The 144179-nt window shown below is 38.3% G+C and overlaps 1 protein-coding gene across 1 annotated transcript; it reads right to left on the bottom strand.

Moving 5' to 3' along the window:
• Positions 1-72138: 72138 nt before the first annotated feature.
• Positions 72139-125568, bottom strand: TTLL7 (tubulin tyrosine ligase like 7; the record flags this gene model as incomplete). Its single annotated transcript, XM_082002946.1, has 21 exons — positions 72139-72321; positions 75697-75870; positions 79326-79486; positions 84748-84828; positions 86594-86728; positions 88280-88336; positions 89636-89912; positions 90931-91130; positions 95455-95541; positions 96339-96474; positions 99516-99589; positions 99668-99815; positions 100478-100572; positions 112365-112523; positions 113223-113387; positions 115913-116129; positions 117785-117943; positions 123448-123515; positions 124215-124336; positions 125261-125389; positions 125544-125568. The coding sequence occupies 21 exons, from the start codon at positions 125566-125568 to the stop codon at positions 72201-72203; spliced, it is 2790 nt and encodes a 929-aa protein (XP_081859072.1). The 3' UTR covers positions 72139-72200.
• Between the last annotated feature and the right edge of the window lie 18611 nt (positions 125569-144179).

Raw genomic sequence — 144179 nt, 5'->3', positions numbered from 1 at the left:
TAAATATAAACTACTGATAGATCTGTTTTTCAGAAGGCTATTTTTTTCATGTAATTTCTTCACAGTGAAGCACCATGTCTAAGGAGACCATGCCTGCTGCTAACCTCTCACCTCCAGATTTTGCTTTTGTCTCTTTATTCTTTTTATACACCTGCTGGTTTTCAAGACAGACTGATAACTCAAAGGTCACGCTAATCTTCATGGATGAAGCCAACTGCATGTCATCTGAGTTACTAGTGAGAGGGGCACTTGAGTGCTACTGCACCTCTTAAAGGAGTACCCGGATTGTTCTCCGCATGTATAAGAGGCTGCGTTTCCCATTCATTAAAAAGCGAGAGCATGCAGAGAAATTCCTTTTCAAATCTAATATAAGGTGGGCTACTACATCATATATTAGCCCAATAATACGTTGTTAAGCACTAGCCATGACTGGTACTGAATTGTCATCCCTTTGCTCTCCAAGGGCTTTGTACAGTGAGTTGACTTTTCCATGTATCTTGATTTGAAAAAAAAAAAAAACAGTAAAACATTCAGTTTTTGAGTACTCTGAGATTTAAAGGCCAAAAGTCTATATTAGGCAAACAGATTAAAAGAGCAAGAGAAGTTTTACAGTTAAGATACACTCAAGTAAGCTGATTATAATCTGCACCCAAAATACAGGAAAAATCGTTACCTCTCTCATGTGCCTCTCTCATGAAAAATAGAAACATTTTTCTCTCTTTTCTGTTTCCTTATCTCCCCTCTTTCATAGAACAAAAAGAAGCAATGGTGCTTTTCAAGAAGGGTAAGTGTGATGACCAGAATTAAACATAAACACAGGACATCATTGTCAGAATAATACCAGAGACAGGAATCATTTCGTGAATCATCTCACACTCACCTACTCATTAGTTCTACAAACTGGAACTTCATGCTAAGCTTCCAATATTGAAATAATAGGTCTTCGTTTCAAAATGAAAAAAAATACATATAAAGGTAAATGCAAAACTTTGTCTCACAAGATCTGTATATATAATAGCGCTAATGTTTGGTGGCACTTTTTTCATTACTGCAGCTATATCTACATTCCATTTAGTCCTGTCACCCTACTTCAGTTCCACAGATGTATAATTGTTACTACATTTTCATCAATACCTAATTTACTATGAAAATATAACAGTCTCTGTCCACTTCTAGATAGGAAATTATTTTTTTTCTTATCCACCATTGCTGCAATAATAAAATATCTCCAGAATTATTGTCAGATGTGTTTCTTTTTTGAAATTACATCATTACATAGTGCCCCATGCCAGCCAAATATGAAGCAAGAATAACTTTTCAGAAGTCACATTTCTCAATCAACACAAGCTTACAATTTTAATAGTGCCATCAGTCAGATGGACGTAGAAGTGATTGTGTATTTCATAAGGTTCCAGAACTACTGTCAGCCAGGAGTTATGCGCCACATCCATACAGGAAAAATACTGGAAATATAAATCATCCTTTTGTCTTCCGTAACGTATTTATACACTGACTCTACAGAGCAGCATAGAATGACGAGACTTGTGACTAACAGAACACTAGCATGCTCAGTATTCAGAAAATCAGGCAGCAAAATGTATTTTTGTCATTTTCAGCAGTAAGAAGACACCTAACTTTTCACCTGCCCGTTTTGCCAGTTTTGTCAGAGCTGAACAGCGGTTCAGGCCACTCAGCTGTGCTTCCTTGTTTCTTCAAGCCATCAGCAATGTGTGACAGCTCAAGCAGACGCAGAGGGCGGACACAGTGCAACGAGCGCACACAGCAGGAACAATGTCACTGCCATGGCCACTAGAAGTTACGGTGGCTCAAGGCCAGCCAGCTGGTACGTGTAAAAGATGGAAACATCACATCCACTACTCCCACATACTGGATGAAATGAATCTGGTTAATTTGATGTATTTTTATCCACTGTGTGCATTTTGTAAGTTACTGCTACCAAGAGATGAGTGGTTATGAACACTCTACAAAATGCAAGACTTAATATAAGTGGCAGTTAATGACTATCTCAAAATGAGAGATGTTATTATTTTGATGGAGGTCTTGGCCCTTTCCAGAAGCATCTCTTGTATACTCTGAGCCTTTGAAAGGGTTTGCTAGCCTAGGCACTGTAAACAGGAGGCAGAAAGTGTTGAGTTTGCCGGAGACAGCAATCCAAACACTGCATTACATTATAGAATTTCTAAATCATTCCTACCTGGACAGGACTTTGATCATACTGCATTACTCCATGACTCACCTCTAGGACAACCAGTGTCTCTCCACTTTGCCCACATGACTTATTTAGACTACACAGAACAAATTGATGGGACTATATACTGTAATGTACAATCCTCTCAAAATGAGCATTAAAAAAAAACAAAACATTTTTTGGAACCATGAACGGAACTAGTATAACAGAAGAGCTTTGCCTATAAAATGCTACAAGCAGTGAAGATCCCTTGTAACTTCTGTGTTTGGCTCAGAGGTGTGACAGCTGAATGGTGAATATTGCTTTATTTCATACTTAGAAAATACTGGGGGGAAAAAAATTTATTTTCCCTTGAAATCCATGATTGGATTGTCTGCAGGAAAAAAATACAGAGTGTGTCTAATGCAGTTCTTTGCAGTTGCCTGCAGAAAACTAAATGTTGACTTTTTTTTTTTAATGGAAGCAAAGAAAGTTTTTTCCTTCATCTTGTGCTTATCTAACTTATTGCCATTAACCTTGCAGGTAATAACTCTTCCGTCTTCTTCTCTAATGATAGAGATGAAATAAACTCATCCCACTTCAGCACTGCTTTGAAACTCTCCCTTCTGATGTGTCATTAAAGCAGTTCTGAACAGACTTTAAAAGGAGGGGGTTAAATGAACCACAATTCTGCCCCACTTCTTCCTCCCACCTGTTGAATCCCATGACCTAGAAGTGAAAAAGCCACCTGCATCCATACCTGCCAGCTCAAACTGCTCCACATGATTACTGCAGCTATACTCAGGACACAACAGTGGGAGGCAGAATGATGGAAAATAATACTGAGACAACAGCAGTACTAAGTGAAACTCAAAAAAAAAGAATAATATAATAGGGGACAAGCTAACTGCTAACTGGACAGCCAGAACTACCTTTCTCAACACACTCCACTGTAATTGACACACAACAGCCCTGACATGGTAGAGTTTCATCTTATTAAAATATCACTGTTCTTAAATTAAGCCAGAAGGACCCCAGATCTATAATTTTTCTTTCACTCAAAAAACATACTGCTGTTTTGGAAAACATCCTGATCTCCAAGGAAGATTATGAGAAATCCCAATCCATTAATACTCTTCCTTAGGAGTTAATTTCATCTCTACGTAAGTCTATAAAAGGGATCTTACATGGAGGGCAATAGAGTTGAACTAAAGCTGTGCAAAATGTTCAGAGCGCCACATGAAACTATATAAAACTCACCAGGTCTAAGGTGTGCACTAATAATTTGAACCAGCAGGGCTTTGCTCTGAATTTTATTGAGCCACAGTACCTTTCATTAAAATCAGAAAAGTAATTTTGAGCATTATCTGGAATTGTATACAGTTCTGGAGGCTAATTATTTCACTTTCCCCCCCACCATCACCCTTTCCAGGTTGAATGCTGTGGCTGTTGCACAAAGCCACCGGTATAAGTTTCATGGTTGGACTTCTGGAAGCCTAATTGGCTCCGTGTGACCAGCATGACGCCGGCTGCAGTGAAGCAGAGAGCCTCTCTGTAGCTGACTTACATAATTCCTATTTCCAAAAAGTCAAAATTCTAAAAGAGACTCTTTTAAACACTAACACATTGTGTTCCTGTCTCCCGTTGCGACTGACCCAAAGAGAACAGCCGCCCATCACTGCTCGCAGCGAGCAGATCAGGCCTTCAGCTCAGCAGCAGAGGTCTGCGCTTTGGCGGAGAGGTCTTGGGTTCACTCCCCTCCAACAAAGCAATTATGTTGTTACAAACCTCTACTAGTTTCCACGCAAAGTTTCACTACCTATTTGTGTAATCAGAGAGAAGGAAGGGAATCGGTGTTAACTCCTTACCTGGGTCTCCTAAAAAAACTAGGATAGGAATTCAAATTCAAAATGCAAAGTATTCCTCAGATGACTGTGCCGTCATCCTTTCCCACTATCTCATTCACATTTCAAGCCTGCAACAAATCCAATGGTGGAGAGCTAAGAAATGCTTGTTTCCAGTGACTTTTGTTAATAATTATACCTAAAAGTCTTGAAGTGTAACATATGCACTCCACTCTCCTGATTCCACGTGCAGTAGGAGAAATATAGCAGCCAAAAACTGTTTACAAGTATGCAAGTTCCAGATTCACACATACTGATGAAAAGAATTTGAATACACCATTTATTTGGGGGAACTGGAGCTTCATCAATCTTCAACTTATGGAAGTCTGGTTTTCATAGCACTTGCATGAATAGATGTATAAAACAAGAGTAGTAGCTGAAGCAACTTCTTATTTATAAAAAAAAGTGAAATAAAAATGGAAAGAGCTCCTTGGGAAGGGGAGAACTTTCACAGAAACACTAACCAGACCAAATATCATGTGAAAGTCAGGAGGGGTGAGCTTGGCATATCATTCTCATCACTGTAATTTTTATTTAAATAGTTTTAACACAAATTGCAAGAGACTTGCTCTATTTAAATGTAAGTTGAACTAAAAATTTTTATAATTATTGAGCCTTTTAGGCAAAAAAGATCAAGGACCTGGAAATGCTTCTATTGATTTTAGCGCTTACAAAATAAGATATCATTGAATTTGATGAGGGCAATCAGAGCAAAAAGATGCAAGACATGAAAGACATGAAAAGAATGAAAGAAATAAGAGAGTTTAAAATTTAGTAAGAACTGGATGACCTTAAGAACTCAAGTTGCAAGAGAAAGATTAAATTGGATAATAAGATGTTATTAAGCTAAAAGCTTCAAAAAATAATAATCAAGAATGACTATAACCAACAGATGACCCATGGTAAACTTAAGCAAGCATGCTGTGCTGCAAAGCTGTGGTGTCATGTACTCCCAATATTCATGTACCAGTGTAAGGCTTGCTTTAAAAAAAAAAAAAAAAAGGAAATTTGTTGGCAAAATCCAAATAATGACCTTTATTGGCCATGGCCTAGCGGTAGATATATAGCATTCTGTCTTGTCTCCTGAATATTTGGAAGTAGCTGACATCAGAATTTACTTTGCTTATTTTCGGAGTAGAACATTCGACATCTGCTTAAAAGCACAAAACTATGAACAAACAGTTCATGATCAAAAAAACCCAACCATACTGTCCTGTGAAAATAACCCTGAGATCCACCAGTGAGGAATACATAATTATGGAGAGTAATTAAACTCACATCTTTGTTAACATTTGGAAACTACTTTTTCCCCACAGATATCCGAAACACAGATCTTAAATTTTGGCTGTTGTCAGGGTCTCTCTCTTTTTTTAAATATAAATGAAGTCTTCCTTTAACCTGAGCAACTGCTCACAGCCACCTTCTGAAACTGGGGATTTTATTCCTTTGCATACCGTACATGTTCCTGAGACATCGTAAGAAGTAATGTTGAGAACTGGGCACAAGCAGCATATGTGCAAATCATCACACTTTCCTTTCCCTTCACCATTCCCAGAAGCAGATTTTCATTGTAAACCACAGAAAACCGGACTCCACTATGTCTTCTTTCCCTCCACCCACATTTTCATTTCAAGCCTCAGCTCACAGAAATATTTTGCAGGGGGAAGAAGAAAAAAAAAAAAAAAAAGAAAATTAACTTTTCCCAATGCTTTTTTTCCAGTTGATTGCTACTCCTTGGCACCAATTATAAGTAACTGCTTCACAGCTGAACCAAAGCAGCACAGTCAGCAAAATCACAGCCCCTCCATCCTCAAGCAATCAGAGAGACTCGATGCAAAGGAGCAAAGGTGACACAGACACCAGCCTAATAGGCCAAGGAGGAATATGCCTCTCGTTCTCTCCAGTCCAGGCAGCCTTGTTGGTCAGAATCTAAATTTCTGGTAAACAATTTCGCCGCCTGTCTGATAAAGAACTGCAAACTCAGTAGACAGTAGAAAACCACTTGGGATGAGGGGGACTGCAGATCATGCCACACTAAAGCCCGTATCAAAAATCAAAGCATGTAATGAACTCCTGCCCAGCTGGAGTGAGGCTCCTCTGGTCACAAATCAGTAGTGAGAGAGGTAACAGAAAACAAAGACCATATTCAGCACATCTGCTTAATGACAGGAGACATCACACAGCTGCCTGTACAAGCAACCTTCTGGGAATTTGCAGTCTCCCTCAATATCATGCTTCACACCTTGATTCCTGGCTCTGGTCCTCAATCCTGCTTCCTACCTGCTCAGCCCTAATTCCTCTTACATTTTCTTAATCCTGTCCTCTGTCCTCTCTGCATTACAGCTTGTTCCTGGCTGGCCTGCTTGACCAGCTCCAGCACTGCCTGCTGGCTTCCGCCTCGCTTCTTGGAGTGCTTGGCAGCCCCTCTCAGACCTAAACAATTCCCTTAACCCTGAACTGATGTATTTTTTAATTACTATGGGTCCTTAGTTATGAACCCAGAGCTAATTTGCTACTCTGTCATCAGCCTGGTCTATCTCAGAAGCAAAATCATCCTATCCAGGTGATGCAGGATTAGGTGCTTCATGTCAGATTTTCTTTGACCTCCACTAGAAGTCAGCACCACAGCATAAGGGGTCTCTTCACATCTCTACTGCTTACAAGCTTTAGCAGAGAGGACAGCTTAATTAGGTTTGATTCAGTCTCCTGTAGAGTGTCCAGTCCTGCATGGTCAGGTGTAACTAACAGGTACCACAGAAGGTGAACAAAGAAACATGATAAAGATAGACATGCATAACACAGAAAGCTGCTCAGATCATCTTGATACCACATCCTGCTAACTGTTGGCAAGTGATGGCGTTAGCAGTAATTTTGGATATAGCTAGGTAACTTTTTGCACCGATCACTACAAAAGTGCCTGTCCTTACCATTAAGTAATCTCCCTGGCTGATCTAGCAATAGTAATAGTGGGTGACAAAGTGGATTACATTAACCTATTTGTCTGTATTCATAATGAAGTGCTATACAATATCTCTTAAAAAAGAGTGAAAAATAATAACCAGCACTCAAAGGCAGTTACAGCACAAGCATGAAATCTGCCTAAGGCAGCAGGCTGATGCGGGCAACCTCACAACCTCAGGTGAGAAACCCTCTCCTGCTCCCACAGGAGCACAGGTCTCAAAGCTGGCTCTGTGACAGCAGCAGGGCACAGCCTTGCAGGAAATGTGTTACACCTCTCTGAGGAAGGGACAGCTGGTACCCCTCAGCCATTAGTCCTACCGCTGCCCCACAGAGCTGCTGGGCTAAAGGGGAGAAGGAACAGACAGAGCAGTATGAAAAGATAACAGCCAGATGTGGGGTGAATACCCGCTACTAGGGAAGGATACAGCATACCATGCAACATCAAGAAGCCTTAAAGCCATTTGTGGAAAAGTTAAAGTCAAGGTAGAGAACGTATTTTATGAACAAAAATGTGATCTGGGAAATCAATTTACTGTCGGCCAACTCAAACTACAGTATCATCAGCTGGATGAGTTGCCTGTCCTTGAGCGACCAAGATCCTCTCTGGCATTAGGCCCAGGCTGCCCTGCAATCCTTCATCACTTAATAATAACTGTTACTTTGTTGGTGCATATACAGGTCAGAAGTCCAATAGCTGGTGCAAGTCTCTGTCTCATTCACTTTCTACTTATACATCGGCCTGGCTGACTTTCCTTGTTCACTTTACTAAATACAGTACTAGCTGTGAACTGCTACTGACTGTAGAATTCCCCCCTCCACCCCCCAAAAAAAACTCCTCATTTCCCTGTTTTACACTCAAGCATACATGAACACCACCTGCACTACTCCACCAATTTGCATGTACGTAATTTTTGGGAACAATCGTTCCCCAAAGTTAAGAGAGATACTTATCTAAAACCTATCAAAAACTTATGTCCACTGACCAGCTCCATGAACAGCAGTTCAGAGATGATGATCCAGAAAACCTGTTGCAAACATGTCTTCATTCACCTTGGAACAGGGCGGGGGGAAGTGGAGTTGAAGCACTTGTCCTATGTCACATGGGAAACCATGGTTGAGACTGACAGTACCCTCGGAATCAACAGTTCCTTGGGAGCGCAGTTATTTGTAGAGGACATTCCTGCATACTCTTTAAAGTAGCTGTATTAAATTATAGTCATGTTTTCTTGTTCTACAATTCATGATAAGAATTGCATTTAGAATTAATTTTAAACATTCATATCATTTGACAATGAAAATTTCCATTAATGCAGGGGTCGTAAGCAGTATTTAAAGTGATGCTCTCTTCCAGGGGTCTCTGATTTCTCACAAACATGCAAAACCACATAACAGCCAAACTAACAAATAATATTTCATCATTTTTCTTTCACTTTCAATAATTCATAACCCTAATATTTACCCTATTACCTGTGAAGCATAAATATTAATGACATAATACAAACTTTAGAGTCCTTTCTGACTAGATCAACAACAAGGAACTCTTACCCTTGGCCTAAAGACAAAAGATTGCCACTGTGATTAATAACAGAAGTGACAAAATCTTGTAACTACAATCAAGAAACATATTATTCTAGAGAAATATTTCACCAGATTCTAAATGCATTTCACAAAGGCTTGAGATGTGTTTTAAAACACATGTTGGAAAACCCACCCTGAAATTATTGTATTGCATGGAAGTATTTGCAATCTTTTTACTGCATTGCAATGTTCCAAAAGATTTATGCCTCACATTTAACAGGTTTTCCATTTCACATATTTAACATTATGTAATGTTAGTAATGATTGCATAGTAAAGACAAAGGTGACTCCCCACTTTCCCTGACTGATTAATTTCACCTTACTTTTAGAGGAAAGAAAATTTAAATCTTATTTAAGGGGGGAGAACAGAAGGCACCATGCCACCAAACTATCCACCTACACACAAATAAATTAAACAGGGCTCTTTCCTCCAGTTTTTCCTGAAGTAAAAACACTCATCTATGATTTCCTTGAGTTAACCTACTCAATACCTAGAAACTTCTGATGACACCAATCTGCTAGCACATTTGAAGATTCTTGCATTTCCCTAATGCTACTACTAATAATGCTTTATCCTAACTTTAATGCACAAAACTCTATTCAGTGCAGTTCAGCCACTTGATGAGCCAAGGTTAACATTTGCACAGTGCTGACACAAAAACAGTTAATGAAAGTAGGAGTGTGCAACTCCGTTGTTCTTTAAAGAGTCATACATATCTGGTGAGAGATTGTCACCTTACACTATCAAGGGCAATCTGGACTCCTGGACTCTGAACTGAGAGTTATTCTAGTTAGTACAGACAACTCCCCACTCCCCCATCAATTTTCTCAATTTACTAAAGGAGCAAAATGGGCAGTTATCTTTTTTTCCCCCCTCCCTCATGAAGCTGTGAATCTTTAAATGCATTTCTGACATTTTGACAATTATTGACAGTCATCTTAACTGGGGGCTGCCTGAGATGGGCAGAATCTTATCAGCTCTGTCTTCCACAACCATTAGGAAGAACTCAAAAAACAAGTCAGATATTTAGTAGCAGATGAATAAATGTAGTGTTTTGGCAACTTTCACCAGTCTTTGTTCTTCTATGTTGTTCAGCTCTTCTCTCTTGTGTTTGGCTTGTTGATCAAAGTCCAAAATGTAAGAGCTACAATATGCCTAGTTTAGCATGCAAATGCAAAGATCAAAAGCAATCCTCCTTTTTATGACCACAGACACACTCTCTTAGTCAACAACCATATACATTCCACTTCTGGTTTTGCCACTGGGAGTACAAGATCTAAATTAGATTGAGGACAAGAGAGAAAAAATTAGTGGCATGTCATTTCCACCCATTCCATCCCAGTTAGCCACAAGTTGTGGCATAAGCAATAATCTATATGCTATGAAATTTCAAAGAACCACAACCAGTCAACATGAGAGTCCAGTGTTTTTTTTACATTGACCTTTATGTAAATACTACTCTGGGTATAAAATAATTTTCATGGGTTGCTCAAGCATATGGAGGCAGGAATATCTGGACCCATCGGTCAGATAGAGAAAGACTTGTGCTCCAAGCATGTACAAGGGAGCTCTCTGAGTACAGAGAAAGAGATAACCGGTGTCGTCCTCTACTGTCATTTAGCAAACAGATTTAAAACCTAGCAATTCAGACTCCATCATGAGGAACTACTCTGCCATGAGGACAAGGCTTCTCTCTTTACTTTCTGGTAATTTATAAACCATCCCTACAAATGGTCCATTCTGGTTCAGGGAACCCATCTGTAGTTCTCCCTTGATATGTCAATCAAAGTCTGTACAGAGTTGTCTTCAAGATCAGTGTTTGATAGCTCTTCTAATAATGTCAGTTCATCTGATCCTTTTTTCAACAAGGACTTCCTTTTTTGCTTTATGTAGACATTGCCTTTCTATTGCCAGAGTGACCACTTCTCCTCTCTTTAAAAAAGATGTTAGAGTATTTCAGTTGGAAGGGACCTACAATGATCATCTAGTCCAACTACCTGACCAGTCCAGGGCTGACCAAAAGTTAAAGCATGATATTAAGGGCATCGTCCAAATGCCTCAAACACTGACAGGCTTGGGGCATCAACCACCTCTCTAAGAAGCCTGTTTCAGTGTTTGACCACCCTCTCAGTAAAGAAATGCTTCCAAAATCCAGTCTAAACCTCCCCTGGTACAGCTTTGAACCATTCCCGTGCATCCTATCACTGAATACCAGGGAGAAGAGATCACCTTGGAAAAAGTGAAGAGCAGCCATGGAACAAATGAAGAAAAGCATTAGAAAGTGCAAGATGTACAGTAATCAGCCATGGAGGAATTACATGTTGTTTAGGTGTTTGGGTCCCATTCCTGCCCTCCTTACGCCTCAAACGAAATGGAGGAAATAGAGCAGAACACTCCCCCAGTTCAATGTTTGCAGAGGTCCTGAGTCAGAGTCAATACTTTTAGAGAAAAATGCATGAAATAATTTCTACAGAAAAGCTGAAGACTCAGTGTTACCTTAATCTTGTCATAAAGCAACAAGAACTGTTCAATATCTCCTGTGAAAGAACACTAAAAAAAAGAGGCCTTAACCTAGTCTACACTCAGTGAATTCCTGGATGGGTAAAGAAAAGGATTAGATCATTAGGGGAGGAATGTGGACAGTTTCTATTGATCCTCCCAAAGCCATTTAATTATTCAAAATTTCCTTGATTACATCTGAGAGGGGTCAAATCACTTTTGTAGCACATGAGGTTTTTATGTCATTTTTCAGCTGGCAAGGTAAATGATTGTGGCTTTTTCCCTTTCGCTCCAGATGGGCTATTGTTGTTAATGTCTGTTATGTTAATAGAGTATGCAGTATTGAGGAATATAAGATATTTATAACAAGTTATAACAGAGCTATGACCCAAACAAATCAGATATAAAATTTTAATGAATTGGTCCCTGAGTCTATTAATTTAGCTATAGGGTAAAAAACTAGCAAATATATTTTCTCTCTCTCAGGCACAACAGAAAAACATTAGCCAGGGTCAAACACTGTTGTACACTATTAAAAGAAAAGAGTATGTTAGAAGGTAACATACAGTTTAATTTCAGGAATATGTCCTAGTAACATCACTGATTATAAACAAGGAACTGAACTACTTTTTCCGTAAGATGTTCCTCTCTATCATACAATGCTGAAAATACACATATATAAAACCCAAGATTGTAAAAACCTAGCAAAGCTCCCTGTTGGACTTACCATCATTTGCAATGGAATAATAATATATCCATGGTCACAACGTTTCCAGTTCCTTCTGGGAAACAATGCCTTTTTTGCATATGTGCATACATACGCATATAAACACTTATTGGATTACTGATCCCAAGGAATATTTCCCTGGGATACATTCTTCATAAGTTCCTACAGGCTAGCTTTCAAACTAGCTTAGAAACTATGCTATAGAAACTATAGTATCTTTTTACTAGAATAATTCATTCAACTTCTGTAGAATTTTTCCACAACATTTTTATAAACATCTTCTGGAAAAAGCAAAAGAAAATTAATAGTGATTTAAAAAATACATTGTACAGATAATACTGTAAAGTTTATTCTATTTTCTGTAGCCTTATTAGACTACTGATAGCATTCAATACCAAGCATAAGATTTTTTTTCCAACAAGTCAATGAATCAATCAATGAAGGGGTTTTTGGTTTTGTTGTTTTTAAGAGTTCACTTGCTACTTATAACCAGGAACATGTAAAAGTTTCACACGCATTCATTTGGCTAATGAATATCGATCCAACTATGTGACTTGCGCTTACACAAGATTTCAATCCAGATGCTTCATTTTGCTCCTTTCTATCCCTCCCCTTCACTTTCATACTCAAATTTCTCATTTCATATTTACCTGACTCAAATACCCTTCAGGATAATCTGTCCATACTTTTCTACATACCCACTTTTTTAATAGCGCTGCCATTGCATTACGGCTGTCAGAAACGTTACACTGGAAAGCGTTGGAGGTTATTTAATTACACTGTATTAACCATTCATTCCCAAAATTATATTGCTGTACGCCGCCGTGCCTACAGAAATACACACAGGAGAGTTAATTCTCTCTTTTCTCTGGTTCTTGGTCACATTTGTCAGTGCCGCATAACTGAAATTATACCTCCTTGAACCAAACTGATCCTGATCTCTCACAGAAATACCAGCTCAGCCACTGCAAGTGATGTCACCACCGCATTACATGCAGGTCTGAGCGACTCATCTGCAATGTGTCAGTGCCTCCAACACAGCCATGACTTCAAGAACAGCTCTGATGGCAGCCAGAGGACATGGTGGCTGGCACCCACCGCTGAGGCCTTCCGCAGGCTCTATGCCGGTAAAAGCTTACGCAGATAGAGTTGTGGCTCAGTCTGCCTCGGTGGGTTTTTTTCCCCAGAAACTACGTGCACCACACAGGCAACGCCAACAGAGCATCACATCCGTACCAATACGGCTTTTGCCTGGTCTTCAGGATATTCTAGAAATAGATATACTTTATACCCTAACATATTTGTTGTCCTTTATGATTCTTGGCAGTCTCCGGGATTATTGTTTGTTTGTTTGTTTCAACTGCCATATAAACTATTAAAAGCTCCCATAAACACAAATTTTAATGTACTAATAATGCATACTCCTCTATGCTGCAGAATAACTTACTTTTACTACAGTTCTGCTTTGTATAGGGTGCAGTAAAAACAGCATCGTGGCATTTTACATTCATTTGCTCTCAATTACTTTAATACCATTAATTAAGTTCTAAGTTTACAAGTTAAATGTTGTTTACTTTTCTGCCTACCAACATGCAAATACGATATCAAATCTGAGAGTCAAGCTAGGTCATCTTCTGCTCCATGAACAACGGTCATCAGAAGTTGAATCTAACACTTAACTCTTTGCTTAGTGCTATCTGTGGAAATTCACAGAACATTTCCAGTTAGGGCACAATATGTTAGAGATTTTCCTGTTTGGAGAAAACTAGAAAGGCAGGGAAAAATTCCTAACAGCTGCTTTTTTTACTTGGTCAAAAAGATATTAAATAGATACCACACTTCACATGATTCAACACTTGGAAGCCTTGACTTGTGACTGCTTTCTGTTAAATAATTGCTTATTGATATCTCCATGCTCTATTTCCCATTTCTTTTCGAGTACTTCCCACACACACTAAAAGCACACAAAGAATCGATCCCCAGTGGAAGCAAACCAGTTGAAATTTTCTCCTGAGAAGTGCTTGGAAACAATCTTTCACAGTCATACAACACAGAGAACCTCATTCATTGCTGGGGTGGCGGGGATCTATTCTCATTTGTACCTTATAATGACATTTATGACATTTTTTCTGTCATAATATTTGAAAAAATGTGAGAACAAGGCAGATTTCTATGAGTCAAGCTTGTTGTCTATATTTGTTGCTTCTAACCAATACCTTCGTGAAAGTTTGATTCAGGATGCCAGGATCCAGCCAACTATGAAGAGATGAAAAGGGAGGACCAGCTACTAAGCGATATGGAAGGGCCCTGGTTGATATTTTAACAACTCCTACATGACAAATAAGAGCCTTTGCAGAAGCTTATGGCAGCAGCAGCAACAACATGGAAGCGTAACATGAGAATACCACCTTCTGCTTGGCACGTTCCCGTTTCTGTAGCATACAGGACTAGGGTTAGACCACCTCACTTACCATAGTTGACAAGTCAAAAGTCACTGTTAACAGACTCATGAGGAATTAGGACAATATGTTCCTTGTGACATAGAAGAGCACTTTGGCTCATGCTGGGGTGAAATTGATAATATTCCACATCCCATGTTATGCAGAGGGAATTTTAAAGCATCTTTTAAGTTAATTGTTCACTAACAAGTACCTTGGAATTCAAAACTGCCTATATTTCAGAAACTCAAATATTTAATTGTTATCAGATTACACAGCTTACATTCTTCGCCACTTGGAAGCAAGACATGAAGCAAGGAAACCAAAAAAATTTTGGATTTGTTGTTTCATCATTCACAACAACTAGCTGCATTAAATATCTCATTAAAAAATTTTATAGCATGATAAAGTAGCAGAAAGGGAAGACATCTGGATGACAATTTAATTTATCAACTGCCTTATATCCATTAATCTCAGGGCCTTTGAAATCTACTATAAAGTTCACCCCTGGACACTAAGTATTGTAACAGTGGTTTTGCTGAGAGGTAAACCAGAATACAGAGATCATTTTATGTCCCAAGTCTCTAAAATAGGACAAAAAATCATGCTAAGAAAAAAAAGCAGAATAAAATCAGCAGTTTCTGCTCTCTTATGTATCGCACCACTCTTTCTCTCAGCTTTATCTGTACAAAACAAAAGGATATTTGAAACTGTCCTCATCGAGATACAAAAAAAAACAATAGAAAAAGTAAGAGAATAAGCAAAGGAGATCCTACCATCACTGTTAAGCTCTCTGCAAACACAAGGGTGTCATAAAACCATCATCTTCAGCCTTCATCCATTGCCATCAGATTATGATACATGCACAGGTACTACCGCCGTCCTTCTCTCCGTCCTTTCCCAGTCATAGGAGTACGGGACCTGCCACCAATAAATCAATAAAGGCTGTATGATCTGTGCTGGTTTCAATGACCAGAAACTCTTGCCACTAGGAAGATGCTTCCAAATCACAATAATCAAATGCACTGCTTTTTTTTTTTTTTTTTTTTAAACAAGCAGTAGCAAAGAAGGCTAGTATACCTTCAGATCTGCAATCACCCGTGTGTAATGGCACGCACGAATACTTCTGTTGTGTAAAAGAAACTACCCAGATGCATAAAGCTAAGCTATAATATAAGCTCTATTTTCTTACTTTGTCACTACATTAGTAAACCAGTGAAGAACTTCGGGACTGTTCCTAATGCCTGAAGATTTATTTCTCAGGGAACACGAACAACGATAAGCAAAGAGTTGTGTTTATTTAACATTTTAGGTAGATGCACAGAAAGATTGCCAACCCCTGCTTGATAAATTGCACCACATAGATCTTTTTTCATTTAAGTATTAGCTAATAAAATGTTTTCACATAAGACATGAAAACTTAGAAAAGCACATACGTACCGTTACAACCATTTAGTAGACCAAATACTACTCATTGCTTCAGCAAGTGGAAAGAAGAAAAAAATATACATGTGCTAATGAGAAGCCGGCAGCCCTAGTGGCTGCCCTGGAATGCCAAACCCTACCGCTGGCACTGCCTTTCCTCCACGAGCCCTGCCACGCTGCAGGACTGGTTCCTCCAGCTTGGGAAGAAGGCGGCAAAAGAGGTCAATAGCGGCCACTGTGACACTAAGTTAATTTTCAGTGTAAACTATTCCTTACTAAAGTACAGCTTTTCCTCACTTCCCTCCAGTAGAGCCCAGCTGCAAAGTCAGGAACACTGTAGAGGTTTGAAGTGGTGCAGAAGTGCAACATATATTTTAAATTTCAGAATTTAGAGAATAACTTTCCTTTTTGTTCTCAGGCCTCAACCTGACAGGAGGATCAGGGGAACTCTGCAGACACAGAGTCGCAAATATCCGCCCATATCATCCCAGCCCAGGGATAACCCTGAGTACTTGAGCTGCAAACTTCCCCTCTCCATGACTGCTGAGGTATGGAACACAGAGATAAAAATAAAATACTCTCTTCTCTTTCTCTCCACTCAGCACTGCCGTTCACATAATCACTACCCGCGACATTTAGGTTTAATCCTAATTATGAGTGAACAAGCAGTCATAATCTCAAAAAGCAACTTTAACATATTAATGCCTATTAACTTAACAAAGTCCATTCTCTTTCCTCAAAAAAAAATCAATTAGCAATAAACAAGCCCACAGACTATAAGGTTTATTAAGAGCTATTTTTTCAGGCATTAAGAGTATAGTACTACAGAATTTTTACTACAAGAGTAAAAAAAAAAATTTATTTTGTGGGAAAATGGTAAAGAAATTCTGTATTAAAGCAGCAGTGGAAAGGATTTGGAAGCTGTATGGCAGCTGTTTCAAATAACCATCATTTGCAGCTATATTACAGATTTTTTATTTTACTTTGATAAAGTAACACAAGTCTTTATGAACCGTATACTGTTGAATTTTGGATTAAAGCATTACAGTTAGGGCTGTTTATTTCAGTTACACAGAAGATAGTAAAGCTCATTTTCAAATAAAATTATCCATGTATCAGAAAGCATTGTAGAGATGAATAGTACTGGGTAGGAACTCAAGCTAGAAGCAAGTTACAGAAAGTAACACCCTTGCTTGTGTACAGTCTAGTATAGTGCATGTATACCATGTGGCTTTTTGTATTTAGAAATCATCTTTAAGTGTTTTATGAGCATCTTATCTCTGTTAAAAAGCAGATTTTTTTTCTTTAAGATAAGGAGACACGCATTTTCCTTCTGAGCCTGTTGCTTTGTTCATTTTTTGAAGAGCCTTGCACCCATCATGAGGATACTGCATAACTAAATACAAAGTGATAGTTCCCATTTCTCTTGTTTACAGTGATGATGCCACTTTTTAAAAAACAGTTGACTTGTGTTTTACATCACCCTTTCATTAGCTCATCCTGCTCTTCTAGGTTATCCGAACTATTCATCACCCTGAAGTACAGGCAAAAATGAGTCCAAGAGTCATCTGATTTGCTGTCTCCTCGTACTTGCACCGCTTCCACCACAAAGCAGGGGAGGGCACTCTTTTAACTATTAAGGGGTCAGAAGGAGGAAAGACACAGGCTCAGTTCTGGTTCTATTCAAACCTTTCATTCTCCTTGGCCTGTAAGGGCTCGAGAGCCCAGCCTCACTTCTCGGGCAGCCACAGCCACGGCCACGCCATCATCTTCCCCTCAGAACTTCCCAAATCAAACAAGGCAAACCCTTCTGAAGCCCCTATCCACCTTAACACACATTACCGAATGAAAAGCTGCCTTGCTGAGCCGTGCAGGGCTCAGCTCAAAGCTCGTCTGATCTCAGCCCTCCGAAAGCAGGTCATAAAACGATCCAAGTGCCCCGGACGGACACCTCGCTCCTCCCTCGCGAACGAAATGCGTGACACCTGCTCTACCAACCCGCCTGACCGCACCTTTCTCCAAAGCTGGTTTTGGTTTTGAGCTGCCCAGCCTTTTCCTCCTGAAGTCTATCTTTACTGCAGAAAATGGCTTTTTAGTGTCCTTTTGGGCCAGAGTTTATCTGTTATAAAGGTAAAATATTTCAGGCAGCGCCACGACTAACATTAAGGAAATACTGAGGACACTGCACCGCAGATTCCGGTCGGGCTAGCCGGCAAGAGACAGAAGTACATGTTTGCAAAAACAGCAATGTCTAACAAAAATAAAAATATCTTTTCTACCAGTGTTAATGAATGATGCATATTTCTTTTGTCAGCAAGCCGTATTTTTTCCTGTTAAACTTTTATAGCATTCAAAAAGATACCTTAAAACATAACTCAAGTTAGAATAAATGACGGGCCAAGGAAAATAGTGACTGTATGCAATATAGTGACTTGAAGCTCATCACCGATGATGACTGCCTGAATGCAATATTTTAAAATTCAAGTGTTCTGTAATTGTTGCAGATTTTTCACACTTCCAACAGCATACGTTTTCAATGCTTGGCTTAAAAATGTTTATAACCACTAAAAGTGTTTAGCAGTTATGTAGGAATCAGAAAAATGTAATTGAAGGTTATGGGATAAATTAATTTGCATCAAAGTAACTACAGATTTCCATAGAGTTTGCATTGTCATTTTTTTTTCCTCCAACAAAACTATTCCAAATTTGTAATAACAGTAGTGAACACAAAACCACACAAGCAGGAGAGAATAAAGGAAGGACCAGGGTGTCTCTTGCTGAGTTCATGCAGCCTCTACAGATACATTTACCAGCCATACAGTGGTCCCAGCGATGCCTACATTTGCTGAATTAATATTTCTCTTCCAAGGACATACACTTTGAAACAAAAATGGATTAAATGTGTTGCCTGAGTTTCCAGACAGATATAACAGTTACATTAATAGTGACCATATTTAGGGAAAAAACACTAAAAAAATTATTTTTATTTGTTGCTCTTAAGGAAACTTGGAGTCAAGATCAAAGGGCACTTTGATTTGTTTGAAAGTTGTAAATGATCCATTTCCAGATTTTATAAAGTTAGTGTGCAATCTGTGAGTACTTGTGCCATAATCGAAAAGGAAGGCTCTTCAGCTTCATGTGTCAACACTGTAAACATGTAAATCTGGAAAATATTTTCCAAGCAGACAGCCATGTATAAAATTTACAGAACCTGTCATGAAAGAACTGCAGCTGCAGAAGTGCAAACTTCTCACTGCATCTTGAAGAATCCAGATGGGGGGGATGTGAGAGATTTTTTTTTTTCCCATCATGGAGGGTTCCAGCTGGATTGAGTTGTTGGTGCCATCAACTTTTAAAGCAACGCTTCACCCAGTAATGAAACAGATTATCCAATCACAAACAACGGAACAGAGGAATCTCTTTAAAAATAAAATAGAAAAAAATCTTAAGTTAATTACACCAGTATGTGAAAGACTGTGGGCTAATTTATGACCATTTTGCAGCATGTCGAGATGTCACTGTGCCGAGACCACCAAAGTTATATTATATGAAACAAAAAAAAACACCAAACACATCAATTCAGAATTAAAAAGCAGTCCAGAAATGCTCTTACGAAGCAAAGGTACAAAACTGAGGTTTGAAATATATGTATTTTTATCGTGTATATGTGCATACAAACCAGTGGGTTTGTACGCTAGTTTCAAAATCACCCCCACCTTACAGTCCTGCTGTGGAAGCTTCAGTGGCATAAAGCTTTGACTACCTCTTCACCCAAGTCCTTTCATCACTGCAGAGAAACAGGAGAGCAGAGTTCACGTTCCTCCCTTATGTAGGAATCAGAAAAATGTAACTGAAGGTTATGGAATAAATTAATTTGCATCAAAGTAACTACAGATTTCCACAGAGTTTGCGCTGTCATTTTTTGAGCCCCGCGGTCTCGCAGTTGCTTGGCATTGGACCTCTGTCCACTCTCTGCACGATCGAAAGTACCACCGCAGATCAGTTGCCGTAAGCGTACACGAAGGAAAATAATTCTGGGAAGGCCGAAGAGGAGAGATAAGCACACCCCACCCACTTTCCCCGCATACTATTTGGTCAGCTATTCTTTTCTAGCTCATCTTCTTTGAGGATGCCAGGAAATACAGAGACCGATACGCAGCAAAAACCTTTGTCAATGCTTACAGCATCTTTATACAATATTATCCAGCAAAGCTCAGTGCAGTAGGAAGTGTTAAGCAGAGAACCCAGTTATCAGTTTTCAAAAAGAAAAAAGAAGTTGAGGTAAGCTGTCACAGTCACACGGCTCTTTTCCATAAGTGAGAATGTAGTTGAAAAAACAATGGGCAGTCTTAAATAAAAATCACATACCTAGAAAGATACAATCGTCAAATTTACATCCATGACCTCCCTATTATGGTCCAGAAAAGTCTAGTCTTTTGGTTTAAAGTTCATCCCTTGACACTGAAGCCAATTCTGGGAGATCATCTGTGCCAACCATCTTTTAAAATCTTCACAGAACTATACAGTATTTGCTTTCAATTTATAGTTATATTAAAAACCTCTTGGGCTATATTTAAAAATGACATGTATAAACTACCAGATGGCACAGCAAACAAGGACAATTTGATGAATATAGAAATCAGCGCAACTATTTCAAACACCAGTAATATAATATTTGTGATATGTAATATTCTGTAAAATATACAACTATTTCAAAATGAAATCTGCACTTAAATGCCAATATCCTCTCCTTCTGGCTTCTCACTTTATGACACTAACATAGGATCTCATTCACCAAGCCAATTGAAATTTTAATAAAAGAAAGCCGGAGTTTCTAATAAACTCCTGCAGCGAGCGGATAATACTAAACATCTTTAGCAGCATGGTGTTTTTTATTATTATTTTAGCTGTATATTAATATGCTAGCATTTGTAAAGTCTCTAGTGTCACCAGATTTATTTCAAAAGGCTTCTCTGCATTCTTCTTTTGTGAAAACTGTATGTGACAATGAAATAATAATTTCAGTGGTCTTTACTGTATAGATATCCAAACCGAAAAAAGAAGATACATCTTACCTTAAAAAAGGAAAGTTTCGATATTATTTATTTGCCATTTGGGAAGACAGTATATTGAATTTTCTTGTTGAGGGTGAAATTACAACAGCAAGACAGGCAGCATTCACCATGTGAAGATTTATTACAGATTCTGACACAAACGCATACGCTTTTTCCTGCCGCGGTTCTGCACGCGCGGCCAGGTGAAATGTGCGCAGAATGCGCTGCCCGAACACTGGCCAAAACATACAATTGCTCGCAGCCAACAGCATGTGTGTCGTTAGAGAAAGATCACTTTAAATATTTTTCAGACCTAATCAGCATCACTCACAGCCCTGCAAAGCACCGTCCACCCACGGAGAGCACTGGAAGGCGTCAGAGCCGAGACCCAGGCTTTCGCTTTCCACCCTGGCAACAAAGAGCTTTTCCCTGCGGGACCCAGGCTGCTGGTCTGCTTCGTCTCCTCTCCTGTCCCTTAGGCTTCTAGGGTTTTAACGCCGCTGGCATCAGCGGTTGCAAGAGATCCAATAAAGCCTTTGAAATCAATCCCAAAATGGCCCTTTGTCTTCGGCGGACATAGGGTAAGACATCTAGGAATCGAGTTCCCTTCTGAGTGCAAGGATCTGTCTGCAGTGTTTAATTCAAGCAGGTTGCCTCCAGTATTTGTGTGGCAAATCAATTAGCAGTGTGTTTAACAACATACACGTAAGACCTTGTACTAATTTTCATAGATATTAAATTTAGCTTTCAGTTGCTGAAAACACACATATGCAACTTTCTTATCTCATTTCATGATAATAGCTGTGATTGTCAACGACAAAAAAAAATTGCTTACTTGATTCCTGAGCTGCCTGTACTCTGCCATTAATTCATTATCTCTTCCATCTTATTAGTTATATTCTCAAACTGTACAGTGAGCAAACATGCCCTTAAAATGCCGAAGTTTGTATTAGGTTTTGGCAACTTTAAAAAACCTGCACTCATTGGCTTGCAAATGAAATGTATTCACAGAAAAAAAAAATTCCTCCCATAAGCTGAAGCAGCTCATCATTAACATTCAAGGAATGTGAACACAGGCTTCATAGAAAACCATTAAAATATAAGGCAGCTTTCAGCCTATTTTAAGAATTTCAGAGAAATTTTGCATTTTCTTTCCCATGATGCCATGGTCATGTCAGGCTGCATTTCAAATAAAATGACAATGAAATCATTTCAATTCCATGCAATGTGCAAAAAAAAAAAGTCATTTTTTCTCTTGGCAAAGCGAAGTCTAAAGTAATTAAGCACTGCTGTGTGGGTGGCAGCTTCTTCCTCTGAAGTCAGCCTGAGATAATTACCATATTAAAGTCAAAACATCATGTGCTGCGCTGATAGATAGATGGATGGAGAGATTGGGCATCTATTAAATGATCCATTTTGTTATGCTCCCTGGGAAATGTGCCATTGATGCCAATTAAAAATATATATTCCAAGTGAGTATTTCTAAGTGACAAAACTTCTATTCAGTAAATTGAATTTATTATTTACTGATCATGAAGTACTTAAAGACATAAAAAAATCTGGATAGATAAGAACCTAGCAGGAGAATTGCATACTTTACAAAGTTTACAAAGCCCTCATTACCCAGTTGCCACGTTCACATAATATGCTCTCCAACGCCACTTTTAGCTCAGATACTGAGCTATTTCCCTTCTGCCATAAAATCCTTAACTGAGGTGGAAATACGATACAGTAGGTAAAACAAATATCATCTAAGACTTCTGAATTCACAAATGTTCTATTGTAAAAAAAAAAAAGTCTTTTTCAATTTTAATAATAAAATACCCCTCAGTACGTATTCATAATTAAATATCTTCTAGTCTACACTTTTGGTGTCAGAAAAGTAAATGGACCAAAACTAAGGCATGCTAGCAACGATTAATTGGTATAGCGAGGCTTAGCATGACAAAAACACCCCCAAAAATCCACATGTAAGTAGTATTAACACATATTACCAGCACTGTCCTTAGTGCGTAGTACTGTCTCTCCAACAGTAAAGTGTTTCCTCTATTAGGATTTGAAAAAAATGCTTCCCCTAAAATTTAAAAGGAGCATTTATTTTTATGCATCGGATTTGGATTTCATTTGCAGTGATTCCAGAGCACGGCTACTTGCATTAATACCGACTGAGCTTGGTATCGGAATGCATTTATGTTGTGCTTTAACAACAAAGGGCTAAAGGCAAGGTTTTGCTGTCGGAAGCGTTACAAGAAGAGCCGAATCTCCATTCTACCTACTCCGCAGGCTATGTTTGATCTCATTTAAATGCTTTGAATGAGATTTACTCTTCACTGTTGCTATGATAAAGGTCACAGAACTAAAACTATGTCTCTTTAAAATTAAGGATAGGAATTTCTGAGGCTCAGAAGAAGGGCTTTTTCCTTTTGACCAAGACTTAATTAAAAGAATGTCATATGAAAATACACATGCGTCGATATTAAAGTGCTAATGAGTTTTCTCAGCAAGAAATCTAAACAATCAATATTTTATCTTTAATATTAGATTCAGATCTTGCTCTGAAGCACCTTGCTTAAGGTACTCAGGTTTCAGAGAGGCCAGCATTTGAGTAAGCCCAGTATTTATGTTACTGTCTACAGAAAACTCTGACAGACAATCTTAAGACCTTTCTGTTTAACAGATTTAAGCTAAAACCCTAGGCTGAGTGAAGCTTTAAAATTATCCTGAGGAAAGTTTAAGTATCTGTAAGGGTTCAGTCTTACAGCAACTGCAATCCAAATATAAGATTTGTAACAGCAGAATTTATTCAGAGTTTGTATTGTATTTTCAGCAAACAATTTGCAATACCAGCATAATTCAATTTTTAATGTATGGCATAAAATATATAACTTTCAATATACTAACATGCATACACCTTTGCTAACTCTTATGAGGTATTTAACAGAATGACACAGAGCAATGAGAATGAAAAAATCTACATGTTCAAAAAAAAAGGAAAAAATGGTTCTGTAAAAGGGTATAAGAGGGGAACAGGCAGAGCAAACAGAATGAGCGGGATTCTACTTGCCATCCCCTTATTCAAAGTCAATAGAGTTATTGCAGATTTACTTTACTCTAATGAAAACAAGCTCTAAAAATTCTGACAAATTCAAGTCCTTCCAAAATCAATATGTTAAATGCTAGCACTAGAAAATGAAACATTTATAAATAAAGATGAAAAATTAACGATGAACTGACTTTAAAAAATTTGTAGTTAAAAATAACCTATGTAAAGCTTCTTTTAAATGTCTCTCCATTTTGAAATTTTTTCAAGGTTCATTTTTCACTTTTGAGCATTTTTTTCAAGCTTTCCTTTGAAACCCAGAAATTTTCCTTACAATTAATGAAATTTGAAATTCTCTAATGCTAATATGATGTCAAGGGGTGACATTTTGAAAAACAAAAGGATTGTACGAGGCAAGCAATCAGGCAACAGAAGTGCATTTTCTATTGAAAAATCACCCTCTAATTTGAAAAGGTGATGATTGCCGATAGCTTCCCACACACACTTCCCTTCCACCCCAGTCATCTTGGACAGCCAATGTGCTTTTTGGTTCCCCAGTGCTGCTGCTCAGCTGCTGTTTAAGAAAACATGGAATGTTTAAATGGTTTACAAGTTATATGTTTTCTTCTTATTTAAATTGGATTTTTTTGATGGTAGTTTATGATACTTTCATTAGCATATGGACCTTGTTTTAGGAATATCCAAATGTATAAATGCAAATAATCATTGGTAACTAAAATCTAGAATTTGTACAAAAATACAAGTTTAATTAATCTCCATTCCTCTCACCTTCCTCTCAAATTGTATCTACAATAATAATGCTTAATTTAAAAAAAAATCAAGAAGCAGTTTTCAAATCATCCCCAGGAACATTCCTCCTCACATCAAAAGTAACAAACAGCACTTGATTATAATTTTAAGGGGAAATCAACATAAGATGATATCTTGGCATACCAACTCTTCAGTCCAACCTGAAGTCAGCTTCTACAGGAAACAAAACCATTTACACACCTGTAGGCATCCTTCCAATTCCTAATAAATCTTTCCTCAATTTGTGTCATTGCACCTGCATTACTTATCAACCCCTCCTGCAGACAGGTTTTCTGATTTAACACAGCCAGCCAAGGAACTTGTCAGGGGCCAGGCTGCTGGCAGAATTTTGGGAAAGGTTTTGAAAACCAAAGTTCGCAGGTCTGTCTTTCCCATCACCAAAATTTGGCACAAGCAGAGCCATTCTTGACTTGTGCTGTCACCAGCCACACTGTTACTATTCCTTTTATTAGACCATCACACCCAGCCTCAGACTTACCAAAATTTCACTCCTATTCTCTGTAGACACAATGGTCTTGACCTCAGAGCTCTGGAAAAACATCCTGCAGCGTACTATAAACGCAAGTGTGGACATTGTCCAGTTCTTTTCAAAAGAATACTACTTCATCTCTAAGAAAGCTTGAACCAGGATTTCACATCCCCTCCACCTGTCTCTCAACTGATCCTGAAACAACGGAGGCTACCGCAGCGACCAAGACGGTGGGAGACCTGCCTGTGAGTGCACAGACCACTCTGCATCTCAGGTGCAGAGAACAGACTAGACAAAAGCCCGGTTTGCAAAGCCTTCCCCGTGCAGCGCATGGTGAAGACAGAGACCTAGAGAACTGCTCGCTCTCTTGAGCGCGTTCCCTTTCTTTTTCTTTATTTCCTCAATAAAGACAGCTATTCATCAATTACATGATGTGCTATATTCCTATATGGTTTTACAACAGATTTAATATCTATTCACTATATGTCATAATAAAAAGTAGTGTGAGGAGCTTTACAGTGTCTGCAAAACTGTGTTGCTACAGCATTCTGCTAATAAAACTTCTTTTCCAAATTTTAAATTTATAAAGACACCAAGGCTCAAAGAAATAGGATAATTTGTCAACAGTCACAAAAGAAAAGTCAGTATGTGAAACAGGCAGACAGCAGAGGTGTCCCAAACACCAACCTCCATGACCTCTTCCAAGCTTAGGTCAAGTCTCCTTCCCTCATTTATCCACCCCGAAGCCCCTCAACAGTCACATCAGCAAAGTGGATGTCACAACAGATCCGAGGATCTTTTTTTTTTCCCCAACGTGTTGCAGAGTGTATAGATGTGTAACTTCCTCAGCTGCCAGAGGCACAATTCTATGTTATTCTGTCTTACAAAGTCCAACACCTTTCTGCAGAGTACAACTTTACAAAGCAGAGTGTTCTCCAAAAACCCAGGGATTGATTTAAATCATGAAACTGGAAATTCAGGACACATAAGAGGTTACCAGGTACTCACTTGCCTCTAGCACATCCTATTAACCATTTCAGTGTGGAACAACAGATGAGAAAAGTGAAGCAACAGATGTTGCCCATCTGGGCTGAGGACTGAAGGAATTCTCCTGCAAACTGAAGCAGAAGACCAAGAGAGTAACACGCACGGCAAGAAAAATTGAGAACTTCAGATGAATGGCCTCTTACAATAATCAACACTGCACATTAGTCATCTTATTTATAATAGCAACACTACAGGTGCTCATGAGAGTGTTACTTTGTTACATTACTTGCAATTACGTTTTGCCGTAACCCATAAATCTGTCAAAACAAAGCAAGCAATTAGGAATTTCCACATGAACAGGCAAGGTTTCTCCTTCCCACAGAAACGGCGCAAATAAACACCTTAACCCATGTGCCTGGTGGGGATTAGGCACTGAAACCTCCTCCCGCCTAGTGCTGCCAAGTTTTGTGCTGCTCCATGTGTGACACTTTTATGCCAATTATTAAATGAACTGATTTGCAGTTACAAATAATCTGCATATTAACTAGGAACTTTAGTTTACAAAGTAGAGAGATATGTACAAAAACAAAACAGAAGGAGGGAGCATATGCATATTACAGAAAGTCTAAGGACAGAAGGTAGCTGGAAGGAAAGTGTCTTGGGGGAAGCTGAGGCACAGCCGAACGTCTCTCACCGTCATTGTTCCTCTCTTGAACGAAGTCCCTGTTTGTCCTCGGTGTCAGCAGCTGGTCCTCCTCCGCGTGCAAGTTTCAGGGGAGCCGCAGCAGAAGAGCAGAGAGAGGAGGCCATATGGCTTCCCACACATCAAGCATGAGTGAGCTCCCGATGGCAAGCTGCAGTGATGGCAAAATGGCCAGCTCATGGTTTCTCTGCCATGGCGACAAAATGCCATTTGCTGGCAGCCCAGTTGCAGGGAACAGAACAGCAAATATTCTGCTATTGACAAAAAAAAAAAAAAAAAAAAAAGGAGGAAAGAAAATGTGTGTAAGTTCTTAAATTCTTAAAACCTGGGAGCCTGGAAGGGTGGAAGGTAAGGTGCTTCAGAGCAGTAAGAGGCCGGGTACAGAGGAACAAAGAGCAAAATGTTGTGCTGCATCCATTTTCCACATATTTTGAAAATTGCAGTTATCAAATAGAAAGACACAGACAGGTAGAATGGACAGTTTCACCCAGCTTTAGAAAGTTCCAGATCACTTCAGACAGTCTGATTTTCCATTTAAAAATTGTTTTAACAGTTAAAAAGAACTGGACTCCATACATTTCTATTTATTACAATTAGCAATGTTCAAAATTCTTGATTAATAAAATATTTTACTTTGATGACTATAATTTAGTTTGTCCCTTGTCATAAACAGGGTAAGCGCTCAGAAATGTTAGAAGTACTGTACCTTTTATACAGTACAAGGCACAATGTTTGTATTTTTGAAGACAGAGTGACATCTAAAGGGATTTTGAAATACTCAAATCTTGCACACTGAATCCAAACTGACAAAGTCAAGGGCATGTCATATTTTTGAAAACTGATGAGTTTTCAGGTTTGCTGTGGTTGATTGTCCCAAGTAACCATGAAAAGAGGATCAAATTCCAATTTTAATGACATGCCTCAGGGTGCCCTGAGGACAACTGCCATTTTTATCTTAGATTCTGCAGGTCCTCAGTGAACAAAAGGGGGAAATCAGCTTTGAATAGATTCCTTGCACTGTTGTCAAAAGTAATCCAACTGCTCTGAATATCTATATCCTGAAATATTTTCTTACAGCAGTTTTTAGTAACCTGAAGCATTAACAGAGCAGAATATTTAAATGGCATTTTTAGCTACCAATTCTCCAAGCAAATCTCATGTTTCCTAACCAATAGGTGTTATAACTGGAGTCTTTCATAACTGGAATCTCTCCGATACATGCACACACACACAAAAAAAATCAAAATACGGTATCTAGTGGCTAGATTTGGGATCCAGGGTGGTATTTGCATGCATACAAATACTTCTACCATATGTAAGAAATATTCCTTAAAGTATATCATTCCAGGTATACTCCTGAATATAAAAGGCAATTGGGGGTGGGCAGGACAATCAAAATCAAGTTTATATCATCAAAGACAACAGTACAGCAGAAATGTACAACATACATGTGGTAATGATGAGTTAGGTACCTTTACAATGGACCTTTATTTCATTCTCCTGTTAAGTATCTTCCTGAACTCACTGACAGAGAAAAAAAAAAATCCTACATTAAAAACATATTTTCCCCTCTTGGGCTGAAATCATAGTAAACTCCTGTGAATTTGTTAGGGACTTGAGGGGGTGGGGGACACACTATCTTTAACTGTCTATTCCTTAGAAGTAGAATGTCTTCTGATGCAGTTTTATTTATTTATGAAAAAAAATCATGAACAGTTGTCAGGATGGTATATCTCATTTACAGTCACAATGCCCCAATGAAGTACTTAAATGTGGCTCAGCAGCCAAGCGCTGGCAAGCCGAGTTAACTCTTTCTGGCTAAAGAGACAACGTATCTCAGCTTTGAAGACATGTATTAACTAGAGGAGAGAAAAAGAGGCATTTCATCAGCAAAGTAATATTCATAGCAAACCTGTGGTCAGAACATGGAAAACAGCTCTGAAAAGCTGTTCAAAAGAATATTTACTGTATATCAGTTGTAGGAAAGTGGTGTCTTCTGCCTTAAGATAATAATTACTTATGCAACCGATTTTGGTTTTGGTTTGTTTTGGGTTTGGTATTTTTTTAAAAAAAAAGAAAGACTCAATCCTACTAAACTTTACTAAAACTACAGGACTGCCTTTTCAAGTCAGAGGTAGTTGGCACAGCTAATGTAAAACAAAAAGTGGGACCTGAGGCACTCAGACAATAAATAATGACAGACCCTTTCAGCAAGTCTTAATCAAGAAGATTAAAGCAACATGTAACTCTAGATGCATGGTAATAAAACAAGTGGTGAAAAATAATAAATGGAACATACAGAAAGATACCTATCTCTATGCTTCAATTAGCCTTTGTGAACACTATCTTTTTTCTTCCCCCCCCCAGCACTTTCAAACATATTGTAACCGTCTTAATTTTTCTAAGATTTTCAAAAGAAGAGCTGGCATAAAGAAGAACATTCATTTCTTATTTAAAATATTATTCTTCAATACAGTAGATGGTTTTGGTAGGCTATTTGAAATGGCCTGTGATTTGTGCTGGTTTTGGGCCCTGTTCAGATCCCGACCAATTTCCCAGGGCGATCCAGGTTCTCACCCCATCTGCTATGATTCTGATAAGGATTCCCAGAGAGACAGACAGGGCTGTAAAGTCTCGAAGAAAGGACAGAATTAGAATGGCCTTTATTAGACCACAGATGAGTGTCTGTGGTTGCAAAGAAATTCATTTGCACTATATCTACAATGCAGTTTGAACTTTTCTTTTGTTTGGCAAAGCACACCAAGTCTGATTTAACAATTCTCTTTGTGACTTTGCTTTTCTCTCTACAGGTTCATATATTTACAAAAGGATAGATGCATGAAGACTTCTGATGAAGTATCAGCCATTACTATACATCCTCGTACGCAATTAAGAACCATCACCTTACGAGGAAAACAGTATTAATAAAAAGTATGAGTTATAAAAATCTCTCTGCATATCAAAGTCATGACGTCAGCCGCTAGCATTGTATAAGGCATGGTCATTCACCGCACTAAGAAAAAACACAAACCTCATTTTGCATTAGGAAAGCAAGCATTTAGCTCTCCAACTAACAACGTGACAATAAGAGCTGGTACCCACAACAGTGAATGAGTGTTTGGCGTGAACTGCTTACAGGTAGCACCTACTACAGAATTCACATGCTGTCGATACTGACGTTATGTTTTATTCCTGAAGCATGCCTAGTTAATTCACAAGCAAAAAAAAAGAAAAGTTACTGTTTGTTCGGCAGCAGCAACATGGAGTTTTGATAGAGAACAGGGCTGCACTGGGAGAGACCCTCTCCAGACCAAGGGTAAGGGACAGTCCCTGTTTTAAACACCTCGACATGGAATTGGCAGGAGAGAGCAAGGAATGGAAAGCAAAGCAACATGGATTTGCCCAAGATCAGTGACAGGGAAGGGGGATCCTGACTCCCCAGTAGGTCACACAGCCTCTTCTTGAGTCCACAAAAGGTAGCAAGGGATTTACCTGATGGAGAAAAAGCAGCGTAGCACTGCAGGCAATACAAATACAAACCTGGACAGATTGAGAATACTTTTTCAAAACCAAAACTTAAATTTGTCAGAATTATTGTATATCTACACTGGTTTTTTTTGTTGTTGTTCCTTCTCTTCTGAAGTTTAAAGGAATTGAGTTGCTATGGAATAGATTAAGAGGGGTTCTGAATTTGATTTTTAGGAGGATGTATGCAGAAAAATATCCACCACTAATCCACTGAAATTACTAAATTTTGAAACATAAAAAAATAAGCCACAGGATTTCCCTCCCCAAACATTCTTTAACCAGAGTGAGGGTTTGTTCATTTAAGGGAAAATACATATATCTCTCTCAATGCTTTTCTAAAGGGTAAAGAGACTAAGAAAATAATATATTCAGTTCACAGTAGAATGAGTCACAGATGCAAAATCTCCAATATTCAGCTATCTTTGCTACAGCTTATGCACAGATCAGTTTCAGCAGAAGAAAAAGAGCAGGCTCAAATAACAATAAGATTGATCAGGCAACAAAGGAACCCAGAAAATGATACAAAAGCAAAAATTAATTAAGTAAATATATCTGAATACATCTCGCGTGTGCATGGAAGCAGAAACAGACAAACTTCATTAGTTCATGAATGTCCGGTTGTCTCCTCTGAGCAGTCATCCTGCTGCCCCTCCTTCCCCAGTTTTTCTATATAAATATTCACATTATGAATTACCTAGAGCCCGGAGGAGCTTTTCAGTTTCTCTCAACTACACATGCCCGAGTCTGGATGTGTAGACACGGCAGGCAGCAAGGACTGGCATGCAAAACCACTGCACTTCAGAAGTATTTGGAGAAATGGGACAGAGATAGACACTGCACAATTTCCTCTCATTTTCTGCTGGACCCCTGTTGTGTCCTGGAGCATAAAGAGAGAAGTAGCAGAGACAAAGGGTACTCACACATCCAATCCATGCTCCCAGTATCTGCCAGAATTAGTTCACTTAGCACGCTCCTACCCTGTCCCTCATGAGGGGCACCCCTTCAGTCAGAGCCAGGAGGACGACACAAAGGCCAATGCTTGGATCTTGTCAGAGCCACAGACCTTCTTCCTAAATATCCAAACCTTTCTCCTCTCTCTTGTCTTGGTGCATAACCAAATAAACCAGATCTATTGGGAAGGACTGTGAGAAACCCATAACAGAACACCATACTACAAATGATAAACGAAGGTCATCTTGGAAAGTCTCCAAACCAGAGACATCCCAGTTAAACAAAGAATATCTAACACACTTTAAAAAGGTGCCGTTTTCCCCAACTTCTGTATGAAGCTCAGTTCAGTTAACTATGTACATCCCACATCAAACACAAACACCAATGAAAATTGAAATCAAGCCCTCCAGTGACACTCCAACAATTCATTTAAAATTAATGGGTTCGATGGATATCTTAGAAAAATTTGCCAGTGCCCCCTTCTTGGTATTATGTTAAATCTGAAGTACAGGATAGATGCTTCTAGCTCCTCAATTAAATAAAAGATGTAGTTAGTAAGGCGTGACCTGTAATTTACATAAGACTTTTTTTCCAGTATTTCATGCTGCTCTCTTTATAGTAGGCTCAGTAATACCAGGGTTTACAGATCAAGTGAAAAGTTAACCAAAACAAGCTATTCAAAGATTCCTAACCCTAAAGCTTGTTTTAAGTTACATATGTATTTCAAGTCACATGTTCATTCTTTGAAAACTGAGATCTCAAAACATTATTCTGATATTTTATCTCAATCCAAGAAAATTACATGAACACATCAGAATAAGAAATATACTGGAAAGGACCTCCTAGATTATTCAGTGATGGTTCTACCACCACATGTTTTATACTGCCATATGGATATGTGCATATACCAGCAAAGGTACATGACGGTAAAAAACCTCAAATTTCCAATTTAATTGTGGGCCATTCATATCTCTTTGTTGGTATTTGAAAATTGCTCTTCATCTTCCATAACTTTTCCCTTCATAGCATTTGTCATAAAGTAGGCTCTCCACTGCCCTAAGCATTCCAGAAGACTTCTCTCACCCATCCTACACTGAATTTAGCATTCTTGAATAGGGCTGATCAAGAATGTACACTGGTTTTAATACTTACCTGTCCTTACTGGAAATGCAACACCTGATGAATACTTTGACCACATTTATTGTTTTCAGTGTTGGTCTCCCACAGCCATCCCTGCAACTGATTCTCCTCTCATCTCCTTTCCTTCTCCCTTTTTCTATTATCCCTTATTTTGAAGCTCTTCCATATGAAAGCAAACAATCTGAGTGCATTTTAGGTCAGAACAACAAACTCTAAGCCAGGAATCCCTTTAGTCGATGTAAGGAAAGCCAGGAGTGGAGGGGGAAGGAGGGGAATCAATGTCCAAATGAAGGTGGCTTTTGAGAAAAAACAACAACGTTGTATAAGAAACCTTGGTACTACCTTAAAGAGGTCAGTTAAGAAACCGTTTATGAATAGCAGAGGCTTTTCAATGCACAGGTCACTATAGTACAGCGCTGGACTAGCTGGGTTGCTTTGTCAACGCTTTGCTTTCAGAAGCCAACTCAGATCTTTAGAATCACAGTATCCTTTAGCCCAAATTCTGCATATTAACTACCTGGTAGTAAGTAGAGCCCTTCTATGTTAGTAAAGTTTTTTTTTATTCACTGCCCACATCTACTTGCATGCGCTATAGCACCTTTTTTTTGTCCCTTCTGAAAATATATATCAATAGGAAAACTCCAAAGCTCTCCCCCCCACCCTCCAATCTCTTTCACAGTACTAAGAATTGAGAAAATGGCTTTATGTAAAAAGTCTGGAGTATTCAGTCTTGTACAGAAAAGCAGAACACAGATAAAAGTTCATCTGACATAAAAAAGAAGGATGGTCAAGACAAAGTGTGCTTTGTGAACAGCAAGCCTCCGTGGCCTTCTGAACAGAGAATGGTCCTTCCAGAGGTTAGGAAGCATCTTTTTTCACTGTGGGTGATCCGGGATTAATCTCAAACAAAGTAGTAATGATTACAAATTACAGACCAATTTCTATCTTGTCCTGCTGTGACAAAGATTACTGAAAAAATTGGTTCACTCACCAATGATGAGCTTTTCAACATGGTACACACTAAAATTGTACAGAACTATCATCCTGATTTTTGGCCCCTGATGGAATTCAAATCACCCTGGAAATATGACCAGTAGTTTCTTCTGCACACAGATCAACAGTTGCATTTCTGGGCCTGTTGTCATGAATTCACAAACCCTGGGGTTTGTTTGGGGTTTTTTTTGGTGGGTTTGGGGGTTTTTTTAGTTCTACTTTTTCCTGAATTTGTGCCAGTATACTGTAGCAATGAAACTGGTTAGTGAATACGCTCAGATTGTGGGGATAGTCCTCAGCAGGTGCCTCCATGTGCTTTTTCCACAGTGTTTTTGTGTGTCTGGGAGAAACAAAACAAATAATGTTGTATTTCATGTTTAAAACCCCTTCAGCGTGCAACTCATAACAATTTGGTCTACTCATAGAACCCCAAAATGGAACCGTATTTATTTCTGCAGGACTTCTCACTGCATCAGAAGAGATTAATAGTATTGGGATACCCAAGGAGAGGACAGGTACTGAGCAGTGGAGAGGATGCTTTTATGGGATATATGATAACTTTGACAAGAACAACACAAAAAACACACCTCCTGGGAACAGGGCTTACCAGGTTGAAATAAGGTACCGTCTCCTACAATGCTCAGATCTCTATTCTTATTGGTTTATAAATTATTATCCTTGGATGCTCTAAGTATGTTTTACAAGCACAGAAAATGCAGAAGGGCAATATTCTTCCACAGTGGCATTTCATTCAATACAGTACAGGAAACGTATGCCCTAGAATTGCTCTTTTCCAGCTCAGGGGCTTTTTGAGTCACAGAAAAATAAGAGCAAAATTGTCCCACAGGAAGGAATGACGGGGCCTCCCACATTAGCCGGAGAGGAGGGAAGGCAGATCTTACAAACCAGAACAACGATTGTAACAAGACTGATAACCCTAGTACCGGTTGAATTTGGAAACAAGACAAATAATAAAAAGTAGATCATGACACAAATACTCAGGTAGGAGGTTACCGTGTACTGAAATGGTGAGCTAGGGTTGGGATGGGGAGAGCGGGCTGGGGGTTAACACATCTTTGCCAAAAAACATCTTCCAATTCAGAATATTAAATCATTTTAAGAAGGGCAGGATAAAGTGTTACTCTCTCCAGTTTATGGATAAGGAAACTGAAGAATGGAAAGGCAGATTACTCAGTGTCACACAATAAGATGTAAAGAGGGCAGAAACAGACCCCAGGTCTCTTGATCACAAAATCTCTCCATTTCACTTAATGAACTTGCCTCCCAGGTGCAAAGAGATATTATAGTGCCTTAGGGCAAATCCAGATTTTCATAACTAAGCAGAATGTGAATCAAAATGGATAAGGAGTTTCATCCCAAGTAAAACTCTGCTTAAGATATAAAAATGCAAAGATGTGTTTTAAAATGTGAAACAGTTTGGAAAGAGACCTTCGTTCCACAAAGCAGAAGAGTTTTCCTTCCTGCCTCACCCTCTACAAACTCCTGGAATATACATTCAAAATTCTCCCAGATAAGCTAGTTGGATGCTTGACATTTTATAAGTTTTACAATATGCAGGAAACTGGGAGCACGGAGAGACTGAGGGGTGAGGAATGAACAAATGGGCACTTTCAACATTTCTGCAACTAGAAAGGCCTTCAAGAATGGCACCGTGTGCTGCGCAGACGTGCCCCAGCCTGGGAATGTATGGGAGAAAGTTGGGAAAAAGTTGCGGGACAATTCTCAACCCAAGTTTCATGGGTAATCCAGCACTTGCAAAAGCCTTCAGTACTGCTAACAGTCATGAGATATTAAGGCAATAGTGACCATAAGAGAGAGCACAAGGCAAAGCATGATGCTGTCCATAGCACAGCACTTGTTCCATACTGTCACCAACGGACCTGCAAAGATTGGAAAAATGCCGCTCTAATTTCATTTAGACTACTTAAAGACTTGAAGGAATCAGAAATACAGCTTTATTTAATGTTCTAAACCGCTCTCAGTGTACGAGACGATTGGACAGCCACGCTAGTTTGTGTTCAGTCTGCACGTTATGTTTATGTGAGCTTATATCTTTTTAATGCAGCACTGTTACACTTACAGCAGTTTGCAGCTTCCCCAGAAAACCATTGTAAATGGGACCTGTGCCCAATTGTTTTCATCCCAGTTAAGTAAATAAATGAAATATGCTAATTAGCACCCTATTAGCTCACAGCAGGGAGTAATCCAGGGCACTTTGATTGGAAATTATTCTGTCATCCAGGAACCTGCTCTGTAACAGAACGTAAACTGGCCCAATTTTCTCTCTTACCAACTGTGGATGTCATCCAAATAATGGAGACGCCACTGAGCACCATCTATAGGACGTGGTGATGCTGCAGTGAAAGCTCCTGTCAGGCTCCCCCGAGTCTGGCCTAGAGATATGTTGGCAAATCCCAGGACTAGAGATGCTGTCTGCATTTAAATTTGGGGGTCACTTTGTCAAAATTACTTTCAAGTACATAGTTCAAGTATTACTCTATTGTAATATTTTCTGAACTTATCACAAATATATATTAATGTTAACTCTTGCTTTTTTTAAAATGCCAGAAATATTGAGGCTGGGACACACCAGAGGTTCATCTGTACAGAACAGGAAAATGTGGGATAAAATAGCCATAAATTCCCAACTTCAATATTTTCAAACTGTAAGCAAAAACAATTACTTTTAAACATAATTTAGATAAAATATATAGTTTAAATATACATCATTACATATATTTTACCTCTTTGCTACCAAAGCAGTGTTGCCAGCCCAGTTAGTGCAGATCTGTACAATCAGCCTGGCAACAAGATGATGCTGGAAGTAATACAGGCACTGAGAGAAAAAGCTTAATAAAAAAGCAGCATGTTTTCCAATCCAGTCTTTCAGAAACACCCATTTTCAAAGAGCTTTGGGGCTTTGGGGGATTAGACTCTGTGACACATCTGTCAGGTTGCCACTGAGCACGTCAAAATCTCCATCATGGTTTCAGTTATGCAATGAAGCTTACTTATGTTACAGAGATACTGGTAGCACACTTTCTTTTGTTATCAAATTTATATGAAAAGTTACAGGGATTACCTGTGTATTTTCTGACTGCCATTTAAACCAGAGAAGGACCTCAATTTTTAATCTCCTGAATAGAAAGGCAGTTTGGAGTGAGTTCTCTATAAAGCTTCTAGGTCTTCCATCTGAAAATGCCTACATTGAAGCATTACTATATTGCATAGATTTAAGGTTCCAAAATACAAATAATTTTTATATGAAAAGTGTAGCTATTGATGACAGCAATTTTGTTTTCATTTAAGCAGTAGAATCTTTCAATTCACAAAAGATCTAGTTTTGTATGACATTACAGTCTTAATTCATTAATAGAATTGTGCTGCTCATGTTCAGTATAGATTCTGCCACAGTTAATCTTGATATCCATTTACACCATAACTGCAGTATTTACATACTCAAGTGCTAGCCACGGGAACCAGTATTTTAAATTTCAAAGGTTCCATTTTAAAGTTGGGAAATTCAAATTAAGAAAAGGAAAACAAGAAGACCTTGAGTAGCACACTACAGTCCTCTAGTGTTTCAAATCTACACTAATTACTCTTTCAAAAGGAAATTTTTTTAAACATAAGAGAAGACCATGCTATCAAGTGTAATACAGGTCTGCTGCCTCCAGCTTAGCAATGCCAGTTAGGTCACCCAAGGATTGGGTCTTGCTCGTGCTCTCAGGAAGAGTAGTTTTATTCTGTATGCTTACAATCCCTGACACAACGCGACTCTGATTCTCAGGCATCCTCTCCTCTAATAACTAAGGATACTGTGTGTTGTGTATCCAGGCCTGTTCAGAAACATGCCCAATGGGTTTGTTCATGACGAGTTCATTTTATTTTTATTTTTCCTTTACAACCAAGATGCTGGGGTCTTCACTGAAAACTAAATAGGAAACATCAGTGACTCACAGCATGATGTGAACAGACTCAAAGGACTGTTTATAGATCTGTAGAGAATATATAACGCGCATATCTCTCTCTCTGCCTTTTGGGAATGACCCCTTTTATCATTAGAATATATGCTTTCCCTCATGCAGAATAGGACCTTGTTTTTTTCAACACAGAACAAAAACTACATACTCCCACAATGTAACATGTAAGAAAGTGGTATTTAGACAAATGAAGCAGCTAAGAAAACTGCAGCCCTCTGACCCAGCCGCAGAAGCACCCAGGGCAGCAGCCACAACAGAGAACCTGCTGGTGGAAAACCTGCCTGTGGAGTAGCCTGCAAATACCTTCACTCCACATCTGATATGGGAGGAGATCCGAGCCCATCTGTTCCTTCACCACTGGCAAACGCATACCGAGGGGACACTAAAAAGCTACCTGTGTCTCACCAGTAGCTGCTACCATCGAGTCAGCAGAGAACACCAGAACATCCCCAAGGAAACCAGGAGGACAGAAATGCTGCGCTGCTAGCGAGGAGGCGACCACGGTCAGCTTAGCATTTACCTGCTCCAGTAACTGTGGATCACGTAGTTGAGTATCTGCCTGCTACATACATCTATTTAACCTGTTGAAAAGTCATGTGGAGAGGAGAATGAGCTCTGAATGCTTTTACACATTTGCAGTTGCTGGGAAAAACATTTCCTTGAAATCCACATGTTCAATATATCCATCTCACTTTGAGTCTGGCTTTCTGAAAGGAAAATTCACAGCCTGGCATTGGGAATGAAAAAAACAGAGAGAAAAATCCCTATTGACACATTAAATTAGACATGTTCACAGGCTCACCAGAGATAGCAATTACTCTGCTGCAGCTTCTGTGGTTGGATTACAGCAGAAAACACTGACTGCTACCAGGTAATTCTACCTGCTAATTACTTGTGAAGACTCAGGTACTAAACTGACCCGAATGTTTTCATGGGTCCTGGGACCCATTAAATGAAAGAACTTTAAAAAGCCACCCAGTGATGCTGACAGGAACTCTGGAGCTGTTGAAAATCCATCAAAAATATTCTCACAGTACGATTAGAGTTTCAGTTAACCTCAATCTGTGCAGACATTCACGTTTACCAGCAGAAGTGCTTTAATGGAGTGGTAATACTTTTTTTTCATATATATATTTATTTTTTCAAATGATGACTATAAAAAGGACCCACAGAGCTGGTTTTGGTGACTGCCAAGTGGTGAGGCACCGCCAGGTTCAGCTGAGGGGAGGTTAGATGGTCTTGAAATGCTTCCATTTCAAAACAGGGTGGTTGAATTTGTTAAGTGAAACTGATAATCTAAATGGGGGGCAGGGATGAGGAAGAACAACCCAAACCAGAAGAAATTTGCGCAGTTTCATATTGCCACTAGCCCCTCCCAACGCTGGCACAGAGCTCTGGACCACCTGCCCCATCGCTGCTCCGTGCCACAAGGCCAAGGCACCAGTGGCTTCAAGGGGAAAACACCCGCCACGTTAATGTAAAATTGTTTCTTCTCAAGCAAAAGTCACAATCTGGGGGAGGGGGGAACTCACTGGCAGCAGCACTGCAAAGTTGCATTGCTCTAGCGAGGAGGTGGCAGGTAACAGAAACCAGCAGGACAGCAGGTCTGTCCTGTCTGTCCTCCCTTCTCTGCCTGTTCTCCCCTCCTCAGCCAAAACTGAGGGACAAAAGCTAAAAGCTGATGCTGAGTCCCTGCTGCATGTCTAGGCTTCACCCAAGTCTCGCAGTCCCTCAACATAAACCAATCAAACCTCTAACAGGGAGCTAACGCCAGTGGCATTCTCTGCTGCAGAATGGCCCCAAACAGTTTATTTCACCTTGCTACGCAGGACAGGTCAATCCTGTGAGGAGATGTCCTCTGTGGCACAGCGAGCTCTGGTACAACTCTTCTGAGCCACCACGACTTGTGGGTTGCTGCACAGAAAGCATGAGCTGGAGCTCCAGCGCTACTCTCAAGCGCTTGCTGTGGGGGATAAAATAGATTGCCAGATCCAAACCATTAACTCTGTGAAGAGGTGATGCCTCACAATTTTTTTGGTGCCATGCTTATACGAGCGAAGCTCAGACTTGGGGACCCAAGTTGAGAACTTTCTATTGTGGCAATAATCTACCTCTAACCCTGCTGCCAAAGAATGCTCCAGTCAACAAAGTCTCCTTTCTTTGGCAACTATTTACAAAAAGGACTCTTGACTGTGGGGTGTCCAAAAAGAAACCCAGACCAACAAGATGCAAAGATCTTTCCATCATGAAGAAAGTTCTGCAAGCAGTCACCGAGAAAAAAAACAGAAGGAATAGGGAAACTTTCTGTAAATAAACCTGCATCTACCACCACTTTCCACCCAGCACACTCCTGCCATGGGGGACTGAAGTTGTCTTGTGTCAGACAATAAATCAGGCCACGGTGTCATGCTCAGGAGCGTGTAACAAACATTATAGACATGCTGCTAACTTAAATTCTTTCTGCAGCATTTCTTTTAGTGTCTTCTACAGTACAAAGGAGAGCGGGAAAATCTGACAGAGCTCCAATACACAGGCAAAGCCCAGATAATCCAGGACCCACATAATCTGCATTTCACATCTAAAAATTCAAATCTTCTACCACTGAGACAACCTGCCATTTGTCATTCTCTAAGAATTCGGGTATAATTAAATACTGCTAGAGATGCAAGGAAAGCTGTGTTATTTCCTGTGAGGAGAAAAAGGTGACTTAGGGGTTTTTAATATTACAGTTATTGCTTTACAGAAACTCTCCTCAGGAAACATTGGAAAATCCCTTCTCTCCAAATAGACAAGCCTAAAATTATGGATTCATTAAATCAGTGTGTGGGTAAGAAGTTTCTTCATATAGTACCAGTAGGTTTAAAAGAGAGAGATAACACAACCTCCTTTCATCTGCTGAGGATGAGAAATCTGTAACAAAAAGGGAATATATAAACAAAGCACACTACTCCTTGGCACAGTCTTTGCTGTCAAAACTTCCTCATGCTCAAGGTCCTTTTCCCCATCCTACCTACATTTAAACTATGACCATCCTAAATTGTTATTTCAGGGCTGCATTAAACACCTTCGGATTTACTTATTTAGCGAGCAGTGATGCCACCAACCCTTCAGCTTGACACTGAAAACATCTGATCAAGGCTCTGCAACAGAATTTAATCCGCTAGGCAGCTGCCTAATGTGAGAAAATATTCAGTACACAGTGCATCTCATCACACACTTCTGAACAAAAATATTCTCTTTATCATACCCACAAAGAGTCCGCTAATCTTTTTTTGAGATCATGGCATACATAAAATTATTAAGAACAGTGCAGCAGGGACATTAAATAAACAAGGCCCATGGACCAAACCAGTTGAAAATTACTAGATATACGCAACTTAGGTCAGTCTGGTTATCTCCCAGCGAGTATAACTAAACAAAATGAGAAGGGAGTAAACAGTTTCATAAACTTAAATACTTTGAGCTGCACTAATTTATCTATTCCATCAGGCTAATCTAATTTATGAGTCAGTAAACAAAAAAAGAATGTGAGTTGCTCACATTTTCCCACAAATAATACCCTGCCATGTTGTCTGTGACCACGACAGCTCTCAGCCGCGTTCCACCAGACTTTCACAAATATTACCATTAGGAGCTTTTTTTTTTCCTCCAGGCTTCACTTCTCTTCTGTAAAACAAGCAGCTATTACCGACATGCTAGTTCTCCAGCTAGAAAGGGAACCACGTGTCCAAATCAGGGCTCAGTGGAAGCTGATAATTATGTACGTCTACAGATTCTGTGGTTTAGCGGGTCCATGCTACCTCCCGAGCCAACACACAACTCTTGATAATGAGGCACAGAGGTAGCAGCTGCCCTCTGGCTCTGTACTTCTGCAGAGGTGCAAACCTCTTTACGGCAGCTTTGTTAAAGCTGGATTTTCAGAGTTTCTTGCCTACGACTATACCTTGCTTCAACAAGGTGATTGGATCTGTAAGCTATTTTAAACAGGACAGTCCCACCAAAAACAAATAGAGAATGGCCACCGATGGCCTTGAAGATAAATATGCACTTGAGAGCCTTGCTCGGTGGTTGCTTCTTTTTGTAGTTCTCCAGATGGTCGCCAGAGCAGCTTACTGCAGAGGTGCAGTATGTTGCACATGCAGTAAGCGGGTGTCACGCTAAACAGATATGCTGAGAAAACACTCAGAAGGATCATCTTGATGCATTTGTGAATTCAGGACAGGAAAACAGGTTTCCCTAAGAGTTACACCAAATTCCAGCAGTGATTTTCCCCATGACTGAGAAAATCGTTTTGTTTCTAGGCTCTGTTGCTGATATATAAAAGGGGCTAATACTTTCATAACAGCATTTCACCAACTCATGGAATATTGTAAACATTAATGTCCACAAAACACAATGAGCAGGAGACTGATAAGACTTACTATGCCTACTCCAAGACCACCCCCAGTGGCTCATTAGCAGCTGACTTTACAGTTACACATGCAAGTTTCCACATGGGCCACCTCCCAGGGAAAACAGATGGTAAGAAAGAGCATTCCTTCCCCCTACCACCATCCCCCCAAAGAAGTAACTTCTCCATTCTGACAGGTATTTTTCCACCACTAACATTTAACTTCCCAAAAAGAAAAAATCTTCGTGTGTCTTGGACCAATAAATAGCTATACACAGGAGAAACTAATACAATCAAAAGAAAAGGGATATTTCTGTATTTGGAAAGTTACATATACATATTCTTGCTTTTTTTTTTCCCCCTTTCCAGGAAGCCAGGAAGCCTGCTAATGTTAGAGACATATTTGGTCAGTGCTGGACTAAACACATTACTATACAGCAGACAGCAGATTAAATTATCTTTTATATATATGGTTGGCTTATATATGTTCTAGACTTCCCCAATTTTGTTCTCACACATGTACAAGAATGCAAGAGAGTTAAAATGCATAGTTAGTTCCAACAGCACAATTCTGTCTCTTACACAGCTCAAATAAAACTGTGTCATATACAGGCACTGTGCTCAGTCCATGGAGAACTTTCTCTGTTCCACATCATGGCAGTGTTCCTAATGCCGAGGAGGGCAAATAAAGCCTCGCGGTCCTCCTCTCACAATGCAATAATATTTACCTATGAGGTAAAACCACATACGAACCACTGGGTCCCATTTAGTTCTGACATAGGCATGTTGATTTAGATAAAGCCACAGAGACAAAGCTTCCTTCTTCAACATTGACACAAAACGTTCCAAAAAGACATTAAAAGGAGGGTCCATCTATTTGTGAAAGGTAGAGATGTTTTCCCCGGGTCACCCACGTTTTGTATCTATTTCTCTGCTTGTGTTGTAACGGATTTAAAGGTATTTTTAAAAGACAAAGATTCGAATATTTTATTTGCAAAACTTATTGCAGCTTTCTGTAATTAACTGCTGATGCCTTTGAATGGAAAAGGAGGCAAGAGGACCATCACAGGCCTGACACTCCAGAAACTCTGCCTCCAGCAGCCCAGCACATACGCAGAAGCACACAAACTAATGAACTGGCTAGCTCTTCAATAACAGCTGATTTATATAAACTACCATGGTTTCTACTGAGTTAAATGTATTTATAACACATTGCAACATATAAATATGCAGCAGGAGGGGACCCCATGCTTTGCATGTCTTTTGATCAGGAACTGTGTTTATTGTCACTCATTTTGAAACTAGATGCCAAAGTGGAAGGGACTTCAATCATAGTAACCCTATCTCATGGTGGTTTCAGAGAGAACCCTCCAGCAAAATGCCTAATTAGCAGCATTTTCTGAAGATTTGGGGCACCCAACTTGAGACAATCTGCATCTGATTTCCAGAAATGCTGAACGTTCATAGCTCACATTGGATCAGCAACAGCATAAGGTAGCTCAGCCTGAAAAGGCAGAGATGCTTCAGAAGACTAGGCATTACAAGACACATAACGGGTGGTCACTTCAATCTGCACGCACATCCAGCAGCATCAGAAAATGTTACATGTTGCCCAATTCCATCAGCATAAGACGAAGATTCTTGTTAACAGACTAGCAAAATGAAAAAGAAATCCTGTTTTGTATCTGAATTGCTCTTCTGAAGATTGTGGCATCTGCTGGTATGTATCTGTTGTAGCATTAAGCATGAGCAGAATCCGATGCACAGACTCGTTTATCTTGGTATGTACTCTCTACAATCTAAGTTGTTTTTAATTTCTATTTCTTTCCCTAAGATTCCTTATGTGTAGAATTGTGATTTTGCAATCATAAGGTACATCCAGGCACTACCTGAAAGTATTCCTTGCAGCAAGAATGAAACTCAAGAAATTTAGGTAAGTTTACAAAATACCTCAATAATGCTAGAATTAAAAAGATATGGAAAGAGAATACCTATGCCTCCAGCACTTTTAAGTAAAGAAACAGACATACTTTCTTTCCTTTTTCTGTCAGGAAAAGGAGCAAACAAGGTGTTAAGATGGCTAAAATGGATCACAGAACAAAAATGGTCACACTTCCTTTACTCAGTGCCACAGGATAGACAGAATATTTTTCACCAAAATTTCTACATTTAGACAAGTCAGGGAAGAAAGTGCTTGGTCTAGAGAGTGTGGCAACTTTTCCCTGGTGAAGGGGTAATTTTTGTTTTTTGAAAATCTAGTGAATGGTATTTTTGCTTTATAACTTCTTTTACATCTGCTGGTTATGCAGCTGACATAACTGTCATTGACAGGAAGACATCACACTGATTTTTATTAAAAAGGGCAGCAAGCATCCAAAGGCTGACCCAAACAAAAATGATGTCATGGTTGCAAAGATTTGAATTCACATTTGAATTTAAATGCTTGCAATTACTCAACTGCATTTTTACTTTTTGGCTACGGGGTGATGTAGGCACAAAGTTAAAATAGACCCACTGGGGGGAAGCAGACACCAAACCCTCTAATGGTGGTCTCCAACTGAGAACTATTTGAACTGTTCCAAACATGTGCTCATGGGAAAGTGAAACAAGCCTCCAAATTTAGATAACTGTTACTAAAGCGTTAGTTTATCCATCAGGGTTACTGCTTTCAAGACAAACCTTTCTCAATCCATGCCAGGAAACGGACACTAAAGTACCAGAAGGGATAGTTCTCAATTCCCGTGAGCATAGACTAGTCCAATTGAAAACTTTGCACAGGGAAAATTTTAGCTCATTGTGACTTCGAGTTTCATTGCTACAGCAAGCTACTGGCAGTGTGTATACCTTCCACAAATAATCAATATCCTGTGTGCCTATCGCAATATGCTGTTACCACGTAAGCCCATTTACTCTCCATGGAATGATAAAGGAAGGATCAGAAGCACTGCACTCTCTAATTAAAAAAAAAAAACAAAAAAACAACAAAAAACCCAACAGCTGCCAGCACCCATGGTTGTTGATCTCTTCCACTCAAGAATTATGAAGAGGAAAGTAATATAGAGTGTAAATTGTGCAGGAAGACCAGTTCAGCAGCACTTCACATCATTCATGTGGCCATGGTGTGACTTGTTAACAGCCTTTATGGGATTCTTGGGGAGGAGGGTCAGGATGAGGAGGACGACTTCTCCAGGCAATTCACAGCCCAGAGGCATCTGGCAGCTTCTCATTCCCCGTATTACATAGATACTTTATAAACACGCCCACCCAATCATAAGGGTTTCTCTCACAGGTTGCCAAGTGTTTGTTAAAGGTTGATCCTTGCTTAGAGAGCATGGAGGAGGCACCCATTCCACGGGGTTGCCACAGCACAGCCATAGATTCAGTCACATAGAGGCTGAAGTAAAACAGTCAGGGTCATGTACAGAAGACAAGGATCTTCAACCAGGAATCTCCAGACAGAAGCAAACATGTGATCACTACAGAAATCTAAAGCAACCTGAGAGGTACCCTACAAGTGTCTCTGCTTGCTAGGAGCAAAATCTCCATACAGCTACATCTTTCTTTGGATTAATTCACCAGTTACTTCAAATGGATCTCAACTTGACTTCTTCCTGCCTTGCAGAGTTTTTCCCTGTACTGTTACCCTGCTAAAGCAAGCGGTATTGTGTTGCTCCGCAATTTCAGAGGAGCAAAGTCTGCCGTAGGAGAGGATCTTCAGGCTGAGGCTCGGCAGAAACACAGACTGTCAAACGCTGCTGTGGCAGTGCCGTCCTGGGGTAGCGCCAGCCTTTGCCTCGAGAACCGAACCGCAGCTGTACCTCAGCTCCACCACAGAGGAAGCCCAAACCAAGGGATGAACGTGTTACTTGCTGTTCAATCTCATACAGATTAAAGCAGCAGCTCAATTCTGTTGGAAGGGAGCAAAATATTCTCTACAATTAGTAAAATGAGAGCTTGGATTTCACAGTAACAATTATGATCTGAAACAAAAAACAAGGAGGTACAGTATCACCCTCCATATTGAACATCCAGGAATTGTTAAGAGAAGGAAAAATCCAGTCTGCATTGCTGAGGAAAGTTATAAAAAATTCAGAAGTATTTAATAATTTATGCAGTTGGACCACTGACCTTAAAAGTTGTGTTAAAAAATTATGAACCTCAAAGAAAAGTTATTCAAAAATACAGACTGTACTTAAAACAGATTATTAGTTCCCCAAAATTACTAAATACAACTGAATTTAGTAACAAATTAGACAGAGCACAATTATGTGTATAATTAAATGTGATCAGCTCTGAGAACTCCGGAGCACAGCTATGCACACCGAGCTGAGGCAGTGAGCAAGTGTGACACCTACAGAAAAAGCCTGGCTGAGGCACTAACAACTCTCAGCTCTGCTCAGTCACTGTCTGGCATAATACTGAGGACATTTGCAGCCCGGCAGAATATTTATTGTGAAACTCATCTGAAATTAAATATAAATTTTTGTTATATTTATTATTTTCATTATAAATGAGGCAACAACCCCTTTCATACCTCTTGTATGAAAAATTATCTCTAAATGTCAGATTCTTCCCCTCCATCTTATTACTCCTAAACTCTTCACCACACAGGCCAAAGCGAAACAGTGCTTGAACAGTGATTTAAGAAACATGGGGCTGATCTGAAACCTGGTATAAACAAGAATGTGTTTGTTAACTGTCACTAACACGGCATGCAGTGGAATAAGTGTTAACACGCTACCTGAACAAAATTCAAGACGCAATTAAAAGTGAAGAAGATACTCTTCACATCTCATTAAAACTGTTATACAGATTTATTGGTACAGAATATCGGTGTTTTGGTGGGTTGGCCAGTGAGTAATCCCTAGATACACACTCTGTAAAGCGCTTCATGATTCACTGTGAAGAAATAAGTTCTGGACTATTATTTTACTGCACACACTGTGAAGATAACAAGCCCTTCACTTGAGAAGAATACCTTTTTGGGTTTCAGTAAAAAAAAAAAAAAAAAAGAAAGTGGTGTTAACCTGCATGCATGAGAAGTGCATCTTTGATTGTCAAGTGCTGAAATATCTTGCTCAATTTGCCTTGACTCAGGAAGTGCTCTTTGATCTCAAAATTGTTGATGCTAAAAAGAGAGCATTGTCTTAAAAGAGCAAAGCAGACGGTACTATAAAAATAATGAGCTGGGAAGACTCTTAAGCCTTTTACATAATAGAACCTCTCGCTACTCCGAGGAAGATTCCCTCAAGGCCCAGTGTAGCTCCTTACTTTTATTTTGGCTTAAACAGGCAAACACCACAGCATCAATTAAAGTGGCCACTTATTTACTAAGCATTCAAAGTCTACAGCAGTTAAGAGGATTAATTGTCTTCCTGCATATAAAATTTAAACATAAGAGATTAAAGACAAACCAACCTGGTCACACACAACTAACTTCAATTAACCTATCTGCACTCCCTAAGCATTTTTGTTAATAAGCACAGACCACTGGTCCCAATTCAGATCCTGATCCTGCAACATGTTTTCTCCGTATGAGCTGTGGGAGAGGGAGCACTGTCAGAACAGAGCTTCAGAAACAAAAAAATGACAACTCTTGGAATAAAATGTAAAGCAGCAGCAGCAATACTATGCCAGCTGAACCACAGTGGAAAACATAAGTGGAGACATCCATAACCACCTCCAGAAACTACTAGCATTGGAGCATCCAAACACTGGAAGAAACTTTACTGTAATCTGAAATTTGAAAACAGCTCTGACTGCTAAGGATAGGAAAGGAAGCCATCCGACGTTACAAGCTATGGCCATGGAGTTACTGTGCTGAAGCGATTTATCTCTATCACATTAAACATCCCAAAATGGGGACTAGAGCCACTTTATCCTTACATAATTAAATTAATGCCCATCTCGAGCTTCAGCTCTGCCTGGCTAGGAACCCGTGTTCTTTCTCACCTTCGCTGCACAGCAGGCTGCCAGCAAAGAGCTGCAGCAGGAGTCAGGCTTGAACAGTACACACTTGTCAATATTGGTTTTCAGTATTAAAAGCAAGTCCAGTTCTTCTTAGTGAGGCCTTTTTCACAAGAAAATACTATCTTTAAATCTTCCTGCGCTGTACTACTTGCAATCATTGCTATGGAGGAGTGCTGGGAGAGTGGGGGAGGGAGGAAAGGCTGTTAAAGACTGCCAGCGCTGTAACCGTGGGGTTTATTTACCCAGGCTGTACAGGATTTGGCCATAACAAATACAAGAGATTTCATTTAAGCATAAGAACAACCTTTTTTTTTTTCCTGTAAGGGCAACTGAACACTGGAACACATTGCCCAGAAAGACTGCAGTGTCTCCATCTTTGGAGACGTTCAAAACCCAGCTGGACGCAGCTTCCAGCACCCTGCTCTAGCGGACCCTGCTCCAGGCGGGAGGGTGGCACTAGGTGATCTCCACGAGGTCCCTGCCTGCCCCAACGTCTCTGTGATTCTGCGACAACAGTTAAAATAGTAGCACCCACAGCTTCTGGTCTCTGTGAACATGTCTCAGTCACCAAGCAGAACAACAGTAACAAAGCCCCCTTCTCCCCAAAGCCAGAAACCTCTGTAACTCATCCATGGTATGGAAGTTTCCATACTACCCAGCTTCTGATCCCTTCTGATTTCAAGCCACAACACATCTTCAAACAGCCCCCCTGAAGTATCATAATGCAAGTCCCACATTCAACACGAGATGTGATGGGGCTTTTAATTTTTTTTTAAAACAGAGGTAGATACCACTGACAGCTGTCACACTGTGTGCCTTCCCAGTGAAGAGCAGGCTAATTATATGACAATTAGGTAAAAAAGAGTCACACAGCAAAACTAAACCTCGTATCTCTATTTTTCCCAATTAATAGTTCACTAGAAGTGGTCTTGAGATAATACTAGTTTTAACCAATGGCTTCAGTTGCAAGTGTCTATCCAGACAGATATTTTTCCTACTCCTACTGCTGCCAGCCCTGTGCAGGTAATCACCCCAGCCAACTGCACAGCATTGTAAATTTTACTCCTCCTTCTGAACTGCCCACGGAATTATTGACTAACTTCACTAATTTCCAACCCATTACACCTGCACAAACCCATGGGTTCTTCATAGATGTAAGCAATACCAGAATCTGGCCTGATGAATCTTTACTGCTGGTGATGGCACACAAAGAGCACCCCACAGAAATTATCCAGAATTGCCGGTTCAGAAGGGTACGCCTGGCTGTCGCACCTCCTCTCCTCTGGAGCCAGGCTTCTCCTGCTGCACACCCTTCCTACCAACAGGCCACCTAACTCTAGGTACCTGGAGAAATCCACAGCTCTAGATAAGAAACACTATTTTTTTTAAATCAAGTTAGTTATTTTAAAGAGGTATTTTAATCTGTTTATTAGAGCAGGACCGTATCTCTTCCTCTTCTAGATAGCTGCTCCAATGTCTGGTGTCAAGTGTCCCTTTTTGGCCGTAGGTACAAATAGTTCATTAGTTAAAAAAAAAAAAAATCAGAGTTTCAATGTAAAAAATTGTATGCATACTATCCCACAAGGGTTTATAGCCAGCCAGCTGACTGCATGATTTCCGGGCATCTAAATTTTGGATGTAGAAAGATAGCAATGAATCTAATTGGGGACAGATGGGCCATGGCACATTTCAACAGTTTCTCAGTGATTGTAACCTTTCTGCTAATAAATAAGTGCCGTAAATCTGTGAAGGTACTTTAAAATAAAAGTGGTTATATATGCAGTGTAATATAGACTAAAAGCAGAGGAGCAGCCTATGTACCTCTTGCCTGTAATTTCCCTAAATGTTCAGGTAGGAAAAATGTGCTGCTTGCCCCATTTTCAGGGGAACAGGATGATACATTGTCTGAAGGCACTGCCTGCACGTCCTCATGTCCTTCAACTTTTATCTATTCTTGAAATCTTTGGTTTATGTTTCCTTAATGAAGGTCCCTTCAGTGTCCAAAGCAATGAAACACAAGGCTTAGCTCTGTTGTAAAATATTGCATGTGGTAACATCTGCAAGTGCTGTAACAGGATTCTAGAATAGGGGAACTGGTTTATTGTTTGGTTGATTTTTAAATGTAGAGCTTCAAAAATGTAGCAAATTGTTCACAAAAATATAAACAGTACTCAATTACGATAACTCTCTCCCTTTTTCCTATTTGCAAGCTGAATAAATGTGATATAAATATCTCTAGTAGAGTAAAAAAATCAGGACCCCAAAAAAATTTTTAAAAAATCATGTCTTGATTTTTTTCACAATTGAAACTCAGTCATGGAGGTAAGGTCTTATGTGTTACATAAACTATGTCAAACTGTACATCAAAATTGAGAGGAATATAAGAAATTGTTTTGTGATAACTACACAGGCAAAAATGCAATTATTAATTTCATAACACCCTTCCCGAGCAACTACGTATTTAGACAGAAACAATCTGACAGTAGATGTTGAACAGTGAGGGTCTTTCACTGTCATGTTTCATGAAATGCAGGCCAGTTACGAAAGCTGGGCATTCACCAAGCAAAACCAGCTGCTTTCGAATAAAGATCCAAATAGAAACAGTAGATTAAACCAAAACTAAGTTATGTGGAAATCTGCCAGTTTAGTGCACCTCTGCAGCTGGCTTAGCGAAGCCATTTCACACTTGGCTGAAACGCCTGCGTGGTCCCCGCCAGCACGGTGCAGTATCTCAGCACCTTCTAACCTTCACCGTGCAACACCGACGTGACGAAGGCTGTCGAGACTCTCTGGCTTACAAGGGGAGAAGAGAGGTGCAGAGAAACGACGGGCTTGATCCCCAAGGGCGGCTTGCGTAGCTGATGCTGGGCTGTGCAGCTCCCACGCAGCAGGCGCCGGGCCCTCGGCGCAACTCCAGCACCGGTGGGAAGCTCCCAGCAGCTAGAGGGGAGGCACAGGCGGACGAGGCCAGGCCCGGGTGCCCCAGCGGCTGATCCAGCCCACCGACAGTTGCCTGTTAACCGCCTGCTAAAATGATAGAGCTAAGCTCCATTACTCCACCTGTAGAAGCCCACTGCTGCTTTATATAAAAAAAAAAACCACTCCTAAAACAACAAAAACAATCTAAATACCTCACAATCTTGAATGAGCATTCAAACCATCAAGGTGAAGCACAAAACCCCACTCCACCAAAATACTGGTAAGTATGAGGCGTTTCTTTCCTGTTGAAACTCCTTTGCTTAATATAAGCAATATTCATGAGAAAAGACACTTTATCTACAGCTCAGTGTCTAGGATATTATCCTAAGATACCAGAGACCCAAATTTAAATTTGTACTCTGAAGTAAAAAACAAACCCATAATTTTTCTCACTCTGGGCAAGCATTCTGATCAGAACATCTGGGCACACCAGAGCTTCTCTGCTCTTGGTTTCAGCTGCTTTGTGCATGAGCAGCATCCAGCTGCCGTCAGCTCAGAAAGTGCCTCTGCAATTCAGGTTTGCTGATCACCGTGCAGCGCTCTGGCTTCAAACAAATGGTTAGCTACCAGGTATTCATAACTGGTGGAGGTAGCAAGGGCCAGATGACTTCAAAAACATCATTGCCGCTTAAAAGGCAAATCAAGTGCCTAAGGGCTTACATGGTTGTTCAAGTACATTTGAGAATCTGAGCCCACATTACCATTCAAAAGTCATGAAGAAAGTCTGAGCCTCCAAAAACCAAAGCACTTTAATCATAGCTTCTTCCTTTCCTTTAGGATATTGTGGACATGAGCAGAAGGTGTATCTGTAATTTTAGAAAGACAGCTGAATTGAGCAGACTCCTCCCCTTGTGATGTACTGCAGGGCTGAAGCCTACAGTGTTCCCTTAACTGGTTAACTTAATTTGTAAAGTGTTCCCAGCAATGGAAAAAGAAAAAGTATTAGGCTTGAGGGCACATCAACTAAGTTAAGCTGACCAAAATAGCTGACGAAGAACATACAATAGAGGTTTTGTAGCAGTGCTCCATGCAGGCACTCTACCCCCCAGTAACAGCTATTTTCTCTCAGAGGGATTAGGACAGTACCAAAAGGGCAGGCGTGCAGAATAAACCACTAATTCTGGGATGAAACCGTTCCATGAAAAGATAAACCCTTACTTCTGAAAACCCTTATTATTCAACAAGACAGTAAAATTAACATCAAATCAACCAACAGAGGTTTCCCTTACTTCAGCCAGCCTGAAAGGAAGAGAACATCTTTTAGTTCTTCTTCCTCGCTCTCCCTTCTTTTATAGCCCTGCACAGTCACAGTCAAGCAAGTGCTCTCAGATTTGCCTGGAATGCACCGTTTACACTGTACCACTGATTTCCATTCCCAAACAGTGTCTGTGAATGCTGGTGATGAGGGTCTGAAATCCACTATCAACTCTCATCAGTATAGGAGGAACACACATGCTTCAGGATACTGTAGTATTAAGCCCAAATGTTAAAATGTTCATTTGAGGCATCAAGCTGCTCTCAATACACACACAGTAATAAAATAAAAAATAAGGGGGGGGGGGGGAAGATAGAGTTGATAGCTTGAAAATCATCAATTTTCCACAAGAAAAACAGAGGAAGTACAGAGGAATGGAGGCCATCTGTAGACAGCACTGTAATCTACATGAAGAAAAGCTCTTGTCCTTAATGCAACATGTGCCACTTAAATAACAAAGGCCTTTTTTTTAACCTTGTATTTCACATTTGCTAGACTGGCAGAACCACTTTAACCTAGAAGTCTTTGTGTATAATCTTCGTTTCTTGTCTGTCCTCTTTTGTTTTTATCTTACAATTTATGTGTATACAGCTGGTATATAAAGAACCTTAGCCTGAACAGAACTAAAAATCACTGAGAAAGCCTCACTGAAAAAGAAATCACTGCATTATAGGATTAGTCTGTTGAAAAATGCCTTTTTTTAAAGCTGAAAAAAATGTGGAAAGTGACCATGTGTAAAGTCAAGGTTAGCTGCTGCATTGGTGAAAAAGACAGACCGGTTTGTGTCTTCAAAGAAGAGATGATTAGTTTCTCAGTCCCAGAGTGTCATTTCACAAATCTTTGATAACCTCATCAGGTGCGATCTCTCAAGTCAGTTCACATTTCAAAGAAAAAGCCCTAAATAATTGCCTTACTAAGAGTAGTAAAGAATATAAAAACTAGAAAGCTATGATTTTATCAAAACAAACATTAACAACATTTTTGAAAGAAATTCCAGGTGTCCTTATACATTTTAAAGCACTGTTTTTCATCTACACATTTAACTCCACATGGCGCTTTAGCAACTGTCAAAAATCCCAAATCAGTCAGCTTTTCTTTTCAAACCTTTGCTTCCTTTAAGTCTGGATACAAGTTCAGATCCAACTCCCACGTAACAGTACATTATACGATTTTTTTAAATCATGTAGAACACAAATTTATGGCAAACAACGCAGTAGCCACATGTGTTGTGATGTTGATTACCCAAACCTCAGTTATCCAAAATTCCTGCTAGCTGCAATAAGGTTGTATGCTGCTGTATCTGTCAGGGGAACTTATTTAACATGATTAACTGAAACCCTGACCCTCTGAATTCATGCTCCCTCTGACATTTGGATTATTAAAGCTGTAACTGCTCTGAAAAAGAAAAGGCTAAAATGAGCTAAGAGGCAAAGACGATTCTAATGACTTTGTTATTTTAAAAAGAACGCCAGGTGCTTACCCAGGCAGGTAGAAGACAGAGTCCCCCACTTTGGATGGCCTATGGTGTGCTCAGCTCGAAGGCAGAGAAAGGCCTGAGACGAAAATGTACAAGAGTTACAGTAATATGATTACACGGTTGCATAGCTAAGGAATGTGAAAATCTTGATGGTTCAGTTGCAAGTCTGCTGGTCATTTTGTGTGTGTAATTATTATTGATTTACTTCTTGATAGAATCTCAGAGAAAGCATGGAAAAGATATTTGAATGAGAAGATCCAGATGTAAATGCAGATTTTAAATGGTGTTTTCACTTGGCATTAATTATTTTAATGATATTTTTAATTCTGTTTTCTAAGATATAATTTTTTCTCTCTTGACTTCAAGTTATCACGTACTCTGCTTTAGCAAAATAAAGCGATTGAGTGTGAAATGGGCACCGAAGGCAAAGACTCAATAAAAGAGCAGCATGCTTTTCAATCTGGCCTTTTAAAACATCCACTATCAGAGGGCTTTGGAGGTTTAACGGATTAGATACCATGACACATCTGTCAGTTTATTATGTAAGAAAACTCTCCTGCTGTTTTCTGTCGGTAGAATGTCTGCTGTGGAATATTTAAAAATAGTTTTAAAAACAAAAACACACAAAATAGGCAATATTTCAGTTGCTTCAAAGTGTGTTTTCATGGGAAAAAAAAAGATAACTTATTTTTCCTGGCCTAAAAACAAGTTATATTTAGTACTCTGACTGCAGGCTTGTATCTGAATATGGATTAGCAGAATACACATGCTTTTACTGTTCACAACGGAGATTATGCAAAAATATCAGGATTTGTAGGTTGGCCTAACTTAGCTATAATTTAGAGAGCCAGGAATCACCGACAGCATGCAAAGAATAGCAATGAAATAGGAAATGATAATTCATGTTACATTTCTGCTATACGCTTAAAAGAATTTTAAATGACTGCTGATCTTGGGAAGTTTTTCTGTACAAAACAAAAGCCAAAATAATTCCATGCAAAATACCTAGTATCATCCTACGGTTCGCATGTTTTGTCTCAGTAACACAGTTACATCTTGTCAGTGGTGCGGCAGCAGTGTCCACGTCCTGCTGCTGAGGGCACTGCAGAGCAAGGACCAATCTCCAAAGTCACATCCTACGTGGCTGGAAAGCTGCAGCTTCATTAAAATTGTTATGAGAACCCGTCTCTGAAGTCCGAAGCCATCATCAACCACCAGTCAGATACCACAGATTTAAGCAATTATTCTAAGTTCTGTATTGATCACTGCTGATCTTCAAGTTCTGCAATCCTCATGCCCCTGCTGTGCTCTTTTAGACACCCCACCCTTACAGCAGGGGACCGGATGATGCAGGGATGTTTAGGTGGTCAGAGCTATAGTACTGTGTTACACAAACAAATCACAGAAGCAAACACAGCAAGAGTTGAATTGGAAGTTTCTCCCATTCCAATAATTTCTCTCTCTTAGCAACTGAAATCTACCTTTGCCAGAAATTCCATTACCAACCACACAAAGCATTTTAGGTTCTGCTTTGCATAGACAGATGAGGAGAAAATAGTTGTCAATAGATGGAAACTAGAAAGAGGCAGACTAAAAATCAGCAAAGATCTGGAATGCCACTATAGCTTTGGATCACTAACAAATATGGCCAAAATATGGGGGAACAGATGGCAGATTTTTTTTTTGTAAACAGACTATTTTTTGGGTGTGTGTATGTATACAAAAAATTTATCCTAAACCTGATCTTCATAGGAGCACAGTATGACCATGAAAGCGATTCCCTACTCGGGATTTAACCCTAACTGGTTTTTTATGGTGACATTATCACATTTGAAGCAACAGGGCTCCAGTCTCGAACACTAGCCCATTACTCTCAGAGGGTGCAGGCTAAAGCAAGAGACTTCTGTGCCGCTGCAGAGTATATTAGGGCGCTCCCTCAGCATGTGAAGCTCTCAGTGTAGACACACTTCAGAAACATCGTCCCACATACACAGTAGTCCTCATTTTTAGAAGTATCCGCTACTTTAAGTGAGCGGGAACCTAAAGGCAGCATGCTCTCAGCCACACAAACTCATTTCACCAAAACTTCCCAGAACCCTTGGTCTAGGACTCGTAGTTTCGCTGTTTGCATTCCTGCAAACCAGAGCATCACAAGCAGAAGGTTTCTACTGATAGAAGACCAGAGCAGCAAGACTTGCTAAAATTACAAACCCTGCTCTAAATAAGAATGGTTCAATAACAACCTTGCAGATTGTATTGACCAATATGTAACTTGTTAGTAAAGGATAAGCACCTTTTGTTCACAGGATTTGTACAAACCCTGTCTGGAAACCTTGAGTCATATTTTGTCTCTCTGCGTACCACTGGCGTTCACACTGAAGTCAGTTTAATTCACATTGATAAGTTTACTCAATTGAATAGTTAAAATACCATTCCTGATTGATTGTGTACATACACAGACAACTACTATAGTGAGTCAAAAGAACAGTCAGTTCAACAGTTCAACAGTTCAACATTTTTCACAAAAAATAATTTCTAGGACATATCCTTTTTTTGGTCTAGAACTAGGTACAAAAATGTAGATTCAGAAATCCATGAGGGTCTTTAATTTAGATACTTCTTGTGCAAATGCTCCTTCCTCAGCTGGGTTCCGTAGCCTGGCTGTGTAACCCATGATGAACCTCATTAATTCAGGAAGAGCGAATACTCCTGTCTCGTATCGGGAGTCAGCATTAGGAAAGCGAGTCCAGTCTATAAAACTAAGTGATCCATAAGGTCCTCCAGCAGCCCTTCTGAATTCAGCTTTTTCAACTATGTTAAACACCTCTCATTTGGACAGAATCACTGTGTCCCCACTCTGCATAAAACTAGCCAAGATTACTTTGCAAGAGCCAATACTTTTGAAATGGGAGTTTCAGAAATGCTCCATTTCAATCTCTGATGTGAAGCACACAGTCCTAAGTCTTGAACATTTCATCAGCCTCAGAATTACTAGTCTATGCTTCTTTCAAATGCTTAGTTAGTCTGAAAATATTTGGGAAAAAGGGTGATGTCTTGGCTAGTAGTCAGAAAAACATATTTTTATTGAACAATCTATTCTTCCAGAATTCTAGATTTAAATATTTTGAGCAAAACTCTTGTGCATGTAGATCTGTAAATATATACATGTTCTGTCTTATTTACATGCAGTCCCTACATTTAGACTTTAGGCAGCTTATGCAGACATGTCTTCTAGTGGGACTAAAAACCAGGTTCAATCCAATGCTTATGCACAGCTGGCAGAGAGATGTGAGAGTGGCTCTTCAGGGGCAGAGCCTGCCTGGCACACACAGGGTCACTCTCTGTGCACCGAGGTCTCAGATGAAGAGCTCCTTATTCCAACAGACACACCACAACAAACAAAAACAGGCTCAAAGCCTCAGGCACAGCCAAATCTTGCTCTATCTTTGCTTAGCTCTCCAGAGTCCAACATACTCTCACTCCCACAATGAGCATCTATCAGAGCTACCCTTTTGTTCTTCACAGGGAACTTTCACAGAATACTGAACTCTAAAATTAAATATTTTTTTTATTTTTAAATAGAATAGGGGCACATACATTCAAAAATCCAGGCTACAGAATAAGATAATTTTCTTTCTAGTGACCCACACACCTAGCACCTCCTGGCTCCAGCAAGCCTTTCATGGGAGGTTTCTAACTATTAAAAGCATACTATAATTTGTGTTGCCTCTGGCCACATTTAAATTCAAACTCACTCCTATTTTTACATACATCTCATGTTTCATTTCTGTTACTATGCATCATCGACATGCCAAATAAACATGATGAGATGCTGGCTTGGCTACAGCCATCTCCATTTTTCCTGTTTTCCTGCTCTCTGACCCGCTCCATCCCTCCACAGGCCTGCAGATGTCATTCAGCTGACATTTTGTTGGACCCCTTAAGCAAATCCTAGTAAAGCCCATTCGGACTACAGGATCTTTGCAAGAGTCTTTGCAGAGCTCGGGACTCGCCTGAGGGCGTCCATGCTGCCAAGCCCTGCACGGCCGCTGGCACAAGCTGCGCATCAGACCTCCGGCACCGGCACCGCCCGAGGGCCCCCGTGCACTGTACGTCCTCCCACACACAGATCTACCGTGTGCGGTCAGTGCTACTGTACTGAAGAAATGTCTATTATTTGGACATGGGAGGCAACTGGAAAGTTTACAGCACTCAGTTTCTACTGGCTTAAAAATAGCTGCAACAAACTCGGATCTGTTTTATTTCGACCTCCGGACAACACAGGAAATAAAGCAAGGAGGAAGGAGTCAAACCATTCGTTCTCCAGCACGCAAGAGGGAGCAGGAAACTGCCCTTTTCAGCCTGGCACAGGACAGACTTTGCTGCCTATCTCCCCCTTCCCCTTGCCTGCTGCAGTAAGAGCTACCCTTGTTTCAGCCCACGTAGATCCTAGGGCAGGATCTAGTACTGCTCTAAATGAGGTCACAAGACCATGCCCCCAACACCTTTATGCCACCAAGGTATAGTAATATATAGACAATGTAAACAACCAACTTGTGAATAACCAATCCCAAATGCAAGTTAGGAGAATTGAGACAGGTAGGCTTTGGACACTGCAGATAAGTGCTTGTCTGAAAAAAGCCTTGTGCGTTACAAATCCCTTGCTCTTTTATTTTGAGGATCGCTTATCTCAAGTTTTGCTTAAAAAAAAATTCATAGTTATTAACTTAAGATATACATAATATTTCAGGAAAGAGGCTTCAAGGAACTTCCACATGCTTACCTAAATAAATCTCTTACCATATCTAAGTGTACTTACTAGCTTTGGGGCTAAAAGGATTATTCAGTAGAATGAAACTGAACGTAAAATAAAGTAGTCTCTACACACTCAGGATGGTGACAATGACTAATACTAAAAAAAAAATTTAAAAAATGCACATCCCTAGGCTTACAAGAGTTTTTTTAAAAGTCAATCAGAAATATAGCTGATATCATGCCAAAGCATTTAAGAAAACTAAAAATGTTAAGTGCAGTTCAGTGACATTAGCCAAAGAAAATTCATTAACGCAAAGACTGCTATTGAAAAAAGTTTCTAACAAGAAAAAAAGCAACAATGTTTCAGCAAATGTATAAACACGTATCCTAAGCACAACCATAATGAATGAGGAAACATATTGTACATAAACATCTGAAAGACAAAAATATAATCCATAAACCATACATCATCAATAGCTATAAACCTAACTAATAATCGCACCACATCCATCACTTTCAGAGGCAGGTAAAAATACAGACTCTAAAACAGAGGACAATACGTCCCTGCTTACAACGTAAAATGGCCACTTGCCTTAAGCACGTACCGTGTGCCTATGTTGCTCTCTTTTGGTGAATGTGCTGTACTGACATAAACTTCTCTGCACAACAGTTCCAACCCTTAAAAAATATTTATTCAACTCTAATTCCAAAACTGATCTTACAAATAACCCTTAGCATGGTTATTTCAGCTAAGAAATGGCTAACGATGCAAAAAGTTAGCTGCTTTTGTCCTAGCTCCTTCATCAGGCTTAAGTCTTATATGCTACAGGCTACTTCACCAAAGTGATCAATAGACATCTACCTGCACAAAAATATCAAAAATATGTATGTTGAAAGGGAAGAATAATTTTGGAAAAAAGATTATGATAAGTTGTTTTGATTCTTTCACATGGCAATAGCAGCCATACTTTACTACTCTCGAGGTTAAGACAGGAACAGCAAAGGCCAGCAATCAGGAAAGCATTCACTGAAAATTTCAGTGTAAATACAGTTAATTGTACATAGTGGCAGAATAAACAGGACATGACAATTAAAACAAACTGCTACATTCATTTCATGCTCTAGCTCGTCGAGAGAACCCCATCACTGTTCATACAGAAGAAACCTGGCACGGCATCCAAGCACAGCCCTTCCCGCTTCCTATGGGTGTCTCGCCCTCAGTGGGCCTTCCTACCCCGACAAACCGCCTGGTTCCAATCCTTCCTTACCCGACACCTTCTCACCAGTGATATCTCTGCATCCTTGTTTTCCTCAGCTGTTGTCCTATTTCGTCTCCTCTGTGTTAGACTGTTTGCATGTACATCTGTTGTGCTATAAAAATGTTTAATAATAATTCCTGTCCTTTCCACCTGGGCTGCACAGAACTGCAGTAATAATGTTTATAACCAGCTCCATGTGGTAGTTATACAGGGCCAAGTAACCTTCAGGCTATTTCTCATTTGGGGAAAATAATCTAAATTAAAGAGATTAATCCTTAGGGTACACATGGGCTTACAAGTACTAAAGGAGGGCAAATATTAATAAAAATAAATGGAGAAAAAGTAAGTCTAATCAAGAAAGAACAATCTTCTTAAAATAAGCACCTAAAATAAAGCATTCAAACCTATACATATAAAAAAAGATGAGAATTATTTCTTATTAACATAGGAGAACACTTACAGTTCTCTTGGATCTCAGTGGCACAAAATGAAATGCTTAACCCGTTTAAATCTTTTTTCTTTTACTGAGAGGCATTAATATGTTTTTGGCATATAATTTAAGCCACCACAGTTTGAAAACTTGGACCTTCTTTTTCTGTGAACAACAAATAAAGAAAAACATAGCTTTTGCATAATCATGCAAAAAGGTAGCTACTGAAAAACTTCGATATTTAGAAAAATCTCATTTTTTACTATCTTTCAAAAAGCTGTTTATCATGCATGATCCAGAGGTACCCACCTAATCTCTAAATCAATGGAAATCACACCAGAAGACAAGAGAGTTAAATCAGAAAAGAGTTTCTGAGCATCTTTAAAACTTCCCTTAAAATCTGTGAGGGAAGTTGTATAGCTAAATTCTGTACCCATACACAGGACAGTAACAGCAGGAGGAGAGTCGTCGTGACCACACCATTTCATTGGTATTCCCACTACAGCTGCTGCCCCAGGAGTAACTAGAAGATGTTACACTTAATGCAGCTATCCTGATGAGTGAAACTGTAAATTAATTATTACATATCAATAGTGAAGAGAGATTAGCAGAGACATACTTCAGTCAAACAATTCTGCTAAAGTCAGGAACGGTGAAAAAAACCTGAGTAATTCATAAACAGCACCACACCTCTGGAGCAGAAGTTTAGCTGTTTTAATTAACTGCACTGTGTGTATATTTGCAACATACAACAACATTAAAACAATAGTGTATTTTGGGGAAAGTATATCAGATAAGCTGCAATAATGGAAACTGTTTGACATCAAGAGCACCACAATGCAAATCTGATGATATGAAAACCTGAGGTTATAATTTACAGAAGACAGATGATCACTAAAAGCACAGAGAAAGATAAATTATCACGGTGCAAAGCACAATTTTAAAATAAGACCTAACTATTGCTTATTTAAAGTATTATCTGCATTAAAGAAAAATAACAAAATCAGTTACTGATAATTCAAGTTTGAATCAGATACCAAACAAGCACATCTAACAAAACTTAAGACTGGTCCCAAATCAATAGACGTGACAAGTTATGGGAAGACCCCGAGAAACGGCCTGCTGCAGCCCTTCTTGGTCCCCTCCTCCTGTGAGCGGTCTCAGAGGACCACATCTTGGATAGCAAAACATACAGAGGAGACGTTTGCCTTAACCCTATCAGTATCAGATCGCTACTTCTTCAGAGCGCCTCAGGGCAAAAAACAAGGAGATACATGGGCTCAGTGCGAGGACCAACCTTGTGGACCACAGCTGAAGCGTGTGCTATCTACACTCACTGCTCACAGGGTTTCATGGGGTACTCTTGCAATTTACATTTATATACAGCCATATTTCTTCGTTCGTCACTTGAATACTGCCTGCCAGCACCTGGATGGGGGCTGCGCAATCACTTTGAGTCAAGAAGACGACAAACTAGTTGCAGAACAAGCATTTTTAGCTTTCTGCCACCCTCAGATACAGACATCACCTGTGAGATCAACTACAACACAAGCAAGGACATTTTAAAGCTGCAGTGCAGCATGTAAGAGCTCAATCTTTCAAACACTTGACACAAGTTTAGGTCTACTGCTTGCTAACATGGGGAGAGTCACAGTGATGGCTATGCATCCCGCCCTAACTTTGGAAAATCACTTGTTCCACGGAATACCACCCACAGCTCCATCTCTCTGGAAACCAGCCCCAACCAACTGCAAGGCAATTTTCAATTTTCTAATCAAGGCTATTAACTGTCTCTCGATCCCCTGGAAGGACCACCCCGTACAGCTCAGCATCCCACCCTCCTTCCATTCCTGCCGCCCTGCAAGCCAGCTCTAGAGAGCGGGAGAGCAGCTGCCGCAGCCTGGAGACCAAGGGGAGGGGAACGTTAAGGCTCTGATCACTCCTCCGGGTTGGAGCTCTCTGCAGCGGGCGGGATGCAGCCTGTTACATCCATGACCTTCCACAGTTCAGAGCGGTCAATACACTGCTGCTGATCTGAACTAGACCTGAACTGAAACAATTTCAGTTACAGTTGAGCACAAACCTGAACAGGAGGCAGAAATTTGCTGGGTACAGTCCCTCAACACAGCTGATACATCTGAGAGCAACTTTCTACGACTGAGGTTTTATTAAGGGTCACAAAGATTACTTAGCCTTTTAATTTACAGGTTACAGAATAAATGCAAGGTTAAATACAAAATCCCAATAACCCATAGTAAGTGGGGAAAAAATATCCTGAAATACTGAGCTTTAAACATTCAATTAAAAATATAAATAAATAACTAACCAATCACTGGTTTTGTAATTATTTTAACTTTGATCTTTAAAATCTGACTTACATCCTATTGCTGTGGAAATCAAATCATTGTTACAGTTGATAAACACTCAAGTTTACTAGTTAATTAAATCCTTTTGGTTGGGTCCCCTCCCTTTCAATTTTAACAAAGAAAAAGTTTAAGCATTTAATAGCAAAACGGAGCAGCATTATTTAATTCTTTTACTTGATGATCTTAATTGCAATTACTGGTTTAACCCAAAGAACTCCTTTGGGGGGAGCTTGAGAAGAGTTTGGGGTTTTCTTCCTTAACTGGAGCAGTAATTAGAAAATACTCGGCTTTTCTATGCCTCTGATAATCTGCCTTTTTCTCTTCCAAATAACTGCACATTTTCCATATTGCTAAGATTACATGAATTAGATTTGCAAGTTAATCCCCAAACAATGTGACGTGCTTTGTTCATACAAGTTACATGTTAGTGACATTTCAGACTCCTGAGTAACACTAATATTTTTATGTTGCATTATAGAAAAATACTAAAGATGTAATTTTCATTTGATGCCACACAACTCAAAATATGTAGGAAAAGCAAAATGCTTTTAAAACTTAATTAACTTAAGGATGCCACCTTTGATATGTTTTTTTTTGTTGGGTTTTTTTTTTGTATGTGACAATTACAGGCTTCATCCTGAAAGCATTTTTTACTAAGAACCATTCACCATGCTCCGGAAAGAAGCCCTCATATTAGGAACTACTCAGCCTGAGAAATATTGCAACCCAGTGGAGCCTGACTGAACTCCACTCAAAGCATACGGTTTTCCAGAAACCATCACGACAGATTTCCTTGCAACCTGCCAGCCTAATACCAATAGCTTAAGCCCCTTCACTCCTGCTGCCCAAGTCCGTCTCCACAGCAGCTTGACTGCCCACGGCTCCCATGGCCTCCCTGAGCCCCCGGGAAGGGGCAGCGGGGCAGCGGCAGAGCAGGGCTGGGTTTGCCTTTGGTTACCTGTGAGGGCAGAGACCAGCAACTCTGAAGGGCTTGGTGCATGCCTACTTGTCTCATAGCTCCTGTAGCTGAATGCTTCTCAAACTACTGTCTGACGATGTCTGACTGCACAAATGCTGCTGGCCCTTATATTCCACCTGTGAAAATAGCATAAGTTTTTTTCTATTAAAAAAATACGTACTTGATATTAATTTGCAGAAAACTACTGTTATCTTAAGAATTGCTCCTCAGTTAAGTAGGGTTAGGGTCATTTGCACCATTTGATTAAGAAGAAAGAGTGTCCACAGGAATTAATTCTTCCAGAAGAAATTTCTCCCAGTAACCAATAATTACCAGTACAAAGAGGCTGGCATAATTATTTCTAGACTGCTCTCTCTCACTTGCCCTTAGTAACAAGAAAAAGTTGGGGAAAATCTCCCTCCCTTCCCCAGCGATTTTGCAGAAAACAGTAATAATAGTTAAGAAAAATCATCATCAATAGTGCTGAAGTAATTCCTTTACTGCCATGGCACCACAAAACCTCAGTCCTTTGTGCTGAACGGCTCAAGGTTGGAGATTGTTTTGCCAGTGTTTTGAAGAAGCATATCCCGTAGGCTGGGGCAGCCCTTCCTTCTCAGAAAGGAGAATCGTTTGTATAAGCTGTCCCACGCAGACTTACAGGACCAAAGTACAAACGAAGCCCGGCACCAGCGGGACTGGCGGACAGGGACTTGCTGCAGGTGACACACCGCGCCCGACGCAGGCCCTGCTGTCGGCACCTCTGCTGTTGGACATGCCGGCTACTGTGCGGTGTAACCGGTGACACCACTGACACCTGCTGAGGACCGGAGGTGAGACAGGACGCTGCGCAGGCAGTGTGACAGCGTGCAATCTGCAGTACATCCCTGCTTTGTCGTATGGCTCAGTTGCTTTCAGATTTCCACATACAGTTCCCAGAACTAGAAATCATCTCAACACCCAGTAGCCTAAGGCCAACACAACCAGCCTGTGAAACCATTTCTGCCCACAAGAGGAGCAAGACTTGGTATTAAATTTCAGAGGGATATGGACACAAGAAGGGAACATTGCTAGATTCCAATCACTACACTACATTGATGAGTGATAGTTCACCAGCAGATGTGCAAAGAAAGCAAAGTTGCTTCTGAAAAAAACAATGTTTTCTTTAAAAAGAGTAAAGCACACGGGCACAGCACAGTCAAGTACAATTTATTTTTGATTAAATAATTACAGTACAGTGTTATAGTTCTTGCTGAGACTCTGCAAGCTAAACTGCAACTCAGATGAGATATAAATTCCTAAGTAACAAAAATGCTGACATGATAATATGCATAGTAGCGTTACTGGATGTTGTTATCATTGTTGATACAAAAAAAGATACACAATTGTCCTCCCAGAATTGTAGAGCAGGTTATACAGCAGCCAACTAAAACAAAAGCGTATACCAATTTTATTTACTTGACTTGACTGTAACAGGCAGTAAAGCTGTCCCCACCGTGTTGTTGCAGTCTGTACAGGAGAAAAAAATTACTGTGAAATAGATCCCATCATTCCAAAAGCTCGCCTGAGAGCCAAGCTTCTTCCAAACACGGGTGTTTCTGAAGTACGAGTAGCCAACCACTTACTAATCCTAAATAGGTTTTCTATTATCACTTGTGATACATGTATTTGTGTACTTGAAACAAGATATAACACTGAGATGTTACAAAGTATATTAATTGGACAGTGTTTGGGCAATTCAAACCCATTTTCCATGAAAATATTTGTATTCAAACGCAGTTAAGAGGATATACTGGGATAGTTTGAACACTGATTCACATCAGATGATCATTCATTTCGCTATTCAAGCTTTTTCCTCAAACCCAGATTTGTTAACATTTCAAGTTACAAGATGTGCAACACTTAACTGCCGGTGCAGGCTGGGGGCAGGGGGAAGGGAGGGATGAAAAGCCGCGAACTTTCACAGTTCGGAAAGCCTGGTTGGCCTTAGCGGCACCGTCCTCTACCACAGCGAACGGCCACGCTACTCTGACAGCTGGAACGATGTGCCCAAGCAAGGTACCGACAGCTTGTAAGCTGCCAAGTGTAAAACTATGGCACTGTACATGGATTTTTCCAAAAACATTCTCTTGCTACCTGTGTTCCCATTATTCACCAGTTGTCACCGGTACTGTCACACTCATGGCACACCTGCGGAGCAAAGCATTTAGTTTCTCAGCCTGTCAAAAGGCATGTCACGGCTGAAGGGAGTTAGGGAGCCATCGCAGGTTCACGTCCCCTGTTTCAAAACAAAACCAGAGGATGTGGCGACAGGAGAGGAACACACTCTGAAACCGCTACAGACAAAAATAAAGGTGCACACAAGCTCTATGCCTGGCGTGGACATAGTGAAGTTTGGGGCACCATGAGTATAACCCAACCACGCAGCTGCAGGTAATCGTGCTGATTAATCTGGCAAATCATCCCACAAATTAAGTAAATTAAAGACTGGAAAACTGCTGTCAGGTCCACTTTACCAATGCTGGTCAAAATTATTTAAAGTGCCAGAGGAACTTACTATTCATTATGCCAGTAAGCTTTCTCAATTGCTTCTGGTTGCATAGTGCATTAAACACCAAAGAAACCAGCAAAGTGACTAAACTTAAACCTCTCTACTTGCCTAGTACTAAACCCTAGACTATTTGTCTAGTATTATGTCATTTTGATGCAGCTGCTTTATTTATTCCAATTCAGAGAATGAAAGAAATCAGATGGCTTTGGATCCTACACGATTGCGAACAAAGCTGACCCCCGCGAAGAGCACAAACCCTCTTTTGGGGAGGGAGGGGGCCGTGCGCCCGCTGACCTCGCCCGGCACAACGCCCACCATCACCTAACAGGCCTGAACGGAGAAGAGTAGCTGGGCTGGGAGAAAGTCCAGCTCTTCCAAGCCTGACATATCTCTGAGATTGCTGACTATTTATCCACATGGTCAGTTACTACAAAAATATTTACATTGCATAATGCCCCCTAATTCATTAGGTACCAGAGAAAGCATAGATCTCTGCACCGGACAATTTACTCTACTTCTCATTAGCAATGCTTAGTTGACTAATTTACTGCCTTTGTAAGGGGTATTGCATATCGGTTATTTTACTAAACAAAAATTTGTGCAGTTCTATGTGGCACACAAGTATCTGACAGAGCAAACGATGTCAGAGCTGCAAGGAAGCAACTTCAGGGAGGGCTGAGACCATTCGGCACTCGGCAGGGGTGCCTACACACATGGGCTGCTGCTTGGGGCGTGGGTGCACGCTCCTGGAAACACGTACCGAGTGGTCACCTCTGCCTACTCTTGTGCCAGATGCACCATTGCTGAGCATTGCTGCGTCCGCTTCTGTGTCACTCAGAGCTGTATTTCTCTTTGCAAAGTAAATTAATCCCATCCCTCTTGTGCAGTGACAACCAGACTGCTTCTGCTACCAGAGTCAGATCAAGGAAACTGTGCACTTCATAGAAGTTTGCAATACAGGTATTGCATGACTTTTTTTTTTAATCTTGAAATAGAAAGCTTCTATTTAGAAAATAGGGCCCTCTATGTCCTTCTGAGAGGCTTCTAAGGGAGACAGTGGATTGTGGGGAATTGTGGCAAGAAAACCAAGTGGGTATAAGGCTATAGATGGTCTGAGACACTGTGCCACGTGGTTAAAAAACATACATAGTGATAAATGAAACAATCCTTTGTTCTGCAACAGAGCAAATCATTTCCACAAGAACAGCCGCAAGGAAAACTTTTAACGCAAAACCTACTCCAGGATAATGCGTTTTCTCACCAGATGTCCTGATTTCTCATGGCCATTTTGGGTTCCACTCTACTTCGTGACTGCCACCCTCAGCCTTCAAAGCCAGCGCTCTGCAGCCAGGTGAACTCCCTATGCTGCCAAACCCCACTGCAGCGGCACGCTGAGCGACGACGCGCAGCAAAAACGCGTGGCAGTAGCCGTGAGCAGCGGTTTGATCAGGACGCAGCAGGAAAGGCGGGTACGGGTCACTTCCCTACACTCTTCTACCCTTCGCGGTGCTGCCGGTAACTCCAGACAGGGGCAGGTGCAGAGCGTGACCGACCGCTGTGCAGCCACCGGAGCCAGCACGGCATACCGAGCAGATTCTGGGCATCCCTGCCAGCCACCATTTCAGCTGGTACAGGCTCCACTTGGCTCTGTGGCACTATGAGCGGGCAGGCCTGCCTGTTCAGAGGGCTCTTAGGGGCCACACACTGCAGTTGTTAACTGTATTATTTTACAGCATGAGTAATATCACCTGTGGTGAAAGCATGGCAGTTCTAAGTTTGGTATTAAGAGTTCTCCTTACTAAGTGTTGCCTTTTGTTTTAAAAGGAGACACAAGGATGTATTAAAAAATATGTAAAAAGTATCTCTCTTGCTACCCCACAAGCAGAACCTTCTCCCGTTCAACATACATAAAAGGTAAAATTACCCCTAATTTCCTTAGGAGTCCTAAAGTGCTACAGAGATTTACACACCAAAGAGAGTCTTCTAAGTTAACACGTGATTTCAACAACATAGGGAACTGCACAGAGGTGGCTGGCAGGCAACAAAGAACACAGATGCAGAATAACAACTAATGCATGGGAATTTTACCACACGCAACAACAACAACAACATCACAAACGTTTTTAGCAAATGCTGAAGTGAAAGATTTTCCAATAAGTATACCATTTAACAGCAAATTATTTTCTCCTGAAAATGGGAATAAATGCAACAGCTTTGAGTTAACTCTTAACACTGCATGCAAAGCTAACTTGCAAATATTCACATTTGCTAACACCTAAATTAGATGTTACAACTGCCAATGCAATTCACTTTAATATACAGGGAAGGTCAAAAACTGTAAACTTACAGTTTTACATTTAAAAGCGAATTCGTTCCAGAACTCCTAGCCCAGCTAAGGAGCCCGTCAGATGCAGTTTTAAAAACTGACAGATTTGTTTACTTTCCTGTACAGCCAGCCAACAATTGGAGACTAATTTTCCCATAACAAGGACAAGACATTCCTTTCTAGACAGGACATTAACTCAAGGCTGAGGTCTACCAAACGGGTGTGAGGTATTTTAAGTAACATTTCCTTTAACGTTACTTCAGCAAAGCAATGCTTTTGAAAAACTATTTTCCTTGCTCTTTGGACTTTGTGTTTGGACTGCCAAGCTTGTTACCAAGACTCAGGGAAGCACGTTCTTTTAGCAGAAAACTCATGCACAGAACAGGTCCCAGCTGCATTGAGAACAGGGCGATGGACAGCATCCTGCTGTGGGGAGCGGCACCCGTTCGGTCAGGCCCGGAAACCCGTTTCACAGCCCCAATGAACACAATCCCTGCAGACTTCAGCAGGTGCCTCTCACCAGTAAAGACTAGAAGAGCAGATGCCATCAGGCCATGCTCTCAGGGCAAGAGCTGTTTCACATCACAAATGATGCATGAAGCCTTTGCAGGGTTTCGGAATCGGCATTTCTGAGCCCACCCCTACAGCTGCTCATCCTGCCCTGGCACTAGCGCAGTCCAGACCTGGCACGCTCACCACCATGGCCGCTCCACAGCCGGCTCCTTCTCGATGCCTACTCAACACACGAGCTTGCCGTAACTGCTCCGCCATCAACATGAGCTTATTTCAAGCCGGTAGACATGGGGGACGGGCACCTTTTATGGCGATTAGTGTTACCGGCAGCCCTGCGCCTCGCGTTTCTGCGCTCCCCGAAGGGCTGTGGTGGGCAGCCGCCCCCGCGCCAACAAAGGGCAGCGACCGAACCAACCCGGAGCCTCCCACCCGCCCCACGCGGCCCCTTACCTGCTGCGGCCTCCTCATGGGCCTCCCCGCCCCACCGCGGCAGCCCGGGCTGTGGAGCCCCGCTCCCACCACCGCGCAGCGGGGAGACCGGGCCAGGCCGGCGGGATGCCGCTGCCTGCGCTAAGGAGAGTAATTATCATGACAACGTAACGGAAAATAAAAACCCCCAGTAAAGGGCAATATTTTTGACTAAAGGCCAGGAGGCAACTGAGGTTGTAATAAAACCATACAACCGCTCTCCAGCCTCCCCCACAGGCGCCGCCAGGGAACCAACCTCGCACCTCCGCGGCGGGCGGGGCCGGGCAGGGTCTGCCCAGGGGGCGGCCATTAGCCACAGAGTACACAGCTCCCACGCCACAGCCGCCCAGCACCTTACTTCTGTGTTAGAGGGATTCTTTTTCCGTTACTAGGATTGCCAGCCAGCATCACCAAATGCATTACCTTATTTTATTCCTGTCTTAAACAGGTAAAGATCAACCTGTGGTAAAAAAAATTACCCACATTCTTTCCCTTCTAATTAGACCTCTCATACAACTTGGAAATACACCCGAGATCCTGTTGTGCCGCGAAAGGCATTTAGGAGGTTGGTCTCGCCTCTGTCTGAGTAATTAGTTGCTTCCCTACAGGTCTGATGGTAGGGCTAAGAGGAGGGACAGCAGCTCTGCTGGCCATCGGGCTGGAGCCTCGGCCGCAGTGGTGCTACCGTGATTACTAATTACTGTTTAAAGGCTCATTTTCCAGGACCACTTGTCTGACCACAAAGGAAATGCTGCTGGTTTGCAGAAGGAAAGGCGTAAGTGCTTCCACCTACGGCGCTATTGGGAGTCAGCCTGTAGGTGCAGCCCATAACCCACCCGAAGACCATATGCACATGTTCTGAGGAGCTGGCAGGAAAAGTGTAGCATTACATTTATTGAAAGTATTGATCCACGCATTGTTAGGAAAACAGTAACACTTTAGGAAAGTTTATCAGAAATACAAATGTATTAAGTAACATCAGATGTAAACCAACCATCTGGTCCACTTTTGTACATGCTAAATGTACTTTTTTTCTAGATCTGTCCATACCGCATCGGCATGGCTAGTAGCCCTCATTCCGCCTGCAGAGTATTGTATACTGACAGATTGACCGGTCCCAGCACTGGCTTCCAAGAACAGAGATCATAATGTAGTTTAAAAGAAGAAAAAAAGGTGAAAAGTAGTGAACCTACTATCCTAAGGCTCTGTTTGAGTCTGGCAAGCTAAGCTAGAAGTGGATTTTACCTTTATAGCCAAAAGCAGAATACTATGGAAGCCTCACCCAAGAAGAGAAAGTTTACAGTTTTTATTAGGTCTTACAGATAACCATAGTATGCTTTACTAGTGGTCACTATATGGACCAAAAGAGATATACAATTAACGTGAACATCCTATATTACTAAACTAGTACTACTACAGAAATGAAAAAGACTTTTTCAGATCAGAAGACTGCTTATATCTGGCTAATGCCAAGAGGTGTTTTTAATTGTTTACAAATAGTCTCATTATCATATATCCTGCAGTTCTAGAGCTGAGGCACTACAACACAGGCATCAAAAATCTCACCCAAATTCCCAGTTTTATATATGCTATAACTAAAATTTTTAAAAATTATTTCCAGATAACTCCAGTCTCAAATCTCTTAAGTCTCTTAAATTTGTCTTAACTCTGTGGATATCAAAAATCTCTAACATACTTGCTCCTGAGAATAATTAGCCCCCAAGTTATTCTTTTTAAGTACACCTGAAATATATTGATAATTTACAAGCACATTGCAGGGTTAGATGTTGGGTAAGTAAACAAGTCTTTGGTAAATAATAACTACTCTGTTCTTTACTCAGTTAAAAAACTTAATTCATTTTTAGATCTAGATTAACTGCTTTTTTAAAATAATTATTTCTATAATGAATAAGGCTCATATGGCACAGTGCTGAGTGGGATGAACGGGTGTATGTAGCAAAATCTGAATGAAGTTTTCAGGTTACAAGTCCTGTTTACTAGCAGGTTCCTGCTCTGGCTCATTTTCTTTTTCTGCCCTTCAGCCAGGCCCAGGAAGCTGAATCTGAATGAGAGCTTTCTAATTAATTAGATTTCCGGCATTTAAAGGTGTCAGCAATCTAGAAAATACTGTCCATTGCAAGGATACATTCTACAGTAGGTACTGGATCATAGGCTGAAAACTACAACAAACCAATTAGTTTAACGTTGAAATAATACATTACATAGCTGAAGTATTTCCTAAAAAATGTCTGCTTTACCACTTGTGCAGTGAAACAGGAAAACTATGCACTACGCACGCTTGTGTGAGCTGGAAATGACAGCTTGCTCCCAAAGGAAACCTAAAGGCACAGGACATAGGTAATGTGAAAGAAAATCTGGTAACAAGCATTGTCTTCCCTTTTATTACAAGAATCCAATTAGAAACCGAATGCCTAAACTGATATTTTTACTGTCTGTGTACTAGATGTCTTCATTTGGCTAAAAGATACTATACCATGCCCTTTAAGAAAAATAGAAACATTAAATAGATCTTGTAATTTCAGAGGAAAAATAAAAATATGTCTGCTTTCAGTTTGGCTTCCAGAGTTTTGGGGATTATTTTAAACATGTCCAAGAAGTGATCAGATCATTTTCGATGAGTGTTGCAGTTTTACTGTTCTACTACAGTTTTTTAATCATCTTCCTTGTTAATGGATCAATTACATTTGAGACAATAAATAGTATACTTTACAGTAAGTAATATTCAAGTCAATATTCATTGTACTTACAAAATAATGTAACACTGCGATAGGATCTTCAAGATCAATTTGATTTCATATATTCTGCAGCAAAAATAACATTTCTATAGGAAGGAATTACTTATAAACCTAGCAAGATCTACACATTCACATGCGTGTGTAAACAACTTAAGAAGGTTTATTACGTTTCCAGAAAAGCTATACTCTTACAGTATGTTTTCAGCTAAATGTTATCATAATATGGTAGTAAATATATAACAGTGCTTATATTTAGCTCCATCACAAATTTTAATTTGAAAAAAAATGGAGTGCCATTATTTACAAAGAACAGCAACTTTCCTTTTGCTTCACAAATGACTGTATCTGTGTGTAAACAAAAAGTTAGGGCGAGGCATTCCAGACGAACTGCAGCTAAGATTGGACGAGGATGATTTCATGATGAACAGTGAAGGTCCTGCCAATAAATACCTAGAAAGGATACGAAAAATATAGCAGAGTTTACAGGCAAAGTGACGTACAAGAGCAAAAGAATTAGTTGTTCATGTGCCATAATAGCATTGTATGCAAGAAATTACCTACAATAAATACTATTTATAAAACACACAGGGCATTAGGCACTAGCTAACTGAGGTAACAGCTCTAAACTCAGAGAAACTCTTAGCAAAATTTCAAGATATTGTATGAGGATCAAACATCTCTTCAGTCCTTTTAAGTTTAAAGCAAGTGGATAAATAAAACAATGGTAACCTGTTTAACACTACTACCAAAAATTAATACTTCATCCATTGTTCTGTTATTATAGTACTATTTATTCAATTTAAACTGGGTAAAAACTGCAATTGATGTTAACCAGCTTATAAGAAGTTAAGTTGTAAAAAAAAGTTGATTAGGGAAAAAACAGAAATTTTAGGGAAAAAACCAGAAATTTTCAGCTTCAGTTTCGAGCTCTAATTCTCTAAAAATAGACATGCTATCATCACTACTCTAGAAAAGCAAGAAACAATGATGCTACAACCTAGTAAGCCACATCATTGACTATTTACCTTTTAAATTCAGGCAACTATATAGCCTGTATTTTAAGTAATACTACAAACAATAATCTATCATATGCCTAATAGTAATTCTTAAATGTTTTCATGTTATCATTTCCTAATAGTTAATTGCAGAAGTCATTAGATGAGCACAGTAAGTGTGCAAAAACACGTTGTATACATTATTGCTTAAAAATTGTTGCATCATTCTAGTGAATCATTTTGATTAATGATGAGTAATTTAAGAGACCGATCCTAATAACCACAGGGATAGAAACAGCATCACACTGCCAATGGGAGAAAATCTATATAAGTAAGTGTACACATTTGGTTTGCTTAAGCTTTGAGAAAAGATTTTATTATAAACATATTATCACCAATATACTTTTTTAAACAATTTACAAAAAAATAAAGTCTGATTTGGGTTGGTGATGAGCTTAACAGTTCACTATGTCACCAGACTGAGTCCTACCTTTGCTTTACAATACAGTAAAAAACTCTAATGCTTCCCAGAGAATATGCCAGGTAATAGATAAAGATTATTTTGCAAGCTGTAAGGATCTAGCAGTAGACGTTGGGGTTTTTTTTACACTGGTGAATTTATCAAAATATGAAAAGTCTGACTTTTTACACAGTTTGATTTTAGCTATTATTTTAAAGAGATTTTGGTGTAGTTTTTGAGCTCTCCTATTGTCTTCTTTGCAATTTTAATTTTGTGAGGAAAAAAAATTACATTAATACACATTCACATTAATACTCCTATTCATTCTCTTCATGATATATAGTGGATTTACAGTTAGGCAGTGGGATTGAGAACAAATTTGAAAAGTGAAAAAAGAACTCTGTGGCTGCTTTCATTATCTTTTTCTCTCTCTCTGTACAAATAAATTTTCCCAGCTAAAGAGGTATCTGTAATCTTTAAAAACTTTTGTTTCACAAACATTTGTTTCATAAACACAAACAAAAAATTGGTTTGTGCTCAGAAAAAACAAAGTTCTTCAAATTAGATTTTATAAAGTCTTGGAAAAATTGACTTCTTGTACGTTTATTAAATTATACTCCAATCTCTTCTTGTGCTTCACACAATTTTCCAGAAAGCCAAGAAAACTATTATTAGTAGTGCAGATTCTTCTGTCATTTAAAAACAGAAACCTAGATGAAAAGTGAAATAGCGTTACGGTTCTCCCATTTCTTGAAAAATAGTTCATTACCTTACAATTGTGGGGCATAATGGCCAAGAGCATTTATTTCCACACTATCTTTCATTTCACAAATTAAGAATATCATGGTTAACTAGCACATTGCAGTATCTACAGTATAGATCTAACGTTTGTGGAGATGAATATAAAAACTGTAACTTTAATCAGAGTTGTCATGACACTCCATTGTTGAACACATACTGGTATTTAGGATATAGAGGGCTTAGATTCCTCTAGCCTCTGAAATTTATGAATAAACTTCCATTCAGCATTCAAAGAAACACAAACACTGGAGATGAGAAAGATCTATTGGACAAACCCTTTCGCTGCTTTCCATGTGCAAGCCTGTTAGCTGCAGTACATTAGAGTAATCCCATCAGTTTGAATAGTTTGTGGTTCGTCATGATGAAAAATTTTCTGCAGTATTAACAGTAAAAGCAATAAAAACTTCAAGGTTGAAGATTTTCTAGTCTTAGCTAATCCAGATGAGTTTACCACACTCCTGCTAGAGCTCAGTAGATGTTAATATTGAATATGATTTGTTTTGTGGCTAACATACTTCTACTTTTGCTGTGACCAAACAAATTCAGTTTCTGGTTGGTTTTAAATTATGTTAAAGTGCCTTAAGATACATATGACAATAACAAACGGGTTCAGTGTATCAAATAACTAGTCTGAGATATAGCAAGTAAGCAATTTAAGTCATAAAATAAATTTAACAGATAATATATCAAAGGTTTGCTTTTCGCATAGTATTTGACTCATAAAGCCCTTTATGAAATAATGTCTGTAAGATGTTTTATATAAACAAAGCATTTGTAAGTTTATATACATAATAATTCAAATTGCCATTATGGATAGAATTTGGAACCTAAGTAATTTGAAACTTACATTTAATTCTCCACCTACGACTGTTAAATTGCAGATCGTTGACTCCCACATTTGGAGCATTTTCAGAAATCCCTATTGTATCTAGTTGGAGAATTAAACCAGCCAATGGAGAATCAGGTAAGTGCCAAATAATTTTTTTACTATATGATGCTGTTTTGCAAGGTTTGAAAATATATTTACGCTCTACAAAATGAAATAATAAAATAGGTTTTGGAAATCAACTTTGCAAAACTGTGCAATACAGTAAATCAGATGGCACTTACCTGACCCTTGGCTGGAGCTGTGCCCCTATAGCATCCCACTGCGAATGTGAAGCCAGAAGTATCATACATGTTAGGATACCTCTAGGAATGCAAATCTGGAATCAGTGATTTTGAGGGATCTGAGAATGGGAAGAAAGGATATTTTCAGTTTACTTCATGGAAAGCCTTTGCTGCAGCTACCTGGGCAGTAGGCAACCAAGACTTTAATAAGTGTAGTTTCACACAAAATCCATATATCTAGTCTTCTTTTAATAGCACTTCATGAACAGGCTAAAGAGATTAGAAAAGCAGCTCATGATCAAGGGAAATGCTGGGAGTTTTGCCATTTCCCCCCTACCCCCCCAAATACCTAGTGAACTAGGCTTAAGGAGAAGTGTAGTGGTAGCAACATAGACTGAAACCTGTTCCAGTATTATCCTTTATACTTACAATTCAGGAAGAAAATATTGAAATGTATACCTTGTATCATCCCAGTGGGGACTAATCCCAGTTGGGGATCCTCTTGAATCTGATGAATATTTGTAAACCACCAGCAGGCAGTGTTTACAAAGCTGTACTATTCGTTGGCAACACTGGAGTTGCTCAGGAGTCACCACCTCTGTGCTTTTACTGAATATAGTTTCCCAAGAGCTCCTGTTACGGAAAAAGACATGACTTCAAGTTTTTTGTCACAAATTGCAATCTGAAAGCTTTACTGCTTTATATCAGATTTAACAATAGAGGAACAAGAGAAAAAGCATGACCGTGCCTGTTTACAGGAAAGGTATATACTACTTAACACAAATGTTGGCAGACGTTGAGTCCAAAACACAAATTAAGAACTTAATCTTCATATGTGAAATGTCCAAAGCCACTTTTCACTTGGTTTGTTCCCTAAAGCGTTCATAGGGACATTACTTATGTTTAGCACATAAAGATTTACTGTCACATAATTGTGTATGTGTCTTCAACAGGAATAACAAAACTAACTTTTTATTTTTAACAGGCTATCACCTGAATGTGAATATAATGAGATATTAAAGGAATTAATAAAAATAATAAATTATTTCTAAACGTCTACACAGTATAATAATACTCTTCTTCTAATTTAAGTACATGATACTAAGAAACAACTATGAAATTAGTTTAAGGTGCTCTGCTTCCTTATTCAAATAATCACGTGAGGAGAGTTGCTCAGTTTAGTCATTCAAGTACTACTTATTATTCCATCTGATCATACGGAGTTAGTCTTCCACAATTAAGTGCAACTTGCAAAGTGTTATTATGCATAGAAGCATTCCTTTTGGAAATGCAGACCATCATGCTTTTGTTTTCTTAAAAAGCCATTTCTCTTTCCAAAAAAAAACCCAAACCCTACCATACCAATATAAACCAGGTATGTTTACCACAGATGACAACAATAATACTTTGCATACACCTCAACACTCCTGTTTGTGCAAAATTCTGACCAGATTACAGATCATTACATCTGTTTTAAAGGCAACGTGGTCCCTGTGAAGATTTTTTTTTGGTCAAAAACATTATCCAGTAGCACAGATGGTTTGTAAGCCTGAGGTTTTTTGTTTGTTTATGAAAGACGAACTTCATACAGTGAGGAAAATGTGCTGCATCTGGCTTCAACATAGCATCCAGGATGATTTAGCCTTGTTCATTGAGATCAGCAGGTCTCACAGCCCTGGTGTAGGAAGTTTGTCCTTAAAACAACATCAAAGAACCAGCAAGCTTACTTCTGCCTAGTGAGATTTTTTTTAAATTACACTGTATTACGATGGAATTATGAACATTAATGACTAAAACATAAGCTAACCAATTTTTCAGTCTGGCTCCTCAGCCTAGATTATATGTTCCAGCTGAAACTGTTCAGTCCTTGTGGTGAGTTGACACCAGGTGCCCACCAAAGCTGCTCTATCACTCCCCCTTCTCAGCTGGACAGGCGAGAGAAAATATAATGAAAGGCTCATGGGTTGAGATTAAGGACAGGGAGATCATTCAGCAATTACTGTCATGGGCAAAACAGACTCAACTTGGGGAAATTAGTTTAGTTTCTTGCCAATCAAATCAGAGTAGGATAATGAGAACTAAAACCAAATCTTAAAATACCTTCCCCCCACCCCTCCCTTTTCCCGGACTCAACGTCACTCCCTATTTCTCTACCTCCTCCCCTCCAGTGGCACAGGGGGAGTTTGATTCTCTAAGGGAGAGCGATGAGAAGTTGGCCTCTCTGCTACAGAGGTGCTGTCATGAGTTGTCCGTTGTGTATCACATGGCAAGAAGGATCCTTGTAACTGAACAAACAACATACTGGGAAGGTACGGACAGCCCTTCTGTTTTCTTCTGTGAATTCTGCATTACGTGCAGAGTGATCTCTACACATTCTGGATTTTGGTATATTACTTTGACAGTATTTTTAAAATCTTTTACATAGCAACTCCTCTTTACAAGGAACTGCAACTCTGTCAAAGAATTTAGCTCCACTTTCGAGTGAGCAAAGTCTTGTTCTGCATGAATGAAATTATTGCTCGATGAGAAATCCTGCTCTTCATCGAACTATTCTGCTGGCTCAGAGACCCTGAGCCAAGTGAGCAGCAGTTGTTCAAAGATTTTGAACAAAAAACATTGGATGCAGAGAAAAAAATCCAAAATGAAAATTTTCATGCATATTAGAAGATTTTCAAACTAAATATAAAATTTAATATGATAACAGCATTATTAAAAGGGAAGGTAAATATACTTTATGATCAGAAAAATTGGGCTTGGACTCAAGACTTCACACACCTCTGCTGGCATGAAGAAGGGACCCTGCAACTGCTGAGGATTACATACAAAAAAGTTTCAGACTGGAAACACAAAAACGTTTCTCACCCTACTTTAACTTTTGGACTGTGCTGCATTCCCAATACCTACCTCTAGCAAATCTATAGGCTGACATTATCTGCATGTTCCCACAGCCTGCCTCAGTGGAAATAAAAAAAAAAAAAGTGAAGACTCCTAAGGGCTTGTACAACAACAAGTCTTCATCAATGAGAAGGTAATGGTAAAAAAGCCCAAAAAAGTGATTTGCTGGGAAACAATTAACAAGTGCATTACATGCATTCTCTATATATGACAAGTGACTATACGTGAAGAACACAGTGACCTGATTCCTTTGTGCACACAATACCCATCAGCATACTATGCGTGTTTGTTGTAGTTCCTTTTCAATAAATCTCTTACAAGACCTTATGCAAGCTAATCAAAACCCCTCCCTTTCTTTATACATTGTATTTTACATTCTTTATACATTGACTTACAGCGAAAAATGTCTTTTTTGTGTGCCATATATTTCATATTTACACATTTTTATTCTTATTTTATGAATAAATTTGGGATGTGGGGGTGGGGAGGGGCGGATTATTTTATACCTATGATCTGATCCTCCAAACCTATCCTTACACAAATGCCTTTGATTTCAGAAATGTAGATTTTGAAGTGTAGAATATTGAACTTTTAATATATGGCCTTATCTTTTTTTCCCCCATAGAAAACTTGTATTTGCTACCCAAAGCAAAAACAACTGCTTATCTCAGTGTGGATATTTTCTATTCTGCATATACCTAAATTCCCACCAGTGTGGGAAACAGTGAATGTAATCAAGCACAGAAATTTGAACTCATTATTTGTAAATCACAGAACTGACACTGCATTTGGCATGAGATGTCAGCTGCACTTGTGACTGAATTCTTTCCTTGTATGTCTTGAGCTCAGATAGACACAACAATGATTGCTGTTGATAGTAAGTCCACATTTGACACAGCAGCCTGGCCTCAAAATTGTGCACCATCCAATGAAAGAGTTGATCTAAAGCTCAAATATTTTGAAAATTAGATTTTTTTCCTTGGATTATTTGTAATTACATTACTAAATGCCTGATTCCATTACTGAAATGGTTGGCGTAGATTATTAGATTTCTAATTATACTGTATCTTTAGATGGTTTTAAAACAAGTTCAATGTATTACAGCATTCTCTTGAATGAAAATGAGAAACAAAGTATGCCAGCATTGATTGTAAAAGTTATGAAGAAGACTAAGATAATAAAAACAGGCTTACCCTGAATTACAGAAGCAGTTCCATAGACCTTGACCATGGCTCCAAAGCAAGCGATTAAATACACGGTTAAAGAGACGGTACAGATGTAAATTTTCAATGTCTGGAGCCTTCCAGACACGCTGTAGAACTGCACGAACACTTGTCTTGACTATATCCAAAACCTAGGAAAGAGTATTTCGAGCAAATTAAAGCAAAGGTATATTGCAAAACCTAAAAACAACTGTTCACCAATTCACTGCGCGCGCACACACAGAGAGATGACTGCATAGCTATAAATTCCCACAGATGTCTATGTTTCATTTCTGTGCATTCATCAGCAAACTTTTATGATACGTTTTACATTTTGCAAAACAAAATAAAAATATTTTATTTTTATTACAGAAAATTTCATTTTACTTTTGTCAGTCTGTTCAATTCTAGCTCATTTAAATGACAAAAAGTTTAAAAAGAAACAAAATGGACACAATTACAGACTAGAAGCAACATAATTAACAACCCAAATATGATGTACTTCAAGATTATCTCATCTTTTCCCCCACCTTTTTAGATTACCATCTATTTTACAAAGAATTAAAATGTCCTGAAAAGCTACAAGCTCCTTCTGGTTTAATGTCTGTTGAATCTCAGTGTTATCCTAGATCAAACCATTTTAGTTTACCTTTCATGCAGTAAACAGTGTAGTGAAACCAGTAAGTAAGAAAATAATGAGCAAGATATTTAAAATAGCAACATTTATAGAAATGCAACGGATTTATTATATACGGACTACATTTAAACACAAGTGTGTAAAGATGTGGGTGAACAAAACGCTGAGCTGCAGTCAGTATAGCACCAAGAATTTTACCCAGTAAGTCAACGCTACTGAGCGCACATACACACTTACAGGCAGTCGCGCATCCAAGTCATCACAGTCCTCTTTGATGTGCCTTTGCACATCCCACTGAACTTGGATATGGAAGGTGGGATTCATCTTGCCAGCTTTTAAACATCTGTACATTCTCTTAAAGTCAGACCTCTAGGTTCCCTCCATAATCCCTGGAGAGAAAGAGGCTCCAGAGGGTCTTGGCTTCTGTCTATTTACTATCAGTACACCTGGGAATAGTTTTGTGACCGAAGTAGTATTTAGGCCCCACACTGGCACTCTGTGTGGGGCAAAATCTGTCCTAAAAAAAAGGCTATGGTGCATGTAACCTATTAAAAAAAACTCAACATGATTTCCTGTAAAGGAGACACCCTTACTGTCTCTTTCGCTAAACAGCATCTTCCAAAAAAACAGTTAGATTCAAGTGGGTGGTGAACCGATAGAGGTATTCACTGATTTGGTATAAGATATTGCAAATCCTAAGACTTAGAAGGTACGATACTTGCCCAGGAAACTTCCAGATGTGCATGACAAACTGATTCACACAGTTAAACATCTGACCCTCACAAGGTGAAGGGGATTTAGTAAAACAGTAAAGTAGGAACATGGTGTTGAACTTTGATTTTTTTTTTTTTTTTTGGTCCTGTATAACAAACTGTTGTCTGATTAGACATGATGAAGGAAACAAAGCACAAATAAACAAAACATTTGCAATAGCACAATGGAGCTGTGTCGTAACGAGAAATGCTTAATGTGCAGAAAATATATAGGTGCCTAATAATGACAACCTCAATGAAATATGTCATTTACATGTTACTTAAGCTCTTTTTTGAAGACCTAGGATTAGTCTGCAAGCATAGGTCTTGTGTTCATTCCATGCACATTTGCACCCAATATGAATGTAATGCCGTCCTCTCTGTTGGAAATCTTTACAAATGCAGCTAACACACTAAAACCACACCTGTGGTCTCTTCCTCCCAAAGAGTGAGATAAAGAGAGTAGTAAATTATAACCTAAGGATGGTGTTCTCGTTTAGTGACTGCAGCACCTGATTAAGACTTTCCCACACAAGTGGCGAGTAGCTGTGATGGTATACATCCATTTGAACCAAGTCAGCCCCTAAATTACATGAAGGATCAACAATACATTTCTTTGCAATGTTATACTGACGTAGTAAATTTATCTCCCTGTATAAAACAGAACAATTCCACCCCGTATAGATTCTCTCACTAGTCCAAAAGACATGTACTAAGAACTATGATGCCAATGTGCAGCATTTTCTTTAGCACCTGGAGTTGAAGAAAATAAAAGACTGAACCTTGCATCTTAGAGCAAGCTGCAGACTGCCAGGTACTCCGGAAAACAACCTTCTTGTTGTTTTTACTGTGTTGATATTGCCAATATGCCAGAGGGGAAAATGACCCAGTCAATTGTTCTTAACTTGCAAACATGGTTCTAATCATCCATTTAGGAAAAGAGACAAGGCATTGCACAAGAACTGGAACTTCATGAAACCTACATCCCCATTTTTCAAAGTTAATTTCCCTAGTTTGCCTTCATCTTTCTGTTTACTTCAATTTACATGATTTACTTTAACATAACCAATTATCTAGGTGTAACAGAACAAGATGTTATGAAAGAGCATATTCAAAACAATATGTTTTGGCCCTCTGGTAACCATCAAAACACTTTTAAAGAAATTACGTAAAGTGATGTGACACAAAGCAGTCACAACTCCTCCCACGGGAAAGTCTCTTTTTGCTAAAAGTCTTAGGAGACTAAATCTCACTTTAGCATGTACTGATTTCATCAATTTACTCTCAACTTGCTTCTAAATGCCTCTTGTACCTCTGCTGTAATGCCAGAATGTTAGATACTAAGAATATGAGCAGCAGTTGAATTTTTCTACATCATATTGAATAATTCTTAAGAAAATATACCTGTCAGAGATGAACATTGTGAAATCTAGTACATTGCCCAGGTATTTTCTCCTCGTGTTTTAGAACTTCTCAGTAAGTATAGCGAAGGGGACTGAGTTTCTGGTTTGTATTTCACAAAGTTGCAGAAGGTACCTTTGAGACAGACTCCTTACTTGCATAAATATTCTCCACCTTGAGCTCACTCTCCTTTACCCACCCCATTGGAATATAAAACATACTTCTTTCAAATCAACAAAAGCTTACACATTTGGCAGTCCTCAGCTGCAAATGTCATTGTCAAAGTTAATCTGTTTTTATAAACTACCCTTCTAAGAATAACTATCCGATTGCTTGAAGGGATTGAGGTTAAAAGCAGTTTAAAAAAAAAAGGCAAATCATTTACAATGCAAGCAAAGATGAAGGGCCCACTAGTGCTTCAGGAATTATAAGTCTCCTAAGTTGTAAAAGATGTCCTCACAAGAAGAGCAAAGAAATCCACATTTCTCATTGTGCAGTTTTTGCTAATAACAACCTGGCATATCAACCTTTATCATACTGACTTTGTACATGTGCCCTTGGTTTTACATGACTGTCAGTCAAATAAAGGACAGAACCACCCTTTATTGTAGGCTTTCTGAAAGAATGCTTACAGGACAAAATTCTGACTACATTGAAAAGAAAATTAAAAAGAAAAAAACCCAGACACAGATACATTAAGCCAGATGTCCAAAAGGAGCTCAGGAAGGGCAATTGAAGAATGTATAGCAAACGGCCTCAGTCCCTCAAAGAGCAGATTTATCACTCTCCCCGTGGCAATTCCTCCCCATAGTTTTGGGGAATGACCTATGGGGAAGGGTTGAAAGAGACACCTTTACCAGCCGTTTTTGAAAGCCCTGTATCTCAGTTGCAACGATGGGCTCAGTCAGGTGACTCCTTTCCACACTTGTGGCATCATAGATTAAAGAAAAAAATTCTAGCAACACATCCCCCACCAGTTTCAACTGTCCCAAAGATTCCTGCTGAGAAAATGAGATCGCCATTGCAGCAGCAGTGTGAATTCTGGGTCCTGTTACCCATGTATATATGTATGTACCTATCTCTCTCTTCCTCCACATCATCATCTTCTACAAGACCCCACTAACACTCTGGTTTTGGGCAAAAGGCTACAATTGCCATATGCACGCAACAGAAAAGATCTATGTGCACCTATATTGGAATTTCAGCACTCTTTCCTATAGTTGAGAAGAAATAAGAAATCATGTTAAGCAAAGGACTATTCAGCAGAACAGCTGTAGATATCAAACAAAAAATGACACAATTTCAACCAATGAAGTTGGTTGCTCTACTGATTCCTGTCAATGGCACAAGAAAAAACTCTGCTAAATTATACATCTGTGCTGTCATTTGATGTGGTTTAAGATTTTTCATTAAGTTATAGGCTCCTACATTTCCAAGTTCTTCAGTTTGTCATGTCTACTTTAGTTTTAGAAATCTGTCTGGACACATATTCCACTTAATATCTGAACTTAACTTGAATAGTCAAATATATTTCTATCATATGACAACACATTAAATGGACATGTTTTCTCTGTCCACTATGAAAACGCAAGCATTTAATGCAATATTCAATGAAATATAGTTTGAAAGACTGAGCATCATACTGCTGATTTTATAAAAAGTAATTTGAGATAAGGATCTGAAATCGTTCTTCCATTCTTTTATAACAATCTACCAACCTTTTCCAATTATGATATCTATCATGTGTGCAGCTTTTTGATTAAGTTACTGTCTTTTACGGTCTATAAAGACAGATTGTGAAACTGAGACACACGGAGATTAAATGCCTGGAACGGATATGCTAATCCACATAATGTGTCAGTGACTGAGGCAGAGAAAGACCCAAAATACTGCTTTAGGGGTACCAAAATATTAACAATAGATACAATTTCTACTACGTTAAGGAAAATAAATATTACACTGGGAAGATGATTTTGACTGATATGTGACATACAGATATGAATGACATACTATAGTATGTCAGGTTTTAAACACCTTAAAAACTCTTTAGATACTATGCATAGCAGTAGCTCCTAGATAGCAGATGAGTGAAGACAGAATAATAAACAAATATAACTAGTCCTTTGCAAGACTAAACCAGTCAGTTGAACCTTATAACAATGTCAATAATCTTTGCTTGGCAGGTCTATTTTTTATTCAACGTGCTCTGTTGTAATACTGTGGGTCAAAGACTCAACCAGCCAAGTGCGATAACTCTAATGGAGTTTCAATATGTCTGGTCTGAAACTGCTGACTGGTTTATCCCTTATCAATCAAATCTGCCGAATCAATACACTTCTAAGAATGTTTGCTAAAAATTAGGCATGTAAGCACTACACATTTATTTGTTTGCTTTTCTTCTGGCAGACTAAATTAAGAAACTGTTTTTTTCCAGGATAATTATGCTTGTTTAAATATGGAGCGACACCATTTCCTGCAATGGAATTAATTCATATATATGTTATCATTAATAGTCAGTATTTCAGCATCTCAGGTCACTCCCAGATACTGCTAAACACCAGTAGAAACGCTGCTATGCATCTACTTCAGACAATCTTCAGAAAATGAAATATATGTCACTTACTTTTCGTTGCTTTACAGAATCCAATTTTACCAACCAATAGGACGCCACTTTTGTTTTATGATACTTCCAATTATCCATAATCTGTAATCATTGCAAAACACAAGATAAAAGAAATACACATAAAAACAACTGAAATCTGCCATTTCATTCATGGGCATTCCTAATGCTAAAAAGTGTAAGCATCTAAAAGACATCTGTGAAAAGGACTTTTAGAGAAAAGAAGTAGAAAAATGTTTGCAAGTTTATTTGGGGAATGCTTGCAAAGACGTGTGCAATCTTTCAGTTTAATCCTACCCTCTTTTCCACCCAATTCTGACAGTCATACACAACAAAGCAGATAGAAACTTGTCTTGACTGACGCAGCTGGGATTCCTTGAACACAGCAATAAGTTCAATAACGCGTACCTGTTAACCTATTTAAATAGTGAGTTTTTTGCTGCATAGAGAACATTAGGCATACCTTGAAAACAGCCTTTCTATAAATAAGCATATATGAAGTGCAATATTCTCCTTTTATGATGTCTAAATGCTACCAAAATATCTCAAGCTGTGAACATACATTTTTATTTTGTTATTTTATTCTATTCTATTCCAGACCTATGACAAGTTCTACCTCACTGACAACTAATGTACCATTGCTTGTTTCCGTCCATGATGAAATATTATTTCTCATCACAAACTAGTTAAGGTCAGACAAATTTATAAAAGAATTCTGCAATAAGAAAGGGCATTTATAACCATGGTAACGTTGTATGAGAAAGCACCACTAGATGGAGTACATACACACACACTCCCATATGTACATAAATGCACACACACTCTCACATGTCTGAAGAAGAAAATTTAATGAAGAATTTTATTTCTGATTCTAAGATGAAAAATTAAATATGCTAGTTATTAATGCTATATTCCACAATCACCCAAAATAGCCATCATTACAGGAGAATTCCTTTCCACTGTGATGTAGTTGCACAGATCACTAGAGACATAATCAACATTTCAAAAGCTCACAGAGCAAAGGACATTTCTGACTGGATGGCAAATTAGATTAATTTTAACACACCCTGGACTGTGCTTACTACATCAGAATACAGGTGTTAATTTAAATTACTAGATGTCTCCATATCTCTACTAGACTGAGAAAAGAATCTCTGTCTTCATTTTTTTCTTTTCCAAGCTGGTATTAGTTTCTTTGCACTAGATATTTAAAAGGGATTTGGATACCAAGTATTTTCCGCTTATATATCTGAATACTAGGTATTGCTTTTTAATTGCCCTTTAGATTGGGCATTGTTTCACATGTCTTTGATACCAAATGATGAGGCTTAGGACAATGATGAATATAAGCAAGAGTAAGCCGGCAGACTAGAAGAGCCAAAAAGAGTGTGACGGGTGTTCTTTATGACTAGCAAACCTCCAGTATGACTTGCAGCATACCATTCTGAGATCCCTAGTATGCCTATTTGAGAGCAAGTTAAACATGTCAGGATCTGTACTAACAATATCAGATGAAATATAAACTGTTAATGAATTGTAACTTTCTTCTTAGCTTACTTAAAAGTTTGAACTTTCTCCACAATGAAAAACTGAAATTTCCTAACCTTGCTGATGGTTTCTCATATATTTTATAAAGACATAGGAATGTTTTCAGTGCTGCTCTTCTAAGGTCAGAAAGTATGCAAAGCTCCAAGCTTTTGAAATCTTTTGAATTATCCTGAGTTATGGAAGTTTTAAGGCCACAGGAGCTCATGAATCATAAATTGAGCTTTCTACTTTCCTTCATTTTACTGGACTAAAGAGTACATGTCTAGCCTGTAATTCTTCTTTCTTATTTATAGATACTTACATCTTCGATAATTAATTCTGATTCTTCATCTGTTTTTCCTGGAAACTTCATTCTCATGTCATTAATAATGAGAAGAGTCTCTTTTGTCAAAGCAACTTCTTGCTCTTTTGTTTTCTGTTGCAGCAAAGACTCATTCTAAAAACCAATACAAAGCAGAGGAAAAATTTCAGGCATGTCATTAGATTACATTACAAAGATGTTTCCTTGACAAAAATAAATCCTAAATAAGGTGACATAAAATATATTGTTAAAGGCTATAGACACAATATCTAATACAAAACTGATATACACACATATGCCTCATGTACACTAATGCATCCCTACTACTTATAGTTGTCAAGAAATTAAAGAAAAGTAGTTCAAATTTAAGTTTGTTGGAAACAGAATAAACAAATACATATTTGATATTTATGGTGCGCACCATTTAAAATATAAATTTGAATTTTAGATAACAGACTTTGAATTTAAATTCAACATAATGAAAATAAATTATTAGTCATAAAAAACTTCCTTTTGGTTCTTCACTGCAACAATTTAACAGAAACTGACAATTATATGTTATTGTGCCAAGGTTTCAGGAAGCATTAAAAAGTAAGGGCACTTTGCTCCTACTCTAGTCAGTGGGGGTTCTGACAGTGTCTTTGATTGTCCAGGATTTTGTTTAAAATACCAGTGCTTTTTACACCAAACACCAACTTGAACCCCTACAGTGTCTGCAGAGAACCATCTCTGGAGGGTTTGGGGCTTTTCTTTAAATCTTAGACACTAGTTAGAAGTATTTCTGATCCTCTTCCTTTACTTTTGCATATTTTTGTATTTGCAAGATTAAGTGGGCTTAATTTTATATTTCCTCAAGAGTTTAATTCAAAATTTTTAGGCATTTCTAAATCTTAGTATTCTGTAAGAACTACAATACTTACTTAAGGATATTTTTGCTTAAGTAAGTGATAAATATTTTCAAGCATAACAAAATATTTTGCTACATGTTATATAATAAAGTGGCTGAAATAATGAGACAACAAATATTTCCAAATCTACTTTTGTTTATAACTGCTATAATAATGCATTTATAATTCCCAATGGTAAATGACTTATCCTAAACTTAGTTTCCATACCTTTAGTACATTTGGATCTCAGCAGCCTCCAAAAATGGCAATATACTGCTCTTTTCTTTCCCAAAGGATAAAGTAATACTTTATCATGCACAAATGATTTCTTAGTAAGTTATAGTTTATCAATTTAAATTTTATTCTAGCAGTAATAGATAGTATATTATTCTTAGTTGCAAAAATAATTATGAACAGAGTTCCATTCACAATACAGAGCTAAATTATGAGTAGTTCTTATCCATTCTGTAAGTAATTTTATTCACATTATTTTAAGAAGCATGACCTAAGCTCTATCACCCAACATAATTGTTCTGCATATCAAGATCATTTCTGTGGTGGAGCTTTCTCAACGAAAAACAGAGTATGGTTTCTTACTAATGTTAATTTAAGTGAGTAGCCCATTTTTCATGTCAGATGGTAAGAGACTGTTTTTAATCTTTCAGTAATTTGTATTTGATATAGAGTTAATGTGAATAGAAAAATCTATATTAGCCCTGTCTCATTAAAGTCTCAGAGTACATCTTGAAGATAAAGGGGTACTTTTAAAACTTGAGATAGCTAATGTGATAAAAAATACCTTTAACACGTTGTGGTGAAGACACAATCTTAATGTCTTTCCAATTCTATTAGCTGACTTTAAAGACAGAAAACCATGTTAAGGAGTATTTCACAAGATGTCAGCACACAATTTTAAAAGGATCCTTTTTCATCATTTAGACAAAGCCTCACAGCCAAAACAGACAATGAGCGTCCTACCAGATAAAAATGATGATTAGAGATAGTAAATACTGTGAAGCAAGTTCATTAGCATTACAAAAGGATTTCCCACAATCAAAGCTCACCACAATAGAGGAAGGCTGCAAATACAGGTTTGCCCCCTCTCCAGATTAATTATTTGGGTGATGAAATATACAGGTCAGGCACCAAAGTATGAATGGAAACACACTGGCACCAGCACTCAATACAATACTGAATGCAGCTGGGGACTCATCCCGGAAAACGCTGCCTAGGGGTAAGCGGATATATGGTCCACCATGCAAACACAAAAGAAGAAATGCCTGGGTTGTGAAGGAGATACCAAAGAGGATGACAGTCTGATCACAAAAGGAAAAAATGTGTGGCTCAAAAGTACATTGTGAAATTACAACTAACCACACAAATTCTAAACAGCTAGAAGTATTTAATCTGATCTATTATTCTATTAATTATTTAGTTAGATCACCTGAGTCTAAATGCTTGTCTATCTCAGGGACAGGCTTCAAAATGAAAGAAGTTTTATCTTAACTTTAAAAAAAAAGATGGCTTCTAAGATAGTTATTGCAGTGGCAAATTTTAGAGATGACAAGAACTATCTAAAAATTATAATTTGTTCACTTGGGAAGTAGAGCTCTACTGCAGTGGTACAGTATATGCGGATTAGGTACAGTAGGTTGAAAATTAATTACACTTTCTTCTACAATGGACACCCATACAAAGTCTTACTAATGTTGTCTTCTGGTGCCATGTGGAGTATACACTGGTTTTGAAATATTGATGCATTTTTGTTACTGTAAAGATTTTAAATGTAGGTACATCCTTATTTCAGAACCAGCAGTCCCCAAACAAATCAGAGAAAATTTTTAAGAGAGGTAAAAACTCTTTCTATCTCCAAAAAGCTATTTAGGAGAGCAGGTTTCCCAGTCACAAAAACTCTAAGACTTCCATTCTCACAAAATGTGACATCTGTATTCTTGCACCAGAAACACTGACACATCACAGCTAGCATTCACTGTAAGTTATATGCAGGTCTAGAGATCTTACACTCCTGAGTTTCTGTCAAAATAGCATTGGCTACAGTACCTCAGGTTTTCTGACATTGTAAAAATTAGTAACGTATTTATTGAGTTTTAGAGAAATGGAACACATTTTCAACGCAACTGTTGTGTTAACTCACCCCCGAAGAGTTCATAGTTCCCAAGTTGGGTGTCTGAGAGACTCTGGCCGAAGAAGGGCTGCGATTTAAAGAATGAGACCTATTCACTGAGGATGCACGCTGGATTTGCAGAGATGCTTTGGCTGAAAAGGGACGTTGCTCAGCTGCCTGTGACTGCATAGTCAATATTGATATTGAACGAGGGCAGCTTACAGAACGCCTTATTGGACCTGTGGATGATGTGGGGGATGAATATGATGGAGATTTTATATTTTGAGTTGAAGGTTTCCAGTTCATTCTACCTGCAGACAAATTAAATGTATTATGCAATTACTTATTTTTTTAATACCCATTTTTCAGTCTTTGTAACTAACAACATATATGACCAACATGTATGTTGACTAACAGCTATATATGTAGCAGTCAGTCATGTCAGATTCCCTAATAACACATACTTTACATGCTCTATAAGAATATTTATGTCTTCCTCACAGTCAGCTTTAATAGAGGACTGGAGTCTACCTCATAAGATGCATCAGATTTATGACAGGGTGCATACACCCTAATGGTCAAAAAGTATGTGGCTACCATGTGTGGTTTCCAGACTGTAAGAATACGGAAGCAGGAGAGAAAATTTGGTTATGGATCCCATATTTGCAGATCCACTATCCCTCACCTGCTCCTGCATAGCTGTACAGTTTTTTGGTTCAGTCTTCTGCTAAATAAAGGATGCTGCTATGAAAAATGAAATTGTAGAAGCAGTGTTATATGTGTGCAATTATATGACAAAATTCTTTGAGACAATACACCACTAAAATGAAAAATAACATGCTATATCTACCATGTTCAACAGAACATGCTCACACTAATGCTCTGCAGCAAACAAGAAAACAATCACACACAAAAAATCTGTACAGGAATCTCATCTGGAATATGTTACCTCCAGATACATTTCTTTATCCTATCTATATTCCAGAAAATGCAAGCTTAATAAAACTACCTTTTACAGGGGGAAAAATGACAATCTGTCCAAAAAAAAATCTAAGAGCAAAGAGGAACATTCATACCATTTCCAAGTGTAGCCCAGATGGTAACCCAGGTGTACTTTTCTCTTTAGTGTCCTTGGCAAAATAATATTCATTTCTTCCTTTTTTTAAAATTAATTTTCATTAATTTAGAAAATATTTTAAAGACAACGAAACAAGCAAACCGGTGTTTAATCCTGAGTTACAAATGTTGATACATTCTAAAATGCTGAAGCATTTCATACAATTCATCATGAATGCCAGATTTACTCGGAAAAATGATGATTTCACTTACCTGATCGTTCCAAAGATTTGCATTTATTTTCTTCAAGATCATACGAAACTTTCTTCTCTTTTTTTTCATTATGATCTTCCTTTTCAGTTTCTTCTCCTGATTCTGACATACTGCTACTGCTACCACAGCTACTATCACTATTGTAGTTCTTAAGTTTTCTTAAGGGCTGTGCACTCTCTGGCATTGAACACAAGGGCTAATGCAAAAAATAAAAAAAATAAACAAAAAACCAGAAATTAAATTCCTTCATAATCCCAAAAGAACACTTTACTATCACACTAGGTTCCAGATTCAGGCAGGTTCATCTGTACATATTTAAATCCTCCCAAATTAGATTGCAGGTTTGTCCTTAATTTTAAAATAAATGCTTAAATATTTCATTAAATTCACCAGAGTAATACTAATCTTTCTCACATGAAGAGCAGCAGAATATAGTAAGGGGGAAAAAATTATTTTATTTCAAGTATGACTTACACTACCAGAATTACAGTCTGAAATCAGAAATCAAGTGATACAGAATACCATTTGCAATCAGTTCCAATCCCTCACTGATATTTGCAATAACTGAAGCTACAGTTTAACAATGCCTAATGTAAAGAAATACATCAGGGAACTTTGGCTGGTACATATCTGAAAGAGAAAGTGATTAATACATATCCTGCAGAAAGCAGAAACTAGAAGAATATAGCAAGCTATGCTAGGTGTATTTGGTGTCCCATATGCACCTGGGATTCAGTGCTATTACCAAGGATACCGCAAAAAGTAGAAGACAGAGAAACTGAAGCAAGAACAGAAACTACAAAAGAACATTTTTCTTCTTCCATCTACCGTACGGCAGACAAGAAAAATGCAATATCCTTCATTGTATCTATTATCCTAAGAAGGCTCATGTGGTCCTTTTTTTCCTACACATTTTCTTTCCAGTAACTCTCAGCTATAAGAAGCTATGGTGATGGCCTTATCTTCCTAGTCATCTAACAGACTGCAATTAAATCTCATATTCAAAAAAAATTAATATCACAATTTCTGAATGTATTTTGGGTCAGAGTGAAATAGAATAACTCTCAGGATTAATTGAAATAGCCCTATTATCTTAGAATAATGTAATACACCACGATTTATTGTGAAGGGCAACAGAATAAAACCCCAAAGATACTGTTCCTGTGAGATACACTTGCAGTGTAAGTAAACACATTCTACCTAAACTTCTATTCCAGCCAAGGAAGGAAAGAGATTTCCACTAGCTTAGAAGTGACAGTATGTTTATGCAAGCCCAAGCTGTTAGACGAGGTAAGGAGGAGTTGAAGAAGTATATTGCATTGAGGAGAGCCCTGGCAATTGTTCAGATTACACAAAGAATATTTTTATATCTTTGAACCTAACAAAAGGACAAATTTAGGTGCCTCAACACTTCTTGCTTTCTCAAAAATAGTTGTCCTAATCATGAAATACTGTGTATCATGGAGATATATTGATCAGACATTCCTGATGAGTTACAAAAGGTATAATAAACATTTCCAATCAAAACTCGCAGGGGCTTTAAGGTAGATCTCATTCCCACTTATGATATGCGTGTTCCTCACACATTCTACACGAAACAATAAGAACATTCTGACCAAGACTTCACATCAATTAATGAAGAAGAATAGAAAGAAAGGTCAAAGAAATTACAAAAAGCAGTAATGACAAATAATAGCTAGATCTGGGTTTAAACTGACCTCTTAAAATAAGAGATATTTGATTGCTTAGCAATTCTAATCACCTTGATTTTCCCCTTTTGCTAGCCTGATTTTTCTTTGAGTAAACTCATCTGATTTTATATCATAAGAATAAAAATAAAATTAATCTCTCATTTCCTCTAAAATATCTGTTATTTTATTTCCTTCGTTCTTTTTCCCCGCACAAACGGGTGCAATGTAATAAACATGAGTAATCGTTACAGTGCGTAAGGATAAGGTGCCCTCTAGAGGCTACAAATAAACCAGACATTTCCAAAATGTATTTCTCAATCTAAGGAGAAATCAGTAATACTTTAACTGGAGGTAAAAATGCCTTCATTCTGGCAAATTCTTGACTTGCTTTCTACTCTGAGCTCCCAATCATGTAGCAAATATGGAATAGTTATCACATGCAGAGCTTATTTATACACACACACACTCCTCTACCCCTCAGACATATGTATGTATATATGTATATGTATATATATGTTTCTATGTATGGAGAGGATGAGGAGGAAAACACCTCTCTCTCCAAACTACTCCAGCTGTTCTGTATAGAGTTTTCTAAGTCCTGACTGTTCCTTTTTCCAAGGAAGAGTGTGCACTCAAGGCAGAGCATCTGACTTCCTAACAGTAGCTTTTGTCAGCACGCCAGCCACTGACTTTTAAGGGAGAATAGGACTTTATGTCCTTCTGAAATAACATTTCATGTTGGGTAACACGATGTGAAAAGTACTGTTCCTTCAGGTTTGTTTTGTCTATCAAATCTTGCATATATTACTTTTTTGATACGCTAATGGATCTTTATTTGTAGGATTTTATGATTACAAGATGAGTTTTACAGCTGGATTATTCTCTCACCTGATAGATTTGCAGGCAACAGTAAGTTCTACTGCCTACCCCACCCACCAGATTTCTATACAGATATATATTTAGATACTACATATCTCATAGCAGACCCCTTACAAAGAGGCGGCCAATCAAATGCATATTATTAGCCATAGGCACCTTACCCCTTATAGGAAAGAGGTGATGCTCTTTGGGTACAAGATACAAGGACCATCTGCAATGGGAATCTGTATTTCAAAGGGAGTGCATAGGATATTATGCAACCAGGGAAGTCTCCCATCACATGGCTTCACTGTAGGCATGGTTTAAATGATTGAGAAGTGTATAAGGACCCTAAAAAAGATGCAGGAATAGAGATCCTGCACTGCATGAAGTGTGCATACTGCAAGGAAAAGAAACAATCTCCTTGGATAAGCTAGTTTCATTGCCTTCCCTTTTGATTCCACCAACTTCATGGAAAAAAAAAAAGTGGGAATTTTGGTTGTATGCAATTTTTTCTTTCTCCTGTAAGTGCAAACAGTATTGTACCGGTAGAGTAGCTTGTAAGCTACAGAATCCATATGCCTGCTATAAAAGAAGACCATGTCATATAGTCTCACTCACAAATTGATCAAATTTCATCTTAAAACTAATTAAAAGAGGTTTCTCAATTTGGGCTCAGTACCCTATTAAATGTTTATGGCCTCCAGCTTGGGAATGGCTTGTGTGCAGCCAGTGTAGAAATAATATAGATCAAGTCTGTGTGCGTACAGTGAACCAAATAGATAGGCTGCTGGGAAAAGACAGGCTTCTGGAAAAAGGAAAAATATGTCTGAGAAATTGAACTTGAATTAAGTGACCCTATGTTAAAGAACTGAAAACAAAACCTCAAGGAAAAGAATCCCTGAAGAATGCAAGTTGAGTGTGTTGCCAGGGTGGACCGGATTTTTTTTTTTTCCTCCTCTTTAAATTAATCCACCACTGTTAAAGCACTAGCTCACAAAATCCCCGTATTTGTAACGAGGTTCCTGCAAATCTATCTTAGTACTAGATTGGGTATGCAGATCCTCTTTCCAGTATGCATGCCTGTAATAAGATGTAGCTCTTTGGATTCTTGCACATATATAAAGGACCCCTGCAAGCTCAGGACAATTGTCAGCATTCATTTTGTACAGAAATTCCCAGACTTGTACACCATGTCATCAGAAACACAAAATGCTGTAAAAAAATTCACATGCATCCATAAACAAATCCATCAGAGCTCAGGAACATAAATGTAGGCTCTTCTAAGCAGACTTGACCTAAAATGTTTACAGAATATAAGAATCATACTTATTTTAGCCAAGCCAGAACTATTTATATTTACTGGCTTACAGAGATAAGCAGCATATTTAACTATGTATGCACTACGCACACAAGCGGAAAGCATTAAGCTAAAAATAATTTACACTCACTTTAAGAGCAGATTTTGGATACAAAACAGGCTCCAAGGTATAAGGTACAACTCTTTTAGCAAGTGAGCAAGCTATGGATACATCATAATCATAATTAATCCTTTGAGCTTTCATAGTGCCTTTTATCCTATGATCTCAAAATTCCTTAGTGGCACTAATCGATTAAAGATGAAAGCATTCTTTTGGGATAGGCTATGGATATAAAAATCATTTCACACACTGAAATCAAGCAATTTCTTGTACAACAGTTGTTGCCATGCACGACAATTCCTCAAAACAGCTTAGAGAGGAAAAGAAGGATGTTATATCCAGTTAAAATTTTAATGGTATTTAGTTGGACAAATGGTAGTTATGCTTTTCTTCATACTTTAAAAAAAAAAAAAAAAAAAGAAAGAAAGGGTTAATGGCAGTCTGAGGAAGAAAACTTCCACCAGGATCAGCTAACTAAAGTCCCCACTTTAAATTCTCAGACTACCTCTCTCCAGAGTGAAATAAAAATTGGTATCTAAATGTCAAATACCTTAGGTCCTCGCTGCCTGGTGCATTTTCCCATTAGTTTTTCATCATCTATTTCACACTGCTCCAGAAGATCCAAAATGTCCTCCTCCTAGAAATGGGAATTCCCTACAATTAATTCAAAGCAGCACATACCTTATCCTTCCAAAATTCAAGAACCAAGTAGTAAGAATTTGAAATTACTTTGATTACTAATTCCTGAAATAAGACTATGAATCCCTCCATGGGAGGATATAAAAGTATTTCTTCTGATGCATGCATCTTGGCTTGCAATCAACATGAAACTGAAAGTTAAAATCAAGTCTTAACATTTATTAAAGTCTGAAGAAAGGGTTGAACAAAGATTTCTGTAAAACTGCTGGATGATGCCAACTACAAAGATGGGAAATTATTTCTCAGATTTCAAACTAAATCATGTTAGTTTGTTATTTTAAATATATCCATCTTCCTACTGTCTCTGACTACATACATAGGCCATCAGGCAGAGGTTTTGGATGCCTTAATGGAGCTGGTTTTGTGATATCTCTCGTTCCGGTCCATAAAAGTGGATGAATAGACTGGGGACATTACCAAAGGAAGGAGGAGGCAATTACCAGTTCAAAAGCATTTTCTGCCAACCTCTGGTTTGGCCAGGGGTAAGGCTGAGGATCAGGGAAATGGTAAAGCAGCTTAAAGCCATCTAGCCTGTCTCCACCCTGGGTCTACTGCAGTTCATCCAGATTCAAGGATCTGGCCCACAAGCTGCACAAAGAATAATAATAAAATGATGGAAACATTATCAAATGCTATCTATTAGCCATCACACATGATTATGGTGAAACTGATCCACAAGGTCATGAATCCCAAGATAAATAACTCCAACAGCCAATACTTCTTGTGCTTCAGTACCTTCATTCTTTTTAAAGGGTTATTCATTTCTCGCTGAAGTGAAGCTGCTCTCCCAGCAAGAAACGTCTGGAAAGCAGTGGCTAACAAACTCTCATACTTTTCAAGTAACGTCTTATCATCAGGAGGGTAAATTCGCCTAAAATAGGGGGGAAAAAAATTGAGTTTAAAATAGAATCTGAGCTACTTATTGCACTAGGAACAAAAGTAATGCAGCTAATTCACAGTCTTCTCTATAATGCATATGCATCCCATCTATACTAATTATAGAGTATCATATCATAAAACATATACTCTGAACATTGCTCCCTAAATCTAATTTTAATTCTAACTAAATCTAACTAATCAGTGAACACATTCGTGTTTAAGCCAGCAATTAGCCAGTCAAAAGAAATACCATGCAGGTCATTCCAGAGATATACCAAAACTCAGTTTGGCAACACTCTGAAATTTCAGTGGATGTGAATGATGCATGCGGGTGTGAATGATTCATGAATTATTAACAAAATATTGCATGTAAAATTCAGAGCCACAAAATTATTTCTATTAGCAGTAAAAGGACACAAAACAGTGAAAACCTGAACAATTGCTTTGAGTTAATGGGCATGATGTAAATTAAAGATTGAGTATGTACTGCAGTTGAATGCTAAATCCACCAAAATAATGAACGTGAAGAAATAGATACTATAAGAAAAAAAAATTTCTGACATACAGATGTACAGCGTGACTGATTTTCCGTTAGACCAGCTGTGACATTATTCTCTAAAATCACAGGTAAAGAGATTATGACAGTGTGAGAAGTAGCACTTGGTGATATATTCATGCTCATCAAACAACAATGGGCTTTGAAGAAAACCACTCCAATCCATTTGTCATGACTGCCTGAAACACATTCAGAAATGATGAAGATGGATGACAAATTTCTAATGTATTGTAAGGAGTAATCCATAAGTTAATTCTGCCTGCGCTGTGCAGAGCACAGGTACCGTTTACATATTGACTGGCATTATGTGACTTCTATGTTTTCATGCATCTTTTGTGAACTTTTTACAAAGTCCTTTCTCCTTTCTTTTCAGTCTTTTCCTCCTTGAAAAGGTATCTTTCATAATGATTTTCTTGCAATCCAAAAAAGGATGGTTATGATCCCAGTAGACTCAAGGAGTTCTACATCAAATTGAATATGCTTTCAGTTTGCATAAAATACCTGTAGGAGCTCTAAACTAGTTGCAGACAACACTTTGTAATGGTATTGATTCTCCTGCTGAAAAAGTGCCACAGAACAATACTTTATAGAAAGGGAAAGGATATTAATTTTAATATATGTAGAAATATCCTGCAGCTAAAGACCAGTTCAAAGTCATATACATCCTTCTCAGTTCCTCATGAATTCACAAATGCTTGAAAGCACGACTCCTACTTTGACCACCCCAGGACGCCTACTGGAATCAGTGGGCTAGTTGTGCTTGCTTGAAAGCACGACTCCTACTTTGACCACCCCAGGACGCCTACTGGAATCAGTGGGCTAGTTGTGCTTGCAGACAGACACTCGACTAAGCCAACTGCTGAACTGACATCCATAGATTTAATCAAAGCTTGCTGAGGTTGATTGAGCTTTCTCTGGATTTTTATTCAGAAAGCAATATTAATCCATGCAGCAATCCTAGCACCCAAAATTTCCATGATTCTATGGCAATGCCTGGCGGAAGTTAGTCCTGCTCTGCAGGAAAACATCACAAGAAGAAAATACCACATAACGCTCAGTTAAAATTTCTCTGCATCTTTAGCCAAGATTCCTTTACTTCTCAGGCTCTGCTGATTCTTCAGCCTTTTTGCAAACACATGGTAATATGAAAACACAAAGCTGTTCTGCCCTTTTACACGTGCACATTCCTCATTTTCCTGAGGAAAAAAAGTATTTTTGTATTTTTATTGGTTTACATTAATGAAAAATCTGAATAAAAAGAACATTTGGTTCATTTTCAGTCAAGAACTGAATAAGCGACGTAAAATGTGATCAGTTAAAAAGTTAGAGTTTAAAGTTATCAAAAAAGCAAAATGTATTAAAGCATCATGATGTTTCTCTTTCTTATAGCCTAAGCAGCATGAAAATAACTACTTCATTGTGGGGTTTTTTTGATGTACTAGTTCAGCTCCACATATGTCAAGAAATTACTTATTATATTATACATAATATCTGCAATTAAAACTGGGAATATTACAAAGAAAGACTTTTTGTAAGCAAAATGTTAATTTCACAGAAACATCTATCTGTAAATGAGAACTTTAATGGGAATTATAAAGCATCTGCTCAAAAAAGCAGAGCTGAAGAAGAGCTGTAAAGGCATTCTGACTAATTCAGAACAAAAGATGTGAACTCAGACCTCCCATATCCTGGATGAATGTTATAAAGAGTGGGCAAATACTCCCGTCATCTCTTCCTAGCCGTACTCTGCTCCCTTTCACCAAATACTCATAGACCTTGCTTTCACTTCTCATTGAAGGAAATATCAAGAAATAATACTGGTATAATAATAATAACAACAACAACATCATAAACAAAATTCTTGTTTTCTGGCCAATGCCTATTATAAACAACAAGTTAAAGCTTCCTTTTGAATGTATTTTATGAAGAAATCTGAAGATACTTACGTTTAAGCCTACTAAGATCCAAAATCAAAGTGCAGAAATATGAATATAGTATTTTGAATGTCATTCTATTAAAAATTATTGAAGCATCAATAAAGTTTCTGAACTTCTGGCAAGCCTCATAGATAACATTCAGATTTGATCACACCTCTATACTGCCCCCGCCCGAGATAAGAATCATCATATGTGATTATAGAACAGATCCATAATGAGAGTCCTGGTTCTTGGTACACTGTATGTAAACAATCATGTCTTTCAAGCAGATGTCTTGGACAAACACTAGAGTGAATGATGTCCATATAAATACCTAAGTGTGTGCAAAAATTTGGAATCAAAAAAAGAACTATCTGAAAAAAATAACTTTATTACCTATATTTTTTATATATTTACACTTTACCTCTATTACATGTATATATTTCCTAAAAATACCTACATATTTTTGGCAGAAAATTATCATCTACCACAAACACTTATTTCCATTATTCCTAAAGAATGCATTGAATACTTCCTACTAGTACAGCCAAAAATAGTTACCTGTAGTTCCCCATGTGTCTATTTTCATGCTCCTCTTTGGAAATCTGTTTACGTACTTGTGCAAGTCTTTCCTTCTACAAATCAAGAAAAGACAATTAAAACAAAGAGAACATAAGCCATGGGCAGGAAACAGCTTATTTTTTCCTTCCTACCAGTTCTTCTTTTCTCCTTTCCAGTGTGTGGCGCTGCTTCTCCCAGTCTGAGGAACCTGGCAACAGTTTTTTCATTGAACCTTGACCATACAGTCTTTTTTGAGCCTCAGCCTTCTGTTGAGCTAAATTTCTCCTTTTATCACTTGTTCTGAAACACAGATGATATTAAGATATGTCAATCTAATGCAGCTGAGACGCACTTTCATCTCAAGTATATCATCCATATTTTCCAGTCAGTCATGTGTGGTTTATGATGAAAGATTACAATTGAAACACTCATTAAGAATTTTTTTAAAATATTAACTTTGAAGGCTACAGTATTTTCACATTCTAAGGTGTACTGCAATGACTCAGTACTATAATTTAATGTACAAACATGGTTGTATCTATTTTCCTGAAGTGTAGATTTTTTCCAACACATCCTAACTACAAAGTTTTCCTGTAGAGGGGCATGGCTTCTGACTGTATGTGAAACTATCGTCAAAGCAAATCTCCTGTGCAGCCATATGCCCATAACTGCACTTATATCCACACTTTGAGACCTGTGTGAAAAATCATTTTTTAAAAAAGTACAAAAATTACTATTACCACTCATTTATTGCAAGCACATGAGCAAGAAGAAAAATTAAATTTTGGTTAATTTCAATAGCAAAACTGACAGCAAGGGAAGCATTGACATTTTGAAAATATAAAGGTGGAAAAAAAGTCTTAATTTTCTCCTAGTCCAGTTCAAATTTAAAAAACAAACAAACAAACAACAATCAAAGCAACAGGAAGAAAGCCAGACTGAAGAAAAGAGGACAAGTTTACCGTATGTTGAGAAGCTTCAATGCATTTAGCAGAACGCCTTTTTTTACATCATAGTCTATTTTTTGATCAGTTCCAAAGCTTGGGGCACGATTAATCTGAAAAAAACAAGATACAGAAGACTCAGGAATGTTCAGGTTCAGTGGGAACACATCTATTGTAACAGGCTTTAGAGAAACTATTCTTTCAAATACAGCAGAGATTAAGAGAATACATGTTGAAAAGCTCATTTCCATTTGTATTTTTTAAAAAGTAGAGCACTGAGTATCACAGGTACTGAGAGCCAAGAGATGTACCTTTCAACCACCAAGTCTTCCAGACACTTACAAAGAACACCATTCAAGCACTATCACTATGAATCCAATCTAACCTATTATTGGTTGCTGCAAATAGAAAATTTACTATGCAATGTTCTATTAAGCATGTTCTAACATACTGTGTGCTATGCTATGACAGTCCAGCACAGGAGGATTTAAACTCTTCCCTAGTTCCCAGTCTAAAAGCAACTCTGAATACTTCTCTAAAAAATAACAACTATATAAGGACAAAAAGAGTCTCTAATTCAAGGTCTTCTCAAGTATATTTAAGTAGCTATTCAGATACACGTTACAGCAACACCTAGAAATCTAAGTTATTAAATCAGTACATAGTGTGAAAACATAAAATAATTAACAGCCTCAGTAACAAAAAGCTTATAAGCTCAGTACAAGGTAAGAGATTTAAAATGTTACCAGAAATATGGAGGAATAAGGGAAATGCAACTGGGAACAGTAAGATTAAATCATGCACTTAAGAGCCAGGAGTCTCAACCACTGCCAAGCTTTGGAGCCCCTGTGGAAGAACATCAGCTTTTGGAAAGCTTTGGGGAGGGATAATGAGGTAGCTGCATCAACATTTCTAGGAACAACAGGCTGGTATAAAAATTTATCCATGAAGAATGGGTGCTAATGAGAGGCAGGAATCTCACCTTGATAGTGAATGAGCAGTGCTGGTTACAGAAGGGACAGATACTAAAGAGCTTCAGAAGTGAACACTAATACCTTGTGCCTCATGCAAATAAGAAGTGGGATACAGTTAGTATGTCCAAAGCAGAGGGCAAAAGCAGTTCATGAAAATTGTGTTTTAACATCTTAGAGCATCTTAGAGCCTCTACAGTTGTGGGACAGAACTATTCCAGATCGTGAGCCACCAGCTGTCCGGTTGCTGAGTCTCAGGTGCCCCATCACTTACGCTTATAGCCAAAGGGCACCTTTTGGCTTTGAGAATTAGCTTGTTTGCTGGCTTTGCAGACAGGTTGGCAAAGTGAGTAATGAGATCTGATGCTGAAAGAAAAATCACGAAAATCCAGCACATATAACGTAAAAGTGTATACATATTCTTTTTTGGAAGACTTTCATTCGAGTATTTAATTGAACAACCTCCTTTGACCCACTCAGTTCCTATCACATCACAAAGGATAATTTTTTTTTTCTATACTGTGACAGTACAAACATTTATTGACATTCATTTTTTTAAAAATGTGAATTCTCCACTTTCAGCTAAGCAAACATGTAAACATTCAGAGGATTAAAACCCAGTTCTCCAGCACTTAATTGGGGAATACTGTTAGTTGACAAGACTACAGACACACTGCATCTCATTTTCAACATGAAGTTTAAACAAAACTTTAACTAGAGCTGCACTGATTAAATACAGCTGATAACTGAAATAAGTTGGAAATATTCTGATTTTGAGAGATCATATTGTCTAATTCAGGAAGGATTTATGTATGTTTAAAAACATACGCATGAAGATCCAATATGGAGCCTTATGCTTCAGTACAACAAATACATAAGTACACAAAAAGCTCACTGGACTGAAGACAGAAACATAAAATCAAGACTCAACTCCTTATTCAGGAAAAATGTTAGGTCTTGAACAAAATTATATTCTGTACCATGCATTGAATTTTTTTACCCTGTATGAACATGTAGCAACAATATTCTACTTTGAAATAATGTTTTTGCATGCATTAAAAGCAGACAGAAATATATTTATTAAAACTTCTGACAAATTAATTTCTAATTTTTTATATATGCCAAATCCTTAAAAACAGTGAGACTGCAGTTAGATATAAGGACTTATTTGGAAAATGTATAATGCTATGTTGGTCCAATACTGAATCCCTAAAGATGCACAGACACATGCTTACACAGCATTGAAGCACCCAGCTTGAGAGCATAAAAAAGCGCACACTGTTGTATTTATATTTGGTCTAGGTACTTGCTAGATTTAGAACAATTTGAAGTATAATATTGGGCATAAATTCTGCATTAAGAAAAATGTTATAAATATGTGTTACTTATATAAGCACCAGTGAGAATTAACACCATGAAAAGTGTAAAATAATTTAAGTAACAGCTTCTGTCCTACAGGGTAAATTTTGCCAAAAAACTACAACTGGCACTTCTGAACAAACAAAACCTTACTGAATGTGTTTATTAAGCAGAAAATTAAAGTGGGGTTAGGAAAGATGTAAGAAGGCATTTGAAATGCTATTATGAAGCAAAATGCTATTGTGAGACATTACACAATGACTCCACACGAAGGTTCCTGTCACTTTAACATAGTCATTTAAGAGGCTCAAAAAATACAGCATTCGTAGTTAAAACTGGAGCACTGTTGTATCTCCCGCATCCTCAATTTTTTTGACATACCATTCATGACTAATGTTTGAAATCCCAATCCTACTGCGACCTCAGCCCTGGAGAGTAACCAGAGGGGCAGTAATAACAATGATCCAGTTCTGGATGGCTATTGCAAACTTGGCTTGATGCAATATGTTTCAGGCAGCAGTAGATGCAGGTCCAGTACAAATAAAATCCGACCAACCGGGTACTTCAGTAAGTTAATGCATAGAAAGCAGCTGTGAATTTAAAATTCATTAGCTATTCCACACTGCCCATGTGTATACTTGAACTGCTTCTTGATTTAGTATGACTGTGTGCAAGGATGCTTCACTAAGCATCCTTTAAGCATTAAGAGGGTTAAACCCTCTTCATCTGTTCCACGCATCTCTCTTCTCACAATGGAAACTTCAAGAAGTAGTCTTGACAGCTGACCTTAAATATCAGCTAAAAGGTTTACTTATCGCTAAGTGTAGATGGAGTTATGGAAGCTATAAAAATGGGGAATATCTTCATCCAGCATTGCTACCCAAAACGTCATAACCCCAACGACTGCGTAAGTCTCTGACGTGCAAAACCACCCATACTCTTGATGTAAATCTGCAAAAAACATAGTAAGTCACAAAACAAAGGGTTTAAGCCACAAATAACATTTTTAGAGCAGAAAAAAAACTCTTCAATGCCAGAAAAAAAAAAAAAATTCAAGCAGCAGATAATCTAATCTCCAAAGCATACAGATAATATGCTCCCTGCAAAGAGAACAACTAACTAAATTGGCTACCACAACATTTTACAGTCTCACCACAGAATACTTTTTCAAGGCTCCACTCAGTTGTTCTCAGAGGTAACTAATGCCTTTTTCTTTAACAGTGTCTTCATGTTATAGACTACCTGGGACCTCACTCAAAGGAATAAGACACATACGTGTTTGATCTAGCTGAATACCTTCCATAATCAGCACTAGCAGCTATCTAGTTGAATCTACTCATGAGCTATGGCAGTGTCGTGCATTAGGTTTCTGTGGATAAACTATGTTCAAAGCCTCAAATTTTCTAATCTGTTCTATAGAGCAATGCATAGAGGAGAAAAAACCGCTTAATAAACAAATACAGTATTCCTCTCTATAGACTTCTGGGCATAATGTTTCTCATATCTATTATTTTTAAAATATCAGTTTTATCTCCCAAATACCTGTTTTACCAGTGATGATACTTTAGCTTCTTTACTTTCTATGACTTTTCAATAGGTATGGAACTGAATTGTCCACGTAAGTTTTTAATTCCTCCAACTGAAATCTTCAGTTTTGGTTTCGTAATTAAAATTTCACTGAATATAGCACATACAATTAATCTAACTGCTTGTAAACACAGTAGTTGTGTAGCTCGGTGTATTTCATAATTACATACTTGTCAGTAAAGGACGTCATCTCTGTAATGCTTAAATTAAGCAGCATAAGTTGAAGTACCTCCTGCGAAGGCTCCCATCCAGAGTTACATTTGCAAAGGATTCTGATTTTACAAAAATTAAACTCTGTAAACGCGTATACACAATTTTCTTTTTCACCAAGACATGGGATAAATTTCAGCCCGACATTTCACCTCTTTACCAAAACAGTCATAAAGCATATTCTCAGCTCCCACTGCCGCAGCCTATTAGTACACAGTAGGGAAAGAATATATCTATCTATCACACATACCTATTGAAAAGACCTTTCAAATATAAAGAGAGATTACATGAAAGACTTTATATACCTAAAATCAATTTAATAAAATATTACATCCTTTCAATAACGGGGATTTAATCTCTGTTCAATCTGTAAGATAGCACGAATGTTGTTGAAGGGATCTCATTCTTTGTTAAAGTGATTGAGATTGCTAACAATAGAATTCAAAAAGCAAAAGGAATTTATAAGCCATAAAAATCCTATTACACAGAATGCTGTTAGTGGCTCTCATTGAGCAGATCTTTGATTAGAGACAATAATGAAGTTCATTCTAATCATTCATGTCTAAACTTCACAAATTGTGAGACTGCTAGCCCCCTTTTTCTTAGCTTAAGCAGAAGGCTGTTTTTCCATGGCAGTTTAAACTATTACAAATCCAAGCTGTCACACCCTGCCTACTTCATTGTCTTGGCACTGGGGTTCACAGAGAGTGAGGAAGCTGATCCCAGTGATCCACATGAATATTAACCTCACCAGAAACTATTTTTTATTGGTCCTTGATCATCTCAGGAAGGAATCGCACAAGCACCAGTGCCATGACAGAGAAGGGTGCAGGGAGCATGCCTTCAGCACAGGACAGGAAGAAGGCAGAGTTCTTGCAGCTGGTACATTGATCAGTTCAAGCACAGTGGAACTGCCTCATACAGGTGCAGTTTCACTTTTAACCTCATCCAGTGCAACTGCAGGCTGCCAAAAAGACTGCCCCTCTCTTAGTCCTGCCTTCATGTCACTTCCCTCTTCCCTGCACGAGACCAAGCACTGTGAAGTCCCTGCATGAGGTAGTTCTGCAGGCTGATTTAATGTAAAATTATGGTTTGCTTGGAATGGTATGGAAAGTTTTTTCAGCCAATGTTGTAGGTTCAGGTCAACAATAACATTTCTCAAATCTGTGATAATTTCAACCCATTTCAGCTGGGGAAAAAAAAAAAAACACACAAAAAAATTTGCTTGATTTCTTATGTGATGTTTTATAATTTTCCAGTTTATAACAATGTTTTGTTTGGAGCCATACACCAGAACATAAAACATATTCAGTGGAACTGAAAATTTAAGATGTCTCATTTCTCTGAAATGAAACAACATGCTTCACCTAAGGTATAGCTTTTGGACTCTGAACTTCAGATAAATCATAATGTTCCTTTTTAGTTGACCTCAACCATTATAGGAATGGTTATAGGAATAAAGATGCTGACTTCTTTTATTGACACTGCTCTACTCATGAGTTGTAGCCAGTTTTATGAGGAAAGACGTTCATCCAAACAGCAACCAGAAACACCTCATCCAATAGACATGACCACCAGATAGAGGCAAGTTGCTAGACCCGCTCTTTGGGCAAGTGCCCACAGTAACACCGTATTGTATAGTGTTACTGCAGTAACTGCAGTCTTTTTCTCTTCATTCACTGGAAAAGTGGGAAGAGTGGCAGTTACTGCTAAAGGCAAATATTGAGCCAGTTAAAGCCACGTGTGCTTAGTGGATTCACTGCTACTGTTTGAGAGCAAAGAGAACCCATGCACAAGTGTCAGAGAGAGGAAAAAGACAGCACACAGCAGGAGAAAGAGCCCCAAAAATGGCTCTCCAAAGCAGCAGAGGGAGAGGCTGCCTGGACACAAAAATCACTGAAAGGAAGTCGTCTTTGTTATAAATAAATTAAATTAAAAAGAAGGAAAGGATTGAACCAAAAAGCTAGATAAGTAGTCTCATCAGTTACTTTTCCTAATGGTAACTGGAAAGGTTCTAAATATCGCTAAACTCTTGGGTCAAGGGGCAACTGACTTTTTACAGCTTTTCTTTTATACATATGTATATATACACTCATCACATAATTGAAATGCTGACCCTGCTGGAGACCACGGGAGGGCAGCATTAATGGCGCTCTGTGCTCACCTAACCGATTGTTAATGCCTATGCGTCGCTCCTTTGGTAACACTGCCTCATTGATTGATACAGAAGTGCTTTGTGAAACACATACACTATTTACTGAAGAATATGAGTAAAACAGGTACTCTCTGTTGCAAACCTGCAAAGAAAATAAATTGTTCCTTTTCAAACTTACAATAAGCTGCAATACAGGTTTTAAGAAAATGTTAGTTAAACCAATGAATATTTGAAAAATCCAATGCTTTTAGAGATGCATTTTCAGGTTTCATTATGTTTTTACAGATTCTTGGGAGTAGAAGAATGGCAATTTTGCCACACAACATTTATATTTACAAAGCTCAGAATTCCTTCGTTAAAGTTATTAACTAGTCATTTCTGGACATAATGTTAAACAATTCTACTCTACACAACAATGTAACTATTGTAATATTACTTTTCATACTATTCTTATCTGGACTTCATAAAACTTAAGCGAGACACTGAAGTGAGCCCTTCTTCTCAACAGAGTAACAGTGCAGGCTGCTCACCCTGACATCAGAGATTGATAGACTGTGCTGCAGTAGGAAACAATATGTAGGGAACCTGAGAGTTCACTTTTTAAATAAGCTGAAATTCGATTTACAACATTTTTATGTATTTTGAAACATGCCAGAAAACAGAATACTTCGAGTTTCTGTTCTGTTTAGAGCAAAGAAAACATCATGGTCTCCCCAGTAGATATTTGTATAATAAATACACATACTCTTGACATGGAAGTCCAAGAGTTGTGCCTGATTGTGTAAAGTGGTGAACGCTTCCTTCAAACAGAATGCTTTTAAATCCTCTTAGCTTTTGTCACTGTTAAGAGCCATTTGAATATCACAGAGGATTGTCCGTACCTGACAAAATTACTCAAAATGTTCTCCATCTCCATTTGAACATGATTCATGTGCTCTGTAGAAAGCTGACACAATATGCAGCTGGCAGAATTATTTTTTTTTTTAAGAGTTCTAAATTATAAAGCAACAATGGCCAGCCTCACAGTAAAACCCAAAGAGGTTTATATCTGTGTGGAAACCACAGGGGCATAACAAATTTGGGTGCCCACAATGCCAGTTCAGTTACCTTTCTGATGAGAATTTCACCTGAAGTTCTCTGTACGAAGAAAAGTTTAACTTTTCCGCTTGACAAGTAATTTGCAGCACATTTGCTTTGCATAGTCATGTATGTGTATTTATCAGAGCATCAACAAGGGACATATTTGCCCATTTCTAAACAATAGCAGAAATCCCAAAAGATCACACAGAAAGTTTTTCTAGGTATTTGTTTCTCTTATTCTCTTTTTCTTCATCAAAACAACCTTTCCACATCATGCCCCTAGGCACTATTCCTGAATTTTTCCATCCATTTCACTGTGCATCTCTCAGGATAGCCTGACTCTGTCTTCTCTCAAAGCCCACTTCAGGTTTGCAGTTAGATTCCAGAAAGCCCTTCCTTTCCAGGCAAAGCAAACCCAGGTCACCCAGTTCCTTCTCATAAAGCATGTGCTCCAGCCCTTTAAGCACCTTAGCAGCTTTCTGCTGAACTCACTCCGGTTTGTCAATGTCTCTCACTTACTCCCTTACAACATTCCAGATGTGGCTTCACAGGTGTCAGTTAGATCCCTGCCAGCAACCTGGGGTCCAGTTAGCCAACATCACTGTAAGTATATATCATTGACTCATGCTCAACACTTTGGGAGAGATAAGGTGTGAGTGGTTTATTTTGATGAAGGTTGGTCACTTTCCACAAGCCATGTTGCTGAGATGCAGAACTTGATCTCAGAGAAAAAAGATTACATTTATGCAGCAGCTTTATGAAAAATGGTATCACAGGAATAATTCAAGTGCCAATGAAATGCAATGAGATACATTTGAAATGTATTTCCTCATGGCTGTAGTCTAGTAATACAAGAAATGCAAATACCATTACCCTATATATTCATCTGTTTGGTATTTGCACATAATTTTACTCATGTTAGGGCCTAAATACTGGCTACATGGAACAAAGTGGCTGGCTTTGTCAAATGTGATCATGGGTGAGAAATCTTGAGAAATCTTAGGCAAAAACACCATGTTAAGAAAATTGGTTTTCTGTTAAAATATCCCTTAAAAGAAAGTACCGTCCCTCATTTTTGGTATGGATATCCCTTGTTTCCAGACAAGAAATAGGTTTGCTGACTAATGTGTAAGGCTGTAAAGTAATCTTGATAACACACCAGTGATATGGTCACAATAGGTATTCATAAAATAACTGGTTACCAAAGCATTGTGTATGTATCTGTCTGCTGAGACACGATTATTTAGAGTGCAACAACCTAAGAACCAGGACATACACGACTAGGTTGTGTTAATATAACATCATCAATTTTATCAGGAAGGCACATCTTGAAGGTTGTTGGCAAAAAACAGGATTGTATGAGGGGCCTCAAAAGTATAATCAAATGATGATAGCGAAGACCTTGAAAATCCAGAGGCTCCGAGGTATACATTGATCACAGTAGCCAAGTAGTGTTCACTACAGGAATGCAACCTTGTGAACTAGATAACAAAGAACACAGCAGAATCCAGGAAATGTAAAACAAACCACTTATGGTAAAACTTGGAGAGAATGCAAAATTGCTGGCCAGTGAATGAATAGCCAGTAAGTGGAAGGTGGCAGCAAATTAATAAAAACAACCTAAGTGAAGCTAAGAGCAAAGAGGAAGAAACTTTCACCATCAACAGTGTGTTCTTCCTGGTGAACAACATGAGACACTGACAACTTGCTATAACCACCTACCCACCTTTTTTTGGAGAAGTAGACCTCTCCTGCCCCTCGTAGCCCTTTGGATCTCCAGGGGCACATGCAGGGTAAGCATAACACAAGAGAAAGGAGTAGATACCAGAAAGCTTGTGTATATGAGCTTTAACTACATTATTAATAGGAATTAGCAATAACTGCATACTTTGGCCTAAGATGTCCAAAGTCCTTTTAACTGGACGTATAACGGAGTTCTGACTAGATTTTGCTAGTTCAGTTACATTAAATAATAAATTTGTGGACCTGTAGATAAGGTGAGTTTCTCTCACCCACATAAATCACAAGGGAAGTTGGGTACCCTGCACTTGAGGCAGTTATTACAATGTGATCTTTTTCTCCAAGGATCAAAACTTTGTGATCCCAAACAGATATAATGAGGTTGAATATGGCTGGAGTCCATCCAAGAACTTCAACTGTATGATTTTCCTATGTACATAAAACAACCTAGCCTGGAAATCTTCGCCAAAAAGAGTAAAACTGGGTTTTCTAGGAACAAAAGGGAGGTCTAGGTAGTTGTTGCTACTCAGAAGGGGTGGAGGCTGCTGGGACTGCACAGATGCTTGCCAGAAACATTTGGTGCCACAAGATGGCAATCACACATCTCCTGCAGCCCTCACTTAGATAGAAGGTTCCGGAAGTTCAGTAGCATCAAGGAGCAGGAGAGCTACATCGCATCAGGGCAATATAAGCAAAAGTCATCTCAGGAAAGCAGAGTCATTATAATGTTGCACAATTTATTTCTTATAATAATTTATTAAGCTATCTTTATAACAGAAAAGCTATGTGAGATATGGAAACATGAAACTAGATTTACCATCCTAATCCTATTTTGGCAATTTTCCCATAATACTGGGAACATTTGGAGCCTTGTGATTAGTACTTGTTACCACTGTTAGAAGTAATGATTCACTCCCGTAAGGGGGCTTTGGCAAGAGGGAAATGGCAGAAAAAGATAAGAGCGGAAAGCTGGGGAAGAAGCCAGAGCTGTTTCTGGAAAAAGAAATAATTATATATAGATATACATATATACACACACACTGTATATGTAATGGATAGCATATATATATATACACACACTGAATATTTGATCTTTACTACACTACATATAGTATACATACAGTGTGCATACATATACATACTGTGTGTTTGTTCCGAGTGCTGCAAAAAACATGAAAAAGCACAGTAAAAATTAGTGGATGAGTACAGAAACTGAATTACTAAGTTTCAAAGTTTGAAATTTCTGTTAATTTAGCTCAATGTCTGACAAAATAAGTTGAAGAATACCTGTATCGCCAAAAGCAGAGAAGGAAATAACTAGACTTCTGTATTTAAAAAAAATAACAACCAGGTACACAACTCCAAGTCGTGAAGTATTCTCCAGCAACGTAAAATAAAATAGAGCAGCATTCACTCCTTGATATCCCTCCCTCACAAGCAAGGAGTCTGGGATGGTATGATTCTCCTCTGAGTCCCATTATCATAATTGGTGAATCAAAGCCCCTAAAAATCTCCACACTGCATGTAAACATCCAAGGAGAGAGAGGGGTGCTCTTCAGAACTGACTGACTACACAGGTTGATTCACCATCTCTCATAGAAGAGGTCTGTCACCATTTGCTACAATGCTGGACGAAATGCATGCACAGACCAACTTCAGTCTGTACTAAAACAACTACATACACTTATACACAAGATATAGGCAACCTAGAGATGATAGTCTGGAAGCGTAGAGCTAAATCAAAGGGATAGTAGACTTTGTTCAACAAAAAGAGAAGATGAACTTGGTCTGTACTACAGTGACATGTCATGTGCTGCTTTTGTCTAGCACATCAAAGGCAGCAAATGCGCCCATGTCTGCATGGCAGCAGTGAAGGAATTATAAATTAAAATTATACTGAACCCCTGAGAGAAATAAGCACAACAAAACAACTGTTGACAGTATTAATGGCCTGAGAACAAGGTTATAATTCACGAAATTAATTGTGTACATGTTGCTCATCAGTAGCCAAATCATATTCATGATTTATTGTCAACAGAGATATTTTTAACACATTTTGCTTTTTTCTTCCAGCTCTACAGCCTCCCAACCAGTTAACATAATGATATAAGACAATCTGAAAAAAGACAGGTGAACTCCATGTATGTTATTAATAGTGTAATTTGTTATTAATAGCGTAATTAAAGACACAATAGGCAAACCTCAAACATTCCTGGTTGAAAATGTGTTCAAGCAGAACTTAAACATAGCTGTACCAGTAACAAGTCAGAGGAGAAACATTTCTTCCAGTCCATTCATGCCAATTGTTTGACAGCATTTCATGTATACCAAATTAGCTTCCTCTGTTTACGTGGGTGCTTTCAAAAGCCACAGGAGAGGAAAAGAACACATATCCCAAAAAAAGAAAATTAACATCATACATTCACAAAAGTTGCCAGAGCCATATACAGAGCCATACTCATGAAGGAAATCTACGTAGCACCCAATTGCTATAAACAAGGTCCTGCAGCTACAATAACAACTGAATTAACATCACATTTCTCATTAAAACTTTCAAAAACGTCTGAAACGCAACATTCCTCCAGAAAGACAATTACCATTACCTGAGTCTCCAAAAATCACTGCAAAGGCAGCATTTCCACATGGATGATGCAGAAAAAGCACCATCTATGTACTCAACAACAGTACCTCCTGCAATGCACAGATTTTCTTTGGAAGTTGTCTTACAGAGATATGGATTCAGCTGGGGCTTAGTTAACTTTATTCTTAAAATTTAACTTTACATTTGTTTAAAGAGGTTTACCTCTAGGAGCCATGGTTTTAGTTTTCTGTCCAGCAGAATATCAAATCCCAGGACTTCAAAGCAGACACTGTCACTTCCTGGTGCTTGCCCTGGCCTGCACATGCGATAAGCATGAAGAACATGTGGCTCTGCAACTATGAGAGTCTTCACTACTAACTCCTGTAGGGATTTTTTTCAGAAAAATTCATCAGGATAGAAGATACCAGTATATATTGAACTAATGTGTTTCATACTTTAACCTTATAAATTTCACTAAAGTATCTACTAAAAAAAGATTTAAAATACCAAATCAGTGGTCTATAATAAATACACTATTCCTGTGGAGTAACAGATATATTTTTAATATAGCTCTAAAGTATACTGTTACACTTTCCATAATATATATGTACTTTTAGATTTGTAATAACTTAAATACTAAAGTTATATTGGGAACAAAGTATAGTACAGCCAATCTTTACCCGTTTAATTTTGTAATATCATTTTCAGTAAATATTCTCAGAATCACACATACAGGTGATGCCTAACCTCTAACAATCTTAGGCCTATTCCTCACCTAAAAACACTTGTAACATAACCACTAATTTCAATGGCGCAAGTTCAAGTACACAGATATATGTGACACTCACTACAAATTTGTAGATATTCACAAATAAAATTCACTTTATACTCTAGAAAAATCTCCAAGAATAATATAATCATCATTTATAGTATGTCCTTTGTGGCATGCATTGTTGAGAATTTGAATTAATAAAGTTTCAAAAATCATTCTGAATTCCAGTAAAGCAGATGGCAAAGGCAATTAATTTTCTAAGAATATATATACACAAGATAAAGAAAAGTGTATTAGTTTTATCTTACTGAAATATCACTCCAGAATTTGGAGACATCAAGATTATTTGTTTCTAGAAACTCAGTAAACCATTTTATGGAGCGTTTGCTTCCTTTGTCTTCTGTTTCATCCCGTTCAAAGTGTTCATTATGTTTATTGACAGAGTAGTTAGTCAGATGCATATACAATTGACTCTAAAAAAAGGGAGAAAAGACATTAAAAAACCCTTAAATACAAATCTGGAATGGTCAATTCAAAACAATTAAAAGAAAAAAAAAAGTTAAATCAATAATGACATAGTCAAACAGTTCATATTTGCAAATACACTATGTGCGTATTTAGTGTTTCTGATTCTTGGAGATTTCATCCACTGTATGTTCAAAGTCTTCTTATAACAAAACCCAAGCTTGTATTGAAGCCAGTTCCAGTTAACTGATCTACCACTCAACATCTGGCTAGGCAATGTAATATATCTGCCATTTTTACAGGTCCGTATGTAAACTACCACCTAAAAACATGAAGAGCAATTATCATAACTTACAGAATGATTACATTCCACAAGCAGCAAACAATAAAGATGGTATTTTGAAGTGCTACTTTAAAAGTGCTAAAAAACACTTTGGCATCTGTTTCACAGACAATCCCACATTTCAGTTTTCACTGTAGTTTATTTATGAGAAATGTTCTTATGATAGCAATACTTTTAAATATTTTTTACATATAAACTCATCTGCCATGTTGGTATCTGCCAAAACTGCTCATTTTTGACTGGCTGGTAACCATGCATCAGAGGGAGGTAAATTTTAAGATATAAATTATATAAATGAGTGAGTGCTATAGTTGCTGGTGGCATTTTGCTCCATAAAGGAATAGATGCATGTTATCAGTTGCATTTAAAAAAATAAAATAAAATTACCTTTCCTAGGCCAATTATATATCATGATTTATGTTTACATTCTTTCCCAGCACAGATATTAATTTATTTTTCCACCTATACTACCATGACGACTGTCCTCATCACAGTGACAGTTCTCTGTCATGTTTGATTCCTTACTTGAGTACAGTTGAAGTTCTAAGCTGACCATAAGCCTTCTGTTCCAATTCCTTCTTGATAAGACAGACAATAGATAACACAAGCCTTCTGCTGTCATTTATCTCACTGTACTTACTAATGTTTAAAAAAACTTCACGAAATTAACAAAACCAATCAACTTAATTGCAGACTAGTTAACAAGATATTGTATTAGCACTACACATAACAAATTTCTCCCATGGCTTCCTATTACTGCTTTGAGAATCATTCTCAAAAACCTATTGGTTTTTAGTCATTATAAATGTCATCTTTCCATGAAATTCATTATTTCAGACAATAGCAATTATTTTTTAGATTACAAAAAAAATGAAAGTGTTTTTAGAACATTTGTTAAACATCTGAACTAATCTTTAGTCTGAAGTTATCTGGAACAATGTCGCTATGGAACAATGTCATCCAAAGAACAATGTCATTAGTGATAAGCCAGGTTATTTCATACAACAGACAAACTACAACATGAACAGTTGTGAGAACACAGAAACAACTGCTTGTTCTGTTTATCCACTCAGAGCATATTTCAGTGCTGCTAATGCTGAGATTAGTAACAATAATAAATAGTAAAAGCCAACTATTCCAAATATAATATTGGAACTCTTCCAAATATACCATTTGTACTGGGCTCCAAATTATACCTACATTCTTCAAAGGAGCACTAGGAGACAGTCACAATTTTAAGTGACAAGTAGGGAAACAGGCTTTCCATATGTCATCTATTGCATAATTACTCTGAAGCAGCTCTAAAAGTATATGGCATGGAAAAGGAAAGATACAGTAGCAACGCAGTATAGAGTGAGGTATAAAAATCTCAAATCTACTGATGCCTTCCAATGCTTCAGATCTACTTCCTGCTTAACAGACATCTGCATTTTGGTCTGTGCCAGAAAAGAGGAGTGATGCCCCTCAACAGGAGAGGATGCTATACAGTGAACAGGAGGACTAAAGCGTCCAAAAACTTCAGCACGTCCCTTACCATTTCTTGGTTCTTTGCAAGTTCATATGCAGCCCTGCTGTATCATCCTACAGGTGTCAAGCATATACTCCTTTCCCTGCTGAAGAAGTGACTGACAAACAGCACCAGCAGCTGACTCCTTCACGTTCAGGGATTGCAGTGACCACTCTCATGCACTGGTCTTTATACCACTGGTTTTGTGTTTTCTGCATAGGTTCCCAACACAATGGCTGAAACATTGCAGGATCCTCAGCAGAAGGGATGTTAAACAATGATCTAGCAGGAGACAAACCTTATCCTCCCCGCTGAGTCTCAGATAAATATAAAAGCAATGTAGCTGTTCTTGAAACTATTTTCTTTACTTGACTTTTTCCTGGGTTGAATGTCAATAACTGACATTTCTTTCAGGAAATATCTAAACTCTTTAGCATACATACATGCAAAGTCATATAAAATTTTTATACATAAGCAATAATATGGCTATACTTGGGATTTTGATAGAAAAGCGTAAGTTAAATATCGGGGTTTTTTTCTCTTCAATGACAATGCAAAAATTCAGCCAGATGAATACCAAATTAAATCTCATGTCACAATTTATTTTATTTTACCTCCTCCAAACATCACACAGGTAAAATTCTACATGCATAAGCAGTAAATTGGAAAGAACTCCAACTTACCAAATTTGAGTCACTGGGGGGATGATACTTTTCTGTGCCCATTCTCACCAGTCCATCATGATATAAAAATACTTTTAATGGATCACAGGAGGTTACAAGAATATACACACGTAAATCAAACTTGTAGCCTTCCATAAGAAATGGTTTGTCAAGATATTCCTGAACAATCAAGTGATCCTGAGCTTGTAACTTTTCTCCATTTCTTATTAGAGAGATCCTGGTAAAAACAAAAGTTATTTTAAAAACATGGAACTTTGACATTACTCTCTGAAACAGATTCTGATGGCCACCTAGACAGGTAGTCAGGCTAAAATCTACCTGGATTCTCCAGGTAGAGACACTTATATATTTGATTTGCAGGGTAGAGAAAAAGTGCCATTTGCTTACATGGCTTTTGGTTTCCTGTCCTTTATGGTGCTTCACTGGATGAAAAAAGGCAATGAGCCATTTCAGAATAACTTTCTGCCTCCTTTGATTCAACAACTTGTAATAATGGGTTCCCTCTACACTTAGAAATTGTTTGGCAGAATGACCAGCCTCCAGCTTTTGTGATTATTCTTCCCCAAGCAGCTCTGAAAACAGGCTTCCAGTCTGTCTTTGTCACAACTTCTGCATGAGGTACAGGTTGCAAAGAACTTTCAGTGCTAACCTGACTCAGTGATGGTGTTTGCAAAGCAGGACACTGATCGGTACAAAGAAGGACGGCACAGATTAAGCTCACTATTTCTGTATTCCGGTTTCCCCACATCAATGACAAATGGTTGATACGCAGACTATAAACTGGCAGTCCCTAACTACACAGACTTTTAAATAACTGTAATAGCTAACATTTTTCAGTGTATCATTATTAACCCTGAATTCCCATAGCTTTGTTGCCTTAATTGTACCCTCTATTATTTATGATACATTTCAGTGTTCTGGTGCTGAATAGTCTGAATATACTGAAGTGTTTTCCAGGCATTTCTCTGAAATATGCTGCTATCATTCCCTTCAGCTTATCTTTGCCCTTATCAAGAGGACTGAAAAATAAGGACATGGAAAAGTTTGGGGGCTTTACTTTTACAGTAATTCTGATAGATTTTTAATAACTAAGAGCTTTAGTATTCTGTATAATCCAATTTTATATTAAAAGCAATAAAAGCTAAAATTGAAATACCTAAAAACAAAAACAGAGTGAAGAATTAAATTGCAATATTTATCTCTCTTTTTTTAACTGTGCAGCTCTGTCACAGGCAAAACTGCAGGTCACAGTCTCTTCAGGGATGTCTGACACAGGTGTCACCTCCTTCCAAGAGTGCACCTCCAGCCACATTCCCAACAGCGTCTCCTCTGTTTCTGCTACACCTCGTGGCTGCCACTCTTAAATATGTTTGTGCTTCTCTGACTGGCTGCAGTTTTGGCATGCAATGGAGTGGCTGGGTGGATTTCAGAGCTCTGGAAGATGCTGACCTTCTCCCACACGACAGCCCTGCAGCTCCCAGCCACCCAAACCCTGCCATTTATGCCCAATACAATCTCACCCCGTAAGTCTAAGCACAACAGGTTAATTAATATATTCTTTAGATAAACTCATAATAAAAATAATCCTGATCTTGAGAACTATTTGAGCCTCATCAGAAAATGCATTCTCTAATTATGCCACATTCAGAACAACATTAAAAGACCACTTCCATTTAGCTTTCTATGCTAAATGACCACTTTCATTTAGCTGTTTCTGCTTGTTAAGCCTTCACGCAATAGATGAATTTTCTTATACTGATTATACAGCTTTAACTGCAAACTTCTTACTCATACAGAGCTTCTGTTAATGTTGTAAATAGCATGGATTTCACCTTTAATGGGTAAGAAGACTGAAGTTAACATGCAACTTACCCATGTCCCATTGCACCGTTAGCTGGTTTGACTATGAAAGTTTTCTGTCTACGTTTCTTCTTCAGTTCTTTTACATAGTTCTGAAACTGTGTGTATTCTGCAGGGAAGATCCATGTTCGAGGAATGAAACTATACTCCTGAGGTTGGCTCTTGATCATTCTGCAAAAACGTGTAACAGAGTTAAAATTTTTTAACTACTTTGATGTATCAATCCTCAGGATTAAAGAGCATTTACAGTATTTGACAAGGAAACTTTTTTAGCAAAATGCTGTAGTATGAAAGCAAACTTCTGCAGCTGTTTAATAGTTAGAACTCTATAACATATTTGTATGCATACTTTAAGAACAAGAAAACCAGACTATCTTGTGCATTTTTGCTTATCATATTTGCTTATTATGCTACTGGCATCCATCTCATTTCTTGGCATCCATCTCACCCCTGTTATAGTTTTTGGTCAGTTACTCAGATGATTTAATGCTATTCCTTTTCTTAGAAATATTAAGCTTATGACAGACTGTGTGATTATAGATCTTTTCCCACCTAACAGACTCCTGGATTCCTCTCTTTTTTTTTTTTTTTCCTTAGGATGGGTGAGGATATTTGGCAAGTTTCATATTGGCATGTATTTGGGGATGTATGAAGATCAACACACACAAAAAAGAGGACCTGGGATATTTGGAGTTTCTTCATGGGTTCAAAAAAATATTAATTACAAGAACTGAACTTAAAATTAAAATGGAAGCAATTTAAGAAGAGTACTTTCTTTCCAGCCTTTTGAAGGATTTTTAAGTAAAGAATTGTAGTAAATATACTTTGAAACAGACCAAGCAACTGCTCATGCACCTCCAAAATAGGGCAAAATAAAGAAGCTTGGATTTGTGTTTGGTACCAGCATATTGTGATTGAGATTCCCTGAGCACCTTATTTAATCAAAAGAAAGTAAACAAATGCAAAGCAAGACAAGCAGGGGTGCAGAATAGAAAAATTAAAACAAAAATTAGGTTAAGACATTGTAGGGAACAACCTCTTAAACTGAATCTGGTTAAAGGATGCAGCAAGATCCTGACCTCCCTGCTTTAACAGCTGTGGCAACTGAGGTAGTGAGCATATCTCACTTTATAGCTCTGTTGTCTGAATGGAGAAAAGACAAACAGAAGAGGAAAAATAGTAGAGAATTCAGTTAGCAGAAGTTTCCATCACCCAAAGCTGTGTATCTGGCATAGGAATATGATAGGAAGCATATACCCACACCAGGCTGGCAGTGTGGGCTACACACATATGGGTTAGCTTTAAACAAAGTAACTTTAATATTGGTTAACAGCCAAGTTATAGGAGCAACGTGGATTTGTTAGTACCATGAAGACTAGTATACCATAGTTCCAAGGAGAATAAATTTAGTCTTTTCTGAGTTAAAATACTGGTGCAGCTGGCTTTTTTCAGGTACTCAGAATACCTGAAACTTCATACATAACCTCATATGAAATTAGTTCAGGTAACTCTAAACTACTCTGTAACATACAGTAAACACATTTAACATACAAATATCCACAGACCAACAGAAAGTGACTGGTTGTTTAAAAAGAAATTAGCTGACATAAGAAGTTCCCCAACTTTGAGGTTTTTTTTAAAAATGGCACTATGATGAATTTTAATGTTTTTTCATTAATTACAGTTTTAGGTATACTTCTATTTTTGTAATGGAAGATAATAGTATCAGGATAACTTAAATGTAAAAGAGATTTACAATATCATTTCAACTTTTCATTTCTACTATGAGCCTACATAATACTCCTGATGCAGCATAAGACACTTTTTCTTTAAGTGGCTTAAATACTAATGGAAAGAACAGAGCTGCCAACCACATCTGTAAGGCTAGGACTGTAGCCAAGCCCTGTTGGTATAATAGATACACTGTCACCAAACTGTTTAGCCAACTATCCAACAAAAGCTGTGCAGAAACCACAATAGCTACAGTAGTTTTGAAGTACTGCATGAGGTTCAGTGCTTCTGCAGCTTCATTGTAACTACAATTTTTACAAATCTGGTTTGATGAAAGCCACCAAATATTCAGAAAAAGTTTTTAAAAAACATATATAGATATTATAATTCATAATACATGCACATTTTTAAACTACTCTCCATCTGCTATATACTTAAATATTCTGCTTTTTGGGGCCTCGGGATGACCGGTTAGGGGACCAGGAGCACAAGTAGTGTTCTCCTCTATCCTTCCAGTTGCAGAGAATAAGGGAAGAAACAGGAAGAACCAGTAGAACAATACCTGCCTCCGAGCCTGGTGTCAGTGGCAGGATTTTGGGTTTTTTGATCACGGGTCAGTATACACAACACCAGGCCTGCTGGCGACAGATGGTGTACACCTCTCTCAAAGGGTGAAAAGGATCTTTGCACAGGAGTTAGCAGGGCTTATTGAAAGAGCTTGAAACTAGATTTGAAGGGGGACAGGGACAAACCCAGGCTCACTGGAGATAAGCCTGGGGGCAGCACGCCAGTGTTTGAGGGACGGGATGCTAGCAAGGTCCTGTGGTCTGCCGTCTCAGTGGAGGTGGGGGAACTGAGATCCATGCGGCAGCAAAGAGGCAAGGGTTATTGACACGTTGTAAACCATGGAAGCACCTGAGAATGGTCATGTAGGAATTAGGGCTTCTCCACCCAAAAAGGTGGCAGGATCAATAGTCCAACTGAAATGCACCTACACCAAAGCACGCAGCATAGGCAACAAACAGGAGGAGCTGGAAGCCATTGTGCAACAGGAAAACTATGACATAGTTGCCATCTCAGAAACATGGTGGGATGCCTCATACAACTGGAGTGCTGCAATGGATGGTTATAAACTCTTCAGAAGGGATGGGCAAGGACAGAGAGGCAGTGGGGTAGCCATGTGCAGGCTACCTGTGTTAGGGAGTGTTTTGATTATCTAGAGCTTAATGATGATGACGATAGGGCTGAGTATTTATGGGTAAGAATCAGGGGGAAAGCTGCCTGGCAGAAAAGAACCTGGGGGTGTTGGTCAACAGCCGGCTAAATATGAGCCAGCAGTGTGCCCAGGTGGCCAAGAAGGCCAACGACATCCTGGCTTGTATCAGAAATAGTATGGCCAGCAGGACTAGGGAAGTGATTGTGCCCCTGTACTCAGGACTGGAGAGGCAACGCCTCAAATACAGTGTTCAGTTTTGGGCCCCTCACTACAAGAACATTGAGTTGCTGGAGCGTGTCCAAAGAAGGGCAATGAAGCTGGTGAAGGGTCTGGAGAAAAAGTCTTATGAAGAGCGGCTGAGGGAACTGGGCTTGTTCAGTCTGGAGAAGAGGAGGCTGAGGGGAGACGTCATCGCTCTCTACAGCTACCTGAAAGGAGGTTGTAGCAAGGTGGGTGTCGGTCTCTTCTCCCAAGTAACAAGCAATAGGACGAGAGTAAATGTCCTCAAGTTGCGCCAGGGGAGGTTTAGATTGGATAGTGGGAAAAAATTTTTCACCAAAAGGGTTGTCAAGCATTGGAACAGGCTGCCCAGGGAAGTGGTTGAGTCACCATCCGTGGAGGTATTTCAAAGATTTGTATTTGTGGTTTAGTGGTGGATTTGGCACTGCTAGGTTAACGGTTGGACTTAATGATCTTAAAGGTCTTTTCCAACCTAAATGATTCTATGATTTACAAATGTTATTACCTTGTTAAGCTGAATACCTTATCTAGGCAGAAATTATCCTGCTTTTAGGCAAAAAGAAATTTCTGTGTTAGTTTCCATCCCTCACCAAATTACTTATCATATGCACATGATAAGTGCTACATGATAGAGACTTGCCATTTAACTTACTCACAGGTTTCAATGCACATACTTGCTACTCAATGAATATAGTTTCACGGTGTTCTAAATGATACATCTGTATTATTTTGTGACTGCAAGTACATCAGTTCTCTATGCCTTTTTCCATCTTATGCATAACTAGGTAGACTTTTAATAATACAAAGCGGAATACTTAACCATTGTTTACAAGTTCTGGTGTTCACTCAAACTTTCAACAAAAGAATTCAGCTCTGTTCTTTCCCTGCTTGGCCCTATTCAGAAATGGCGTAGGAACATCATCAAGAAGCTTGCAGAATCAAGACCTATTCCATTACAATAGCCATATTTTCCAGCACATCTGCTATCCACTACTGTAGGTAACCACTTCTTCACTGTGCTGCTCCATCCTTTAGCCTTTGCAGTCCTTACCAGGAGGTCTGAGAATTAAACAGCAAGTTATTGCTCTTCTGAGTGCTATTTTAGCTCACAGATGTTGTCAGACTGTACTCTTCTGACTTTTCAAGTATGAAAGGAGGTTTGGGGGTAGGTATGGATGAGAACGATGCTTGGTCCATGGTCAGTTCACAAACCTTTTAAACGTAAACAACAAAGGTGCTGGAAAAAAAGAACGTCTCATACATGGGTCTCTTCCCCTTCCCATTCACTCTGGACACCTTCTCCCCACTTAGGGTATTCATTCTGTATCCATACTTATCCTTCACGTGAGGAGATCTCACCTAAGAGACCATTTACAGAAATTAAGACTAGTTGTCCCTACAATGGCATCTCTATGATTTTTTTTCTTTTCTGTGTTCTGATTATTCCCCTTGAAAACAATGCTCATGCCTCCTTTTGTTCTCAATTACATTCCTGCTTCTAGCTGTTCCATTACTCTGTGTCCCTACACTTTCTGTGCTGTGTTGTCTTCTTTCATACTACACATGCTACATATTACACTGCTCACTTCCACCCTTCTGCATGTGAAAACCACATTGTCTTGTGATCCAGACTGCCTGGATATTGGCTATAAGAGAAATTGCATCATAATAGCTGCATATATTCTGTATGCTATGAGCTGTAGTTACAAAACAGAAAAGGAAATAGAGAAAGAGAGAGAAAGGAGAGATCACATTAATTACATTAATTTATTAAAACAAATTCTGTTCTGGTAGCAGGAAATGCAGTATAGGTAACATTGGGGGCCAAAAGATTAACTCTATTAATAATTGCTCTTTAAACTGATTTATATTAGAAGAATCAAAATATTCACACATTTCTCCCTAAACTTTTCCTTATTACCAGGCTGTTGAATCATTATTGTTTTCTTACCGGTCTTACTCACAGATTCTCAGTTAGGATGATTCCACAGAACCCAGTTATTCCACTAGAGTGAGGAGGATTTATAATAAAGACAAATAAGCCTCTCTGACTTATTTCTTATACAAACAGTAAGATGCTTTACATTTTTTAAATTTGATATACGCAAAAATACAGTCATTATTTTAAACAAATAATATCCATCCACATAATAGTTATTTTTTTCTGTTCTAACATTACGTGACATATGCCTGGATGTATTATGTATTAAGCGCATTATACAATAATTTAAGGCTCTCCTACATCCTGCAATGCGTAGACAGAAAACTGAATCCAAATTATTTTCTGAAGTCAATTGGAAAGATACAGTAGCTCACTTCAACGCTACAGATTCAGGACCAAAGCCAAAGTTGTTAAGGAACTTTGGAAATTATTCTTGGTCCTCTCATAGCCTTTTAGTAAAAATAAACAAACCTTACAAACAATAATTCAGTATTGTACTGCATTAAATACTATGGTTGAAAAATTTAATATTAAAAGAAAGATTACTTAGTCATGTTTCTTGCCAGAAAATCCTTTCTGCAGATCTCTCCCATTCCTGGAAAATGGTTGATTCTCTGAGGAAGGAGAAAAAAAGAAAGTTAGTTGGTACTTTTTTGTTTTCCTGACATACCTAATACAATAATTTAAAATATTCAACTGTATGCTTAGGCAAACATAATTAGTGTTGCATATAAATTATTTAAGATAATATCTTACACTATACTATGTATTCTTAGCAATACTAAAGATACTGTAAGTTGTATTCTCTTCCACCAACATGAGTATGCCCACTGATTTTATTCCAGACATGAAAGGAGGCTATCATACTCTTATTCACAAAGCTATCTTGGAACAAAGAATGCTATGACAAAGTAATGATAAAAAAAGGAATTATTTATTCACAGAAACTGGGGAGAGAGCTCTGCTTATTAACTTACTGCTGAAAAGCTTATGAGCAATTTATAAATGATGTTTTGCATCTTCCTTCAAACTCTTATCATTCACAACACCCAGCTGGCAGGCAAAAGCATGAAAGAACAGCCCCAAATATTTAAACAACAGATTCCAAGTGGTATAAACAAATAACTCTGGAAAAGAGAATAGGATTTTAAAATATGTAGTGGTATACCCTTATTGCGGTCTGTTGGTGGTGTTTTGTGCGGGTTTTTTTTAGTTTCCATACAGATGTAACTGACCAAAAGTGACACATTACTGAACATTACAGAGCAAAGCAGTTTACTGAAACATGTCAGAAATCCTCACTACCACTCTACCTGATAGTTCCGAAGTTCAGCAATCTTTTCTTGTTGCACGGCAGAATCACTCCATATAAGATTAGCTGTTTCATCTTCATCGCGTGTTTTCACAAATCCCATTTCTCGTATTACCACACGTACTACAGAGAAATCACACACTTAAGGAATATTTTCAATCTCTAAAATAGATTCATTTTCAAAATCTAAAAAAAAAATCGATTAAGGTTTTACACACTTCCAATATTGAACCCTGTGTCTGAGACCAATGTTAGCATGCAGACTATTATTTATCTTGCAGTATTTCCATCAGGCTATTGCAAACTTGTCATTACAACGTTATAGCACCTTGTATCGAGGCTGGAATCAGAGCAGAATCACTGATGGGAACTGTAAACAGCTTCAGGGCATTCCATAGTCTTCTAGTAAAAGTCCACTTGCACAGCTTTTAGCCTTAATCTTGGCTATTACACATGTTAATTTTAGAACAGTGATGACTATAAGTATCACTGCAGACAGGGACAAGAATGCCTCCTTAGTCAAAGTACAGTAGTTACAAAAGCAAAGGCGTACATTATTTTAATATAAAAAAAGATAAAATACCAATTATATGTCAGGTATAACTCCGGTTCTGGGAGAAAAGATTTTTCTGAAGTAGTCACAAGAATCAAAATACAAAACATTCACAGATTTTACAGAGGTTTCTCAATATGATAATTAGAGTATTTAATATTAAATTTACATTTTTTATCTTTCAAGATTTTAAGTAGAGCTCCAAACACATACATAATTCATTGTTAGACGGTTTTTCCACAGTCGTCTTAATTACTTAAGTTTTTGCATTTCAAGGCTCTTCTCTGAGTAACAAATGGGGAGTAATAGATGCACAGTGTTCAAAGCTATCAACTAAATGTTACAAAAAAAGAACAAAGACTTCTTATTAAAGAAAATCCTTTGGAAATGTCTCACTGTCAGCTTGATGCAAAGTCCATTAATTCATCCCATTAGTTAGTAATTCACTTGCGTCAATGGCTATTAGGATGGAAACAAAATATGTAGCTTCCTACCAATTTCATATTTTGTGCCAGCAACATTTGCAGTGATGACTCCATTCTTCTTCTTTCTGACTTTTCTTTTAATTGTGCTCTGATAGGGTAGTTCCGAACTCAAAGTCAGAGAAGTAGTTCCATGGTTATCTTTGAAAAACAATGTTGTAACTGTCAACATCTTCATATCTCAAATAATGTATACAAATGAACTAAAAATACAAACATTTACTTTGTCGCAACTTAGAGATACAAGCATACTGAATAATGAGTAGGCTATATCAAAAATCCAAGACTAGCATACCTCCCTCATTAGGCAAGGATGGCATTATAACCTAGGATAGTGCAGAAGCAGAGCCCAAATTCTGTTCCAGGTTCTCAGAAAATGATGGAGCTGCCAAAGCCAAATTATTTATGGCTCCAGTCATACCATTTCAGTCCCCAGTTGTAGCAAATATCAGTTCTGGAATGCATAGATATCTGTGTTAAAAAAAAATATGAGAGACTTTGTTATCGAGAAATCCTGCAAAAAATATAAACAGGAGAAAACATGGAAATGCTTTTAATAGCGACTCAAAAGTAATGCTTATTTTAAAAGATTAATCAAGTTATTGTAAATATGAAACTTTGTTCACTACAGTTCAATTGTTTTGTTTCCAGCAAAAAACATTTTGCAGTATTAATTTTCAAATGAGACTATATTACTTCATTTTCTTATTTTCATTTGTGTATGGGAGATTTTGGGCATGAAAATAGGTAACACTGAATTCAATCGATACTGCAAACTTTTATCTCCACAAAGCTCACTGAATTTGTAGCCATTTTAAACCATATTTTAATTTAAATTTTAAAATCAGACACACTGTATTGTGTGTTTTCAGGGTTTTATGAGAAATAACTGAAACCACCTTAATAATCTTTTTCCAGTTTTTAATTTTTAAACATTTTTAAAGCAATTGTCTGATAATCTCTTGGTAATAGATGGCTGCAGTTTCATGATCACTTCATGACACAACAGACATAATTTCAAAGACACTTTGGGTTAGCAAGTATCTAAATTGTCAGTTTCTAAAACGCGTAATTATTTGCATAAAATGCTGTTTTTCATGTCTACACTGATGCAAAAGTTCAATTTTTTTCCTCTATGAATACACTACCATATGTGAAAATCCTACATAGCAAAAAGTTCAAGTCCAGCTTAAGCACATAAGAACAACAGGCTAAAATATTAGGGAAAAAAATAAAAAATAAAATGCTTCTAAATGCACTGCTACATGACTTCAGGCGTTCAGCACTGTTATAACAAAGTCTGCAAGAAAACAAAAGCTGTCTTTGGCAGGCTGCCTCAAAAAAATCTGTGAGTTTTCAAAACATATAGAATATAAGTCACTGATTTTTAAATGCTTTCATTTTAACTAGCCTTATATAGAGCATGAGGAATTTCTTCTGCTATAAATAGCAGAAAATAACAGAAAAATCAAATTCAGCCATGACTTCTGGTGTGAAACATACTTGGTCAAAAGATCAGGCAAGATGTGCATTAGCAAAATTACCAAAACATTACTGACAAATCCTCATTTTTTATCTGTATGTGTGCAGATATTTGTACATACATGTCAGAGAGAGAAAGAGAAAGACACAATTATATCCTGCACAAGTCACCCTCTTGGTAAGAAAACATAAAACCAGACACCTTGAGCTGCAAGATCTTATTTCCTTTTAAGACAGAAATTTACACATAACAGTCCATTAACACAAAAGGATAAAAAGAACAGATTATGGTTCTTTTATGACTGTCACCAATGTACTGGGGCAAAATTCTGTTTTGTGATAAGACAACCAAATCTCCTTCATGTTCATTTAGTGAAGCGCCACAAATTAACACTAAAACATGACCCTGTGTGTTTACCCAGAAAGTAAGAACGGGAGAGGTTTTATACAGCTACAACGTTTACAGTACAGTAGTAACTCTTGGCCATAGCTACTTGCAACATACATTGCTGAACCAGAACTCGCTAAGAAAATCCCCTTGAATTGAACTAAAACTGGCAGGTCATTTTGAATTTTTAATATTTTGGATGCACACACATCTGAGAAGGTGGCCTGAAAGTCCTCTTGCCTGTTGGCCTACTAAAATTAGACACAGAGATGGGAAAGCAAAGCATTTATCCCCCTTAAAACCACTGTGAAGGAAAAGCAGTGCTGGGCACAATGACTCACTGAATATTGCATGTTATCTGTTTCTCAAGCTAAGAATACCACCAGAGAACAAGACATGTTTAGTTCCTGGGAATAATACTGGAGTGCTTCTGCTAGCCAATTAAGGACTTGTATGCACATACACAAATGCCTAGCAGTTGTTCCTCTGCTGTACTGGCTAAAAACTTTTAACAAATTTGGAAGAATGTCAAGACAACTAATATTTCCCTGTGAGAAACGCCAGCCCTTACTAATACAGTATGATTTACAAGCTATCATATAGTAATAAAAACTAAGCAGCTCACAGAGCTTTCATTCAGCTTGTAAACACAGAAAAATATCTGCCCAAAGTTACTATAACACATTGTATTCTGAAGGTGGACCATAAAGCTCCAAACTGCACTACTTTGCTGAATTATTGTTTTTCTTTATATAAAAATTATTCTACTCTTTTGAGAAGAATGCTCTTTAGGGCAGTCAACTTTTTAACACACATACATGAGTCAATGGTAAAGATTTATGGTACCTTTAGAGTATTCTACGGACAGTTAGTAGTTTGGCAATATGGAAAACAAAGTAACTGGACTGACTAACTCTCAAAAAATCTCTGCAAACTGAAGTAACTCTTTTCTTGACAAGATTATGGATGACATAATTTTTATCATCACAGCTGAAGCATACACTCCACTAATGATGTCAAATCTTGTTACAGATGCATGCAGTCTATTTGTCAAATCCTGATTTAAATGGAATTCTTCAATGAGAAAAGGGAAAATACACTGTACTCTGTATTCAAACTTAGTCTAGGATTTTGACTTTTCACAAGCACTGTCCTATACCAATAAAGTTAAACTGTATTCTGCCTTAAGCTTATATATAATAATTCAAAATCATTTTACAACTGTTTCACTTAAGTCACCCATTTCCAAACAAACATTTTACTGAATACCAAAACACCAGCAGTTCCAAATTAGTAATATTTTAATATCTAAATATTTTACATAGGATGCAGTCCTTTCCTTTGTTCCTACTGGAACCATCTCCTTTCCAAAGGGAAAATACAGGTCCAATGAAATTGGACAGTCTCAGCTTTTCTTCCCACCACGTCAAGTGACGGATGAGAGGTACAGCATCTCAGCAGGGGGAATACATTACCCACAGCACTAGCTGTGAGTTGCAGGCTAAGCCATGGGAGCAGTAGACTTGCTCCTGCTTAGACCTCTGTGCTTTGTATAGCCCCAGTGCAGTACCACGAGAAGCGTCATTTCTGCAACAAGAAAACCTAAGACCAGGCTACTGAGGAAGCTGCAGTCCTCCCAAGTAAACTGCAACTGTTCCTCATACTACACTAGCTCTCTAACTGCGAACTGGGAACGGGTCACTTGTGAGAGACAGGATAAGAGCAATAAATGAAGGGCTGTTGCTAAGGGGAGGGAGCTGGAAGGAGAGGGGCACGCACTGACAGAGCACTAAGATGCAACACTGCAATGCCATGGGCCCTGGAAGCTGCAAGATCCCACAGGTCTTTCCTCTTTTTGACTGCCATACAGCAGAAATCACCCCAGAGTTACTTGATTCTCTGACCCAGGTCCTCCCCAGGCACCTTCTTCCAGCTCACACCTCGCTGGTTGTTTCGCCCAGCCCTGCTCCCAGGTCAGAGCACAGCTGTCTCAGGCTTGCTGAAGGAAAAAGACTTGCAGCACAGGCTGCTTTGTGGGGGAATTGCCAGTCGCAGCGCAAAGCTTATTGCAGGGCCCGCCTGATCACGCAACAGTAACGGCGGCGGCATTGTCGCATTACGATTACAGCAAATTCCAAGTCAGTTCTTATAACTGTGACAAGTTTTTACTTACAAAGTAAGCATAACCTGTAACCTGCGTTCAGCTACAACAATGTAGAGGCATATCTCTCTAGTAATCTACCTGAAAGACCCATCTGTAAGAGATTCCTTTTAATAAAATCACAGAAAGTATTCTATTCCCAAACGGGGACTGACAGAGCTTGCTTAACCTTGGCAAGTCAGCTATCGGAAACCTCCAAATTCACACCCGGACAGAAGGATCGCAGTTCCTGCTCTATATACCATTTCCCTCCTGAAATCATGACACACACAAATTGGTGAGGGTTTGCTGCTCACCCATACTGATTCAAGGGTGGCTGAAGAAAAACGGTTAAGCTATAAATGGAGAAAGACTTGTGAAGAAGAAATGAATGTATCTTCATCAGATTAGCACATTCTTATACAAATAAGCACTTTGGATAAAAGTGTTCTACAGGGGAAAAAAAAGATGAGATGTTATCTTTACCATTGCCTGGCAAAGGTGTGAGAGAGCCAGCAAGAGAGATACACTGCACACAATCCTGTCCTAGAAAGAGAAAGAACTAAAAAAGCTGAAAACAAGGAGCTTTTTTCCTACTTTTGCTGGAGAGAGAGGTGTTGCACACAAACAGGGACCAAAGCAGATGCTTGAGTCCACCTAAGGGAGCAGTCTGAGCAAGGTGTAAGGGTGCCTTGGGTGAAGAGCAGGGAACAGTGGGAAGAAGTGGTTTCAATGGAATGATCCATGTTTCCTTGATAACAAGTTGCAATACGTTGTAGAAAATTAAAAATTAAGAATATTTTTTGCTGTTCTACAAATTAAGTGTATCATAAGAAGATAGCAAATTGCCTGAAAAATATTCTTCTGGCCTAGATTATAAAGAAGTATTTTGGAACAAATCCCTCTCTTACTTCCTAAATTATTGTCTCCATGCTGCTCACAAGTGACCTCTGCCTTTCATGATCCTTCACTTTACACCCTGGTGCAGCATGGAGCTGAAAAGGTTATTTTTAATCTCTAAACAGGTTGAATGCCATCAGATCCCTTTTTTTCCCCCAAAGAGTAAGCATCCCAGAAAAAGGTTGAATTAATCAGATCAAAACAGAGAGGGGGAAGTCAAATTCAAACTTAAAATAGTGGTGCAACTTGAGAATCTATTTTAAAGAAAACTCAAGTCAATGAGATTCTTCAAGCTAACTTGGATCATACCAGTAAGTATGAAACCACTACTGTATACCCTAACAAAGAGAGACATGATTGCACATTTAAAATAGATCTAACCTAACAGATTTAAGCATTAAGAATGGTAGAATCATCTACTATCAAAATACTCGATGTTCCAAAGGAGAGAAAACACTGTATCACTCAATGCACTGTTTTTAAGGTGAACCTCATCTTTCCTTCTAGCTATTGTGACGCTACTGGTGACCAGTTTGAAAAGCTCCATGTGCTTAACTTTACATATATGAACCGGAAATGGGACTTCAGATCTTAAGCCATGGCACATACGACGACCTCTCAAAGACAACTAGCACTTCTTAAGTCTCTTCCTATTAACATAGATGAAATGCTACAAAAACTAGATTGTCAGTTTTATTTTCATTTCCTGCATTGTGTACAGACAAGTAATCACTCACCAACAGTGGAATATTTTAGAATAGATTTTAAAACTAGCAGACTCCTTTCCTCTGAGCCCATTAGAGCAATTTACTCAGTGCTGTCAAAGTGCCTGGAAACGCACAGTCGCTGGGAAGAAATCTACAAAGCTCCTGACATAAGGAGCTTTCACTCTGAAATGGAGACACACTGAAGATGCAGTTACAGAACTTGGCAAATGAGGGAAGGACAACATCTCAGTGCTGCAATCCCCACCTCCCAATTAGCATGAAAATTAAAATAACAAAAACTTCACATAAACATGAAAAAGAAAGAAGGGAAAATACTCTTCAGAGCATTGACCTGGCAAACTTCTGAGCTCTGTTTTTTCAGTCTAACATAAATAATTACGTATTTTGCTCCTTTAGATCTTAGAGTGTGAAAATCTGGATATACCAGTGAAGAGTCTGCTATTTATTACAGTTATACAAAACTATAATCCACTGTTGATCTGGCATTAAGCTATGAAATGCAGATTCAAAATGAGATTAAGACATTAACAGAAATTATAATAGAGAAAAATGACTTTTTCAGTGCCACCCTCAAATAGCAAGGTAATAACAATTTGCAGTAATTAAACTGCAGAATTAAAAGCCTCATAATCTTTCACAATTTTTTTATATGAGTCTTGACAAAACGTATGTTGAAGTGTTCCTTGCTACAAGCAAGCATAGCTGAGCAGTTTTATTGCAGCAGGCTAAAAGAACAATTTGGTGGCAGGTTCTCACTCCTACAGAGAAATTCTAAATGCAAAAAGAAAGCCTCATTTTGAGGTTCAATGTGTCAAAGTGATAAACTTGTTTTTAAAAGGCTATCTGTCAGCTGACTTAAAAATGCATACATATTAGGGTTTGATTCAAAATATTCTGAAGTCAAACAAAACCTATTTATTTCAACACCCTTCGCTCTCACCATCAAGTGAAATTAGATGTTTATTCAGCAGTTCTTTCAGATAAAGTGAATGTACAGAGTTCTCAGGTGTTTGATTTGCTAAATAGACAGCTACAAGCTACACAAGAATACAAACAGCATGATTTACACAACTTAAAACTTTTTTGAATCGTGCAGTTCTGTAAAACAACTCTCTGTAGCAGTTTATCCAAATGGCTAGCATTTCTAAAACTTCAAAAATTTCTCTGAACTACCAAGCAAACTACCAAAATGACCAAACCAAGCTATGGTAACAGCACGCTACCTCTGAATCCATAAGTTACAGTTACTCTAGTTTGAGTTTAACCTTACAACTGCTATTTCCCATTCAAGACCCCAATAAGTAAAGGCCCTAGAATCAGTCTTGGCCTTCTGCAACACAGCTTATATAATAAACATAATTTTACACCACCTATTTAGTAATACTGAAAGCATAAACTATCCTGACCCTTCCAGTCTACCTTCAAAAAACAATGCAAAACAGAGTCTATGTCACAGTCGTGAACCTATATCTCTTGCTGGAGAACATAAAAGGTGTGTTATCTTAAATGGTTGGAGTCTGGTCAGAAGACAACCCTTCAGTGCCAGTTCCAAGGCTCAGCCACGCAAGTTGGCACAGAGCCTCAGGAGCTTTGCAGCCTCAGTTTGTGGGAGATTTTCTTTTAGTCTTTCCTGACTTTGCACTTTATAGCTTAGGGTTGGGTTTTTTCATTGTTTATTATCACAAAAATATCACATATTACCCATAAAATGGTAAGTATATATCCCTGATTCAGAAAACAGGAAATGTATTAGAAGCTGTTAAGATGGTGGAAGTGTCACAGCGTAAGAGTTTCACAGGAATTAATCATTTCCTACTCACAATATACAGAGATCAGAATTGGGCACAGAAGCAATTTTTTTTCTTTTCAGTGTTGTCTACAAGTAATATTGTTTCTTTCTGCATTCATCCATTTTCCAAAAGGAAACTTCAAATCCTTGGCCAAATTTAAATCAATGTCAAAGCTTTCAAAGCTGAAGATTGATCTTCTCTTTAAAAAATGACCTCCAAAGTGTCTTTCATAGCGGAGCACACAATGTCACTATCTGTTAGCTCATTCTCACCCTTCAAAAGCCCTTTATAATGTGATAACATATTTCAGACTGTTAGCAAAGTGAGTACTCTAGAGTTTCATAGTTATGTTCTGAATATTGAAAGAGAGACAGAATTAGAAAACTACAATAAAAAGGACAGTGCTTGAACCTTTTCCTTGTTCAGTAAAACAGAGGAAATATATTAATTGATAAGGTAAGTGAAAAGAAGCTATATGACTTACAAGTCAATAATTCATAAATAAAATGCAAGGAACTTTTAATTAGCATCATTTAGCATTCATAATGGCAAGGAAAAATTATTGACAAAATAGCCCAAACAATCCAAAGTTTAACGATGTTTTTATACAGTAAAATTCAGAAAATACATATCTGCATCACTCGCTGCTAAAAAAATACCTGCTTTAATGTTCTACTCTCTGTCAGCAAAAAGCATAGACAATGCATAGATCTCATACTACTGTTCACCACTTCAGTAAGCATTGATAACACCATAAATCTGTCAGCAGGACACCATTTCACTAACTCTAAAACAGAAAGTATTCCTAGCCCCTGATCGTGATAAATTCCACTGAACACTGCTCGATGGAAACCCATCTCTATTTATTGTAACCACCTACCTCAGCAACACTGACAATCATTTCACCTTCATTTAAAACAGCGTTGGAGTGATCTAGGTGTTTTCAACCTAGAAACATGCACTATGTTAGAGTGCACTGGCCACATCAACTCTGCAGGCGACAGCTGAGTGGCATGATACCTACTGCCCATAGGAAGGCTGGACCCCTGCCACCTCAAATGCAGCATTCCCTTTAAAACAAAGAGCTGAAGGACCCTTGTTTGATTTATCTTGGGGACCATGACTGCAGGAAGCCATGCTGACTGCCAGACTGCCTCACACTAAGGGCCAACCCTCTTTGTGGTGAGACAGCCATGTCTGCTAATGAAAGAAAGGGAGATCATAATGTGCAATAATGATTATATGTCATAGTAATATTGAGGTCTGACATTAACAGCGTGGTTTTGGTAGGGGAAAGTGTAAACAAGAGAATTAGAATTGGGTTGTGGCACCTGTGGGAACATTTCTGCTCTGCTTTTGACTTCGTAGTGCACCATCCATGCTCTTCATTACAAAAGGTCAACATACACCAACATATGTCACAGGATGTTTTAAATTGTGTACACCACACACTAATCCCTGGTGGAATTAAACTATTCCTTTCTTGTTCCATTATTCACTTCTCAAAAGATTTCTTTCTCTAGCAAGAGCTAGAGATCTTAGGGATCTACAAGATAGGACAATTTAACATTTCACATATATCAGCATAGTTGTCTTATTATAACAGAGAAAGCACTAATCCTTTAATGAAGTTGATACATTTGCAATGATTCATTGTATTCAAATAGCCCTTGGAGGGAGATTTACTAAGAATCTCAGGGAAGGGAAAAAAAGATAAGTGATATATTTAGAAGGTTCCCCCTCACACATGAAATTCTCTAGCACTGGCTTGGTATGAAAACAGCCTCAAGTTCAGGGATACAAGAACACAAATATGGCTAAAACCATTTCTATAGGCGTTTGTGTATTGGAAGAGCCACACCCTAGCCCCACATGAACTCTGCCCCATTTCATCTCCTATTTTACAGGCCCACAATTCACAGATCTAGTTCAGCATCTCTCGATGCAAACTACAGTCATCACACATGGCCCACGACGACTCTGAGGATTACATCATCCTAATTCACATGCTGCTACATAACAATGTTTTCTAGTTTAGCAAGAAGGATGACACTCCCACAGCAGCCTGAAATATAAATTGTCAGACATTAGCCTGCAGTTTCAGCACCTGATGTGCAAATATTAAACAAAAATCAAGCCTTGAATAAGCTATCAAGTGCACTCACAAGAAACATCTATTCAAATTCCTCTTGACCATGAAAGTACAAGAAAGAAGCTCTTGCACGATCACCAAATTGTTTATCGCATTATACTGACACTTCCAACTATGGATTAACTTGCTCAGCTCCACTGGGAATACTCGTATGCTTGCACGAGGGTTGGTAGACCTCTAGTATTTTAATGACTGTGCCATATACTTCTACTCTGTAAAGAATAAATTACAGTCAGAAATATTCACAGTTGGCCTACAGTATCACTAGGACTACTGCAATCAACACTCAGTGATAGTAATATTTTACTAACAGCTGATAACGCCAGCCAGAAATTCCAGCAGACAAAACATTTCAGCAAAAACATGCTTTCCTCCCCACAGCTTAGTATTTGGGGCTCAATGGGGTACCACTGATTTGAAAATATTTTTGCAAATGAAAACAGGAGAAAATCATCAGCTTCAAAAGGATGTGAGTCCTCAGAAGCTTCTCTAACTGGAACTGACCCAATTTATAAAAATTCCTTTAAAAGGCTGGATTGGTTCCAAACCCTCTGTGTCACGCTATTTTTATCCATTGTAGGGGATCTAAATAGAGTCACTATCTTCATCAGTAACGAGATGAGACTCCAGTATCTACTACAGGAATATTTTGTGTATATACTGCTCACCTATAGAGAAATACAGCACATAGTCAGAAAGCTTAGAAAAATAACATGCCTTAAATATTGACCCTAAATTGAATAATTTGAATACCCAAAACAAGAAAGAAAAATGAAGTGCATCAGACTTTATACACACTAGCTTTAATTTTTGCTTAAAAGAATAAAGCATGAGAATAGCCTACCAAAAAGTAATTTTCCAGGATATTCTTGAACTCGTAGGATCAGAATAGTGTACCCTCTGAATGATAACTACAGCATTACTGATGAAACCCTGCAGTATTGAACATTTTATTTATTGAGTAATCATACATTGCCTCTGAACTACAGAGACCATACTGACAATGGCATCATAGCTTTTCAATTAGTTTAAAATAATTCCAAAATCTGAGGAGATAACTGCCCTAAGCACGCCTATTTGCCCTCATGACTTTAATCCCAGCAGCAGCACAGTTCCAAGTCTGGAACAATATCACACTTAGTCCTGTCCTCATCCATCTTGGTCAACTCCCAAAAAGCAACACTTAAAAGTAATTGGCTCTGTAGTGTGTGTGTTTTATTTTAAAAAGTCATTGTGTGTTGGTTAAGAGCTATGCTTGAGAAATGTACTGAAATAAAAGTCCTCAGCCAGAGGCTAGAGCAGTGAGATATGCAATTAGGGCTCAAATTGATTTTTCATCACTTTAATCTCATATTTTTTAAAGGTGCATTCTTAATGAACCAGAAAGGCATGAACTTACACAGTCAAATACATGCTGGCTGCAAAGTTAGCTAGTTTTCAAATATTCAAAAGAAACAAATACATTACTTTCTTATTACGTTATAGCAACACACACCATCACCACCCAAAAAAAATTATTGAGAACTGATCCACACACACTTTTTCAAATCATCATATTATCTTGGGATGAAAATTACACTGTTTATTGTTTTGTGTTTCTGACTCTCTCAGATATATCATAGAATTATAGAATAGTTTGGGTTGGAAATGACCTTAAAGATCATCTAGTTCTGAGCCCCCTGCCATGGGCAGGGGCACCTTCCAGATTGCTCAAAGCCCCCTACAACCTGGCCTTGAACACTTCCAGGGATGCGGCATCCACAGCTCCTCTGCGCAACATGTTCCAGTGCCTCACCACCCTCATAGTGAAGAATTTTGTCCTTATATCTAATCTAAATTTACTCTCTTTCAGTTTAAAGCCATTAACCCTTGTCCTATTGATATATGCCCTTGTAAAAAGTCCCTCTCCAGCTTTCTTGTAGGCCCCCTTCAGGTACTGGAAGCTGCAGCAAGGTCTCCACAGAGCCTTCTCTTCTCCAGGCTGAACCATCCCAATTCTCAGCCTGCCTTCATAGGAGAGGTGCTCCAGCCCTCTGATCGTCTTCACGGCTCTCGTCTGGACTCGCTCCAATAGGTCCATGTCATTCTTATGTTGGGGGTCCCAGAGCTGAACACACTACTCCAGGTGGGGTCTCATGACAGCAGAGTAGAGGGCAGAATCACCTCCCTCGACCTGCTGGCCACACTTTTTCTGACGCAGACCAGGATACGGTTTGCTTTCTGAGCTGCAAGCACACATTGCCTGGTCATGTTGAGCTTCTCATCAACCAACAGTCTGCTCTCATGAAGTCAAGGATAGTGAGCTTGCTGTGCGCCCTCCTTGCTGCCCTAAGGACCTTGAACTCCAGTATTTCATGGTCGCTGCAGCCAAGGCTGCCCTTGAGCTTCACATTTCCCACTAGCTCCTCCTTGTTGGCGAAAGCCAGGTCCAGCATAGCACCTCTCCTCATTGGCTCCTCTATCACTTGGAGAAGGCAATTCTTATCAATGCACTCCAGGCATCCCCTAGATTTCTTATGCCCTGCTGTGTTGTCCATCCAACAGATACTGGGGTGCTTGAAGTCCCCATGAGGGCCAGGGCTTATGAACATGAGGCTGTTACTTTCTGTCTAGGGGGCCTCGTCCACTCAGTCTTCCTGGTTGGACTATAATGTCACCTGTCCTATCACACCCTTCATACTATAAAATTTTTTGTAGATAGGGAGAATTATATTTACCCAATAACCACAGATAAGGAAAAAAGAAATGCACCAAACTGAGCCAAATGCATTCATAAATACATAGGTATGGAAAAGTTACAACACACCTATTAAACAGAAGAATAAATCTTTCAGTAAATGTTTAACGCAAAGTGCTAGTACAAATGAGAATGAAGTACAAGACCATTGATAATCCAAACAGAAAGAAATGGAGAATAAACTGGGATTCATAGCTGGTTATCGATCTAGGACTCTGAATATTATTTCACAAGTATGAAACTTCTTCCCAACTTTTATGCTCCTTTGATTGCTTGAAGGAAGAAAGATTTCTCGAGGAAATTTCCCAGTTCCATCATTCAGAAGATATGTACACAAAGTATAAAACTTGTGTCAAGTCTATAGCGTAAATAAGATCAAGCCATATGTAACAGGGTCTTCTCTGTAGCCCAGTGAAGCTAGCCAATATAAAGATTTCTATTCACTTTTGTGGACTTTATGTCATAGTATTTCAGTTCCAGAACATCCCTGCTTGTGGCACAATTCAGGAATATAATTAAGACACAGAGTCATTTGGTAACAATACCAACCCATACCTCATCCAGGTAAAAACTACAATCCATTTAAATCAAACCTTCATCACAGTAGATCTTCCAGGCAAAAATAACTGAGTTGCCTCTAAACTTCTCTCTTTCTTGACAAAGATTACAAGCTTCAAGTACCACTTTCAGAACTGCTTGGCTGTCTAGAGGCTGTGCTTCACATTTCATAGCTCATGCAGGATTCACAGGTTCAGAAACAAAGATTACTGTGCAGGTGATATATAAATATATCACCACAGAAAAAGCTTCATGCTGTTCTCCAGAAGCGTATTTTATCTGGCTAATGGATCAAGATTTTCTGTATTCAGAAGATGCTCCTGAATTTAGTTCTCTATTATAAGTACAGATAAACTGTGAGATCAAAGATGGATGAGAAAGAGCATAAAAATGGAGAAAAGGAGCAAGAATCCTGGAAATAGAACTCATTCCAAAATATATGTCGTGGACAGAATGCATAAGCATTCAAACTGAAGGTAATGTATTTCAATTAACATAGTTTGCAATAGAGAGCAATAGTAAATAAAATCCAAACAACTTAGCAGCAGCATGTGGCAAGACGATACACCAAATTCTTCTGCATACAAATTACTAATAAGAGTGCAAAACGTTTATTTATCATGGATTTAACTGACAAGATTACATACTGCAGAATAAACAGTCATACCAAGACCCCCCACTGATATGCAAACAGATTTAAAATAATTCTGCAGTAGAAGTAGAAAAATTAAATCACTCACCATTAGTGTTGCATTGCTGAAACTATCTGAAGAGTAAGCCCTCTGGAAACAGATTTTTCTATCAATAATTGACAGCTGATACAGTTTCAGGCAGTGCTAGTGCACCAGGGAAAGACAAAGCTGCAGCAGCTCCATCCCATTTAGCCTATCCCTAGCATTTTTTAAATCTCTTTCTTAACCCTTTCTAGGTATTTTCTCCCTGTGTTTTGAGTGAAAAGAAAAAAGCATGATAGACGTTGTAAGAAAAAAAATGCATTATTTCCCACTCTAAGTATAGTGTGACAAGAGCCGTGGGAAGAAAGTCAGTAGGATTTAGTCCTAACAATAAGCTAAAGAGAAGTAAAATCTAAAGCCAGAAAATGACTCAGTGACTGGGAAGGCGTTATACCAGAGACATGAGGTACTGTAACCAGAACAATGACTTCTCGACATGTAGAATTAAGAGGTCAAGACTACAATAACATAAAACAGTAGCAGAGAAGTAAGCTAAAGATGATGAATAGTTCGTAATTTGCTATAAAAAAATGGTTATGATTATCCTCCAGCCTTGGACTAAGGAGATTCAGGTTTTGAATTCAAACCTATTTGGTTTCAGTGAGGCCAGGATTACAACCTTATAGAGCAATTTTTAAACCAAATGGAATCTTAAGTGAAGTGATAGAAAGAGAAACATTACTTCCTTTCCTGGGATAACTCTTTCTGTAGTATTCTGAAATCATTCACATTTCTTAAATTTGGTTGTTTTCTTTTACAATGCCAATTTATATCAATGAGAAATTGTTTTCTGACATCACTTCATGAGATCACTTTTCTTTGTCATATTATTTTTTCTTTTTCATTAAGGAAAGATTGGTCTGATCTGACAGTTCAGTACATTTTAATAAGGGTGGATAAGAGTGGATGGTGGGCCACAGAGGCCATCTGATAATAAAAGGTTTGGAAAAATCTTTTGTTTAAATGGGTTATTTCTCCTCACAGGAAAAAAAAAAAAAAGAAAAAGCTGGAAAAATCAATGGCACTCCATTCTCTTGTGTCAGTTTTACAGCAGTCAGGCCCACTGCATGCGCCAGACAAGACCAACAGCACCACTATTGTCACACCTGTCCTACAAAGACTAAGTATTGTGGAGAGCCAGATTCCAGTGAGATGGAGAAGGATGTATTCAAAGTGTTTGTAGGCCTACCAGCTGTGCTGCCATACTTCAGGAATCATACACAGGTAGAAGGAAGCTGGGAGGCGAATGTGCAAAGGCTACAATACACATAAAAGTCATTTCTCTTACTTCTTCCCCCTCTTAGTTTATGCATTGTAAGAGTAGATGTTCTCTCTGAACCACAGAGAATGTCTCGCTTGCCCATTCAAGTGAAATAGAAACAAATGTGCATATTTGCACCACAAGTCCAAAGAAATAAGGCTCTGAAAATTCAATAGCTCTACCACAGTTTGTTGCCATTTTCCTCAGTGCATAAGAAGCATGGTTCTCCCCTTCACAGAAATCGGCAGGGAAAAACACTACAATGAAACCCCATAGATGACATTGCAAACCCATTTATTCCTCAAATATAAAGACACAACAGGGGATTCATCTGTATAAATGTAGACTCCTACAATGTAGATTTTGAGATGGTTTCTCTGGGCTGCCTTCACAGCCAGCCTACATATAGTCAGTGTAGGCAGCTGCAGGTATCTGGACTGGGGACGTGTAAGCATTGGGAGATGAATCCCATCCAAGTTGCTCAGCATGAAAATCTCACTCTACCTAAAATAAAAAAAAAATGACCAAACAAAAAACCAAAACACCAGGGATTAAGGCCTCTACTTGGGCCATGATCGGAGAGGTATGTCCTCCAAAATTGAAGAAGAGATGAATTCAAGGACTTTGAAACAGTGGGAAATTATAGAAGGAAACTCAGTGCAACCAAAACACAAATTCCCAACTCCACTGAAGACCTTGCAACAGTCCAAAAGAACACTGATTCCTGCCTCGTCATGCAGTAACACTTCATTTAACTTACTGAATATATCATCTCGATCCTCAGAAACATTCTTTTCAGTAAAAGCTTCCATTTTTAAAGTGGTACAAAATGTACCAAAGTCATGTTCTCACATCACTCTTGTTCATTTTTATGCAAAAAATCTTTTATTCAAATTAATGCCTAATTGTTAATGCTTACTAGTAATTTATAATCTTTCAAAGACTTCAGGATGACATAAAGATAAAAAGTTAGGATAATATTATATCCCTCTAAAAAGTCACATGAAATAAATTGTAATAAAAAAGGGTGCTTTTTCCTGGGTGAATAAAGTGCACATCTTTCAGATCTCTTTCATCAATAATTCATATAAAGTGTTTTAGCAGATTTCTCACACCCCCTACACCACCAAGATAAGCTTGGAAGGATAAAACAATATAACAAATTCACAGAAGTGTAATGTTCAATGAACACTAAACACATGACAACCATCCACAAAAGCAAAGAAAATGCAGACTTCCATCACATAGCCCTATTCTGTATTTTTCAAGAATAGACCGTTATGAGCAAGCAAATAAGAGCAATTTTCCCATCAAATCTCACAATCTTCTGCCCCGTCAGCCCACTCTTTTTTGTTTTCATAAAGAGTATCTAGATCTTTCCTTCTTCACCTGCATGAATTCAGTATTAAGCATCTGATTTCATTTTCTCATGCTATACTCCAATGCTTCCACTGCACCCTATAGCGATATTACTGTGCTGGTTTTCAAGTGCTAAAAATAAAACAAACACATGTCAACCCAAGGACAAAGTTGGAAGGAAACATACTTTAATGTAACCAAAGAAGAATATATTTAGCATTTTGCTACTAAGCAAGGATGAAAATAAACTTGTCAACACATCGCTGTGTCTAACTGTGAAGCCCACACCCCACTCAATCCCTTCTGTAGCATTTATTATATATGAAAAGTAGATTTAGTCTGTTTGTCTTCTGAAGAGTGACCGTTAGTGCTCTGTTACTACTGCTGGCCAGAAGGGGCCCCTGGAAAGCACTTCCATCCTTTTAGGCAGTCAGTTTTTCTATCAGCTAACAGTATTGTAGCAATCTAAGGTGCATTTGAGCGGTGGTGCGTATTAGACTTCAATCTGGAATCCTTCCAAAACCAAATACAAGCATAAGCAGCAATTGGCATGCCAATCCACAGAAAGGAAAGTGAAAAATTAGTCCCGAATCAGAATGTTGTTTTCTTTTGCATTTCTTTCATTATTACTGTTAATTTGGGCTCTCCATAAAGCAGTACTGTTTCTGTGTCCCCAGAGATGAACACTCATCAAAAAAATATGTGATTATATTCTTAAATATTGCCTTTGAAGCAAAGATATTTTTAAATGAATACCTACATTTTTAACCTTTTAAACTATTTGAACTTTTATTTTTAATACTGGGAAAAGAAATATTACGACTGTATACATCAGTCTTCATTTTGGAGATCCTGCATTCTGATTAAAACTGATATTAAAGGCAAGAACCATTACACCTGCTTTATTTAGTCCTTTAAAATACAAACCCAAAAATTTATTCTGTTATGTTAGAGCTTGTTTCTGGTGTATGGAATTCAAGGCAAGTGCAAAAGTGTCGATAATTGAGTACAAATTAATGTGGAAGTATTTTAAAGTTATTTTGTATAGCTGTATGAACATTTAAGAGAGAAGGCAATGAAGAACATTGGGAACAAGCAAAAAAGCTAAGACTTTAACCCCTACAGAACCTGTAGGTTCCTGCATCCACCACCACAAAGAAGAATATCTGGTATTATGGAACCTTCTGATCTGAAAGACCTTCTGGCTCCAAGAGGGGTGTTACTGTGGAACAGGAAGATTTGCTCTAATATCCAACAGATTCAAAGGTTGACCGCTTCAGTATGTCACAACGTCTTTTCTCCCATATCCATTCTCAATTACTGACGAGTCTCTTTACCCATCAGTGTAGAGGACATCAACGACTTCCATTCTAAATTTAAAATACATTAGTATTTTAAATATTAATGTTAAAAAGGTTCATTGGTTCCAGTAAACTTTAAAGGAAGCCTGTAATGTCTGCAAAAGGGGTAGTCGCAAAGTACCGTTCTGGCAGGGTTTTATCTAAGCGTTAATGGAGCTCTAAAGAGCTTCCTCGTGCTTAATAAGGGCCATTTGAATCCTACTGCCCGAGGTCGAACGGCCCCAATTAACTTCCTAGGTGTATAGGAAATAAAAGTGAACCTGAGACTAAACTTCATAAGGGAAAAAACAAAATCCAGATAACATCCTCCAATACGTATGCTGCGGTACTTGCAATGAATTTTCTCAGCTTTGGCAGTTTGCATGCATCTTTCCAAATAAAATGAACTCCCGCTATCTTTACACAGACTCTAGCCCTCTTTTAGGAAAATACGACTATTCCCTCCCCGCTCAAATCATTACTGAGACACCGTGCCAACTCTGGATGATGGAAATACCTCATGAAAAAGTAAAAGACTGACAAAGCATTCATCTTTTTCTTCAGGGACTGATACAAAGCCTATCGATACAATTCAATGTCTTTATGATTTACGATTGGCCCAAAAGTTACAACACTTCAAGGCAGTAATATCACTCAAAATTTTCTGATTTACAGAAACTTATAGATATGAAAAATAAGTATTGTTTTCAACAAGCTGTTTTTACACTGATAAAATTATAGCACAAAACTAGAACACACTAGTGACTCATGACTCATATAAAAAAAAATTATCTCGCAACATGTTGTCATGCACATTTTTTAAGACAAGACAGAAGCTTTATAAAAGTAGATGTAAGGTAGCTTGTGAAATATTATCAATTTCTCCACTTCAGATGTTAAGATTTCATTTAAATTTTCTTATGTTTCTAAGGATTTCCATACTTAAATTAATGTGTTCTCAATTTATATAAGACAACTTCAAGCATCTGTTAAATACAAAAACAGTCCTTAATACAACATTAAAACACAGGGAAGAAAAAGAGAAAAAAAACCCATAACATTAGAAAATGTGGAAGTTCAAGAAATGACTCACTTGCCATATGTATCCTACAGAGATTTTTAAAACTTATAATAAATATCCACAGATGGAAATTCAACTCAAGAAATCATATTTCAGTCTTTCTTGATGCTGATAATTCAGATCAAGCATATTCAGCAGTCAGCATTAGTCTGCCACATTTCACCTTCAGAAATATATTTATGGTTTTCATTATCAACATACAGTATTACAAAGATCTTAGAAAAAATCCTAGCTATAAGAAAGATTGCAACACAGTTTAGTGTCTAACTGCTTGTTGACCA

This window comes from Phaethon aethereus (genome assembly GCF_964289735.1).
Source record: "Phaethon aethereus genome assembly, chromosome: 8".
Taxonomy (NCBI): Eukaryota; Metazoa; Chordata; class Aves; order Phaethontiformes; family Phaethontidae; genus Phaethon; species Phaethon aethereus.
This window is presented reverse-complemented; position numbering and strand designations above follow the sequence as displayed.